This window comes from Schistocerca americana, chromosome 1 (genome assembly GCF_021461395.2).
Source record: "Schistocerca americana isolate TAMUIC-IGC-003095 chromosome 1, iqSchAmer2.1, whole genome shotgun sequence".
In the NCBI taxonomy this organism is placed as follows: domain Eukaryota; kingdom Metazoa; phylum Arthropoda; class Insecta; order Orthoptera; family Acrididae; genus Schistocerca; species Schistocerca americana.
In genome coordinates this window covers 294468999-294613177 of record NC_060119.1, presented here as the reverse complement: position 1 = coordinate 294613177, position 144179 = coordinate 294468999, and the positions used below count along the sequence as shown (strand labels likewise).

The window sequence follows — 144179 nt, the reverse complement described above, 5'->3', positions numbered from 1 at the left end:
ACTACCTCCCGTATTGGTTACTGGTTGCGCAACAAGGTCCGTCACACATGGTACGTGTTTCATACCTGTATCAGCTTCATTAATATTTTTCCTCAGTAAACATATTTTCATAATTTTCTTGATATGAGTCATTGAGTTCTTGCTCTATTACTATATGGCTCTTACCTTCTGCATTAGTTGAGCTACCTAGCCCACTATCGTTACTCATTTCAGCATCAAACAATGCTGAACCTGACTCAGGCCTTTGTAGTTTCCGTTCCGATTGCATTGTCGAGTTTAACATCTATTGTTCAGCCATTTTCCACTGATAATTTTTTATTTTTTTTAAGAATTCAAATTTTGCAAGATTCAAGCCGCTGGACAATCCCAGTATTGTAAATGTCGTGTCACGCGGTCGCCACGTATAACACCCCCCTTCTTCCCGGGATTTGCGAAATTACGAGTTAACAATGACCGTGAATTATGAATTTTGACCCGTGTCGGGATAAGGCATCCGAATCCGAAGTAAATAATGATTATTCCGCGGGAAACAGGAGACGTTATTACTTGATCGTTACTGAATGAGTAATTTCATTCAATAACGATCGGTAAATGAAATAATGGAAATAATTTGGAAATAAATTTTGCCAGTGGAAATTTTGCCGAAAGAAATGAAATCGGTCGCCAGCTCAACTGATGAACGACACTACTGTTAAGTACGTGAATAATTGCGTAAAAAATAAAGTTTACCTGTTTGTAGCGCAGCAGGTGGAACGGGAACTTTTACGAAAGTGCTGTGTTAGGCTGTCATATAAAAGAATGTCATAACAATCTAACTACACTTAAACATTAATGGTTAACTTTCAATAAGTATTTTGATAATTATTTTGTTCATAATTTGTCAGCTAAGTGCAATGCTGACAACACAGATAATTATCTATCGAGATCTTGAACAATGCACTGTCATTCTGTCTTTAAAATTACATACTTTGCACAGTTTAAGTTACTGGTAATGAAATATATTGGCAATAATTGGTTAACTATGTTTTGAATGATAATAATTAATTAATTGGGCGATTGTCACGTGGGATAAGCTTTATAGTTTCATGAAATATCCTTGAACTAACTTCAGCTGAATATGCGTTGAAATAAATCTTAATAATCAAATTTATTACTTCAGTCTATTATTAAGTTACTACGGTTGGCGTAAGCTTATTAAGTGCAACAATTAACTACGATAACCAATCGTTCAAAACAGTCTGAAATTTACTCTTCACTGTCTTTGAAAATAATTTGTAATTAACATATTTTCTCTTGATAATGGCGTGACACACTCGGTTCAGTAAGGTAAGGATCGGAAGGAACCTACTTGGTGATATTGTCGGGTGGAATGTAACTGCAACACTTCGATTATAAAGTGCCTGTTATTAATTGTTCAACTTCAGAGAAAAACACAGTCACTGGCAAACCTTCAACAATTTTATCCTACGAAAATTACGTAGATCTTACTTCCCTCGTTGTCGGTTGATCGACGGAAGTCTATGGCGGCAACATAATGTGGCAGCGGGCTTTTACTGTTGCGACTGGGGGCCACAGTGCGATTCACATTGAGGCCTTCGTTTCTTCAGCACTATGCCCATTAATCCATAATAACTTGCCCGGCCATGCTTCCAGATATGCCGTCGTACTTAGATCCACACACTAGTCGTTAGATGGAACACAGGTAGGAATAGCAGCAGTCGACTGTACGTCTTACTCTAAGCACGGCGTCACTGCTACTACTGCCCGCTGGCGCGCTCCCACGTCCAGCGACAAAACAATCTCTCTGACTTCAACGTTAACTAAATATGCCCTGACTTGCCAGTGTTAAATATTACATAATTTAAAACATAGTATTTGCAATACATATTTACACTAGAAAATACATCGTATACAAACAGTTTCAAGTGTTAAGTATGCGAAAAAATTTATAGCAAGGACTCTGTTGTAGCGTCACACACTAACTTTCATTTATTTTACGATATCTAACTTATTATATCATTTATTGATTATTGCAAAATATGCCAAACCTTATGCATGTAATCCGTGGATGCCTGCCTGAACCTGTTATAGACAGCTCTGTCTGTTACTAGAGCAGATCAACAACGGTGAAGACGGGCTCGGGTTACATACTGTCAGTATTATATCCGTTCAGAATGTTTACACTACTAAAGAAACATGAACTGTTGCATCGATCAGACAAGTAATCAAATGTGGTAAGGTAATCTTCATTTTTAGATTTTACTGTGTAGGAAACATCGCTTAGAGAAATGTACGAGTATATCATGAGGGTGAAAGATGTTTGGTAAAACCAGTAAATACCAAGATCCGATTCTAACCATCATTTAACGTGTTGTTTCACTCCTCGAGTCTATAATAAGTTTGGAGTACGTGCTCTAATAACCAAATTTTCAATTATTACGATTTGGTTTTGCAATTTTCTCTTTTCAACTTTTTCACGTTATTGTTCAAACAGTCTCTGGGTTTATTATCGAGCCTGCAATGTGTCTTAGTAGATTGGCCGAGGCTGTGTACCATGTTTAAACTGACACAGTCCTATAGCGTAGTACTTTTCAGTAAGACTTTCCGTCATTTTCACAGACCATAAAATGATAATGGTGCCCATTTCTAGTCTGACGTCTTGCACTTAGATGTTAATAAGCGTACCAATACACAAAGAATTATGATAATTGTAGCTTGCTTTCTTGTTTAAGTACCTTAAACGATACCAGTAAGAACAATTTATCTTTTATTTGATAGGAGTAATATCTGTACATTTTTATTAAATTTTGTCTTTTTATCATTCGTGGAATATGAATAGTAGCGAGCGTCATTAGCAGCCTCCCATGCATTAATAATGAAGTAATTTAATACGAGACGGGATTAGAACTACACTCCTGGAAATTGAAATAAGAACACCGTGAATTCATTGTCCCAGGAAGGGGAAACTTTATTGACACATTCCTGGGGTCAGATACATCATATGATCACACTGACAGAACCACAGGCACATAGACACAGGCAACAGAGCATGCACAATGTCGGCACTAGTACAGTGTATATCCACCTTTCGCAGCAATGCAGGCTGCTATTCTCCCATGGAGACGATCGTAGAGATGCTGGATGTAGTCCTGTGGAACGGCTTGCCATGCCATTTCCACCTGGCACCTCAGTTGGACCAGCGTTCGTGCTGGACGTGCAGACCGCGTGAGACGACGCTTCATCCAGTCCCAAACATGCTCAATGGGGGACAGATCCGGAGATCTTGCTGGCCAGGGTAGTTGACTTACACCTTCTAGAGCACGTTGGGTGGCACGGGATACATGCGGACGTGCATTGTCCTGTTGGAACAGCAAGTTCCCTTGCCGGTCTAGGAATGGTAGAACGATGGGTTCGATGACGGTTTGGATGTACCGTGCACTATTCAGTGTCCCCTCGACGATCACCAGTGGTGTACGGCCAGTGTAGGAGATCGCTCCCCACACCATGATGCCGGGTGTTGGCCCTGTGTGCCTCGGTCGTATGCAGTCCTGATTGTGGCGCTCACCTGCACGGCGCCAAAAACGCATACGACCATCATTGGCACCAAGGCAGAAGCGACTCTCATCGCTGAAGACGACACGTCTCCATTCGTCCCTCCATTCACGCCTGTCGCGACACCACTGGAGGCGGGCTGCACGATGTTGGGGCGTGAGCGGAAGACGGCCTAACGGTGTGCGGGACCGTAGCCCAGCTTCATGGAGACGGTTGCGAATGGTCCTCGCCGATACCCCAGGAGCAACAGTGTCGCTAATTTGCTGGGAAGTGGCGGTGCGGTCCCCTACGGCACTGCGTAGGATCCTACGGTCTTGGCGTGCATCCGTGCGTCGCTGCGGTCCGGTCCCAGGTCGACGGGCACGTGCACCTTCCGCCGACCACTGGCGACTACATCGATGTACTGTGGAGACCTCACGCCCCACGTGTTGAGCAATTCGGCGGTACGTCCACCCGGTCTCCCGCATGCCCACTATACGCCCTAGCTCAAAGTCCGTCAACTGCACATACGGTTCACGTCCACGCTGTCGCGGCATGCTACCAGTGTTAATGACTGCGATGGAGCTCCGTATGCCACGGCAAACTGGCTGACACTGACGGCGGCGGTGCACAAATGCTGCGCAGCTAGCGCCATTCGACGGCCAACACCGCGGTTCCTGGTGTGTCCGCTGTGCCGTGCGTGTGATCATTGCTTGTACAGCCCTCTCGCAGTGTCCGGAGCAAGTATGATGGGTCTGACACACCGGTGTCAATGTGTTCTTTTTTCCATTTCCAGGAGTGTATTTTTGTACTCACCGGTCTTGTGACTGGTTTGATGCGGCACCCCACGAATTCCTGTGAAACTTTTAATCTCAGAAAAGCACTTGCAAACTACGTTCTCAGTTTTTTGCTGGATGTACCCTAATCTCAGTTTTCGTCTACAGTTTTTTCCCTCTACAGCTTTCTCTAGTACTATGGAAGCTATCCCCTGATGTCCTAACAGATGTACTATCATCCTGTCAATTTATTTTGTTAGTATTTTCCCCTTATTCCTTTCAATGCCGATTTTCCGGAACACCTCATCATTTTATACCTCATCAGTTCATCAAACTTTTAACAGTCATCTACAGCAAAGCATATCAAACACTATTAATCTCTTCTATTGCGGTTTCCCCACAGTCTATGCCACACTATCATACAAAGCTGTGTTCCAAACTTACATTCTCAAAGATTTGATTCTCAGATTAAGACCCATATTTGATACTAGCCAGGAATTCCCTTTTTGCCAAGGATTGTCGGCGTTCTACGTCTCTCTTGTTCCACCTGTCATGGGTTATTTTGCTGCCTAGGTAAGAGAATTCTTTAACTTAAAAGTATCGGCCAAAGACGATTTCATGTGCCGCCTGTGGCCACAAAGATGTATCACAACCACCATTATAGCGCATGGGTCCGTAGGCTCACTCTGGTGAGGCCTGCGCAATCGGCGAGTAGAAAACAACACAATTTAATACTTGATGAGTGGGAACCTCTCTCTCTCTCTCTCTCTCTCTCTCTCTCTCTCTCTCTCTCTCTCTCTCCAAACACATATAGAAATACTCATGTTATTAAGATAAAAGTCATTTTATAAGCACAGAAAGCAACCACTCTCGCAGACGTTAAATACGCCGCTAATACAGGAAATCGATGTGGACGTTCTTCACCGTTTGGAGGAGGACGGAAATTTTCTGAACAGTCAAGCATTTTCTTAGTACACAAGACCTTTTTTCTTTCTTTTCCTTGCTCAGAAAAAACGTTTTATTTACCGCAACTGACTTGCCGCCGAGACACAATCGTTTTCCAAGAAGATACTGCAGAACCACATTGGGCTCAGACTGTGTGAAATGTTCTAGGGTAGATGTTTGCAGATAGCTCGATTGGTAGGTGTGCCCAAACTCCCTAGCCTTCTGGAACTCCTGACATTACACTGACGTACTTCTTTCAATAGAGATACATACGGACACAGTCTACCAAACCTCTGTCAGCTACGTCAACGATTTAAAGAATTGAATCGTTGCTGCCGTTGTCACTGTTGATGGGAATATGTTGCACCGAGTGTGGATAGAACCTGAATAGATGCACGATGTTGTGTGTACCTCCAAAGGAGCACATGTTGAAACTGATTGTGTGGCATGCAGACGTTGTGTCATATAAGCCAGACTTGGTTGTGTTGCTGTGATCTTCAGTTCAAGGACGTGTTGCATTCCATGCTGCTCTATCCTGTGCAAGCCTTTTATTCACCGAGTAACTGCTGCAGCCTACATCCATCTGAATCTGCTTACTAAATTCACCTCTTGGTCTCCTTCTGCGATACTTATTCACCACGCTTTCCTCCAGTACTATACTTGTGCTCATTTGATGCCTCAGAAAATGTCCAACCAACCGAGCCTTTCTTTTAGCCACGTTGTGCCACAAATTCCTCTTCTCCCCAATTCTGTTTAGTACCTCCTCATCTAAGCTTCGGCATTCTTATATAGCACTACATTTCGAAAGCTTCTTTTCTCTTCTTGTCTAAACTACAGTATTTATCGTCCATTTTTCACTCCCATACATGGCTGCACTCCATAAAAATACTTTCAGAAAGAACTTCGTGACACTTAAATCTCTACTCGATTTTAACAAATTTCTCTTCTTCAGAAAGGCTTTCTTGCCATAGCCAGTCTACATTTTATAACCTCCCTTCTTCGACCATCATCAGTTATTTTGCTCTCAAAGCTACCCATTCTTCTTCTACTGTATTTCTTTCATCCGTTCTTGTCAGTCGTTCCCTAACGCTCTCTCTGAAATTCTCTACAACGTCTGGTTCTTTCAGTCAATCTTGCCTTTTTGCAGTTTCTTCAGTTTTAACCTGCAGTTCATAAGAAATAAATTATGGTCAGTGTCCACATCTGGCCCTGGAAATGTCTTACAAGTTAGAACCCGGTCCCAAAATCTCTGTAATACCATTATATAATCAATATGAATCTTACCGGTGTCCCCAGATCTCTTCCAAGCCTACAACCTTCTATCATGATGCTTTAATCAAGTGTTAGCCGTGATTAAACTATGCTCCACGAAAATTTTTTTAGGTGGCTTCCTATTTCATTTCTTTCCCCAAGTCCTTGTTCAACTACTACTTTTCCTTCTCTTCCTTTTCCTGCTATCGAATTCCATTCCTCCATATGAAATCTTCGTCTCCCTTAATTATCCAAATAATTTCTTTTGTCCCATCATACACATATTTCCTCAATCTCTTCCTTGTCTACTGAGCTAGTTGCCATATAAGCTTGTACTAATGTGGTGAGTATGGCCTTCATGTCTATCTTGGCTACAGAAATGTGTTCACCATGTTGTCCCCCCCCCCCCCACCACCCAGGGGCCTCGTCACCTTTGGTGGATTCGTGCTTGGCTACCACTGGCCCCCAGCCTTTGCAGAACTTTTTCCCTCCCGTGCTGCATGTCTATCCTCTTGCTATTCCTTTTCCTCTCCCTTGGGAACATGTCTGGGGTATTATTGGGAATGTTCTGGGTTCTGTTGCTGACCTGCAAACAATCTAAACTTTCTTTTTGGCTCCTTTTTCCTTTCTTTGTTTTCCTCTCCTTCGGCATTGGAGGATACTTTTTTTCTTCTTCCTCCCTGTTCGCTTCTGAAGGCTGGGCCACGTGTCTGGCGGGTGAAAGGTGACTGGGTAATGCGTAATTCCCAGGCCAGGGTCGACAGGTATGGTTTGCACGTACCCCCTGGTACAGGCCAGGCCCAGGGAATGGTGATTGCCTGAGGTGTAACCTTCCCAAATTGCCCATTGGTCCCTCTGTCAAGCGTTTAGGAGGTGTGAACAATCACCTAAGGTGGGTGTGTCCCTTCTTTAGGGGGCCCCCAGTTGGAAGGTGCACGCAATCAGAGACGCTGGCAATCATGCGGGATTTCCTCACAATGAGTCACTCATCCTCTCCATTGACGTAAATGTAATGAGGCTACTGATTCAAAGGCTCTTCCCACTGCACCGCAGTTCCTTGTGGTATCACGTACTGAAGATAGCCAGTCCTTTGCCAAGGTCAATTATTCAGATAGGTGTTGATACAACTGCTGGCCCTGTGAAATCCTGCTCTTGTTTATGGAATGGCACCTTCCTTTTGGAGATGGCTTCTGTTGCTCAAGCACAACAACTACTTGCTGCCTCACTTCTCCATGGCTACCCCTTTTCGTGTCGAGGCACATAGAACTTTGAATTCTTCCTGTGTTGTAATTTACACCAGGCTGCTTGACATTTTAACCAAGGCTGAAATACAATCTTACTACTCTGATCAGGGTGTCATTTCCATTCATCGTGTAATGAAAAAGGTCGATTCCTCCTTGGTGCCCACCTGCACACTTTTCCTGACCTCTGATAGTGTGATGCTGCCGTCCAAGATTAAAGCAGGCTACGAAATCATCACCGTCTGGCTGTACATTCAGAATGCAATGCACTGTTACCAGTGTCATTGGTTCACTCACACTAGAACGTCTTGTCGACACCCAGCCAAATGCATAACTTGTGGCAGGGATGGACATGAGGGTGGAAGTCCACCTGCTTCTCTCCACTGTATCAACTGCAATGGTGGCCACGCCGCCTCCTCCCGGGTTTGTCCCGTGTATCTGGATGAGTGGGCTTTTCAAGAGATTCGGGTAAAGGAAAAATTGCATTACCCAGTAGCTCGCAAGTTACTGGCTAGTCGCAAACCTTGTGTACTCCCGCCTGGCACTTACAGTTCAGTTCTTGTTACCCTTCGCACCATGAAGGACATGTGACCTCAAATTTGGCTCTGAGGTTGTGAAGTCACCCAATGTCAAGGTAGTATCGCCATCCCTCCGTCCCACTGTGCAAAAACCTGTCAAACTCTCGCCTAAAGGGGCGGAGTTACCCTCTGCACAACTGGCAGGCAGGAAAGGCCAGAAGGAGTACTCCCGAGAAGACTTCCTCGATCCCTCCAGCCAAACACCACCTATGTCTTCCTCTACCCGGAAGGGCTCTAAGAAGTCCGCTGAAGACAAACGGTCTTCCCATTCACCAACTTCCTGCTCGATGGTGTCGCCATGTGGTCGCCAAGTCCAGCCGACCTGTGTCTCACTGGTGTGCACCACCAACCGTTTTTCGGCGTTGGACTCCACTGCCCACCCGCACAAGAATGCTGATGCTTGTGTGGACCCCATGGAGCAGGATCCTCCCCTTCCTGTGCCCTGTAGTAGCGACTCTCCACTGGCTATCCCCTAGCGGATGCTGAGTTGACATCCTTACATCTCTTCCTCCTCATGACTGTCCTCCACTGGAACGTTCGTGGCCTTCAGTCCCACAAACAAGGTTTGTGGCTGCTTCTCACAGCACAGCATCGCCTTGTACTTTGCCTTCAGGAAACGAAGTTGCGGGCTCAAGATTGCTTTGAGCTTCCATATTACTTATCGATTCGTTTTGACCTTCCACCTGAGGTCGGCAACCCATCTCATGGGGGAGTCTTGCTGCTTATACGAGATGACCTTCATTGTCAACCGATCTCACTGAAAACCCGTCTTCAAGCTGTTGCCATTCGCCTCTTCCTTCCCCACCTGACTTTCTCCCTGTGTAACATTTATGTATTTCCATCCTTTGATGCCACCAGAGCCGACTTCCTTCAGCTTATTCGGCAGATACCTCCACCGTTTTTGCTACTCGGTGACTTAAATGTTGATCATCCCCTTTGGGGTTCCTCCAGGACCTGCCAGATAGGTGCCCTCTTGGCTGACACTCTTAACCAAATCAACCTCTTCTGCCTTAACACTGGTGCACCCACTTTCCTTTCTGACTCCTCGCACACCTATTCCCATTTCGACCAATCCTTTTGCACTGCCCAGCTTGCCCATCGTCTTTAGTGGTCCGTTCTTTCTGACGCCTACTCGAGCGACCATTTCCCATGTGCTCTCCGTCCGCTAACTCCTACCCCATCCACATGCATGCCCAAATGGCAGCTTACTCAGGCTGACTGGCAGCTTTACTCGCGATCTTCACAGATCAAGATTTCCTCAGTTGTGATGACCAAGGTGGACTATCTCAGAAACGTTATCCTTACTGCTGCAGAACGTTCCATTCCCCGCACTTCCTCTTTACCATGTCGTGTCCAAGTCCCCTGGTGGACTTAGACGTGTCACGACGCAATTTGTGCATGGAGACGTACTCTCCGCCGCTTTTAACAGCCACTCTAATCTGGAAAACTGCATTCATTATAAACAGATCCGTGAAAAGTGTCGTCGAGTTCTTCGGGATAGCACAAGAGCTAGCTGGATTTCGTTCAGTAGTTCTTTTAACAGTTCCACCCATCCTTTGTTTGTGGGGGCCAAGCTCCTATGGCTCTCTGGAACCAAGATTAATTCCCCCATTTCCGGCCTGACAGTAGGTGCCGCTTTCATCATGGATCCTGTTGCTATCTCCAACACCATGGGCCGCCATTTTGCGGAAGTTTCGAGCTCTTACCACTATCACCCCGCCTTTCTCCATAGGAAACGAGGGGAGGAGGCTCGGGCGATACGCTTCTCCGGATCGTGAGTGCTACAATGCCGCCTTCACTATGAGGAAGCTAGATCATGCTCTCAGTTCATTGCAGTCCTCCACCGCAGGGCCAAACGCTATCCACATTCAGATGTTGCAGCACCTCTCTCTTGCAGGCAAACAGTTTGTGCTTAACACATACAAACGCATCTGGCGTGAAGCTGCAGTCGTACCCATACCTGAGCCCGGTAAGAACTAAAACCTCCCTTCTAGCTACCGCCCCATCTCTCTTACCAGCTGTGTTTGCAACGTGATGGAACGTATGATTCATGCCCAGCTGGTGAGGTGGCTCGAATCTCGCCATTTAATCACGAATGCACAGTGTGGATTTGGAGCGCAGCGTTCTACAATTGACCATCTCATTACTTTGTCCACCCATGACATGAATGGTTTCCTGCAGCAATCCCAGACTATGGCAGTGTTTTTCGATTTGGAGAAGGCCTACGACACCTGCTGGAGAACTAATATCCTGCATACTCTTAACACAGGGGTCTTCCGTGGGCGCCTGCCCTGTTTTCTTCAGGCATTTTTACAAGACCAGGTTTTCAAAGTGTGTGTGGGTTCTGCTTTGTCGGACACCTTTATTCAGGAAAATGGTGTGCCTCAGGGTTCCGTCCTGAGCGTAATCCTCTTTGCTAACGCCATTAACCCTATCAAGGCCTGTCTCCCGCCGGGCATCTCTGACTCTCTTTTTGTGATGATTTTGCCATCTACTGCACTTCTTCATGGACCTGTGTCACTGAGCGGCGTCTTCAGAGCTGTCTTGATCGTTTTCACTCCTGGATCATCGCCAATGGCTTTCGCTTTTCCACTGACAACACCGTCTGTATGAATTTCTGGTTTCTCCCACCATCTCTACATCTTGGGCCTGTTGCCCTTCCGTTCGTTGACACTTCGAAATTCCTGGGGCTCATGCTCGAACAGAAACACTCTTGGTCCTCCCATGTCTCTTACCTGGCAGCCCACTGCACACAGTCCCTCAATGTCCTATCTTTCCTCAATGGTACTTCTTGGGGTGCCGTTCGAACCGTTCTTCCCCGGTGCTCCCTTGGACGTCCGCGCCCGCTCGGACGTCGGGCGCTGACGTCTGAGGGAGCACCGGGGAAGAGACAACACCTTACAAGCAGCGCCAGGCGGGCGCAGACGGCAAACAGAGCGCCCAGCGCCCTCTGGGCATAAATACTGGACAAGATGCTCCAATACGGCAGTCTCAGGTAGCACCTGAAAAAGGCAACGCGTTACGTGGCCAAAATATTGTGCCAGAGCGACACAAACATCTAGCAGCAGACCCGATTACTCCACATGCCTTATAATGTTTAGCATGCGTTAGAGGGCCTTAATAATTCAAGTAAATACCTAGATGGAGGGCTCTCTCACAGTGGATTAGAAAGTATCAAGCGAAAATTCAACAGTAGAAATCTTCAGCAACAGCGTATGAGCTATGGTGCACTCGACATATCAAATTCATTATCTTCCCCAGTAAATCAGGAAATTATATTTGTTGGTGTGATGTTTCAACACCGATTCTCACATAATTTAGGGCAATCCTATGAGAAATCTCTAAATATAATTAGAGAGCACTATGTTGCGTCGTGTAGAGCACATGCTAGAATTTTTGTCAATATGTGCAGGGTACTAATAAGACCCAAAATCATCTACATCTACTTTAAAGAACAGAATGCAAAGTAGGCCAGGTTAAGCAAGTTGTATAAACTGTAGTGAAGGTGCACCAGGATATATTTAGGAGCAGTGACACCGACTCCAGCGATCGCTGTCTTAGTGGTTCCTCTTCAGCTAGGAATATATATTGTTTGCATTGTCGATTTACGAGCATTCAACAGTAAAAAAAAAATTTAAAAAAAATCCATTCTGGCCAAACGTACCTGTAAAATAGCAATCACTCAGTCTTATCCCATAGCAACAACTTATGGATTTATTTAAAAATTAAAATAAATGTCACGAAAATGCCTCCAGTCTATGAATGGGCTATAACGTACCACTTAACTGCATGTTTACTTTTCAGGTCAAAGACGAATCCTGTCAATATTTATTGAAAAAATTGTCGTGAGAAACTTAATTATTTACGAAATTATTTCTTTATCTTCTCTGATAGATATAATCGAACTGTAAACGACTATGTACGGTGCGCCTTTTACTGCCCACATTTAGCAGAGTATAAAAAATATTATTCACCAGAAAACACCTCAATGGTAACTGCGGAATCAGTTGCTATGCTTGAAGCGCTAACGTACGCTACGAATACAGATTCAAACAAATTTCCGTAGTCATCACTGATTCAACATTTGTTTTAAATTCATGGTCAACAACAAACTGGAGAGCATCTTTGTATAATACTATCAGAATAATAGTGCAGTACACTCAATGTAACACATAATGAAGACCCATAGAGATTACTTGGGCAAAGGAACACTACGAAGTCAGAAACTATGACAGAAGTTGAGAACTTGCAAAGCAAGTACTAACAACAGAGATACATATATAACATCCGTTTCTTGTCACAATAGGACTGGAATTCATCGAGATAATTAAAGAGCAATCAAAACGCAATAGCACAGAACAAGTTCTTCCGGAAACCTCGTCTGCACAAAACGAAGAGCAGCAAAATAAGTGTCTCCATTTTAGTGAAAGCGAGGCTAAGCTGAGGGAATTTTTCAAGCCATTTGTACTGCCTGGGTTTTCGTGAGACATCGTACTGTAATTACAGATATAAAGCTGTACCTCCTGATGCAACCTATTTACTGTTTGCTTGCCTCCATTCTAATGATTCACCAAGGAAGAATCTATTAATGAAAACTGTATCTCTCCCCCCCCCCCCTCCCCCCCGTATAGAGCTGAACTCTCTTGGGGTCAGGAGATAAAAAATGAACTACAATTAATGAAAAATTATAATTGCAAGTTTATTATGCGTTAGCAACAATTACTCTGTTATTATTCTAAAACTTGAAACTACACCCTTATTGTTGTTATGTCACCTGTTCAGCGCCTAAGTTAATAATGTTATTCTTAGTGTGTGTTTCACGCAAATGTGTTCAGGAAAGATAAATAGCCAAGCTAACAATATATATACATACTATTACACGAATGTCTCTGTTTTAGAGCCTCTAATTTTCTGTGCTATTCCTAATGTTGAAGACTGTACTGGATGAAATGGTTCTTAGGTGCGTGGTACTACGTTTTAATTTATTTTAAGATGATCCCTAACCAGACCCTATCTTACCACCAGGATCTAGAAATTTAACTTGAAACTCTCTGACGTCATGGTTTTCAAGTTAGTTACGTAGATCTGACGCAAAGACGCCTTAATAATTGCGTGGGATAAACTTTTCAGGAAATATTTGTACACTGAAAAGACGGTAGATCCTCGGACCATGTGATTTGTGAGAAGCGCATGCAAACTGACCTGTTTACTTATGGTACTCTTGATTAATGTAAACCTTTTCGTGCTGATTTCTTCGTGAAGAGGTCTTTCGACAATTTCAAATTATTAGAAATCTGAAATCCTAACAGTGGTGTTCATATTTATTTAATTAAAAATACGGTAAATACGACGAAACGCTAAGCTTCTGAGAATAGAGCTGCTGAAGCTGATTGATCTCTCCAGGTGAAATGTAGTTTCATCACCAGCCCTGGGTGTTAGACAAATTATAATTATAGGAATGAGAATGAAAGCAGGATGCAGATGTGCAGGTGATGTGAGGGTGTGGGTTGGAGAATGGAGATTATCAACTGAGCATTGGGACTGTTGATGCAACAGAATAGGATCTGCCTATGTTTGTGGTGGGAATATTGGGCATTAGTACTGGAAATGAGCGTTTGGCGTCATTGGCCGGGAGGCCCCTCGCGGGGCAGGTCCGGCCGCCATATCGCAGGTCTTATTACAGTCGGCGCCACATTGGGCGACCTGCACGCCGGATGGGGATGAAATGATGATGAACACAACACAACACCCAGTCCCTGAGCGGAGAAAATCTCCGACCCAGCCGGGAATCGAACCCGGGCCCAGAGGACGGCAATCCGTCACGCTGACCACTCAGCTACTTGGGCGGACGGCATTAGTACTGTGGGTGCTACACATGGGGGACGGAACCTAACCAAATGTATTTAGATGCTAACAGGCGAACTGGAAGAGATTATGAATGTGTGAAACAGTAGCATACGAATGTTGGATATGGAGTGGCTCATTGTGTGGATACTTTGGAGGACAGTCACAATAAAGTAAATTTCTTGTATTACGTCATCAATGGTGGGATTGAGTTGTAGGCAGATGTTTAGATGGGATGTTTACATCGATAATATGAATGGAGACTCTAATTTCAGATATTTCGTTACATGGATTGGGGTGTATCACTTGTGATGGGCTGCAGGTATAATACTGGGAGGGGGAGGGTGGGTAGAGCACGATGATACATTGTCTTCCATATGGATCTGTAATGAGTGTATTATCAAACAAGGAAAAAAAAGATAAAGAAGAGAAAAAGCTATCACATGCACCGCAGCAGAGAATTGAAGACTCTAGTTCATATACCTTTGTTTACTTCAGCTCCCGGACACACACACACACACACACACACACACACACACACACAAAACACAGTCCGCATACAGTTAAATCCTATGTGTCATCACGCACGCCACATGCAAATATAAATACTCTCAAGTCGACCTACTGCAATTACAGCATTAAATGTGATATAAGTTACTAGTCGAAACTTGTGTAGTATTGTGAAACGAGGAAACATTAAACAGGAGGAATATATTAAATGGAAGGAATATTTTGTAAACATTTTTATTTTCTTAAACAATTATTCAAACACTTAAGTTTATAATATACAGGGTGATTCACGATGATATGCAAATATTTTAATATGTTATTCTACAAGTAAAACTAAAGAAAAAGTTCATATGAACATAGGTACGCAAATGTTTAGTTACGCAGTTATGGCTAATAAAAAATTTTGCCTGAAATTTAGCAACTACAGTAATATGAAGCCATCCAAAAACTGTACGAGGTTAAAGTAAAGCAGGATTTCCATTACTGCAGTGGTTTTACAGAATATCCAGAGAATAAAATTTCGTAAAATTTTTGATTTATTAACTACTCGGCCCAATTTTTTTTAAATTCGAGACAATTGCACTTAGTTTTCAGTAGAAGTTGTAGAGAATTTAATTTTGGAAAAATGGTGGTAATGACTTTAACTGAATCTGTATGAATGGTGTCGGATAATCTACTTTTATTAATACCACTACACTACACAACAAACTACAACAGTTACTATGTGGTTTCACTTAAATACTTTGTTGTTATTATGTTCTTTCGCTGAACATTACAGACAACTACTTAGTTTCAAGGTTAGGGAACGACTGAAACAATTCACTAACGGTTGCCAACACTAACATAAACGTTTCTACATTCTTCATGGAAAGTAAACAAATTTCCTTGCATAATAACCTTGGCTGTTCCGGATATTCTGGGAAACTACTGAAGATACTCGTCTGGGACGTGATTTTATTAGATTCACCAGACCAATAACAACAAAATGAATGGAAATCGTGTTTTACTTTAACCTCGTACAGTTTTATAATGGCTTCATATTAGCGAAGTTACTAAACTTAGGCAAAATCTTTTACTAGCCGTTACTCCATAACTAAACATTTGGAGACCTATGTTTACATTAATTTTTTTCTTTTGTGTTACTTGTAGAATGACATATTAAAATGTTTACATATCTTTGTGAAGCACCCTATATAATAAAATCAACATGGTAAGATATATAATTCTTCACTTATTTTCTAAATTCCAGTCGCTTGAAATATCACAACAACAATTAACAAGTTAAAGTGGCAGAGAATACACTAAAATCAGGTAAAATATTTCACATTTGGCATTGTTACCTGTATCCTTTGAAAACGTATTTTGGTTCTATATAGGACGTTAATGTGGATACAAGGGTAATTCAATACGTTAGTAAACTCTTTACAAATTTCATTTTACAAAGATAAGCATTTCGCACGAAGTTTCTATTTTGAGATAAACATTTCTTTTTTTGAAAGCTGGAGTTGACATTCTGGAGAGCTCGTTTGTAAGAAATACTGACAAATATTGGAATGTATACCAATTACAGATCAACTATCGTTCAGTCGTATGTGTTACATGTATGCAAGTTGCAGATCAAAAATTGTACTGTCGTTAGGGTTACATTCATTTGTAAGAGAACGCTATAATGTAAGAATGTATACCAGTGACAGATCAAATATGGTTCAGTCACGAAAGTTACGTTCATATGGACGAGAACATTACAGTAGATAAGATATATTTTACAAAACCGTACTGTATCTTACTATATGACATCACAGGAATCGTTTTTACACTAGGGATAATTCATGAATATTATCGTGCCTTTTTCAGATATACATTTTCAAAATGTTCAGTTACTGGAGTACCATTCTCACATGTACACTTCCCTTCTCTATTGTAGTCCAGTTTATTGGAGTATTATCAACGAAAGTGAAATTTGCACAACGTTTCAACGTAGTAATAAGTGAACACTCCACGCGTCGCTGGGTCTTACCGTAAATTAATTCGCGTCCAAAACGACTGTTGCGTTTCTTTAAACGTTTTCACAAAGTGGAGTTACATAATTATATTATTTTAATGTCTCCGTTGGGTCACGTTTTACCGGCTATGAAACATAAGCTGTGGTTACATTTTTCCCTACTTGTGTATAGATCGGCTCTCAAGTCCATGCACGTAAAATTACTTATTCAGACCATTGTTAATTACTGAGAATTTGGGGGAACCTTGGAAGCTAACACTTTACGTGCAATTTTGTGACCTCCAGCGGTGCTACCCGCATGCTATTAATGCACGAGCGCAGAAGTCGGCGTCAAGGTGTCCACCACCCTCATTACTTCATTTGCATTCCATTAACATCACAAAGTGACACCTGTTGGAATCCATAAGGAATTCGTCCACCACCTGCGCTCTCCAGACACATTCTATGGTAATTTCGCAGTCTACATTCTCTTGAAAGTTTGAAAACAGGAGAGATAGTACGTATGGGTAAGAGCCTGCACGACATAGGAGTGCATATTTATGCCTGGTAAGGTTTTCACGAAGAGGCAAAAAAAAAAAAATTTCTCCCAATCGCTTCAGTGTTAATAAGAATGAATTTATCATCGTCAAGCTGCTTACCAGACTGTTTGTGAAGTCGTTTGTGTGATGTGTGGAGAGAAACGAGGTTCGTGTTTTATTACTTTGAAATACAGCACATCCGCTCTTTTCAGAATTGAATTAAATCACATTTAAGAGTGTTGTGAATGTATATTTTAGACTAATTGTTAAGACGGCGGTGATTTAAAAGGCAGTCGCACAAGAACAGAACTTGAAAAGTTGCTTGGATGGTCAGCTGAGGTAATTGTCCCGCAAAGTGCAATCTGAATACGTGTGACATATCTGATTTTAGGGACATTCGAATGAAAAGTACATTACTTTCTGCACACAAAAGTAATGTTGGAAACGTCCAGTGTTCTACGTTCTGGCCCCGGAAGAGTTGTTGAGGAAGTTTCCTAAAGACCCATCGTACATGTAGAGCATTCTGAGCTTCTCTTCTGATATCCTACAAAACCTCTCTTCGTAACTGGGGTAGGGATGATGTTTGCGCTATCACATTCTCTTTTTCTGCCTTGGAGAGAATATCCGTTTGGAATTATAAAACTATCGTTCACCTCACCAATCTATTTTGCGAATTGACATTTGAATTAAGAAAACAAAAACTATTAGGCCAGATGAGTGTGTTCAAGTCCGTGAATGAAACGTAAGTGAGTTATTACACCCCAGGGAACAAGCATCATCGAAAGCGATGGCGAAATGAGTACGAAAGTTTAAACTTACAACGACTTTTTTTTTAGTTTGTCTCACGCCGTAATGTAATTTGTCGAGAACAGATATGAACGTAGAGTGCAAAGATGTATGTGTAGGTTGTTAGTACTTTCTGTGATTCTGACCGTGTTACCACAACGTACAGCGTTGAAACAAACAGAAAGATCATGGCTTTTACCGTTTGTTTATTTCTGGGCCGTTTGAAGCTGAGGGCTATTGAATACCGATTAACATTGGCACACAAACATATGTTATTCCATGAGGAAAAACTCTAACACAACAACAATTTTAATGTTATACATGAAGATTTTCCAGAGGATAAAACGTCTTGGTGTACCGTCTGGGGACATGTACACACCCTTCTGCGACCAGTTTTCAGATTTATATGGTTACATTAAAATGTTGCTGCTTTATTCATCTCGTACGAATATTACATCTTATTAAAAATCAAATATTGCACCTGAAGAAGCTGCGAGTCCTGTAAAATATGTCCACATATGTTCATTCCGACCCTTACCGCTGGAGAATTAACATTTCTAAATCGTGTTTGGAAAAACTGAAGAATAAACGGAAGAAATTCTGGTGTAATGCAGCAAAAGAAACGTGAATGTACTGCTGTACTCGAATACAAAACTTCAGTGAAGACCATTTGTTTCGTGAGTGAGACTGTACCAAACCGAAAGTATATTTCTTATCGCCACTACTGCTTTAGCGACCCACTCGTATTTAACTACTGGGGCGAGGTTGAAACAGTGACTGCCTATAACTACACTGCCTCACTAGAATTTAAGAAATAAATATTAGTTGGCCAAAAGTATGCTCTGTTCAAAATTGGTGCAAATGGCTCTGAGCACTACGGACTTAACATGTGTGGTCATCAGTCCCCTAGAACTTAGAACTACTTAAACCTAACTAACCTAAGCACAACACACACACATCCATGCCCAAGGCAGGATTAGAACCTGCGACCGAAGCAGGCGCGCGGTTCCGGACTGAGTATGCTCTGTACTAGAAGTATGAGATGATGTGAGAAATTAAATACAAAGGGAAAGAGTTGTACCGGGAAATTTTAGCAGACTCTGTCCTATGTCCAGTCGTGTGATAAAAGTTTAATACGTCTTCTGTTTACATTTTGAAAGGATAGCATTCACATTAGGTGTGTTGCAGCCATTTACTGATATTACAGAAAGTACTTCGTAAAACCAAGATTTTTCAAAATGTTAAATACTCTTACAAGGTACAAAATGGTCATGCACTTGGGCACAAATATTCTGTTCGAATTTAAGAGTGTTGCAGTAAAGAAAACCTTTCGAATACTGTATTCAACAGTCTTTGTTACATTATTACTCTACTCCACGCCTTCTGCAAGATACGAACAATCAGAAGTAAAAGTTATTGGCAATTAACAGAGACTTTCATGATAGGGAAAATTGTTAAGACGTGGAAAAATTCAGTTCATTACCGAATATTTTCTAATAAATGAACAAACATGGCCTGAATAACAGATTTCTATTTACGAGCAACTGGTTTGAATCTGCGCTGCGGATCATCTGCATTTTGCGACGCCAGACCTGAAGATGATATGCAGCGCAGATTCAAACAGGTTATCGGTAAATAGAAATCTGTGATTCAGACGATGTTAGATATTTATTTATAATAACAAAGGGGTCACGGGTACGAATACAAGACGTCGGTTATGTATGTGTTCCACGGTATAACATCTACATTTCAATGTAAAAGTATGGTTTAACCGTCCACATGTTAGGCAACTAGGTTTAAGGATGGACAGAATTTCACTCAAAGCAAATCTCTGTACCCGATAAACTAATAATGTCCTCCAAACAGTCTTCATATATTGTACAGCACTTAAATACTTTCAGCTCCGTGTAATTACAAGCACTGCACAGAGCAGAACCTCATATCTCACAGCTGGAAACTATATATGGAGGTGTGCAATACGCCCTCCATCTACTCGGTCACTGGAGCGAAATGTCGACCAGAAAACGTGATGTCTCCCTAGATAAACTATCTCCCAGGTACAACATTCTCCCCTACAGAGAACATTGTCGAAAATTTTTCGAGCAGTCCTTGCATATGTCATAGATCTAAGGGCAATACATCGATAGCAGCCGAAATACACCTCGGCAAGAATAAAATTCAGACAATAGTCACACGTATGTTTTGTGTAGTGCTGAATTAGCTTACACGCTTAGCTTCAACAACACAGCCGGGCTGTGCGGTTCTAGGCGATTCAGTCCGGAACCGCGCGACCGCTCCGGTCGCAGGTTCTAATCCTGCCTCGAGCATGGATGTGTCTGATGTCCTTAGGTTAGTTAGGTTTAAGTAGTTCTAAGTTCTAGGGGACTGATGACCTCAGATGTTACGTCCCATAGTGCTCAAAGCCATTTGAACCATTTGTTAACAACACAGGCTTCATAAAAAGTTTTTATGCCACTACTAAGAGCTTTCTCCCTACTAAATCATAAAATGTCACAATTATACGCAACGTTAGTCAGTGAATATGACAGCACTCAGTACTCGGTGACTAGACACAAATTAATAACAATCACGAGAGTTAGGTATGGAAGTATGGGCACCATATGTCAACGGCTGTTACTGTAAATTAGGCCTATGTACTATTCCGTACGTGACTAGCGCTATAGTATCCATATACAGTCAGCGTTATTTGTTTAGGTGCGGCAAAAACTTACGCAAGTATGACAGAGAGGTCGGCGTGAAACGTTGACACATTAGAGCTTCCAGTATACATCCGATAAACTACAAACTCATGTCTGCTATAAAGCAGGTCGAATCGTATTCGCACTAACCCCAGCCTAATTAGTTCTTTTCTTCCGCTTCAGTTTTTATTTTCGGCTATGTAGCCAATCCCAGAGGTAAACGTAAACCGCTGATACACGATAGCCAGTTGTGAGGCCTATAGCCTTCTAATAAGCAGTTTTAGATCTGTTTGTTGTCTACTCTATAACATTGCCTCTTCGTGTGCACGGATACTTAGACACGGCACCGTTAAAACGAAAAACCAAGCAAGATACGGGAACAAAACCCGCGACTTGTCGTACTTGAAACGGTGACGTTACCCGAGGCACAGAGACAGTTGCCAGTTTCGCACAGTTAACTGACCATCTGGCGAAAGTCAAATACGGTTGACTACATGTAGGTCTTACTATTTTCTGCATTTCATGAGGTGCCGACATGGAAGAGATATGAGTCAAATATTGGATTTGTAGCGTAATATAATTTGGCCGCATCCACATGTTGTCATCTGGCGTATGCCTTACTTGGTGATTATGTAAGCAACTTGGATCGTTAGTTATGTATTGTTTAGTTATATTGTTTAGTTGTATTTACTGCGAAGTGACTAGACGTTGCACTAAAACAACTATGCTAAGAGAAACGTATTTCATTCCAGACTGAATCTTCACTCTGCAACGTAGTGCGTGCTGACAAGAAACTTCCTGTCACGTTAAAACTGTGTTTCTCTACCGACTGATCTCTAAACGCGTGAAACATATCCCGTCCTCACAGCTTTACTTCCGCCAGCACCACTTAGAAGATAGAAGTGCTACTTGCGCAAGTAAAGCTGTGAGAGAGGGTCATGAGTCGTGCTTGGATACCTACACATTTTTGAAAGGCCACGTAAAGAATCGAAGACCAAAAAGTAATAACAAATTTGAAACTAGAGACAGAATAAAAGCCATACGGATGAACAGTCATTCAGAACCAACTCCAAAGGCAAATATGATTTATAATTCTAAAATTGTAAGGAAACCTCTTTTTAACTTGTTTGTAAAGTGAGACGTTTTCCCCTCTAGTATACTCTGTACATAGAGCTCTCCTATGCTCAAAACATATAAAGCGGGAGATGGCAGATAAATATAAAACATATATAGTTTCCAGTATTTACTGTTTGAATCAGTAGAAACAAATTTCTAACAGAAAGGTGTAGATGTAAAACTGACCGCGGCAGTTCACATTTTCCTTCTTTTTAATTTTTTCCACCTTGGAAGGCGTTATTTTGTACTTTGTCTTAATGGAAGAGAAAAACATTCTAATGATATTCGTATGAAGAAGTGAAATTTTATTTTACTTTAAGACGAAGTTGTCCTTCTTACAAGAAGAAAGATTTTAATTGTACTACGTTATGTTACACTCAATCCGTCATGAAGACACCTCTGTCCTTCATTAATTCCGTTTCTGCAGGAAAACAGATCATTGATTTAAAGGAAAAGCACTGAAGTTGAACAACCGCTGTTTTTCTCCACTTTTTTGTTAATACTACGAAGGAGCTCAGAAGAGATAGCTCAATCGCTACGGCATTTTCTCCCAAAAGACTCCAATGTACGAGACCTGTCCACCACACAGTTCTAATCTTCCACAAGGTGTCACATAGGCTACTGCGTGAGTGAGGAATGTATTTATCCAAAATTAATTTAACTCGGTCTATAACAGACGCTATTATCATAGTTTTTGACACAGGAACTGAGAATTTATTGTGCTTTCTGGTTTCTCGAGTTTAAAATATGTACGCCATATTACTAATAAACTCACGGAAAATAAGTATCAGTCGCTAACCTGCGCTGCTGTTTCCTCCAAAGAGCTGCGAAGAGCGTGCGTAGAACACACTACTCATTAACAAATGATATGGTAATTGGCAGACGGGCTAGGAGCCGACATTAGTATTAATGCAGACAAAACCGCTAGCGGGAATTTGGTTTGGCTTGACCCAGTTACTAATGGAACACCGTTACGGAGTTGCGTGGCTGCGGGGAATGGGTAAAAGGGGAGGGGGGGGGGGGGGTTGGACCCTGCAAACTGCTGAGAGTTATCAGCGCGGAGCCGCGAGCGATAATGAAGTGCACCCCTCAGGGGATGAATAAGTGACGTCATCAAACAGACCTGCCGCCGGGCTCCGGCGGTTTCTCCGTGCCCAGCCAGCGGGGCGGCTCACCAGTGGTGGGCAGCGCTCCTTCTGAAAAGCCGCTCCGCAGGGCAGATAAGTGCAGCATCTTTGTAATCCATCATCATCATCATCATCATCATCGCCATCACTCAGTTACTGCCCAGTACTGGATGTAGGGTCCCCCAGACACCTAAATATATTTTGCTCTTCAGCTTTTCACTACTTTAAACTGCTGGTTTCTTTGTGTCGTCAACCCATCTTCCATTATTTTGCTGTCACCATTGGGAATATGGACAGAATTTACTCATTTTTTGTGTCTCACGGCGGATATAACCACTGAAGACGAGACATGGTGTGTAATTGTTTGAATTTAAAATAGAAAGCTTAGTGCGAGCCACGTAACTTAATTGAGAGCCCAAAAAGTAACAATACTTCAAAAATATGTAGTCCATTATTGTCTTAGATAAACCGTATTAGTGTGCTGCAGATACAATTGGAGGTACACTGATGAGCCAAAACATTACGACCGCCAAGTTCCATGCCGCCTGGTAGCGTTGTGGGCATGCGACGCCGTAACAAAAGTATATAAGCTGAGCGGACATGGGTGAAGGTCGGAAACGGTGTCTCGGAAACGGAGGAGCTGGTTGAATGTTCACGTGTTCTTGAGCTTCTACAGAAATAGGTAGAAGGTCAATGAAACTACCACTAAGCGCTAAATGGTTGGACGCCCACGACTCTTCAAAGAACGTGGGGTTCGTATGCTTGTCTGCTGTGTAAAATAGGATAGACGGTAATCAGTGGTATCTCAGCCCAAAGAGCACAACTCTCGTGCAGGGACAAGTGTTTCGGAGCCCACCGTTCATCGTACATTGTTGAACATGGAGCTCCGCAGCAGACCACGCCTACATGTTCACATGTTGACCCAACTACATCGACAGTTACGACTGCAATGGGCACGGGACCATCGGGATTCGACCGTCGATCAATGGAAACGCGTCGGCTCTTCGGGTAAATGACATTTTTGCTACACTAGGTCGATGGTGGTCTTCAGAAACACCGTCATCGATGTGAAAGGCGGCTCATAACGTGCAACGCGCCAGGGACGCAGGGTGGTGGGACCGGTATAAGTCTATGGGAGACATTCTCCTGTGTTGACATGGGACCTGAGGTAGTAATCGCAGACATGCTGACAACTGCGAATCACCCTCATCGCTTTTTGCCTGATGTACCCCCAAACTCCGATATCGTCTTTCGGCAGAATAATTGTCCTTGTCTCGGGGTCTCGGGGCAAGACCCGTTTGAGGAGCATTATAATAAACTCAAGTTGAAGTCTCAGCGACCAAATGCGCCTGATGTAAATCCTACTGAACCCATCTGGATCACTATTGGGCGCAATCGCCGCGTGGGCAAATCAGCCGTCTGTTATTTACGCGAAATATATAACCCATGTGTAGGCATCAAATGCCACGTACCTCCACAAATCCATCAACAATGCACGTCCCATTATCACTGCAATCTACACCAAACTTGGTACATCTGTGTCTCAGAACAGTTGGTAAGACAGCCTTAGTGGTAATGGTATATGTGATAGATACCAAGCATGATAAATATGTGTGTTGCTCTGTTGAAAAATTTTTGGGTCAGATAACAGGGCGATTAAAAATAGCTTTCGGACGGTGACTGAAAATAAAACTAAGCTACCATGTCGAAAATTGTGAACAAAAATTGGTACACATGTGACCTACTAACTGGAAGAAAACTAAGTGTGGAACACTTTTACTATTGTTTGGAGCATAATCCATTAGGCTGTCGTTTCATTGGTGTCGATCTAAATTATACTTTTCTTCAAATTTAATCGAAGACAGTGAACATACCTCAGTTGGGCGTTCTGTGAAGGAACCAAAAGACTAAGAAATCAGTTCCCCTGCGTTCTGGGCAATTAAAGGTATTCTTACACACAAAATTTGGGGAATACAAGTAACGTATAGAGGAACACGAGCTAAATAGACGCCAGCAAGAATAGCAAAGAATAAAAATGACAAGAAAACCCAGTAACGGACAGAAAACTTTGATTTTAAATTAGTTTATGCTATTGGAGGAAGGGACCCGTTGACAGGACGCATGCCGAGGCATCAAGCAAGTCAATTTAGTTACGGCTGGCTGTGTGTACTGGGGGAGAGGGAGGCGGGTGGGTGCTGGGGACAGGAGGAGGGGAAAACGCAGCAGAGCAGGAACAAGAATATAGTAAGCAAGTTCAGATCGATGCAGGCTGCAGTACTCACGCGGAGATAAGGAGGCATACCCAGGGTAGCGAAGAGAGAACTGCATTAAAACTGTCTTCGGACCAAAGACGACTACAACAGTAACTTGAGAGAAGCTGATGAAATCATGAAAACAAAAGCTTCGAGTTGACGTTTTATCTTAAAATATTTGAGCTACGCACAAGCAGTTTATTTGTGTGAGATGCCACAAATAATTACCACATAGATAATTTTCCCAGAGAACAATGCAAAAAGCAGTGACGTAAGAAGCTGTTAGAGTGCTTTCTATTAGCTCAGATTAAGGGCCTTCTTTCGAAGCGGGTATCGAAATGATGGAATGATTAAGACAAGAAACTCACATTATGAAGCAGCAGCAATCAAGCACATGACTGGTCCATATGACTTCCTAAATCACTTGACAAGAATGTCAGACTGGATCTCCTCAATGGGATACATTTAATTTAATCCTGTCATTCCAACCTTCACCTGTGTTCCATTCCTAATGAGCATGTCGTCATGCCACGAAACTTTCGTCCTCATGTGGAAAATGCATGCGTGTTGTAACATATTACATAAGTCTACACCTATACTCCGAAGGTACGTTTCGGCATGTGGCTTACGACGCTTTGTGTCACTTTGCCCTCTTCACAGTTTCAGTCGCGAATGGTTCGCAGGAAGAACGATTGCAGGGAAGCCACCATCGGGACTGATATCTTTTTATTTGCATGACATTTTCGCGAGATGTACGTAGGAAGAAGCAATATATGTTGAATCTCCTAGGGATCTTTTTTTTTTTTTATCATCAGTCTATTGACTCGTTTGGTGCGGCCCGCCACGAATTTGTCTTCTGTGCCAAACATCGCCAAACATCTTCATCTCAGAGTAGCACTTCCAACCTCCGTCCTCAGTTACTTTCTGGGTGTAATCCAGTCTCTGTCTTCCTCTACAGTTTTTTCCCTCTACAGCTCCCTCTAGTATTATGGAACTCAGTCCCTCAGGTCTTAACATACGTAATATCATCCTGCCCCTTCTCCTTATCGGCATTTTCCGCACATTCCTATCCTCTTCGATTTTGCGTTGAAACTCCTCATTCCTTACCTTATCAGTCCATCTAACTTTCAAAAATATGGTTCAAATGGCTCGTAGCACTATGCGACTTAACATCTGAGGTCATCAGTCCCCTAGAACTTAGAACTGCTTAAACTTAATTAACCTGACATCACACACATCCATGCCCGGGGCAGGATTCGAACCTGCGACCGTAGCGGTCGCGCGGTTCCGGACTGAAGCGCCTAGAACCTCTCAGCCACAACGGCCGGCTCGTTATTGTCACTTGTTTATATTGAAGACATCTGAAACTCCTTTTATCCAGTCGCAAATTTTCAACGTTCGTCTACAGCACCACATCTCGAAAGCTTTGATTCTCTTCCGTTCTGGTTTTCGAACAGTCCATGTTTCACATCTATACAATACTGTGCTCTAAAAGTACATTATCAGAAATTTTTTCCTCAAGTAAAGGTCTATGTTTGATACGAGTTGACTTCTCTTGGCAAGGAATGCCTTTTTTGCCAGTGCTAGTCAGCGTTTGATGTCCTCCTTGCTCTATCCCTCATTGGTTATTTTCCTGCCAAGATAGCAGATTCCTTAACTTCATCTACTTCGTGACCATCAGTCCTGATGTTAAGTTTCTCGTTATACTCATTTCTGCTATTTCTCATTACTTTTGTCTTTCTTCGATGTACTCTCAACTCGTATTCTCTACTAATTAGATTGTTCATTCCATTCAGCAGATCACATTCGCTCAGGATAGCAATGTCATCAGCGAATCTTATCAGTGATATCCTTTCACCTTGAATTTTAATTCCACTCCTGGACCTTTGATTTATTTCCATCATTGCTTCTTCAATGTACAGATTGAACAGTATGGGCGAAATACTACATCCCTGCCTTACACCCATTTGATTCCGAGCATTTCGTTCTTGATCGTCCACGATTATTATTATCTCTTAGCTGTTATATAAATTGTATATTACCCGCCTGTCCTTATAGTTTACCCCTATTTTTCTCAAAATTTCGAACATCTTGACCCATTTTACGTTGTCGAACACTTTTTCCAAGCCAATGAATCCTATGAATGTGTCTTGATTATTCTTCGTTCTTCCTTCCATTATCAACCACTACTTCAGAATTGCCTCTCTCTTTCCTAAAGCCAAACTGATCTAACTAGGGACCTACAATCTACAAACTTTTAACACTAAACCATACCGTGATGCAGCGTCTGCCACAGAAGTTGACTGATCATCTCTCTGATTCTTTCGTTCTTGCTAAATGAACCTGCAGCGAAATGCGCTTGTCTTCTTTAGACCTCCTATGTTCCATCAAACCTCTCTGGTACAGACCCCATACTCACGAGTAACATTGAAGCGTTGATCGAACGGCGATTTTGGAAGATACCTCCTTTGTTGAGGACTCCCATAAGAAACATTGGTCTGGAAACTACCTATGCTACTATTAGTTTTATGTTGTACTTCCACTTAAAACCTCTCCTTACGCGTGCTCCCAGATATTTTATGGAAGTAACTTCTTAAAGTGTTTGTTCAGCAATAATATAATCAGACAATAACGGATCTTTTCGTCCATGAATGTGCAATACACAACATTTGTCTGTGTTCAGGATCCGTTTCCTCTTCCAGCACCGCTGCAGTCAAGGATTGTGCGGCTGGTCCAGTCGGAGGTTCAAATTGTTCAAATGTGTGTGATATCTTATGGGACTTAACTGCTAAGGTCATCAGTCCCTAAGCTTACACACTACTTAACCAAAATTATTCTAAGGACAAACACACACATCCATGCCAGAGGAAGGACTCCTATCTCCGCCGTGAACAGCCGCACAGTCTATGACTGCAGCCCCTAAGACCGCTCGGCTAATCCCGCGCGGCGGCGGAGGTTCAAATGGTTCAAATGGCTCGGAGCACTATGGGACTCAACTGCTGAGGTCATTAGTCCCCTAGAACTTAGAACTAGTTAAACCTAACTAACCTAAGGACATCACAAACATCCATGCCCGAGGCAGGATTCGAACCCGCGACCGTAGCGGTCTTGCGGTTCCAGACTGCAGCGCCTTTAACCGCACGGCCACTTCGGCCGGCGGCGGAGGTTCGAGTCCTCCCTCGGGCATGGGTGTGTGTGTTTGTTCTTAGGATAATTTAGGTTAAGTAGTGTGTACGCTTAGGGACTGATGACCTTAGCAGTTAAGTCCCATAGGATTTCACACACACCAACCCTGCACCACACGTTGATCCTCTGCGGGTCATTCTGCATTTCGCTACAATTTTCTTCATTTGCGACTTCTCTGTATAAAACAGCATCATCCGCGGAATATCTCATCGGACTTCCAATATTGTCTCCTACGTCTTTAAAGCACAAGGTGGTTATTGGGAGGGACTACATTAGAAACGAGTCAACGTATGACAGCGAAGCTTTGTGGAAGCATTTGTAAGGACATGTGTAAGAGAAATAACGAATAAACCATTGGGAAAATACATATATTAATTCCCACATGAGAAGGTAACATTTGTTTATTGCAGACCATGTGTACGTTCCATGTCACAATTTTTGCCGATTTTAAGAACCGTCTGCATCCACAGCAGCCAGGAATCGTGCTATTGATTGTTCTGTTGTTGCCCGAAACATCTCAGGTGGGATGCTGGCTTTCTCCCTCGCTTCAGTCATCTTCAACCTACAACATGTGTCTATATCCCCTCGATAAACGCTGCCCTTCAGGCAACCCCATAGCCAGAAATCACTCGGGTTTAAATCTAATGATCTTGGCAGCCACGCAATTTGGAACAATCAGCCAATGATTCGGTTTACTTCAATTACATTACGGAATAACCGAGTGACTTCACGAACAATGTGAGGTGGAGTTCCATCGCTCATCAAAACTTTTGTGTTCACAGCACGTCTTTCCCGTAAAGCAAGGATCACGTATTGGCGAAGCAGACCACAGTAACGTGTGCCGTTCAAGCAGCATGTCCTCCGTCTTTGGAGTCCGATTTCCTCATGCGTCGCCGTACCAGAACCGGCGCCTAAGGGCAAGTCACGACACTAAAATAAATCCTGCATCGTACAGTCAGAACACCTTTCTTATAAAGTTGGGTACCCAATTAGTTTTCCATCTACATTGGCTTAATTATCGAAATTTAATTATAATTACTCTGCATATTGTGAAAATTAATGGACCTGCAACACTCCCTTATGGTACGTCCGAAGTTACTTTTTTCTCTCAAGAGTTCTCTCAGTTCAGAACGACATGCTATGTTCTGTTTGCTAGAAACTCTTCCGTACAGTTAATCAAGCATCAGTGCGAAACTGCATCGAACGCCTTAAGGAAGTCAAGGAACACGGCATTCCTATGTGTGCCCGTGTCTACCACCTTTATCTCATGGACAAACAATGATCTGGATTTCACGTTACCGTACTTTTCGCGGAACCCATGTTGATTTCTACAGAGAAGATATTCGGTTTCCAGAAACGTCACAACATGCGAGCATAAAGAATGGTCCAAAATTCTACAACAGGTCGACGTCAGAAATACAGGAGTCTAGTTTGGTCGTCTGTTCGACGACCCAGTAATCAGAACACCTTCGCTGTTTAAGACACCTACGGTACAGTGCTGCTAGGAGATGGGCAGGTTTTCTCGTATACGCCATGTAGAATCGTATTGGTATCCCGTCAGGTCCAGTGACATTCTACCTGTTAAGCTATTTCAGTTGTTTTTCTATCCCTTGATAATATATTTTGATATCAGCTATTTCGTCGTTCTCCTGACGAATGAAAGAAGGTACTACAGTGCGATCTTCCTCTGAATCAGTATTGGCAAAAGACGTTCGGTATATTGGCCCTTGTCTTCTCCTACGGTCTTATTCACTACATGTTTCTCACGTTCTGAAATTACAAAAACGTATCGTGTTAATCTGTAAGACTGAAAGAACTATCAATCAGCCTTCTACATTTACATTTATCCTTCACAAGGCACCTTACGGTGTGTGGTGGAGGGTACTTCTATTACCACTATTCGATAGCAAATTCCCTGTTCCATTCGCAAATAGCGCTTAGGAAGAAGGACTGATAGTAAACCGTATTACCTCTGATTTATCAAATCATTTCAATGTTGTAATTCCGCGGGACGTATGTGGGAGAAAGTAATATGTTGCCCGACTGTTCCTGTAAGGCACTCCCTCGGACTTCCAGCAGGTAACCTATACGTGATGCACAAAGCCTCTCTTGTAGAGTCTACACTGGCGTTTGTGGTCCTTCGGCCGAGTGCTCTCGCGCCGGCTAAACGATCCTATGCCGAAACGCGAAGGTCTTCGTTGGATCTGGGGTATCTCTTTTATTAATTCAATCTAGTTGGGCTCCTACTCTGACGATAAAAGTACAACAATCTGTCGAATAAGTATTTTGTAATAAGTCATTTCTTCCGTGGATGAATCACATTTCTTCCGACGAATATCAATTTGACACCTGCTTTTCCTATTAATTGTTTTACGTCGTCATTTCAGTTAAGGTCGCTCTGGCTGGTTACTCTCAGGTATTTTAAGGGAGCTTCTGTCCTATATATGGGAAATATGTTATATTTATTTGATTCACGGCCAACTACCAGTTCCTGTGCCTTTCATCAATCCTCGACAGATACTATCCATACAAATTAAAACTGAAAACCAACAAAAATCCATACAAAGAGAACGTCCCAAAAATAAGGCTCCCACACCAACCCATTTATGCAGCAATCTAATGTCTTGAACATCTCACTGTTTTCCTTATTGTGTAACTGTATACGAGTAACAATGATGACAAATCACTGGATGACAATTCGTCCCACTTGAAGTTTGACAAATTTTCTATACCATTATTCCACTTGCACACAGCAATGAATGTTTACTAATTAAATTCTGCCCTCCTTCCATATTCACATTGTAGTCTGTTACTAGAATTCTCAGAAAACTTAGCCCACCAGAAATAATTTATTTTTAGCGGCAGTTTGTATTTCAGATTATTTCTCCCCCTTTCTCATCAACACTATTTCTTCACACTGTGAGACCTGGTTTAAGTTCACTCCTTTAATACATATCTGATGATCCTGAAAAGTGATACTTTTAAATGGCGTTACCCCATTGCATACGAAATGTTTGTTACCATTAACATAAACTGTTCACTGCACCTAAAAAATTACGTTTCAAACTATAAGTTTTCATGTTTTGTGTATTCCATTATCTTCTCTCAGAATGATGAACAAAAATAGTTTCGACATGAGTACTGGACGCTTTTACACAACCTTTCTGGGAGGTAGTATAGCAGCAGGAGGTACTTCTGTCGGAAAAAAACGCGCTGTCGTGGGGCCGCAGGGAGGCCAAGTGATGTTCAGTAACGTACATGAATGGGCTTAAATTCAGAACGAGAAGAAAAAGCTTGTGATGAGTCACAGAAACGTTGGAAGCTATTTCAGAAGACTCAGAAGCAGGTTATCATTAAATTCTGCTGCGGCTTCCTTACATTATTGATATGAGGAATTAAGATTCTCCCATATTCTCTTGGTTGAAGAGCTTCGTACTGAGGATGTGCACAGCAGCTTAACGGCTTGGATGTAGGAATGTTCTCTCAAGAAAGCAATGTACCTCTTCGAACTTTCCTCATGCGAATGCGGCACACAAGGCAACACGTAGCAAGTGTATTCCAAATGTCTTAGCCCGCACTGGCGGCGGACATGGACGTAAGCAGTCTCATTGGAAGAAACCGAGCATACCGTAATTGTGCGACCGTGGTGTTACAGAGAGCGGCCGAAAATTCTGGTCAAAATTTGTCACTCTGTTGCAGTCCATATATTTTTCGTCGAAATTCTTCTGTGTATCAGTGTTCCAGTGCTGCAAAAATGTTTGTCTACGCCAATGACCTTGGAATTTGGCTATTTATGTGGCACTGTTGAAAATAGAGAACTTTTTAGTGTGTCCCTGACACGTATTATGACGGTGGTCGTTCGATATACACCTTGTATTTTCCCTTGACTTTTTATTCTTCTGCGCTGTTCCTAGCAATGTAGTGAAGGACTTCTTAAAGGAAAAGTAAGGACCAGGCACTGCCCACTCTGTTCGAGGAGTAAATGGGCCCATGTCCACTGTTGTATGCTGTAGTCTTACACAACACATATTACATAGCGCCTATGGAGCGGTTACTTAGTTAGCACGCGATTCAGCTACATTTTTGTCAGACAGCAACGATGTAGCACATTGGATCACCCGTAGAGCAGTTGTAACAGATGAAACGCCTGCTGCATGTGGTAGACTGGCCGGCTGTCGTTCCGTGCTACTTCACAGACAGTACACGTCAGAGGGCAACCAGCCGCACCGCCGCTGGGTGGGGACGGCTGCCGGCCATCGGAGTTGCAAGGAGCGCTGCAGTGGTGCGGCAACGATCAGACGGCGGCGGCGGCCGCCATGGCCTCCCTGAGGCAGCAGACGCGCCGGCGCTCCCCCTGCAGCACCACGCAGGAGGCGGCGGGGGCGGCGCCCAGCGAGCGGTGGCCGCGCACCATCGGAGGGCTGCTCGACATCTGGAAAGTACGCAAGCGTCCATACTGTCACATGAGCTGGCAGTGCTGGAGGTGTGTGGAGATGAGCGGACTATGTTACTGTGTAGCAGAGGGTGGAACGGCGGAATAGATCCTCAGTCTTTTGCGAGATGTTGCTCTAGATCTGGAATATAAGAGAAAGGAGCCTTTACTACGGCGGTATTACACTATGCGATCAAAATTATCGAGACACTCAAAAAAACATACGTTTCTCATATTATGTGCATTGTGCTGCCACCTACTGCCAGGTACTCCATATCAGCGACCCCAGTAGTCATTAGACATCGTGAGAGAGCAAAATGAACTTCGAACGTGATCAGGTGATTGGGTGTCACTTGTGTCACGCGTCTGTACAGGGGATTTCCACACTCCTAAACATCTCTAGGTCAATTGTTTCCGATGTGACACTGACGTGAAAACGTGAAGGGACATCTACAGCGCAAAAGCGTACAGGCTGACCTCGTCTGTTGACTGACAGAGACTGCTGACAGAGGGTCGTAATGTGTAATAGACGGACATCTATTCAGACCATCACACAGTAATTCCAAGCCGCATCAGGATCCACTGCAAGTACTGTTGTCACGTCCCCTTAGAGAAATTAATGAATTACTGTGCTGATAAACATCTTATGTTATTTGACTTTCAAACAGCTGAGCAAAACTGAACGTACTCAGACATTCACTAAAGTGACATACAATATTTTTAGCGCAACGCAATCTGACTTTCAGTAATCCCTACAAAAGAATGGCCCTGACTAACAATAACCTATACCTTTCATGAATTCTTACCTCATAAAAATCTTCCTTACTCGAACTACTGCAATACAGTGAGCGCCAATACTGCCAGCTAAATAAAAGATTCTAACTACTGAAGGCACTAACTACTAATAGGCATAGTTACCAAAAAAGATTTTGATGCAGAACAAACAATGTATTTACCTTAATAGTCATCAAAAGTCATTATATATATATATATATATATATATATATATATATAATTTACAGATCATCCGCTCTCAAAACTCCGCCATCTCACTCTCCACATCCACCACTGCTGGCGGCTCACCTCCAACTGCGCAACGCTACGCGCTGTTAACATCCAGCTGCCCAAAACTACAATAGCAAACAACAATGCAAACCAGCCACAGACTGCACACAGCACAGCCAGTGATTTTCATACATAGTGCTACGTGGCGTTACCAACAAAAAAACCTAAACAGCCTACTTACACTGTGATAGTTAGGTGGGAGGTGACAAACTTGGATTTCACACATCACGCCGCCAAATGCTAAACGGCGCCTCGCTTGGTGTAAGGAGAGTAAACATTGGACGACTGAACAGTGAAAAAACGTTGTGTGGAATGACGAATCAGGGTACACAATGTGGCAGGGTGTGGATATGGCGAAAGCCCGCTGAGCGTCATCTGTTAGTGTGTCGACACAGTAAAATTCGAAGTCGGTGGTGTTATGGTGTGGTGGTGTTTTCCATGGAGGGGGCTTGCACCCCTTGTTGTTTTGCGTGGCACTATCACAGCACGTCGACATTGATGTTTTAAACACCTTCTTGCTCCCCACTATTCAAGAGCAATTCGGGAATGGCGACTGCGTCTTTCAACACGATCGAGCACCTGTTCATAATGCAGAGCCTATGGTGGAGTGCTTACACGACACTAACATCCCAGTAATGGACTGACCTGCGCAGAGTCCTGACCTAAATTCTATTGAACACCTTTGGGACGTTGTGGAACGCCGGCTTCGTGCCAGGCCTCACCGACCGACCTCGATACCTCTCCTCAGTGCAGCACTCCGTGAAGAATGGGCTGGCGTTCCCCAAGAAACCTTCTAGCACCTGATTAAACGTATGCCTGTGAGAGTGGAAGCTGTCATCAAGGCTAAGAGTGGGTCATATTGAATTCCAACATTGCCGATGGACGGCGCCACGAACTTGTAAGTCATTTTCAACCATGTGTCCGGATACTTTTGGTCACATAGAGTATCTTTAATCCCATGGGGGAAAGGGGAGGGAGGGGGAATGTGCTTGTAGACGTTGTATGTAATCCGAGGAGGGGTCATATGTTTGCCGACAGATGGCCTGGTAGTATTCCCAGTTGCGGAGTTGATATCTTCATAGCAAAATCCTCATAATTTAGCAGTAAATCTGTTTCTGCTGTTCGTTGCGTGATGGATACCTCGAAATCAGTAGAAATAGCAGTTATCCAATTTCTTCGCACAGAAGGACAGCCCGCTTCACAAAACTACAAGGTGTAAAAGTATAAAACCGTACTTTCCCTGTATATGGTGCTAGCCATCAGTGAAGTGCCGGTGAGACCGCCTCTGCAGCACCATCTGCTTCCTGGAAAGGCTGGCACACAGTCACCCAAGTTCCATGCATCGGTATCTATTTCAAACCTGTAAACATGTCGAGTTTTGTGCCTATAAACTATGATTTGCGGACAGGATTTCTGTTATTATTTGAAGGAAGCTGCTGTAGAATCGCGTCGAACGCTTGTCGAAGCTATCGTCGAACATACATCGAAAACCACAGTATTTCGAGTGGTTCAAAAAATTCGAAAGTGGTGATTCTGATGTGAGAAACGACGAGCGCGGGAAACCACCAAAAAATTTCTAAGACAACGAACGGCAGGACTTGTTGGATGAATATGACACTCAAACTAAACTGAACAGGAACTAGCCGAACAGTTGAAAGTGACGCAGAAAGCTATTTTTCCTGTGTTGAAAGCTGTGGGAAAGCTAAAGAAAGTGGGAAAATGGGTTCCACATGATCTAACAACATGCAAATCGAAAGACCACTTGTGAAATGATGCTCCCAAAAAAAAAAAAAAAAAAAAAAAAAAAAAAAAAAAAAAAAAAAAAAAAAAAAAAAAAAAAAATCCATCTAATAGTTGCAGGTGATGAAAAATGGATATATTTTGAGAAATATTTTGAGAAACCTAAGCGTCGTAAATCATGGGTGAATCCAGGAAAACCATCGACATCTGCTGCACGACCTAATCGCTTAGAAAAGAAGATCAGCTTTGGTGGGATCAGCATGATGTCATTTATTATGTCTGGGGAAACCGTTAACGCTTATCGCTACCAACAGCAAATGATTGATGTAAATCGAGTTATTACGAGAAAAACGACAGGAATATGAAAAAGGCAACACAAAATTCATATTGCTCTATGATCACACACAGCAAAACGGGTCAGGGAAACGATCGAGGCGTTCAGTTGGGCATGCGGCTTATTTTCCAGGCTTGGCTCCGTCCAATTATCATTTACTTGCATCACTGGGACACGTTCTCGCTGAACAATGGTTCAATTCGTATGAAAATATACGAAAATGGCTCGCTGATTTTCCCTTGGCATTCATAGCGTGCCGAAGGGGTGGTATAAATGTATAAACTGAAGTGGAGATTATTTTGAATAAAATATTGTTTATCAGTTTCGGAAGTGGAATGGAACTTTCTGGTAGATTAAAATCTATTTTTTAATCTCATTTTGTTCTATATTGTTCGTTGAATTTGTTTGAGGTGGACGTCCGATTACACCCATGTAGGTTCTCTGTTGATCTGTTCACTCAGTTTTTTGTTGCAGAAGGGTAGCTAACCCTCTGACCGAACAAGCTGAGCTACCGTGGCGCCATTATCCATTTGAGCTACTCAGGCATGGCTCATGACACGTCCTCACAGCCTCAATTCTGCCAGTACCTCGTCTCCCGTCTTCCGAACTTCACAGAAGCTCTTCTGCGAAACTTCCAGAAGTAGCACTTCTGGAAGAAAGGATATTGACGAGACATGACTTAGCCACAGCCTTGGGGATGTTTCCAGAATGAGATTTTCACTCTGCAGTGGATTGTGCGCTGCCATAAAACTGCCTGACAGATCAAAACTGTGTGCCGGGCCGAGACTCGAACTTGCCCGAAAGGCAAAGGTCTCGATTTCGAGTCTCGGTCCGGCACACAGTTTTAATCTGCCAGGAAGTTTCATCCTCCATATAGTTCCGACTTCGCCTCACAACTTCGAAAGGAAGGAGACGAGGAACGTAGGAGACGAGGTACTGGCAGAATTGAAGCTGTGAGGATGGGTCACGAGTCTTGCTTGGATAACTGAGATGGTAGAGCACTCGTCCGCGAAAGGCAAAGGTCCCGAGTATGAGTCTCGGACCGGCACACAGTTTTATTCTGCCAGGAAGTGTCATATCAGTACACTCTCCGCTGCAGAGTGAAAATCTCATTCTGTCAGCAGACGCGTAATTATTACAACCAAATTCCAGTTTCACACTTCTACTCCTGGTATCCCTTGATGAAAGAGGAGTGTGGAAGGCAGTGTCTCGCATGCTGTACAATACTTAGGTGGTGTCAGTGTTATAATGCAGGCCATGTAAGCACCCTGGACTGGCGCATTTGTCGTCACCAGAGCGACGATTTCGGTTGTCGAAGAGCAGATTGTTGTAGCACTGTGGGTAAGGAAAGGAACTGTGCATCACATAATCCTCGTGAAACGGCGTCATGCACAAGTTCGGGCACAGTGGGCACCGAAACATCTTTCAGAGATTCAGAAGACTGCGAGAATATACGTTTGCCTCACCCATCCGATGCAGTACGTTGAGCAAGGCACGGATTTCATTGCTCAGATCGCGACATGGGATAAAAAATTGTCTCGACTCTTCGACCACGTCTGTAAACGAATAAGTATGGGATTGCTGCTTCCCCCCAGTCTGCCCCAAAGAGAAGAAAAGAGGAGAAAAGTGATGCCCAGTTTCTTTTTCGATGAAGAAGGACCTCCATTCATCGACAAGCTTGCAATAGGTGGAACAGTTAACATTAAACAGTATTGAAACACCTGCACAAGGGCAAGCTCTCGACTGGAATAGTGCTCCTTCAGGACAATTCTACGTGACATACGGCAAAGACGACGCCAAACCCCCTTCAAACATTTTCATAGAAGGTCCTGTACAACACCGACATCTCGCCGTGTGACTCTAATATCTTGCGCCACTTAAAACAACCTCTGAAAAGTCAGAGGTTCACCTATGACAAGGAAGTGCAGGATATCATTGAAAACCGGATTTTTCATCAGACCAGGAATTTCTTCACTGAAGCCCTCCACTTCCTTCTTACACATTCTGTTCCGTGTATCAAAGTCATTGCCAGTTGTGTATAATTTTACAGTTTTACATGAGCTGTTCTTATACTACCGTTATTAAAATTTCTTTACATGTAACAGTAGTATGCTTTTCATTTGGGCATATTCTATAATTCCTATGCAATGCAGATGGTTATTCATGGTCAGCATAAACTCCTTACCTTATTACAAACATCTGCTTCTAAGGCATTATGCTAGATACAGTTACGATTTGGTTCAAATGGTAGACTCAGTTCGGCAACGGCTCTGAGCAGTATGGGACTTAACAGAACTTAGAATTACTTAAACCTAACTAACCTACGGACATCACACACATCCATGCCCGAGGCAGGATTCCAACCTGCGACCGTAGCAGCCGCGCGGTTCCGGACTGAAGCGCCTAGAACCGCTCGGCCATCGTGGCCGGCAAATTTGGCAACATCCCTTCCATAAATGTCCCTACAGCACCCTATGTTCATGCTGTGAGAGCTCGCGCATCGGGAAATGGTGAAATTAACACTTTATCTTTAATGTAATCCCACAAAAAGCAGTCAACGGGGGTTATATCTGGTTAACGTGGTGGCCATGAAGTTGGACTGCCCTATAACATTTACAGCGAATTAGAGTCAGTCGAAGTATAATATTGTGCAATATCTAGCAAGCCCTAATGCTGGGGAATCCTTATACGAGGCGTATATCTACATCTACAGTTACATACATACTCCACAAGCCACAATATGATGGCAAGGGTACCTTGCACGACTACCAGTCATTTCTTGTGGTGTTGCACTCGCTAATAGCTCAAAGGGAAACGTATCTATATGCCTCCACAAGGGCAGTAATTTGTCATATCTTATATTCCTGGTTCTTATACGAAAAGTGCGTTGGCAACAGTAGAATGGTTTCTCAGTCAACTTCAAATATCGGTTCTCTGAATTTTCTCTACAGTGTTCCTCGAGAAGAACGTCGCCTATTCTCCAGGGATTCTCCTTTCAATTTCCGAAGCATCTCCGTAATACTTGTGTATTGATCAAGTATACATGTGACGTGCACCTGCGACTTCCTTGGTTGCAGCCTATCGATTGTAACGGCCCTGTGTTGGCTCTAGCTCGTTGCTGGAAGACCAGAGGATGCCTGGTCGCAAAAGGTCGTTTAAGGAGCGGCTGACTGGGATGTAGAGGCGTGCTCGGCTAGCTATGGGGAAGCGACTTGCTGGCAGTGGTTGGCAGTTAGAGGTCCACGATTACTCAGGGCGTGTTTGTGTGTGCACTGTTGAACATCGCTGAAAAGTGCATGATTGATCTGTGGAGAGCTGTGGTTGCCAGCATACCAGTTGGAGTTTAAATTTCAGCATCTTGATCATTGAAGGCAACGTCCTGCTCTGTGTAGCGATGCGTGCCCTTGCTGTGGACTGTATGCTGAGGCCATTTTGTTCTCAATCTATAGGTGAGCCACTAAATTCTCGTTGCTTTTGGGTGTGCTTGATATGAGTGTCATTCTGCGCGTCTGAGTGCTGTGAGCCACAGGCGCTGGTTTATGTTTTGCTACTAGGCTGTATTTTTGTCGATTTTATGGACATGTTATCGCGGTTGGTAGCGTTGCTGTCGTTTGTATTCGGAGGATGCGCTTCATGTTAATTCATTCTGTAATTTACTTGCCTGGCTTTTTACTTACACCATGTTTGCCAGCCTTCTGTTAAGTGTCTTGTATTACATTCCAGCAGTGCATTGATGTGTAATCTAGTGTCGTGAATTTTACAGAAATAGTATTTATTTAATAGTCACCAGAATTTTAATTCATTAATGGTTTCAGCCTTTCATTAGATTAGTGTTTAGCGCTTAGTGTTGCCCAGTTGGCTTATTTCATTGGCGCTCTGTATTTAATTAGAATACTGTTTAATGCGTCCACTGCTAGTCAAACGTATTCTATGCATTGGTGTCATATGTTCAGTTGGAATCGTGTTTAATTCTGTCTAGGCCGGCCGGAGTAGCCGTGCGGTTCTAGGCGCTACAGTCTGGAGCCGAGCGACTGCTCCCGTCGCAGGTTCGAATCCTGCCTCGGGCGTGGATGTGTGTGATGTCCTTAGGTTAGTTAGGTTTAAGTAGTTCTAAGTTCTAGGCGACTGATGACGTCAGCAGTTAAGTCGCATTGTGCTCAAAGCCATTTGAACCATTTGAGCCAATTCTGTCTATATGTACGTGCTATAGGGCAGGTTAGTCTTGTTTTAGTGCCTTATTTATCGGAGGTTCGTTGTTTGGTTCTGTCACGTGGCATTTCGAAAACGACTTTTGTAAACTTCTCACACATCTGTGGAAAAGGCATCTATTTTGACAAAACAGCAGAACAGCTGATTATAGCCAGCCAGCATTATTTGTCATTTGCTGTTTACCGAACTAGTTGCCTGTCTATTAATCATGTTGTCAGCTGTTTATTCACCGTTTCTGCCCACCGTCTGTATATCTGGGCGGCTATTGGCACTGTGTGATTTCTGTAAACTCGCCAATTATGTGCCTTATTTTGGTGTTTTATACACTGAGGTAATAGAAGTTGGCTCTGAGCACTATGGGACTTAACTTCTGAGGTCATCAGTCCCCTAGAACTTAGAACTACTTAAACCTAACTAACCTAAGGACATCACACACATCCATGCCCGAGGCAGGATTCGAACCTGCGACCGTAGCGGTCGCGCGGTTCCAGACTGTAGCGCCTAGAACCGCTCGGCCACCTCGGGCTAACAGAAGTCATAGGATAGCGATATGCATATACACAGATGCCGGAAGTATCGTGTGGACAAGGTATAAAAGGGCAGTGCATTAACGGAGTTGTTATTTGTACTCAGGTGATTCACGTGAAAAGATTTTCAACCTGATTATGGCCGCACAACGCGAAGTGGTAGTTGGAGCTACGGCGCATGCGACACTGCATTTCGGGAATTGCTAGGGAATTCAGTAATCCGAAATCCACAATGTGAAGAGTGTGTCGAGAATACCAAATTTCAGGCATTACTTCTCACCATGCACAAGTCAATGATCGACGGCCTTCACTTAACAAGAGACAAGAAACACTACGTGAAATAAGTGAAATTCAGTGTGGAACCTCGACGAACATATTAGTCAGGACAGTGCGGCGAAGTACGCTGTTAACTGGCGATGGCACAGACGACTGACGCGAGTGCCTTTGCTAACAGCACGACATCGCCTGTAGCGCCTCTCTTGGGCTCGTGACCATGTTTGTTGGACCCATACGACCGTGGCCCGCTCAGATGAGTCCCTATATCAGTTGGTAAGAGCTGATAGTAGGCTTCGAGTGTGTCGCAGACCTCAGGAAGCTGAAAGACGTGCACTTCATTCACCATTCAGTGCTTGTATTTCATATTTCTAATCCCAGCATTCTGGTACTCGGTAAAATAATAATTCAGATAATGTAAAAAATTTGTATGGGTTGCCTGATTTATTTGACGATGTTTTACAGTTTGTCTCACACTATTCTGTGAGAGGAGCTTGGCGCCAGGAATTTTCTTTATTTGTGGGCGAGGGCAGCAGTCTTCCTAGCAGCCATAATGGCTTCCCGTTTCCCATCCCTTTTCCGATCGCCAGGGTAGCGCGTGGTGTCGTCTGAACATTCTGTAGTGGCCAAAGTTTCTCCTGTTCTCAGTTCCTCAACCTGCCTTACCAACCTTGTAACAGCTATTTCTGCTCAATTTTAACGTCGCGAGGTCACCTCCCTGTGAAATTCCGGCCCTATGATTGGCCAGTTCACGTGCGCGCCCGTTTTTCGCGGGAGGGCGCCAACCGCCCTCCGCGGATGCGTGGTGGACAAAGGGGCAGTAGCGCAGTTCTAGTGTGACCGTGCCGGAGACCGGAGGTGCCGCTTCCAGGAGATGAAATTCGGTAAGCATGAGCGCCGACGTGCACCTTAGATTCGCGCCCTGCGGCCCACAGGGAACCTGACAGGTCATTGTGAATAGTTTCGCGTCTTGCGGTTTTTATTGCTTTAGTACGGGAGGCTACGGAGCGATTCACGCACAGTAGCATGTTCTTAGTCTTGGCTAATGCCTGGTGGTGGTCGCTGAACGCCTGCAACCCCTCCCTTTACTAAATGGGATTCTGTTTGATAATACGGCGATCGTTACTAAAATTCCTTTCATCCTGCTATCATGGCGTGTTATGAACGTACGTTAGGGCAGGCTGTTGAACTCGAATCTTTCTTCCCCCCACCCCCATTTGGTTGTATTATTGTTCGATTCTCAACCGTTTAATAAATGAGTCCGTAAATCTTACATGCTCTCTCTTGCCTTACGTGAACTCACCCCTAGTGTAACAGAATAATGTGGGACTATAACGGTTGCTATAAGGTCGTGCAGGTCTCGCGCCACTGACGATAGTATAAAAATTCCATATTGTGCGCCTGGCACGACCATTGCACGCATGGTACCGATAACAGTAGTCATCATGTTCAACTATTCCGCAGTGATAAACTGGGAAGTGTTCACGGCATATTGTGAGTACGTGAGCACTAAATCCACTTCATGTGGTGGAAGTAGTGGCCTCTGTTTTGCCTTGCTGGTTTAGACAAAAAATATAAAAAAATCACAGCCCCTACAGCAAGGAATGGTAACCTGTAAAAATAAAAAAAAAAAAAAAAAACGAGCCACCGCTTTTAAAGCCGTGGCCCAAGTTATCAATAATGCACAGTGCAATCTTGTGGTGCCTCCGTAATGGTGCGGCGTGTGTGTGCGTGGAATGGACTTGGTCCTCTGTCCAACTGAACCAATAATTGACAGGAAATGGTTATATTCAGCTACTTGGAGACCATTTGCAGCCATTCATGGACTTCGTGGTCACAAACAACGATGGAATTTTTATTGATGTCAGTGTACCACATCACAGGGTCACAATTGCTGGCGATTGGTTTGACGAAAATTTTTAATAATTCTTTCGAATGATTTGGCCACCCAGAGCCCCGGTATAAGTCCCACCGAACATTTATGGGAGGTAGTCGAGATGTCAGTTCGTGCGCAGAATCCTGCAGCGACAATACTACGGAAATTATGGACGGCTATAGAGGCAGCAGGGCTCATTATTTCTGCAGAAGACTTAAAACGACTTGTTGAGTCAAAGGCTCTTCGAGTTCCTGCACTACGCCGGCCAGAAGGTGGTCTGATACGATATTAGGAGGTATCATATAAACTTGGTCTCCTCAGTGGGTGTCTCTTGTATATGACTTAATGCACCTGATTTCTACTAAATCGGTTTTGAGAATGTGTGTCTACGATTATAACCGGCCTTTACTTTGAATTTAACCTCTTGTTCTGTCCAGAAATGCTCTTTAAAGCTCTCTGTGTTCAACATTATGAATCTACAAAACCGTTTGTATAAGACAGTTCCTGGCAGATTAAAACTGAGTGCCGGACCGAGAATCGAACTCGGGATCTTTGCCATTCACGGGCAAGAGCTATGTCATCTGGGCTACCCCAGCACGACTCACGACCCGTCCTCACAGCTTTAATTCCGCCAGTACCTCATCTCCTACCTTCCAGACTTCACAGAAGCCCTCCTGTAGACCCCGGAGAACTAGCACTCCTGGAAGGAAGGATATTCCCTACGAAAGGTAAAGGAACCGAGTTCGAGTCTCGGTCCGGCACATAGCTTTGATCTGCCACGAAGTTTCATACCACTGCACGCTCCGCTGAAGTGTGAAAATTTCATTCTGGATATATGGAGGACGATAGATGATAGTGAAACTGAGGCATCGGCTTGTTGCAGAAGTCGCGGCGTTCGTGTGTGGTCAGGCATTGTCATGCTGAAAGAGAGGCTGTTCTATGCATGGACGAACTCTTCGAATTCGAGACACGATTACAGCACGCTGTTTCTCACACACACACACACACACACACACACACACACACACGTTGTTACGTTACACACCACCCAATTACACGAAAAACATTCGGATCCCTCTTCCGGCAGAGGGCTGAAAATATGTAGAGATGAAGAATACAGATGTTCAGCCCTCGTATGTATCGAATAAAAAGTAAGAGACGTACCAGTGACCTGCTGCCGTCGAGCGAGGGCGGGTCTGGAGGCTCGCTGTGGTAGTGGTGAAGGTGTCGGTGCTGCGGTGGCAGGAAACAGCGCACGTGCTGCACGTGGCCCGGGCTGGAGGCGGCGCGCGGCCGCCGGCGCAGCACCAGACTGCCCCACGTGGTGGGCGGCGGCGCGGTGGGCAGCAGCCCGGAGGCGGAGCACGGCCCCCGGTAGCCCGACAGGTACTGCTTGATGGACGCGCGGAAGTGCGGGTGCGACAGGCCGTACACGATCGGGTTGTACACCACCGACGCCTGACGAACACACACGTCAGTAATATAGTGCTCGACACTTGAAACATTTTACTACAAATAGCAACAGTGTTAGAATACTCTCCAGGCCAGATACAGCTATCTTATTTCGTGAAGAGCTAGCAGTTAGTACACAGAGAGTGTGGACGCCGTGGGGTTGGTCAGTTTCAGTCGAGTCCAACTGAAATGTGTTTCAGAGAAACGACAACGAGGTCAAGAAACATTGGCATTCACTAGTTGATGAAGAACTCTTGTATGATTTCAGACACATTGGACCGGATGCAGAATCTTGTCTTCAGGCAATCATAACTGACGTCTCGCCAGTAATGCGTCATGTCCAGCAGTATGAAGTCATAATGGGAGCAGGTTGTAACAACTGTCCTATAGGTTTCAGAATTAGGTCCTACCAATAAACTAATCAAAAGAGAATCTCAATAGCCACTCCGTGGACTATCAAAATGGACGCAGGATACAGGGTTAAAGCTGAACCTATCCGAAACCCAGGGTTTACTGTTCGGTTATTCTACGCTTATGAGCCTGAAATACCGAAAATCCGTACCATTTTAAATCCCAAATAGGGTTAATATCTTCTAATAATTTCCGGGTATGAAGCCGGATCCCGTCGACATTCTGCCACGATATTTCGGCCCAGAGACGTCCTGCCATCATCAGGTGAGTACACAACTACTGAAGAGCTCAGGTGCGGTCGCGGTATTTATGCCGAATCTCGCGCATGCGAAATGTACTGGCATCCTACAGCGCATGCGTCAGGTGTTGACATGTGCAGCATAGCCGAGTTGTACGTGCTGCCCTCGGTGGTGAAAATAAAGGTTCATCTAGTCATTGAGTATCGAATGACACTGTCGATTCCGCTGTGATTGTATAATTTTAATAACAGGATTCCAATTTTTATCCAGCTGAAAGCCGTTGTCACGATTTATAAGATTATTGGCAAGACGTATTTCCGCTGATTCCTTGATTACGGAATCCCAAAAACCGGAAACCGGGGCTAAAATTTTTCTTCCATTTTATTCCATTGAATGTCCCAATGAAATACAGTGCTCTGCTACTGTCGATTTTGACGGTTGCCGCAGACGGGTGTATCTTTCATGTTCTATACATCGTTCATGGACAGTTCTTGTCGTCTGGCCAATATATGCAGAGCCACATTCACAGGGAATTTTGTAGACGCCTGCTTTCTTCAGTTGTAAATCGTCTTTAACGGATCCAACCAGGGCCCAGTTCTTTGCTGGTGGACGGAAGATAACCTTGATTTTATTTTTCTTCAGTAATCGGCCTATTTTCGACGACACATTCCCGGCGTATGGAAGGAATGCAGTTGATTTAAAGTCGTCATCTGCGTCCTCAGTGCGTTGCTTCTTGTTGTGATAGTTGCGCATAGCCTTTCTTATTTGGCGAGAAATGTAGCCATTCTCTTTGAAAACCTTCTCCAAGTGTTCTAATTCTGCGTGGAGGTTTTCATCATCCGATATTATATCCGCTCGATGTATTAAGGTACTGAGAACACCGGCTGTTAGTGCTGGGTGATGGCAGCTTGACGCCTGGAGATACAAAACTGTGTGAATCGGTTTCCTGTACAGAATGTCCTAATGGCCCATCATTTTTACGGCGTACTAGCACGTCTAGAAATGGTAAAGTGCCCTCTTTTTCAGTCTCCATCGTAAATTTGATGTTCTCATGTAATGAGTTTAAGTGATGAAGGAATTTCTCCAGTTCCTGTCTGCCATGAGGCCATACAACAAAAGTATCATCTACGTACCGCCAGAAGACCGTAGGCTTTAAAACAGTAGACTCAAGTGCTTTCTCCTCAAAGTCCTCCATAAAGAGATCAGCTACCACAGGCGACAAAGGGCTTCCCATGGCGACGCCGTCTGTTTGTTCAAAGAATTCGTCATTGAATAAAAAGTACGTTGAGAAGAGTATATGTTCAAACAAGGCCGTCATTTCTGCACTGAATAAGTTACCAATAAGATGTAATGATTCCATTAAAGGTACTTTGGTAAAAAGTGAGACCACATCAAAGCTGACTAATAAATCCGAGCTGCTAAGCTTAACTTCCTTCAAGCGACTGACAAAATCCTCGGAATTACGTATATGGTGGCAACACTTACCCACATACGGCTTTAGTAATGAGGCCAGATATTTTGCTGCAGAATAGGTCGCAGCACCAATATTACTCACTATTAATCGTAGTGGGGCACCATCCTTGCGTATCTTCGGAAGACCGTAGAGTCTTGGTGGTACTGGATTGTGTGGTCTCAATCTCTTGATAACTTGTTCAGGTAGAGAACAGTCGTTCAAAAGGGTAGCAGTTTTCCTTGATATTCGGCTTGTTGGGTCCTTTTCAATTCTACGGTACGTAGAATCATTTAGCTGACAATATATCTTCTCGTTGTAGGCTTCTCTTGTCCGAAGAACTGTGGCGTTACCCTCATCCGCAGGCAGTACCACTGTGCTAGTATCTTCTCTCAGGCTGCGGACAGCAGCTCTTTCAGCTGGCGAGATGTTACTCCGTTGTGGCACACATTTCAACAACGTTCGGCAAGATTCACGTCGAATTTCGTCTGCAGAATCCACAGGGAGACGTCTAATGGCTTCCTCAATGAAACTGATGAAATCCGTTAAAGGTAGTGAGGCAGGTGTAGGAGCGAAGTTTAAACCTTTCGCAAGCACTGACATCGTCGCATCGTCAAAAGATTTCTCCGTGAGGTTCACCACGGATCGTCCAGAGGTAGCTTCTTGTGGCTTTCGTGTTACGAGTTGGCTAAACTTTCGCACTTTGCCTGTTCGTACTGTCCTGTGAGCCCAGTCTGCCTTGGCCCAGGATACACCGTCAATCCAGTCCCAACTAAGGGAAGAACATCTTGCTGCAATCTTCAGATGTAAATAATATAAATTCCTGGCGACAGCGTCTAACTCACGACGCGTAAAACGGATTCGTTCTCATACTAAAGCCAGACTCGCCTTGCGTTTTATATTGTTGGCGGCCACACCATTAATAAAATGAACAACTCTGGCGAAAGTTGGAATCAAGTTATTGTCTCTACATTTCAGTAAAAAATTTAGTGAACACAGCAACCTGGCTCTTTTCTCACGTAATTTATACAGTACGTGGATATCGTGAACCATCTCCTCCCCGTAAAGATATTTGATGTGACTTCTGAAATTTTCCCGGCGTATTTCTTCTTCTAATAATTTCCGGGTACGCAGCCGGATCACGCCGACATTCTGCCACGATATTTCGGCCCAGAGACGTCCGGCCATCATCAGGTGAGTACACAACTACTGAAGAAAAAAAATGGTTCAAATGGCTCTGAGCACTATGCGACTTAACTTCTGAGGTCATCAGTCGCCTAGAACTTAGAACTAATTAAACTTAACTAACCTAAGGACATCACACACATCCATGCCCGAGGCAGGATTCGAACCTGCGACCGTAGTACTACTGAAGAGCCCAGGTGCAGTCGCGGTATTTATGCCGAGTCTCGTGCATGCGAAATGTACTGGTATCCTACAGCGCATGCGTCAGGTTAATATCAACTTCTCTCTTTCGAAAAAGAGCCTACGAGCCACAATACATTAAAACCTTAATTTGACTGACTGCATAACTGCAAAGTGGAAGAAGGTATCAGTACATCTCCACGCTCAACAAAAACACAGAAACCTTTTCCGTGCTGAACTGAAAAAGAAACTTGTACAAAGGCTTTAACGCTCTTGCCTGAACAACATACGGTAGCAGAAACACCCATTCCTATCAGAGCAAAATTCTTTCTATCCCACTCCATCGTTCAGCCACTTTCTCGAAGTCCTTCTCAATAGCAGGAACCGACTCTAGAATAGCTTGCAGCATTATGTTAGGGAAATAAATCCACATTTCGGCTAGCGCCTAGCAATTATCAACACACTATTTTATAGTCTCAATGCATGTCGTTGCCCTGTTGTTCGGGCGTCAGTCACAGTTTTGGCTAGGCACCAGCCGAAATCTGGATTTGTCAGATAAAACCCGCAACAAAGGGACGACTGATGGCTGTGGTCTATCATTTACAAATCACATCACAGTCGGTGAGGGCACCCACGTTCGTAATGGGAGGTAACTTCTTCATTAGTTACGCGATCTACTCAAATAATCTTCAGCATTCTTCTGTAGCACCACGTGTTAAAAGCCTGTATTCTTTTCTTGTCTAAACTGTTTATTGTCCGTATTTCCGGTACATAAATGGCTACGCTCCAGACAAATGCAATCAGAAATAACTACTCAACACTTGTATCTACATTCGATGTTAACAAATTTTACTTCTTCAGAAACGGCACCAATGGTATGGTCTGCGGTAAATGCGAGGGAGGATCTTGCAAATTCTGCTCCTTTCTAGGTACTTTTGTTTAATAACCTGTAAAGGTTTTAAGTTGTGGCTGTTGACACCGCCTTCCTTACTCACGAAATTCCAGATCCCGATGAAATTCCCGCTTTTAAGACTACCGCTATTTCGTATTGAATGACACGTTGGTGGACAATACGCACCTTAGCGAAGAAGGCGGGCAGGGAGGCCACCCACGGCGTGATGAACGACTCGTCCCCGAACTGGCCGATGAGCGTGACGACGGTGTAGGGCGTCCACGAGATGAGGAAGAGCAGCACCAGCGTCACGATGATCTCCAGCGAGCGCACAGTGGACGAGCAGGGGGGGCGGTGCGTCGAGGCGCGGTGGAAGCTGCGTCGGCCCCCTGCAACGAGGCCAAGCCACACCCGCATACACTTCCACCGTCCTCGATTTGTCAGTACTCACTTTCATCCCATCTGATACAAAGGGGAATGTAAATCATGAAAAATTAGGGGTGCATTACATTCGAGCCCATTTCCATTCTCATTTTATATCCAATGAATATTTCTGGGTTTAAAGGCTTCGTTACCACTATGTAGCACTGGAATGTGTGGCATCTTCACTTCCTCTTCGGAGAGACGTGTATAAGATTAGATTATATTAGCTTAATTATTCATTCCATAGACCCATAAAAGAGGGAATCCTCCTGGGTGTGGAACATGTCAGATAAACACATTACAAAAATGTAATTAGAAAAACTTGAGTTTCATTGATTTTAATGATCCTCAGTCAATAAACAGTAAAATTATATACATGAATTAAATTTAAACTTCTAATATTTACAGGTTTAATACTTACATCTGCTGTCATTAAATCCACCATTCAGACATTTGCTAGTTTCTTGGCTATTACAATCAAGTATTGTCAAAAATTAAAGTAAATTATTCATTTCAGTGATCCTCAGTTACGAACAGTCAGATTATGTCCAAGATTTAAAATTAAACTTCCACTAATCAAAATATCCACGGGTATGCTGCCGGTCTATAGTGTCCAACGTGCACAATATTTCGGCGATCAAACATGTCGCCATCATCAGGTGAACTGACGGACTGAGCTCCTGTGAACGTGCCGGCACGGGGATCCGTACGCTATGGCTGCTCAGAGGGAACTGGGTTCGGTCGCGGCGGCGGCCGGTTTAAATACCCTCCGCCCGCGGCGCGCTCCCTCCGCCGTCCGCGCCCAGCGCCACGGTCGCGTGGTGGAACAGATTGCGACGGCGTCTGAGATGACGTCGGTGTGATGGCTCTGTCCGCCGTGGTCGTCACAACTATACGTCTGCTCGATTTACTCTTGATTAACCCGATCGCTGGTTCCCAAGCCTTGCTAAGATTATAGCCACAGTCACGGTTTATGAGGTCGTCATTGGTGCGAATTTCGATGGCCTCTCTAACAACGCTGTCCCAGTATCTCGACGTCTGTACCAGAATCCTCGTGCGGTCATACTCCATGGCGTGATTTTCCGACAAACAATGTTCAGCGACCGCCGACTTGCTCGGATACATCAGTCGAGTGTGCCTCTTGTGTTCACGGCATCGATCCACGACGGTACGCATCGTCTGACCAATATACGACTTGCCACATTGACACGGAATCTGGTACACGCCGGCCTTCCTCAAACCGAGGTCATCTTTGGCGCTCCCCACCAGTGCACGAGTTTTATTTGGAGGACAAAACACAGTTCCGACCCGGTGTTTCTTCAGAATGCGGGCGATTTTTCCCGAGAGTGCGTCTGTGTATGGAATAAATGCAGTGCCTACCTCCTCCCTCGTGACTTCATCCATCTCAACAGGTTGTGCTGCAGTGGTTGGGCGGAGAGCACGTTGAATCTGCCACTCTGAGTACCCAATTTTTCGAAATACAGTTCTCAGATGTTCCAATTCCTGTTTACAGACTTTAGACTTACACCTGCTTCACACATCCATTATTCACACAGTAGGTAGTTACTTGGCTGTTGCAACCAAGTATTGTCAAAAATTAAAGTATAATAAATTTTCATTAAAATGGTCTACTGCACTTGTTGAGAAACTCATGGATGGAATAGAAGGAGTTGGCCGCCAAAAATTCTTTTAAATTATGTTTAAATTGTGCCTTGTCTGAAACTAAACTCTTAATGGTTGCTGGTAACTTATTGAAAATATGCGTTGCTGAATACTGGACTCCTTTCTGGGCAAGAGTAAGTGATTTGCTCTTATTCCTAGTATTGATACGGTGTACTAAGCAGCTGGAAAAAGAGATGTATTATTTACAACAAGCTTCATTAAGGAATAAATATACTGAGAAGCTGTGGTTAATATGCCCAATTTTTTTAATAGGTTTCGACATGATGTACATGAATATGTATACACGCATCTGAAACTTTGTCATGTGTGACACAACTCAAAAGGCTGGTACTGTAATCGAATGGAAATTCCATGTACGCTTTCATGACAGACTTTAACTGCACCCAAATAAGTAACTGTGATTATATAATGAAATCATATGAAAGGAACTACATTCAGTTCATCGGAATGAGACGCGACATGGCAGCTATCGTTATCATTACATTTCGACAGTGTCTGGTTGGACAGGTCTAGTTATCACAAGGTGACTACAGGACACAGCCTTCTAGAATTTAAAGACGCACAATTCTTGAGAGTAATAAACGAACTAATCAAATGCCAAATAAGAGTAAGGGCTTTTATTCGTGTATGTCTTAGTAAGAAAAATGGGTGTCTAGTTTTTTCGGTAACTATTAAAGTTGTACCATGAGTGAGAAGTGTGGGCTTTGTCGTAGGTTTGTGAGTAGTGGGGTAATGTGTAAGATTTGTTCAAAGTATTTTCATTGTGGGGAATACAGTGGGGAAGACAGTGTGCATTCTAGCGAGATCATCTCCCGGAAATGCAGAATTTGTAACAGAAGTAAGTTGATAGAGTGCAGGAGCGTAAGATATGTTACCTTCAGGTGCAGTTGCAAGACGCAAAAGAGGACTTAGATAGTTGAATTGTGATGGGGATATGAACTGACAGTTTGTAAGGAGGCAGCTGGGAGGAGGAGACATTCAGTTGTACTTTGCGTACAGCCAATAGATTCTACCAACCTTCCGAGATGAGTGGAGAAGACCCTGGTGTAGGAAACATGCAGCAGTCCTCAGCATTTAGGGAGCCTTAGTCAGTTGCAAATTACAACGGAAAGGAGAACGTTCTACTACTAGGTAGTTCGCATAGCAGAAGTGTTGCATCAAAATGTAAGAGTTATTAGCGATAGAGCTAGTTAACTGCTTATAGATGTAGACTCCGAAATTATTGGTATATCGGAGCACCATTTAAATAATCTGACAACTCAGAGGCTTCCTTTACCAGGATACTGATTAGCGGACTGTTTTTCAAGGAATTCTTTGTGGAGTGAGGCAGTGGACATCACGTAAAAATGTAAGTTCATGCGGATGCGTAGGCAAATCAAACCTGGAGCGTTTGGATACAGTATTAATAGTCTCCTGCTTGACATAGCTAAGCTGTTTGAATATCTGGGCATGCAAATCGATATGAGCTGGAACGAGCATGTGAGAACCGTCGTAGAGAAGACAAACAGTCGACTTCAGTTAAATGGGAGAATTTTAGAAAAGACTGGTTAACCTGTGAATGCGACTACATACAGGACACTGGTGCGATTTATTCTTGAGTAGCTCTCGTGCGTTTGGGATCCGTACCAAGTCAGACTGAAGAAATACATCAAAGCAATTTAGAAGCGGACTGCTAGATTTCTTACCGATAGTTTCGAACAACACGTAAATAGGGCTCATACGGGGGCAAACAGACAGTCGTTTTCTCATCGATTTATTTGCGAATGGAACAGGAAAGGCAATGACAAGTAGTGGTACAGGGTACGCACCACACGGTGGCTTGCGGAGTATTTATGTAGATGTAAATGTAGAAGGGACGAGGAAAACCCTGACTCTATGGTTGATCGAACGTTGTACCTGCAGGACTACATTGAAACACTTAGGAGCAGATTAATTTTACAGCCTACAAAACATAGGGGCTGTCACCTGTATTAACTTCAGCCAACAAAATGTTAGTCCCCCTCCTTAACGAAGCATACTGGTCGTGGTATCGCTGTCGTAACTTACTTGTTACAGGGTGTTTCAAAAATGACCGGTATATTTGAAACGGCAATAAAAACTAAACGAGCAGCGATAGAAGTACACCGTTTGTTGCAATATGCTTGGGACAACAGTACATTTTCAGGCGGACAAACTTTCGAAATTACAGTAGTTACAATTTTCAACAACAGATGGCGCTGCAAGTGATGTGAAAGATATAGAAGACAACGCAGTCTGTGGGTGCGCCATTCTGTACGTCGTCTTTCTGCTGTAAGCGTGTGCTGTTCACAACGTGCAAGTGTGCTGTAGACAACATGGTTTATTCCTTAGAACAGAGGATTTTTCTGGTGTTGGAATTCCACCGCCTAGAACACAGTGTTATTGCAACAAGACGAAGTTTTCAACGGAGGTTTAATGTAACCAAAGGACCGAAAAGCGATACAATAAAGGATCTGTTTGAAAAATGTCAACGGACTGGGAACGTGACGGATGAACGTGCTGGAAAGGTAGGGCGACCGCGTACGGCAACCACAGAGGGCAACGCGCAGCTAGTGCAGCAGGTGATACAACAGTGGCCTCGGGTTTTCGTTCGCCGTGTTGCAGCTGCGGTCCAAATGACGCCAACGTCCACGTATCGTCTCATGCGCCAGAGTTTACACCTCTATCCATACAAAATTCAAACGCGGCAACCCCTCAGCGCCGCTACCATTGCTGCACGAGAGACATTCGCTAACGATATAGTGCACAGGATTGATGACGGCGATATGCATGTGGGCAGCATTTGGTTTACTGACGAAGCTTATTTTTACCTGGACAGCTTCGTCAATAAACAGAACTGGCGCATATGGGGAACCGAAAAGCCCCATGTTGCAGTCCCATCGTCCCTGCATCCTCAAAAAGTACTGGTCTGGGCCGCCATTTCTTCCAAAGGAATCATTGGCCCATTTTTCAGATCCGAAACGATTACTGCATCACGCTATCTGGACATTCTTCGTGAATTTGTGGCGGTACAAACTGCCTTAGACGACACTGCGAACACCTCGTGGTTTATGCAAGATGGTGCCCGGCCACATCGCACGGCCGACGTCTTTAATTTCCTGAATGAATATTTCGATGATCGTGTGATTGCTTTGGGCTATCCGAAACATACAGGAGGCGGCGTGGATTGGCCTCCCTATTCGCCAGACATGAACCCCTGTGACTTCTTTCTGTGGGGACACTTGAAAGACCAGGTGTACCGCCAGAATCCAGAAACAATTGAACAGCTGAAGCAGTACATCTCATCTGCATGTGAAGCCATTCCGCCAGACACGTTGTCAAAGGTTTCGGGTAATTTCATTCAGAGACTACGCCATATTATTGCTACGCATGGTGGATATGTGGAAAATATCGTACTATAGAGTTTCCCAGACCGCAGCGCCATCTGTTGTTGAAAATTGTAACTACTGTAATTTCGAAAGTTTGTCCGCCTGAAAATGTACTGTTGTCCCAAGCATATTGCAACAAACGGTGTATATCTATCGCTGCTCGTTTAGTTTTTATTGCCGTTTCAAATATACCGGTCATTTTTGAACATCCTGTATATAGGATTAGAGCTTTGGAGGACTTAGGATTAAATAAGGCATAAGGGATAGATAATGTTCCATGAGAATTTCTAAAATAATTGGGGGAAGTGACAACAAAACGACTATTCACGTTGCTGTGTGAAATCTATGAGTCTGGTGACTTACCATCTGCCTTTCGGAAAAATATCATGCACACATTACGAACACTGCTAGAGCTGACAAGAGCGAGAATTATCACACAATCATCCAAGTTGCTGACAAGAATAATGTACAGAGGAATAGATTAGAAAACTGAGGATGTGCCAGATGACGACCAGTTTGACTTTAGGAAAAGCAAGGGCACCAGAGAGGCAATTCTAACGTTGCGGTGGATAATGTTTGAAGGAAGACTAAAGGAAAATTAAGACTTGTTCATAGGATTTGTCGACCTGGAAAAAGCGTTCGACAGCGTGAAATGGTGCAAGAAATTATAAATTCCGAGAAAAATAGGGGTAAGCTGTAGAGAGAGAGCCAAGAGGGAATAATAAGAGTGGACGACCAAGAGCGAATTGCCCGGATTAAAAAGGGTGTAAGACAGGGATGTAGACTTTCACCCATACGGTTCAATCCGTACAGCGAAGAAAAAATGAGGGAAGTAAAAGAAAGGTTCAGGAGTGGAATTAAAACTCTAGGTGAAAGGATATATATGATACGGTTCGCTGATGCAATTGCTATCCTGAATGGAAGTGGAAAGGAATTACACGATATGCTGAATGGAATGGACAGTGTAGTTAGTGCAGAATATGAATTGAGAGTAAATCGAAGAAAGACTAAAATAATGAGAAGTAGCCAAAATGAGAACAGCGAGAAACTTAATGGTCACACTGTAGATGAAGTCAATGACTTTTATTATCTATGCAGCAAAATAACCAACAATGGACGGAGCAAGGAGGACATCAAAAAGCAGACTAGCACTGGCAAAAAGGGCATTCCTGTTAAAGTGAGGTTACTGGTATCAAACATAGGCCTTAATTTGAGGAAGAATTTTCTGAGAGTGTACGTTTGGAGCAAAGCATTGTACGGTGGAGAAAAACGGACTGTGGGAGAACGAGATTGGGAAGAGAATCGAAGCATTTGAGATATGATGCTACAGATAAATGTTCCAATTTAGGTGGACTGAAAAAGGTAAGGAATGAGGAGGTTCTGCGCAGTATTGGAGAGGAAAGGAATATGTGGAAAACACTGACAAGGACACCGGACAGGATGACAAGACATCTGCTAAGACATCAGAGAACGACTTCCGTGTTACTAGAAAGAGCTGTAGAGGGTAAAAACTCCAGCGGAAGACAGAGGTTGGAATACCTGCAGCAAGTAATTAAGGACGTAGTAGGTTGCAAGTGCTACTCTGAAATTAAGAGTTTGGCACAGGAAAGGAATTCGTGGCGGGCCGCATTAAACCAGACAGAAGTCTGATGACCCAAAAAAAGATTAGAAGAAAAAACATGCTGCTTGCATAAATCCACAATGATAAAATTTGCTGGTTAACCTGCAATGTTTTACGAGAAAGGTTCGTCTTGAACACTGGTAGATTTGGACATCAGTGTTTGGTGTAGAGTTGATATGAGATGTGCCCAACTATAGAGCAGACGTTCGCTCTAGTGGCGTTGTATGTAATGCCACAATGTAGACGATGTGGAGGTATTCCCAGCTGAACAATCGCAGTTAATGTATGCGCACTGTTTTCGTCCTTTCTGGCTAATTGTTTAAGCAGTTTGTTGCATGTTGGAGTCCTCTCGATCAGCACAAACAGAGGACACAAGTTTCTTCAAACAGAAATGGAGCACCGTTAACGAACTTATCGCGGGATGAAAAAGGTCTACGGAAAGCTGTGTCTCACATGGTGCACAAAAATGCTGATGGTGTCAGTGTTATGAGGCAGGACATGTAAACATCGGGGATGTGCCACGCCATGGACTTGGACATGCACGCCGTCAGCACCCGTGCCACAATTCCGTTTGTGGAGCAGCTCGTACGGTCGAATCGACATATCACCATGCCCGACATTGCTGTTGAATCGTCGACAAGCAAAGGAAATGTGCATTACATAATACACGAGAAACTTCGTTATGGGCATTGAATGCGTAACCATCTTTCAGAGGATCAGAGAAGGTGAGACTGGGTGTCTCCTGACACACCTGCTGAGATACGTGGTGCAAGGAGCAAGTTTCATTGCACAGATGGTGGCGTGTGATGAAACGCGTTTTCACCAATTTGATCCTATCCCAAAACGGATGAGTATAGACTGGTGGCATTCTGGCCCTCCTCTCCGTCACCGATATCGGAAAAGTGACGGCAAGTTTCTTTTTCGACGAAGAAGCACCTCTACTCATCTACTTTCAAAAATTTCGGTGGGAGGTAATGGCACAATCTCCTTTCAGCCGTAGAATCGCCCCATGTGACTCGCATGTCTTCGGTCCCTTAAAACAATCTATAAAAGTCAGTGTTTCATGTGTGCTAAGGAAGGGCAGGATATCATGGAAAACTAGATCCGTCAGCAACCCAGGAGTTTCAACACACACTTCCTAAGCGCTGGAATCGGTGTATCAATGTCTGTTCCACAAGCAATATTGTTAAAATTTTTTACACGTAACTGTAGAGCCTCCTTTTTGTTTGGGCAGTCATTTTACCATCCATTGTCAACATGAAACACGACAGTGAAGTTTATGTACTTTTATCATTCGATTATATGACATCAGCGCAGTAAGGTGGAACTGTGTGTAATGTTGTGACGGAAAGGCAGAAAGGAATCATAGTATATGCCAAAGGCCCAATGGTGCATTTCACCTCCAGTGTTTGGTGGATGTAAATCGGACCAGTGGTCGGTGTGATATGTTTGGCGATGTTGTTCATACCACAACTTGGGTTACCTCTAGGTTGCTTTGAACATGATCCAGAATATTTATTTCAATGTTCACAGTGTGCAAGATTTACCCTTGTTCTACATTTTCATGATTGGTACGCGCTGGACACCCGACTTATAAGATGGCACCAACTGTAATCAGTGAGCTGCACACACACGTTCCTAGTTTGATGAACAGTCGGACACTCTGTGCCATCTCAACTGGCCTGCTTAATCTCATAGAAAGTCTCTGGGAGTATTGGGAAGAGCGCGTGAAATGTAGCAATTAATATCCCCGTTATTTCGTAGCTCTACCGGACCTAATCGACAATCAGTGGTTGCAACTGAACCGTAACTGCGGAAACTTTGCCTTCACCGAACGGAGATCATTGCCAGGGATCTTAAATAGCATGGCCCTGATGTCTCCCGATAATATTTTAGCAACGTATGAAACGATGGAAGACTATCTGTTGAAAAATTTTTAAAAATACAGGTACATTTTCGTTACTTTTAGGGTATTTTTAACTAGCTTTCTCTCAGAATTAGCTCACTCTTCAGTTTTCAAGTTTCAAATCTCAAATTCCTTATTGTTACAATCTGTGATGCTCCGAAATAAATAAGAAAAGACAAAATAACTAACCTGCTGACTCTACACCCTTCATCTCGCGGCCGTGAGCGTGTATTGCAGCCAGGATGAAGGTGTAGCAGTACGCAATGACGGAAACGGGCAGGACGAAGCCGAAGGCGAGCAGGTAGATGTAGTAAGCGCGGTTGGCGGGCGTGCGCGTCAGGTAGTCCCAGGAGCAGGAGGTGAGGAAGCCCTCCGGGATGTAGCGGCTCCAGCCCAGCAGCGGTGGCACCGACAGGAACAGGCAGTACACCCACGCCGCGGCGCACACCTTGTAAACAAAACCACATATCACACCTGGCTCAAGAGGATCGCACGAAAGCAGCTTTGTTAAGTGTCCAGTAAATGAACGAAACTAGCATATCGAGATGAACCTGGAGCATAGTTTTTACTGTTAGCCAGCGCTGCTGTTACACCACTGCACTTGTTGTTGTTGTTGTTGTGGTCTTCAGTCCAGAGCCTGGTTTGATGAAGCTCTCCATGCTACTCTATCCTCTGCAAGCTTCTTCATCTCCCAGTACCTACTGCAACCTACATCTTTCTGAATCTGCTTAGTGTATTCATCTCTTGGTCTCCCTCTACGATTTTACCCTCCCCGCTGCCCTCCAATACTAAATTGGTGATCCCTCGATGTCTCAGAACATGTCCTACCAACCGATCCCTTCTTTTAGTCAAGTTGTGCCACAAGCTCCTCTTCTCCCCAATTCTATTCAATACCTCCTCATTAGTTATGTGATCAACCCACCTAATCTTCAGCATTCTTCTGTGACACCACATTTCGAAAGCTTCTATTCTCTTCTTGTCTAAGCTATTTATCGTCCACGTTTGACTTCCATACATGGCTACACTCCATACAAATACTTTCAGAAACGACTCCCTGACACTTAAATCACTACTCGATGTTAACAAATTTCCCTTCTTAAGAAACGCTTTCCTTGCCATTGGCAGTCTACATTTTATATCCTCTCTACTTCGACCATCATCAGTTATTTTGCTCCCCAAATAGCAAAACTCCTTTACTACTTTAAGTGTGTCATTTCCTAATCTAATTCCCTCAGCATCACCCGACTTAATTCGACTACATTCCATTATCCTCGTTATGCTTTTGTTGATGTTCATCTTATACCCTCCTTTCAAGACACTGTCCATTCCATTCAACTGCTCTTCCAAGTCCTTTGCTGTCTCTGACAGAATTACAATGTCGTCGGCGAACCTCAAAGTTTTTATTTGTTCTCCATGGATTTTAATACCTACTCCGAACTTTTCTTTTGTTTCCTTTATTGCTTGCTCAATATACAGATTGAATAACATCGGGGATAGGCTACAACACTGTCTCACTCCCTTCCCAACCACTGCTTCCCTTTCATACCCCTCGACTCTTATAACTGCCATCACTTTCTGTACAAATTGTAAATAGCCTTGCGATCTCTGTATTTTACCCCTGCCACCTTCAGAATTTGAGAGTATTCCAATCAACACTGTCAAAAGCTTTCTCTAAGTCTACAAATGCTAGAAACGTAGGTTTGCCTTTCTTTAATCTTTCTTCTAAGATAAGTCGTAAGGTCAGTACTGCCTCACGTGTTCCAGTGTTTCTACGGAATCCAAACTCATCTTCCCCGAGGTTGGCTTCTACTAGTTTTTCCATTCGTCTGTAAAGAATTCGTGTTAGTATTTTGCAGCTGTGACTTATTAAACTGATAGTTCGGTAATTTTCACATCTGTCAACACCTGCTTTCTTTTGGATTGGAATTATTATATTCTTCTTGAAGTCTGAGGGTATTTCGCCTGTTTCATACATCTTGCTCACCAGATGGTAGAGTTTTGTCAGTACTGGCCCTCCCAAGGTTGTCAGTAGTTCTAATGGAATGTTATCTACCCCGGGGGCCTTGTTTCGACTCAGGTCTTTCAGTGCTCTGTCAAACTCTTCACGCAATATCATATCTCCCATTTCATCTTCATCTACATCCTCTTCCATTTCCATAATATTGTCCTCAAGTACATCGCCCTTGTATAGGCCCTCTATGTTCTCCTCCCACCTTTCTGCTTTCCCTTCTTTGCTTAGAACTGGGTTTCCATCTGAGCTCTTGATATTCATGCAAGTGGTTCTCCTTTCTCCAAAGGTCTCTTTAATTTTCCTGTAGGCAGTATCTATCTTATCCCTTGTGAGATAAGCCTTTACGTCCCTACATTTGTCCTCTAGCCATCCCTGCTTAGCTATTTTGCACTTCCTGTCGATATCATTTTTGAGACGTTTGTATTCCTTTTTGCCTGCTTCATTTACTGCATTTTTATATTTTCTCCTTTCATCAATTAAATTCAATATTTCTTCTGTTGCCCAAGGGTTTCTACTAGCCCTCGTCTTTTTACCTACTTGATCCTCTGCTGCCTTCACCATATCATCCCTCAAAGCTACCCATTCTTCTTCTACTGTATTTCTTTCCCCCATTCCTGTCAATTGTTCCCTTATGCTCTCCCTGAAACTCTGTACAATCTCTGGCTCTTTCAGTTTATCCAGGTCCCGTCTCCTTAACTTCCCACCTTTTTGCAGTTTCTTCAGTTTTAATCTACAGTTCATAACTAATAGATTGTGGTCAGAGTCCACATCTGCCCCTGGAAATGTCTTACAATTTAAAACCTGGTTCCTAAATCTCTGTCTTCCCATTATATAATCTATCTGATACCACTGCAGTTACTGGCAATAAAATAAGAAGTTCAAGATAGCGGCAAGTTATACCCCACTTACCTACCGTGTGACAAACCACATGTCACATATCCATGACGTTGTCGTCATATGAAAAGCCAAGCCTCTCTTATCACTGTCATCATTTGCATTTCATCAAGCAACATCTTATGTCTTAGAATGACAGTGACTGTTAGAATGAAATAGACTATGAAATCAGTAGTTTACAGGCCAGTAAAATGATACAGCTGATCGCAATGAAGCCCCAGTGCAGCCGTCGAGGCTGTACTAAAAATGAACTTTTTTCGTCATATTCGGAAGTATCTATCCAAAAATTAACGAAAAGAGCATAGTCTGAAGTATTTCTACATCTAAAATGCCTCAGCTACACTGTCGCTCCCCCCCAACCCCCCCCCCCCCCCTCCAACCGCTACCTCCTCACCTTTCCACACAAACACGCACAGACATGCGCGAGGTTGGTTATTGCAATACTCAAGTATTATTACACATTCCACATCGCGAACGAAAGTTCAGACATTGCACCAAAACGAAATTGTGTTATTTCTCTAACTATGTATCACCTTGACCACAAAACACTCGTGGCACCACTGCAAACAAGATCTAAAAAAATACACTCGGCTTACACAAAGGCAAAATGACAACACTTCTAGGTTAAGCTGCTTTGTTTCACAACAAAAGTTCGGCTGCTATATCACTCTTTGCAAAGGCAATGTGTGACGGTACGTCACGTAAATGGACATTTGGAGAAAGGGAAAGGAAGTTCTTGTTGTGCGACGTGTGAACCATAAATTATCTAAAGACTAAGTACGTCTGCGCGATGTATAAAAAATAATAAAGATTGTTGTTTTTTTGTATAATCTCTGTGTAACATAGGCCATGAAGATCAGAGACAGTGCTTTGATTGAAGGAGCTCTCCTGGCTTGTTTCCTTTAGCCGTAGGCCACCATTGTAGTGCTGTCTGATAATTAATGTAAGTTTTACTGTAGTTTTTGCAAAATATAATAGAAATTGTTATTATAAAGTATGTATAATTGACTTAGTAGTCACTTATCATGGTCGCAACCATTAATTTTCATTAACAAAGTTTTTTAGAGAACTTCGTAATGCAGGGAGCTCATCTCTCCTAGGAGCGTTTAGTCGGCCATTACGCTGACTGTATTATTTAACTAAAATTTCATGTCATACTACTAAATGTAAATGCGAGAGACATCTCAATTTTGATCTTTCATTAATTTAAGAGTTAAGAAGCGTAGTAACAAATTTCATTCACCAAAATCTACAGCACTGAATGAGTTCAGTATGTTTCATTTTGGCCGCCTAACGGCAGGTGAGATTCTCTCCAGTTTTGCCTTGCAAATTATGAACAAGAAATATTGAAAATCGTTCCATTCAGTAAGCTCAGTTAAGCTTTGTGACATTTGGTACATAAATAACCAGCAGCCCCTGAGACCCATATAATAATTACAGCTTGCGAAAGAATACGCATATTTTCTTTTCTAAATAGCAGCGCTCACGCAAACTATTTATTAGAAGGCGGTGAGTCGCGCGTTGTGTTTAAAAAATATTATATCGCACGTACTTCAGAGCATCCGATGTCCGTACGAGTGTTATCGCGGTATAAGTTAATTAAAAGTCTCGTGCTAGCCCACAATATTTCAAGCAACCCCAACCAAAATCATAATTATATATACACTCCTGGAAATTGAAATAAGAACACCGTTAATACATTGTCCCAGGAAGGGGAAACTTTATTGACACATTCCTGGGGTCAGATACATCACATGATCACACTGACAGAACCACAGGCACATAGACACAGGCAACAGAGCATGCACAATGTCGGCACTAGTACAGTGTATATCCACCTTTCGCAGCAATGCAGGCTGATATTCTCCCATGGAGACGATCGTAGAGATGCTGGATGTAGTCCTGTGGAACGGCTTGCCATGCCATTTCCACCTGGCGCCTCAGTTGGACCAGCGTTCGTGCTGGACGTGCAGACCGCGTGAGACGACGCTTCATCCAGTCCCAAACATGCTCAATGGGGGACAGATCCGGAGATCTTGCTGGCCAGGGTAGTTGACTTACACCTTCTAGAGCACGTTGGGTGGCACGGGATACATGCGGACGTGCGTTGTCCTGTTGGAACAGCAAGTTCCCTTGCCGGTCTAGGAATGGTAGAACGATGGGTTCGATGACGGTTTGGATGTACCGTGCACTATTCAGTGTCCCCTCGACGATCACCAGTGGTGTACGGCCAGTGTAGGAGATCGCTCCCCACACCATGATGCCGGGTGTTGGCCCTGTGTGCCTCGGTCGTATGCAGTCCTGATTGTGGCGCTCACCTGCACGGCGCCAAACACGCATACGACCATCATTGGCACCAAGGCAGAAGCGACTCTTATCGCTGAAGACGACACGTCTCCATTCGCCCCTCCATTCACGCCTGTCGCGACACCACTGGAGGCGGGCTGCACGATGTTGGGGCGTGAGCAGAAGACGGCCTAACGGTGTGCGGGACCGTAGCCCAGCTTCATGGAGACGGTTGCGAATGGTCCTCGCCGATACCCCAGGAGCAACAGTGTCCCTAATTTGCTGGGAAGTGGCGGTGCGGTCCCCTACGGCACTGCGTAGTATCCTACGGTCTTGGCGTGCATCCGTGCGTCGCTGCGGTCCGGTCCCAGGTCGACGGGCACGTGCACCTTCCGCCGACCACTGGCGACAACATCGATGTACTGTGGAGACCTCACGCCCCACGTGTTGAGCAATTCGGCGGTACGTCCACCCGGCCTCCCGCATGCCCACTATACGCCCTCGCTCAAAGTCCGTCAACTGCACATACGGTTCACGTCCACGCTGTCGCGGCATGCTACCAGTGTTAAAGACTGCGATGGAGCTCCGTATGCCACGGCAAACTGGCTGACACTGACGGCGGCGGTGCACAAATGCTGCACAGCTAGCGCCATTCGACGGCCAACACCGCGGTTCCTGGTGTGTCCGCTGTGCCGTGCGTGTGATCATTGCTTGTACAGCCCTCTCGCAGTGTCCAGAGCAAGTATGGTGGGTCTGACACACCGGTGTCAATGTGTTCTTTTTTCCATTTCCAGGAGTGTGTATATATATATATATCCGATGATAAATTGGCCCCCCACACCCATATACAGTTATACCGTGATAAATGGACTTTCAGATTAAGTATTTTCATATCTAATTTTCTTCAGTTATGAATTTACACATGATTTGCTTACTGGCATTAATGAAATAAGTTATGATGGAGCATAGTTCGATCTTTGTACCATATATTGAATTCATAAAAGTACGTCACCCAATCTGGTTCTGTTTCGCAAGCTGCGACATTGTCTCGAATAAAACAGTGATCCGAATGTAGAACAAATTTCCTTTACTTTAATTCCATGGTCACAAACTTTTTTTCCAACAGATTATCGGTTTCGGTCTATAATGACCATCTTCAGACCCGTTATATAAAAGCAATGTCCTAATGTACTGCAGTACACTAGGACATTGCTTTTATAAAATAGATCTGAAGATGGTCATTATAGACCGAAACCGGTAATCCGTTGGAAAAAAAGTTTGTGACCATAGACGTAAAGTAAAGGAAATTGTTCTATTTCATTGAAACATACACATGATGATGATGATGTTCAGGTTAAAGTGTGCATCTCTACGAGAATCTGCAAAGTAAACAATGATATTATCACACCTAAGTTTGGCAAGAACACGTCTCTAACTGATATGAAAGTCAGCCAGACAATATAGTAACCCATACTATGTTATCAGTTTCTTCTTCCAGTTCGAAATTTTCTCGCCTACTGCTCTAACACAGTGGAAACTACATGATACATCGATAAACTGGCATACAGAACACTAGTAGAATACATTCACGTTGGTATGAATTAATTGTTTCCATGATCGTAGAGTCTCCTACACATAATAGCACCTCCATATTGGGATATTAACTACACAATGCAGTACAAAACGTTTGCAATCTTCAAACAGTTCTATAACCCTAATGCTAAGGTATTAACGTGCAGTAAAAATCATTAGTCATCTTCTGCTGATAATTCTGACATGTGCTGCCAAACAGTGTAGAATACGTGCTACGTCGATGAAATAACGCACGGAACAGCGCAATACCATGCTAGTAATAATATCAGTAAGAGGTTTAAATGATATGTACCAGATAGCTACTTGTTTTGATCATGTAACTTATCCAGTGTGTAAATAGATAAATAACTAATTTTAAACTTATAGATATAAAATATACACCACTTTAAAATTTTGGAGCTTGCAAGATAATGAAATTACTGCCAAAACTAGCTGCAGAACAATAATAATTAAAAAAAAGAGCAGTTAGTTCAAGAACCCACACCAAGTGTAAACGGTTGTGTTATACACTAGATGTCTTAAACACAAACAATCCTGAGCAAGTAGAGAGTGACATGAGGGATACAGGGAGTACTTAGTAAGACTGAATACCGTAGCATTCGCATCAACATTAACTGAATGCACACTGCCTGTATCCTTTTAAAACACAGATAAAAATTTGCTTTAAGCCTTGCTAAAAAGGTGTCCAAACTAAATCTGTAAGCTATCACTAGATGCAGCTTAAAAAACCATATTTACGACATTGAGAATTTCATATCAAGTTAATTCAGACAGGAAGAGCTTCCCCACGGTTCCCAAAACAGGTCAGGAAACTGTTGCAGGACCAACGAAAAGAGCAAGTCAGATATAAAAGAACACAAATTCTCAAATATTCTGGACATTTCACAGAAGCGTGAAATGTAGCACGGAGTTCAATGCGAGATGCCTTTAATAATTTCCACAACGAAGCTGTAAAGACCTTATCTCAACGTGAAAGACAACTCTAGTAAGCAATGAAGATGTGGATGAAATTCTGTACTTGAAACTTCGGCCGGCCGGAGTGGCCGCGCGGTTAAAGGCGCTCCAGTCTGGAACCGCGCGACCGCTACGGTCGCAGGTTCGAATCCTGCCTCGGGCATGGATGTGTGTGATGTCCTTAGGTTAGTTAGGTTTAAGTGGTTCTAAGTTCTAGGGGACTGCTGACTACAGCAATTGAGTCCCATAGTGCTCAGAGCCATTTGAACCATTTTTGAAACTTCCAGACGCGAACCAAGGAAGTAAAAGTGCGTGAACCATACAAAGTCGGCGAATGATTAACAAACTTGTAATGTAAATATGCATTGCCTGGAAACTGGCAACTGCTCTTTACCACACCACCGTTCCGAAAACACTGGACCACGCCATCGGGTTACCGAAACGATATGCCAAGTTACGCACGCACGCCAGAACTACGGGTCTCCTCAAACACTCTAGCCCTAGTTCACAACTAGGTGGGTGGTGCTTGATTGGCCGGCTAAACCTAACTCCGGCTGCTGCCCAAACACATTACAGCCTGTCACAAAGTCCAACTATGTAGCTAGCATTGATAACTAGGTGCATAAACGTATCCTTACAGCAATTATGCGGTAAATTATACGCAGAATGTTTATAGAGTGAAATTTGGAAACACAGCATTCGACTTCCACCTCTCAGATTGTTGGCTGATGCTGTCGTCAATTTCCATTTAGAAAACACGCCAGAAGACCAATATGAATCGCAATGTGATTTATACAAGGTACCTGCATTACGAGAAAAGCGGGGAATCAATCGGAACAATAACAAATGTGAGGTCCTTCACAAGAGCACTAAAAAAAGTCCGTTAAATTTTGGTTAAACGATAAACTGTAAAAACTGAAGGTCTGTCGATTGAACTAAGTGGCTAAGCATACAATTATAAACAACTTAAACTGGAACAATCACATAGAAAATGTTGTACGGAAGGCGAATCAAAGAATGAGTTTTATTAACAGCACACAGAGAAAATGCAACAAATCTACTAAAGAAACTGCCTATACTACGCATCTAAAGTTTTGCTGCGCGGTATCGATTACTTAGCAAGTACGTTTCCGTGGGGCACTGAAAAATGTCGTACATAGCTACGTCTTTCTGCATTATTGCGAAGTGGGGGAGATAGTACAGCCGGCCGAAGTGGCCGTGCGGTTAAAGGCGCTGCAGTCTGGAACCGCAAGACCGCTACGGTCGCAGGTTCGAATCCTGCCTCGGGCATGGATGTTTGTGATGTCCTTAGGTTAGTTAGGTTTAACTAGTTCTAAGTTCTAGGGGACTAATGACCTCAGCAGTTGAGTCCCATTGTGCTCAGAGCCATTTGAACCATTTGGAGATAGTACTAATGATTGTGAGAAGCACGTTGAAATGGCAATTATTAAAATAAAGGCGTGTTTCGTGGCGCATGAAGTCTCTTCACGTAATTTCAATTACCAACTTATATTCAGAATGCGAAAATATTTCGATGTCTTTCACCTAAACAGGAAAAAATTACCATCGCGATGAGCTGAGAGAAATTGGAGCCCGCACGGAAAGGTTTAGGTGTTCGTTTTTCCCGCGTGCTATTCGAGAGCGTAAGGCTCTAGAGGTTGTATGAACCATCCGCCAGGCACTTATGAGTGAATTAAAACTGTAGAGCCGCCTCAAGTCGCAAGCAACCTCCATTTTTTGACATCTTTCACTCGACAGGCGCGAGCGCCTTCATGTGTTAAGTAGCCAAGAGTATACGTTAAATGTATCTGTATATATATATATATATATATATATATATATATATATGTGTGTGTGTGTGTGTGTGTGTGTGTGTGTGTGTGTGTGTTTTTCTTGTGTATGACGGCGGCACTACACACAAACAGATACATTTAACGTGTGGCCCTTGGGGACTTAACTTCTAAAGAAGGTTTCGTCTGTAGAGTGAAGTGTCAATTTTTAACTTGTAACTGTCGCTGTTCCCACTACAAGCGGTGCCTGCGCTCGCTGTCCATAGAGTGAATTTCTGGGTAATCATGAGGAGGTAGATGTTGATTTGTGGTACATGGAAATGAGCGTTTGGCGTCATTGGCCGGGAGGCCCCTTACGGGGCAGGTCCGGCCGCCTTAGTGAAGGTCTTATGACACATATGACACATTGGGCGACCTGCGCGCCGTATGGGGATGAAATGAAGATGAAGACAACACCCAGTCCCTGAGCGGAGAAAACCCTCGACCCAGCCGGGAATCGAACCCGAGCCTCTTAGGACCGCAGTCCGTCAGGCTAACCATTCAGTAGTCAGGGCGGCCGTTGATTTGTGGTGATGTGACGTCAACAAGGAAGTAAGCATTTAATTTCGTCACAAACTGACAGAACGACGACTGAAACCATGTTGGATCCTGAAGCACGTAAGATACATATACATGGAGGTAATACAGGTACGATAACGGATAGATACACGATGTGGGTGAAAGTGTGGGTGACGACTGTTGTGAGACGGACAGGAAGGCATTGATGGCGCTCCACATTCCGACCGAACATCAGCTACCATTCAATCACACTAAACGAGGCCAGTGGGAAAACTCTCAAACCTGTATGCCGCCCCATCTCAAACAAATCCCGAAAGTTGCACATTACGTATTTTCATAAAACTTACACTGAGAATTATTTTTTCTTTTTCTTTTTTTACAAAATAACGTTCTGAAATTTAAATTTAATATCACTCCTAACGCCGAGTTAGTGTGGAACTCATAAAATTTATGCCTCCTGAGAAATTTAGTCCCGTGCGCTGTTTACATCCCGTAAGTTGTATGAAGGTGATGACATTCAGTTACTTAATGTCGTTCTCTGAGATTTATTCATAACCTTACGCTATGGCCCGCAATGAATATACGCTACGCCGCACAAGTTGTCTGACCGTTGATGCTTATTGCTACCCTTGTGTGTGTAAGTGTCTGTGTATATGTTGTTCTCGACGCAGTTGTGGCTTCCGGCCAAAAACTGGTCGTATGTAGCTCTCGCCACAAGTCTGTCCTCTGCAACACTCTTCATTCCTTCGTAACTATTGCAACCTACGTCCACGTGAACTTGATTAGTGCTGTCAAGTCTTCGTTTCTGTCTACAATTTTTACCTCCTCCTAGTACATCTTGGGCCAAATGAACTCTTCCTTGATGCCGCAGAATGTGTCCTACCTAATGATACATTCTTTTACTCAAGATGTGGCGAAAATTGATATTCTGCCCTATTCGACGCAGTACTTTTTCCACAAATATCCGAGTCTGCACCCCCCCCCCCCTCCCCGCCCACTCTCTTATCTTTAGCATTCTTCCGTAGCAAAAATTTCAAGTACTTTTGCTTTCTTTTCTGTACTGTAGGTAGTGCACGTTGCACCTCCAAACAGTTTCAGATAACACTTCTTAACATTTATATTTCTCTCTTAATTTTTTTCAGAAATGCTTTTTCTACTGTTGGCAAACTGCATTTCATAACCTTTCTACTTCGGCGATTATGATTTAACTAGCTTCCACTCATCTATGACTTTCAGTTTCTCAATTACTTTGAGAAATTCTGAATATCCTCGCAAGTCTGGTCTTATATTCTGTAATCTCGTATTTAGTTCACTAAACAAGAGTGCGGAACTGTATCGATTGCCTTCCGAAAGCAAAGAATAATACAGCGACCTAGACTCCGTTATCTGCGGACTTCCGAATTTCACGGATGAGCTAAACGACCTGAATTTGACAAGATCATCGTTAGTTACCGCAAAAGAGATTTTACGCCTTAAAAAAAATCCTTCATAAATGGACATAAACTCTACCGCAAATAAACCGCAGAAGTAAAATTCTGTAGGAATTTTTGTCGGATCGTTAGGCAGTGTTTTACGCTTTAACTCTTAGAACTTCTGTCTCTTTCCGCTCCTTAGATCAATTTTGACGTTATCTTGTGCTTGTTCGTCAACAAGGCCTTACCTTTGTTCGGATCTTTGATACAGCTATCTTAACTTTCGAAGTAATTATCTATAAAGGATTTCCAACAGCGCCAGATCTTCCCCATCCGTCACAACTCTGCTTGCTAGATATATTCTGATCAGCCAGAATATTACGACCACCAACCTAACAGTCAGTATGAGCACTTTTCACACGTACAAGAGTGGCGACGCGACTTGGCATTGAAGAAATGACGCCGTGGTAGGTCGCTGGAGGGATCTGGCACCACATCTGCACACACAACCCGGCCGGGGTGGCCGAGCGGTTCTAGGCGCTACAGTCTGGAACCGCGCTGTTGCTACGGTCGCAGGTTCGAATCCTGCCCCGGGCATGGATGTGTGTGATGTCCTTAGGTTAGTTAGGTTTAAGTAGTTCTAAGTTCTAGGGAACTGATGACCACAGATGTTAAGTCTTATAGTACTCAGAGCCATTTGAACCATTTTTTGCACACACAAGTGAGGGGAGGGGGCGATGAGCTCTGACGACAGTGCGATCGGCGATCGCATCCAAGACGCGTTCGATGGGGTTCAGATCTGGCGAGCTGCCCTTCATTCGCGATTCGCAGGATATCGTGTGGAAAAGCTGCAAGTGTTGTTTCGCACGAGCAATAATTTCTAAATCCATGCTGATTTATGGAAAGAACACTTTTTTTTAAGCCTATCCTTCTGACTGATGGCCTGCGGGACATCTGCCGTTCATTTTAGCAAGTTACATTGAAGTGTAATAAATAATATCAAATGTCGGTCGTAGGGAAATAAATAACACTGAAACGACGGCTGTAGGTGTTTCATTGTATTACAGAAGCTTTTACGTCTGGGAGGAACATTTATTATATCGAACACAGAAAACGTTCAGGAAGTCTGCAGCAAATCAATCTAAAGGATATTGATCCATAATTTTCTAGGTCCGTTCTTATACTGTTTTTATATACACGAATCACCTGTGCTTTTTTCCTCTCCTAGGGTTTTGCGATGGGTGAGAGATCTCAATCAATGCAAAGTAAGTACGAGTCCGATGCCACAGAGGACTGAGTGAAACAGAACAGGAATTCAGTCTGGACCTGGTGAGTTACTTTTCTTGAACGCTTTCAGCTGTATTTCCACGCCAGGGATGCTTGTTACTAAGTCTCCCATAGGGAAGTCTGTGCGATGATCAAACGCTCAAGCGATCTATGAAACGCGAAATTCGAAACTTCATCTTTACTTTCTTGTCGTCTATTGTTATTCCAGCCTGGTGAGCGAGTGACTTCGACATGCTAAGCGGTTTTAAGCTGAATCAGAATTTTCGCGGGGTCTCGGCAAGATCAAGATCTTTCGCTAAGGTATGAGTGGAAGTTGTGTACTTCAGTACGGATCTTGTTTCCACTAACTTCTGCTTGTCGACATTTGTGCAGTCTTGTTTGAACGGAGAGTACAACAGTCTCTGCTTCCGCAGTATTTTGAGAATTTTTGTTATTACGCCACGGTAAATCTGACGCGTCTGCTCGCGCCCAAGATTACTAAAATTAGACTTTAAATAGAAATTAAAATTAGTCACTGAAAAAAAAAACTGTTAAAATTAACTGGTGCAGACGGCCACTGTTGATAGTGGACGCACTACGGCCGCAGGTTCGAATCCTGCCTCGGGCATGGATTTGTGTGATGTCCTTAGGTTAGTTAGGTTTAACTAGTTCTAAGTTCTAGGGGACTGATGACCTCAGCAGTTAACTCCCACAGTGCTCAGTGCCATTTGAACCATAGTGGACGCAATTTGTTAGTACCCAAATTGACATCGAGGAAAATGCTGTGAGATTTAGAAATGATTACATCTTTTAGTACCAACATCAATTTTGCGGGGCCGATGTCTGTTATTTACGGGCGAAACGGAATTATAGCCTGGAAAGTGTGGGCAAATAATTAACGTTCCGCGCTTGCGGTCAAGTTTGGAAAACGCTTCGTGATGATCGGCAATTAATCTCAGGGACGCTGTAACAAGTTGTAAATCAATAAATGGCTGAATACTAATTGTATTCGGCTATTGCGTCTCGACGTTACGATCTGTTACACTCGTAATGGTCGTTGGCTGTAACAATAAACCATTACAACATGTCATCTATCGTATATCTATTAGGAGAGCTCTTAAAAACGAGAACTCATGAGACTTGACTAATTTACATTAATTTAATCGCAAGTGGTTCTAAAGCTAACACATCTCACTTACATCCCATTTGTCTACACAAAAGAAGGATTAATTACTGATACGCAAGGAACACAGTTATAGTGCGTCCTATCAGTACAAAGGCTGACAGACAGGAGAGTGAGAGATCCCAGCAGGAGGACTCTTCACTTTCTAAAATAAAAAGGGTATTACAATATATTTGAAATATTAATTATGAAATAATAACAATATTTCACAAGATCATTTCGCATACGTTAAGTACACTACTGGCCATTAAAATTGCTACGCGACGAAGATGACACGCTACAGACGCGAAATTTAACCAACAGGAAGAAGATGCTGTGATGTGCAAATGATTACCTTTTCAGAGCATTCACACGAGGTTGGCGCCGGTGGCGACACCTACAACGTGCTGACATGACGAAAGTTTCCAGCCGATTTATCATACACAAACAGCAGTTGACCGGCGTTGCCTGGTGAAACGTTGTTGTGATGCCTCGTGAGAAATGTGTACCATCACCTTTCCGACTTTGGTAAAGGTCTGATTGCAGCCTACCGCGATTGCGGTTTAACGTATCACGACATTGCTGCTTGCGTTGGTCGAGATCCAATGACTGTTAGCAGAATATGGAATCGGTGGGTTCAGGAGGGTAATACGGAACGCCGTGCTGGATCCCAACGGCCTCGTATCACTAGCAGTCGAGATGACAGGCATCTTATCCGCACCGCTGTAAAGGATCGTGCAGCCACGTCTCGATCCCTGAGTCAGCAGATGGGGACGTTTGCAAGACAACAACCATCTGCACGAACAGTTCGATGACGTTTGCAGCAGCATGTACTATCAGCTCGGAGACCATGGCTGCGGTTACCCTTGACGCTGTATCACAGACAGGAGCGCCTGCGATGGTGTACTCAACGACGAACCTGGGTGCACGAATGGCAAAACATCATTTTTTCGGATGAATCCAGGTTCTGTTTACAGCATCATCATGGTCGCATACGTGTTTGGCGACATCGCGGTGAACGCACATTGGAAGCGTGTATTCGTCATCGCCATACTGACGTATCAACCGGCGTGATGGTGTGGGGTCCCATTGGTTACACGTCTCAGTCACCTCTTGTTCGCATTGACGGCACTTTGAACAGTGGACGTTACATTTCAGATGTGTTACGAGCCGTGTCTCTACCCTTCATTCGATCCCTGCGAAACTCTACATTTCAGCAGGATAATGCACGACCACATGTTGCAGGTCCTGTACGGGCCTTTCTGGATACAGATAATATTCGACTGCTGACCTGGCCAGCACATTCTCCAGATCTCTCACCAACTGAAAACGTCTGGTCAATGGTGGCCGAGCAACTGGCTCGTCACAATACGCCAGTCACTACTCTTGATGAACTGTGGTATCGTGTTGAAGCTGGATGGGCAGCTGTACCTGTATACGCCATCCAATCTCTGTTTGACTCAATGCTCAGGCGTATCAAGGCCGTTATTACGGCCAGAGGTGGTTGTTTTAGGTACTGATTTCTCGGATCTATGCACCCAAAATGCGTGAAAATGTAATCACATGTCGGTTATAGTATAATATATTTGTTCTATGATTACCCGTTTACTATCTGCATTTCTTCTTGGTGTAGCAATTTTAATGGCCAGTAGTGTAGATTTGAGGTTATTTATATATAAACGCACATATGTGTGCTTTCCGTAGTTTTTCGACGTTAAACGTACATAAAATTAGGGAGTCCGTCTTCGTAATGCTTCTTTTCCTTCATTAGTACACATACCCGATACACTGGAATTTACATCTTCAGTTTCAGAGAATGACAGATCCTACGCACGCCCCGTTACATCAGTACGGCTGCACTAGTTACCTCACATGATGCGTGAGACACTTAGTGGCTTGGCCATGAGCTATTGAGATATTGCTCTGCGTTTCTGCTTCGCACCTACAACTTTCATATTTTTGCTGTACTATAAGCGGACATGCCGTTTGTAAAGTAAAGACAAAAATGTGAGTGGTTTCCATATAATCAGAACAAGTGAGTTGATGTATAGCCTTCAGAGTCACCTGTAGGAAAGGGGTTGTGGGCTACCGGGGAAATAAATATGATGTAAACAACAGCATGAACCCTGTCTCGAAGACAAGAGAGACTCGCTACCCTATTTAAAATGAGGGTGACGCCAAAAAAGATGCAGCTAACAGGATTATGACGTTAAAGTTATTCTTAGCAGGTCATGTGAAAACGTCCTACTGCTTCAAAGTCTGCACACAAAACAGCTAGTAGAACTTAAGCGGTAGCGGAACAATCGGTATCTGGGAGGGAGGAACTCCGGAAGTTCGCGCAACTCGCGAACTGCAAAGAAGAGAATTTTCTTTCCAACTTGTATTACATTCATCTACCTTCTACACCAATTCTTATTCTCATTTCCCTAGCCGCGAGGAGTGGCCTCGCGGTTTGAGGCGCCATGACACGGACTGCGCGGCCCCTCGCGCCGGAGGTTCGAGTCCTCCCTCGGGCATGGGTGTGTGCGTTGTTATTAGCATAAGTTAGTTTAAGTAATGCGTAAGTCTAGGGACCGATGACCTCAGCAATTTGGTCCCTTAGGGATTCACATACATTTTAACATTTTCACATTTCCCTCCGCCCATTGCGTCTCTGAGTAGAACTAATATCACTGCTACCTGGAGTAGATAATGTTCGAATTGCCAGAGTGCCGGAACAACAACACTTAGGGAAGAGCCATCACATCTTGATTAGTGGTCGAGGAGTACTGTAAACGCTCAGATATGCAGAGATGAGACACCGCTCTCTCATGTTTGCTTTTTCAGAGATGCAATTGGTCCCGAAGTCATACTTATGGACGATAACGCTGTGGTGGAAGAATTTCTTGAAGGTCAACATATTCGTCACATGAGCTAGCCAGTGTGGTCCCCGCATCTGAATGTTATGAAATGCTTGGGATGCGTTAGGGAGGCGAAATGCTTCCCTTCAGCGTCCACCAAGGATACTAAGAGGCCTCTGCATCCGTCGTACCGACTACCAAGAGATCGCCTACCGTTGCTCTGTGCCGCTTCGCTGTGCAAAGAGCTTCTTGTCCGTGAGATTCCCCAGATGTGCAATTTCTTTACAAAAGTTTTTCTTAGCTATCAGAACTGTTTTCACACTTTGTTCTGAACTGTTCTACGAAAAATGTCTCATGATTAAGCTGTATCTTGTTCAGAAATCCTTCCGATATCCCAATAAGGCGATATGCCCTCTTTTCGTGATTACGCTTAACTTTTGGACACTAACTGGTGTCGTAGTATATTTGAACGAGAACAACGTTCCATAATCGTCAACGACCTAAGTGATGCCATTTCCAGAGTGACACAAGTATGGAAACATACGAACGCATCATACGTCAAACAGAACATAGCTCTTCTACGTTCATTTAATAAAACAGTCATTGAAAAATGGTCTCGAATCCATCTTTCTTCAGTGGTCGTGTGACTACGGGTAGACTGCGGGTAGACCGTCCGCCTGGTGGAAGTCTTTCCATTTGACGCCACGTCGGCGATTTACGCGTCGATGGGGATGAAATGATGATGATGATGGCAACACAACACCCAATCCCTGAGCGGAGAAAATCTCCGACCCAGTCGGGAATCGAACCCGGCCCGTAGGATTGACAGTCTGTCGCGCTGACCACTCTGCTACCGGGGGCGGACTCTTCCGTGGTGAACAACCCGAGGAGTCGTTGACAGCAGTCGCGCTGGCCACTGCGTGGCTGGTAGACTGCCGTTCTTTGCTGTTCCTGCTTTCTTCTTCATCGCTGTGTAGATGCTACGCCAGACATTTTTCATATTTTATTTGTGCACAACATGCCTTTATCTAGTGCTAGGTATATTTTCATTGATGCAGTTCATTACAATTCCAACGAAGAGACATTCATGACACATAGATCAATAATAAGGTGTGTCTGTCTTTATAAAACAGATTTCCGTTTATTCTCACCTACCCTTCTAAGATCATTTGTGACGATTTCACATCATTTTTGTGAAGCGTTTACAGTATCAAATTTCGAGAGAAGTTTTCTCGTTTGACTCGCCGCAATCAGTTGCACACTTACACACGGAGCTGCAATCCTAAGTTGTGTTTTCAGGAATCATATACAGATATCTACTCTGTTATAGATCTTAAAATATTTTTACCGAGCGCGGTGGCGCAGTGGTTAGCACACTGGACTCGCATTCGGGAGGATGACGGTTCAACCCCATCTCCAGCCATCCTGATTTGAGTTTTCCGTGATTTCCCTAAATCGTTTCAGGCAAATGCCGGGACGGTTCCTTTGAAAGGGCACGGCCGATTTCCTTCCCCATCCTTCCCTAACCCGAGCTTGCGCTCCGTCTCTAATGACCCCGTTGTCGACGGGACGTTAAACAACCCTAACCTAACCTTAACATATTTTTAATTATGTTAAACGTGCCAAACAGTCAGTACTACTTTTTCTTTGGGCCAACGATCGATGGGGATTTTACTTCGTAGATAAAGGAGATGTCTTGTTTGTGTACCTCATCAACCGGATATGCTTGATGTTACGAAGTACTGTCTGCGGAAAAAAAAATTCACAGAAGGTCTACCTAAGATTAGCGGGGTGCGACAAATTCGTAACGATGTTTCATATATTCATTTTGTTATTGTATATGACCCATGTAGCCGGCCGCGGTGGCCGAGCGGTTCTAGGCGCTTCAGTCCGGAACCGCGCAGCTGCTACGGTCGCAGGTTCGAATCCTGCCGCGGGTATGGATGTGTGTTATGTCTTTAGGTTCGTTAGGTTTACGTAGTTCTAAGTCTAGGGGACTGATGACCTCCGATGTTAAGTCCCATAGTGCTTAAAGCCATTTGAATCATTTTTTTGACCCGTGTTTGCGTGTAGCCCACTCCAATTTTTCTCAGAATTTCGAACATCTTGCATCATTTTACATTGTTGAACGATTTTTCTAGATCAATAAATCGTTGGGGCCTGTCTTGATATTTCTTCAATTTTGCTTCGATTATCAAGCACAACGTCTGAAATGCCTCTCTGGTGTCTTTACATTTTCTAAAGCCAAATTCATCATCATCCAACAAATCGTCAATTATTTCTTCTTTTCTTCTGTACATTATCCTTGTAAAAAGCTTGGAAGCAATAGATGTTATAAATCCCGTTAGGAATTACAAAAAAATTATTAACCAGGTAATTAATATAGCTGAGCTATGACAATCTTCAGAACTGATTGAATCCAATACGTTACACAATTCGTGTGATTGCGTATACAGATCTGTATGTGGCAAACATATACGCAATGACACGAATTACGTAAGGAACTGTCTTCACTCAGGTCTGAAGATGGTCGTAGCTGACCGAAATTAGTTACCCGGTCAATATATCTGAGATCAATATCTCGATTTTTAACAAAACCAAAAAAGTCTTCCTAAGACTTCAAGAGAGGCTAATATTTGTAAAGTTTTTAAATGTAAAGAGGTTTAGGATTTTGTGCTTTAGAAAACGCTTAAAAACTGTAACCTACGTCTGTAATACCAACAAGTCAAAATTGGACTACCCACTCATACAAACATATCGGTTTAGCAGTTTCTGGATATAGAAACAAAGGCTCAGTCACCGTTACATTAGGTGGCAGACTTCAGTTCATTAACAGGATATTGGGATACTGGGCAAAGAACCAGCCTATAAAGGAGATGCCATGAAGATCACAGGCTGGAGCAAACTGCAGGTGGTGCTTCATGTCGCTACTAATCACGTGTGCCGCTTTGGATTGGAACAGATTGTCTCTGGTTTCGAGCATCTAGCTGAGTTTCAGAAACTGCCAGACTTGAAACTTCCTGGCAGATTAAAACTGTGTGCTGGATAGAGACTCGAACTCAGGACCTTTGCCTTTCGCGGGCAAGTGCTCTACCTTCATGTTTTTTTATAGGAACCTTCCCGGCGCCCAAAGGGAGGGGTGGTGGCAAAGTAGGCAGGCGTCTCGAGGAATCAAGGAAGGCGTAGGGAACGTGGAGTAGAGGTACACTAAACATCGCTTATTTATTTTCCTTTTCTTTCTTTTTATTTTCATTTATTTATGGCTTAACATTAAAACCACCAAGAATAACAGGAAACCGGCGTCGCGAGGAGGAGGGCGCAGCAAGACGTCAAACTCATTGAGACTACAACGTACAGTTTTTCCTAGAAGAACATTGCGATGACAAGTAAATAAATCGGTTCTAAGTGTGGAAATGGCGGGGATCAACTCTTCATGACAGGAACACCCCAGCTTTGGGGTGGGTTAAGAAATACACTGCAAAGGAATTTGGAGAAAAACATCTGTATTTTGTATTTCGGACAATTGCACAATGGCGTTCATTAAGGACTGCCAAAAATCAAAGATACTCTTTTCGACGTCAGCAAGTACGGAGCTGCGTGTCCAGAAATCAACTTTACAGAGTTCTTCTTCGCTTATGGGAAGTATCCAGCGTCCGGAAAGAGGAACAACTGAGTAGGTTTCTGATTAGGAGTCGTACGGGTAATTAGGGACAACTTCTGTATCACCAAGAACCAGACACTTCTCACCGATCTGCACACCTGGCGGTGCTCGACAGGCGACACATAACGGGGTGCCTGCGAGGTGAATCCTTCCCATTGACAGTAAGGTACCAGACATAATCCTGTGCAAGCATGACGGGCATACTTGCTTCCCACTGACGGTAAGATACCACGCATACAGGACGGCAGTGTCGAGATAAGGAACGCACACCGATCGCCGCCAAACGGCACGCCAGCCGTCGTGGGGATGCTTTTTCTCAACCGCATTTGGTGAACTGTGCTGCTGAAGGACCATAGATTGCCTTCGTGGATGTTAAGTGCGCTGGCCGTATCAGTGTACGGACGTAGCTCACATCGAGAAAAAGTGGCGGAAGTAAAAGAAGGGCGACGGGTTTTCCGGGAGATGGATGGGTGCTGAGAGAGAGAGTATGGTGCAAGGGCCTCTAGCAACAGGCTGGTAAGGCCCGTATAACTACGGTGTCACAATGTAATGTGAGAGCCAGAAAAGGGCTACCGCTCTGTCAGACACATGATACAGACCTAAACCGCCCCTGCATCGCGGGAGGATGAGGGTCTGGTACCTTATATTGAGCAGTAACCCGTGGCAAGCAAATGAACCCAATGCCGCTAGCATGCGACGGGTCATGGATGGCGGAATACGGAGTGTCTGTGCCACGTGGGGGATACGAGACACCAGATTTACAGTTACGTACTGTGTCGGTTCCCTGTGTCGGTTCCCCTCAGGGAGTCACACCTAGTGGTACGTGGCTGGCGACCACGGGGCCCCGAGCTGAGTCCTGGCATTGCTTCCACTTACTTACGCCAGGCTCCTCAGTTTTATCTTTCCTATCTGGCCACCCTCGGCCAGCTCTTGTTCTTTTCCGACCCTGACGCTATTAGGTTTCAAGGGCTAGGGGTCTTTCATTTTCCAACCTATACTTCTCATGCAGCGTCTGACCCGGAGCGGGCGGCTGCAAAAGGCGTCTGTATCCTATGTTAGGGGCGGCCTCCAGAACTGCGGAAGGCAACGGAATACCACCGCAGATTACCTTCCCTGCATAATGCAGTCTCCATTTTATGCACAAAAAATGGCTTCCTCTCATGTTAAATCAGTGTCCGGAGGTAAAATAGTCCCCCATTCGGATCTCCGGGGGGGATAACTTGAAAGGAGGCAAAAAATCAAAACGAGAATTGGTACCTGGAATATCAGAACTCTGCTACAAGCAGGAAAACTAGAAAACCTTAAAAGAGAGATGGAAAAGAATCATATGGACCTCGTAGGAGTTGCTGAGGTAAGATGGAATGGACATGGAGAGTTGCAGTCAGATGAATATGTATTCTACTACTCAGGAGGAGAAGTAAAAGGAATTAATGGAGTAGGAATGATTGTGACAAAGGAATTGGCTAAATGTGTGGAATATGTAGACTGTGCAAATGACCGGGTTATTGGTGTAAGGCTGAAAGGAGCACAAAAAGTTTTACTGATTGTCCAGGTGTATATGCCAACTTTAGAACATGATGACCAAATTGTAGAGGAAGCGTACAATGTAATAGAGAGAATAATGGACGAAAATAAAAAATGCTGCAAAATAGTAATGGGAGACTGGAACGTCATTGTGGGAGAAGGGAAAGAGGGAAACATAGTAGGCAGTCATGGTCTTGGAAAGAGAAATGACAGAGGTGAATGGTTAATTGACTTCTGCAGGGAAAGGCAGCTGATAGCGGCAAACACATGGTTCAAGAACGATAAAAGGAGGCTCTACACTTGGAAATCACCAGGGGATAAATACAGAAACCAAATCGATTTTATACTGGTAGAAGAAAGATACAGGAATGGAATCAAGAAGGTGCACACATTACCAGGTGCAGATATTAATAGTGACCACAACTTACTTATGGCATAAATAGAAATAAGAACGAAAAAACTGAAAAAGGCGACAATGATGAAGAAGTGGGATTTAGAGAAGATAAGGTCCAAACTAAGAACAAATTACAGAAATGCTGTCTCGGGACTTTCTAAACACATTACGAGAAAAAGAAGCACCTGATAATGCCAACGAGTACTGGAATATGCTGAAAGAAGGAATCATTAAAGCAGGGCAGCAAAATATAGGATTTGTAAAAGGGAAAAGGTCAAAAAAACCACGGGTCACACAAGAAATGATTTCCAAGATGGAGGAGAGAAGAAAATTGAAAATCAAGAACACTGAAGATGCAAGAAAGATATACCGAAGGTTAAATAACGAACTGCGAAGAGAAACAGAGCAGGCTGGGAAAAAATGGCTAAAAGAGGAATGTGATGAAATTGAAGAACTGGACAGGAAGGGAAGATACGACTTACTATACAACAGAGTAAACACTATGAAATGGGAACAAAACAGAGCAGGAAGTGCTACTATGGAAATTTTGAGTAAAGACGAAGAGGTAGTGTACAAAGACCGTGACGATGTCCTCCAGAGATGGGAAGAATATATAAAAGAGCTATATGACACAAATAGCAAACCAGAAACTCTGGAACTTGAACCACACAACAGTGTAAGTGATGAAGAGAAAGGACCGACCATCATAATGGAAGAAGTAAAGTCTGCCATTGCTGCAATGAAAAATGGCAAAGCAGTAGGTACAGATACAATACCGGGAGAAACACTAAAATGCTTGAACCACACTGGAATAAGAGAAATATTGAGGTTATGTAATAAAATATATGACAGTGGTGAATGGCCTGAGGACTTTTTGACAACAGTAATGATTCCATTGCCGAAAAAACAAGGAACCAAGAAATGCAGCGAGCACAGGACAATCAGCCTCATTTCACATGCAGCCAAAGTGATGTTAAGAATAATTAATAAAAGACTTGAAAAAGTAACAGAGGAGAATCTCGGTGAGGAGCAGTTTGGCTTTAGACGGAATACGGGCACCAGAGATGCAACAGGGCTCCTACGAGCCTTGGGAGAAAGGTTTATTGAAAAAGGAAGAGACCTATATATGTGCTTCATCGATTTAGAAAAGGCATTTGACAATGTGGTTTGGGACAAGCTGGTGACTATTATGAGGGAAAAGAGAGTGGACTGGAAAACCAGAAGACTTATAAACTCATTATACCTTAATCAAAAAGTTTCAGTTAAAGTGAGAGGAGAAAGTACAAACTGGATCAGACTAGGGAAAGGCGTAAGACAAGGATGCTGTTTATCACCTACTCTTTTCAACCTGTACTTGGAAAATATGATTGACCAATGCTCATTAGATGACAAAGGAGCAGAAATTGGAGGAAGAAGAGTAGGGTGCTTGAGATTTGCTGATGACATGGTCCTTCTAGCCACAGGAGAAAAAGAATTACAGGATTTGGTGGACACCATTGCAACTAACGGAAAAAAACATGGAATGAAAATTAACACAAATAAAACAAAAGTATTGGCAATAGGAGGAAATAAGGAAATAAAAATTGTGCTGAATGGAGAAACACTAGAACCGGTGCAAAATTTTAAGTATCTTGGAAGCAGAATAGACACCGACTGGAAGTGCACCACAGAAATTAAAACGTGGATAGCAATGGCAAAAGAGGCGTTTTATAAGAAAAGGAGAATCTTCTGCAGCGGTCTGGACAGAGAACTCAGAAAGAGACTCATAAAATGTCTTGTATGGAGTGTTCTTCTATATGGCGCTGAAACATGGACTATGAGGAAAAAAGACAGAGAAAGGCCGGAGGCTTTTGAGATCTGGACATGGCGGAAGATGGAAAGAATAAGTTGGATGGACAGAGTAAAAAATGAAGAGGTACTGAGAAGAGTGGGAGAGAAAAGACAGTTACTAGATGTAATAAAGAGAAGAAAAAGAAATTGGATTGGGCATATATTAAGAAAGAATGACGGACTGATAAAAACATTTTTAGAAGGTTATGTAGAAGGGAAAAGGAAGCGAGGAAGGAAGAGATTCCAGATACTGGATGACATGATGGACGGTACAACATACAGCAGCCTTAAGAAGGAAGCAATGGATCGCAGAAAATGGAGAGGCAAAGGACCTGCTAATATAGAGAGAGCGGGCAGCCTTGATCACGGATCGAGATGAGAGGAATAAGACAGCTATTGCAGAGTATACGAGACGTAGCTACATGAAGGAGATGCGTCCCGACGCCAACGGCAGTATCACGGTATCCCTTATTGCGATGCACCTCTTCCAGGTAGTCGTGATCAATCCGATCGAACGGCTGGCTTAAGTTAAGAGCTACCAAAGGTCCAGGCTTACGGCGACTGTGAGCAAGAGCGATTATGTCCCGATAGTTTGATCTGGATAAACCACATACCGAGCTGCGCTTTTATGCCGCAAATCCCACAGCTGGGTAATGATCATTGTGTCGCTGTTGAGAAATGTCAAGGGGCCTATCCGAGGGGCACCCTGAGGCTTTCGGATGGGAATGAGGAAACCATCGAAGAAGCCGTCTGCAATTGGCACGCGATTTCCGCCCACATTGGCGCCAGAAGTGGGCGAAATGTCGAATAGAAGTCTAGTGGGATACTGCCAGCGACAGGTGACCTGGACATAGAACATGCCAGTATAACATTATTGAGTTCGTCGTCTGTGACGTTAGCAATGAAATTCATCGGCGCATCCACGGGAACCGAGCCAAAAGATAGTCTGGAGACCACAGTAATGTTGATGACGTTGTTCAGAGTACAGTGTAACACAATGTGCGAGACCCTATATCCCGTTGGGTATCAAAACGCAGCCGATCATCGGTCGTAAGAACATGATACGTACTTGGACGCTACTGCACTAACCCGTCACGTGCTCGAACCCTGACTATAGGTCCTTCAAGGTGGCAGTGAGGCCGGGATGCGAGCTTTGCGTTGGCGTGGTTCACCATCGCCTGGCGCTGGCGAATAAGGCGAGAGTGACACATGCATGAAATACACGAACGCATCATACGTCAAACAAAACATGGGTAAAACAGAATGAATTCCTCAGTTCGTCCCTTCCGTAACCTATCAAGGCCTTGCAGAGGTCAGGCTTTGCACAGAGTACCCACCAAGTCAGGGCAGACTGGTAGGCATCATAGCGTCGACGACAAGCTGTCCACGTGGGCTCGATGAGCTGCCGAGAGTCGCATAAAGTAGGGTGGATCATTTTCAGTTTCCATGATCCACGGCCGCACCACTCCCTTTGGCATGGTCAGAAAAGTCAACGGACCAGACTTCAGCAGCCTGCACCCAACTGATAATATCGCGGGAGATGTAAACACTATCGAATCTCCTGGAAGAAAGGCTAGAGAACGCGTAAAACCCGGACGATCGCCAGAACATGCTCCCAAGAATCCACTAGACTGAGGTGCTGGAGAATAGTCGCTAGCGTCGCACGCAGATAGTGACGAAGTAGTTGATATTTGGGTACCTGAGCGCAGTTGAAATCGCCTCCCATGATCAGTAGTTCCTGCCGACTCGGGAAAAGAGGCGTGACTGTCTCTGAGAAGGAGGCGTAACGTATACGGCGGCGATCCGAACCCGATGGCGCATACACATTGACGATTCTGCACCATTAAACGTGAGACCCAAACCTCTGGCATCAGGGAGATAGGCAACTGCATCAGCGAGAATACCATCATGTAACTGGATTGCCACCCCGCTACCAGTGAGGAAAGCATGAGAGAAATGCGCTGTCAATGAGGAGCACAGAGATTTGCGACATGCACCCTCTGATGCAGAGCAACGCCGACGTCCGCAGCATACAACGTATCATGGAGTAAAGCCAGTTTGTGGCTATTCAATAAGTTTGCAAAGCTCCCATCACCAGGAGGAAGGACGATTCAAACACGAGGGAAGCACAAGGAACTGTCTGTTAGGCCCCCATGAAAGGACATCAGTTTGACGGGCAGGGACCCGATCCCACCCAGGAGACAAACTTCTCACTGGGCCAATTCAGTGGAACGCTATTAGAGGTGCGCCCACAGACAGCGTCAAACACGGAACCTATAGCATCAGACGCAGGAGTGGGAAGGTCAGTGTCCGGAGGTGAGCGCTGACTGGAGACTGGGGCGGGGTCGTGTCGCCAGGTGTCAGGGCGTCAGAAGACAGCGCAACATCAGTGTCAGATACATCCTGTGCACACATCCGATAGAGGTAGTCATCGGAAGGGATAAGACGCTGTCTCTTCCGTTTCCTTGGCGACCGTTGCTTCCTAACATGCAGTTCTGTGTCAGATGGCGGGCAGCTGTCATCCGACATGTGGCCAGATAGTTGAAAGGAATCGACGGCGGTACCGACTGATTCAGAGGGGGCGCAGCAGGCAGCACCCTGGCCACAACTTGAATAGGCCGGCATGAACCGAGCGGGCAATAGCCGAGTAGGAAGGCACGTATTTCGGTAGTTAATTTTTTTTCTTTATTTTTGCGCCAGTGAGGACACGGAATGTTTCCAACATCTTCCACGTTTCAGCTACGTGACTAAGGATGTTGCAGTAAGGCTTAAAGGTGGGCACTATAGCGTCTGCCGGTACCTCAAACGGGAATTCGAAAACCCGTAACATTCGGAGGCCAAAACCAGGAGTGATCAACCACGACATTCTCTATGTGTCCGTCAGGGCATAAGAAGAGCATTCGCGAGGTGCCGCACAACTTAGGCACACAGATCGTCATTCGCCAGCTTTATTTACACAGTAGTACTGAGGACTGAAAAATGAATTCCGAGAACATCCTGTGGCGGGAGACGCATTTCATCCCGTATAAAACGTTCTATTTCATACGCATTCGGGCGCCCGTGATCCAAAGGAAATGTTAATCTAATTGTTGTTTGGCGGTAAGAAAACGCCATGATGGTCGATGAAGCCGGTCTTTGAGACAAGCCGCTGCGTGGAATTAAACACACGTGCACTCGCTGGCAAGCAGCACAACAGGCGGGACGCGAAGAAGGCGTGCGCGTCTCACCACTGCCGAAGGCAGCCTTCGAATACTTCGCTATGCGTACACGACGAACGGTCAGACACAAACTACTATACATCGTCAAGCATGTGTCTACAGCCTGTACTCAAACATCCATTCTGTATATTCCCGTACAGGCGAGACATTTTACTCGAAAGTCGCATGCCCGGTGTAAGCGGATAAATACGATATTGCAGTGCCTGTGTTATACCGAATTACCATGTAATTTGCCGCTGAACATACAAGTGACTTTCAAGTAAAATTTCCCCTCCTGTACGGGAATGTACATAACGGATATACGAGTACAGGTTGTAGACACATGCTTGACGACATACGGAAGTGTGGATTTGCTGCTGAGTCGTGCACGGATACACAAATGGTAAGGCGACCTCACGCGGTAAGCGAGAAATCGGGGTATGAGTCCCGGTTCGGTACAAAGTTTCTGTGTCGTCTGTCTATTCCATACCTGATGGTTGTCCACACCCGCAAATTTATAAGAGTAAATTTATGATCATGTGTACGAAATTGTCTTACTCAGGCCGGCCGCTGTGGCCGAGCCGTTCTAGGCGCTTCAGTCTGGAATCGCGCGACCGCTACGGTCGCAGATTCGAATCCTGCCTCGGGCATGGATGTATGTGACAGCCTTGGGTTAGTTATCTTTAAGCAGTTCTAAGTTCTAGGGGACTGATGACCTCAGATGTTAAGTTCCATAGTGCTCAGAGCCATTCCAACTATTTGTCTTACTCAGTTTATTTGGCTGCAATTACATACCGAATATTACAGTGATAAAAAATAACTTCCATTTGTATACTTACATAGGTGATGTGTAAATGCAGGACAAGTATCCATTAACGTACGAACTCGATAACGCTTTTCCCGTCATTTTGAGAGAGACAGAGTAATACAAGATCAAGAATGACCGAGATGATGACGACGAGGAGAAAAAGGAAAAAAAAATGAATCATTGTCAAAATCAACATCAACTATAATAAAACTCTCAAACGATACGAATGTGGAGTACTGTGCATGTTGCCGGCCGAAGTGGCCGCGCGGTTCTGGCGCTGCAGTCTGGAACCGCGAGACCGCTACGGTCGCAGGTTCGAATCCTGCCTCGGGCATGGATGTGTGTGATGTCCTTAGGTTAGTTAGGTTTAACTAGTTCTAAGTTATAGGGGACTAATGACCTCAGCAGTTGAGTCCCATAGTGCTCAGAGTCATTTTTGAACTGTACATGTTGATTTTAAGTGAATCATGATATAGGGCCCAGTTATAGGTTTTGATGGAGATGTAATTGAAAAGGAAACCTAAAATACAACAGAAGATCGAGTAAATATTCAGATCGTTGAAGTTCGAAGGGCCGAATATAATATTTATGGAAGTTAATTCCGTAATACTGCTCCTACAAAAATGTTACATAGATTCTGGCCTGCAGCATTACCCGGATGTAAGACTGTGCAATCACCGAAATCACATATTTGCTAGCCAGTTGTTAACTACGTTTCAGAATTAAATATGTCAGTCAGAGATCAAGACGGAAATTTTGTCGATTTCAACAGAGGGGAAATGATTGTCCGATTTCATTCAGGGGAACGTAATGGGCATCATACCCAGGCAATGTGTTGTGTCTGAAGAGATGAAAATGGACACAAAGAAGAAGAAGACGACAACGAAGAAGCAGAATAAGTAAGTGGTAAATGTCTTGACTCCTTTAAAACGATATGAATTGTCTTCACTAGCTCTAAATGTGGAAAAATGTGAATTAATGCGGATGAATAGGAAGAACAAACCTGTACCGGTCGGCTACAGTATTACTAGTGTCCAACTTGAAGCAATGAATTCGTTTACGTCCGTGGGCGTAAAGTTGCAAAGCGACATGAAATGGGACGAGCATATGAGAACTGTGGTAGGGAATGCAAATGGTCGGCTTCGATTTATTAGGAGAATTTTATAAAAGAGTGGTTACACGATAAATCAGTCTAATCTAAAGGCCGTAACTTCAACTAAATGCCTAGGTATTACAATTACGAACAATTTAAATTGGAAGGAACACATAGTAAATGTTGTGGGGAAGGCTAACCAAAGAATGCGTTTTACTGGCAGGACACTTACAAAATGTAACAGACCTATTAAGGAGACTGCCTACACTACGCTTGTCCGTCCTCTTTTAGAATACTGCTACGCGGTGTGGGATCCTTACCAGATAGGACTGACGCAGTACATCGAAAAAGTTAAGAAAAAGCCAGCACTTTTTGTATTATCGCGAAATATGGGAGAGAGTGTCACAGGTATGATACAGAATTTGGGCTGGAAACCGTTAAAAGCAAGGCATTTTTCGTTGTGACGGAATCTTCTCAGGAAATTCCAATCACCAACTTTCACCTCCGAATGCGAAAAAATTTTGTTGACACCGATCTACATAGGGAGGAACGATCACCACGATAAAATAAGGGAAATCAGAGCTCGTACGGAAAGATATAGGTGTTCGTTCTTTCCGTGCGCTATACGAGATTGGAATAACAGAGAAATGTTAAGGTGGTTCAATGAACCCTGTGCCATTCACTTAAATGTGATTTGCAGAGTATCCATGTAGATGTAGACAGAACCTGTAAAGGCGACGACATACAGGACACTGGTGCGATTTATTGTTGAGTAGTGCTCGCGAGTTTGGGATCTGTACCAGGTCAGACTGAAGAAATACATCGAAGCAATTGAGAAGCGGATTGCTAGATTTTATACCGGTGGTTCGAACGTCACGTGATTGTTATGGAGATGCTTCGCCAACTCAGATAGGAAACTCTGGAGGGAACGCCAACTTTTGTCCGAGAAACACTAATGAGAAAATTTAAAGAACCTATATCTGAAGCTGACTGCCTAATGATTCTACTTCCGTCAATATAATTGCCCATTAGGACCACGAAGATAAGATTCGAGAAATTGCGGCTCATACGAATTTTTATAGATAGTAGTTTTTCCCTCGCTATATTTGCTAGTGGAACAGGAAAGAAAGTCGGCAAATGAGAAGTAAAGAATGAACCACTGATTCTGAGATAAAAGATTCCCATTGCTGAGTCTAATATTTGCTTCAAATACCGTAAACAAAAAATCAGTTTTCGCTCACAACGATTCCATATCGATTGTGATACAAAATGAAAACGCTTACATGAAAGAGTCGTCCTATACTGAAGGAAGACTTGCTGATCAATAAGGACTGCAGAAAGCTAATGCTACCGTCTTAAACAAGGAAATGTAGTGGGAATCAAATTTCAGCAACATGTTGCCTCTCAAGAGAGAAACAGATGCAAGGAAGAGGAAGACAACAACGATGAAGAATAAAATCTTGACTCCTTCCAGTCGCAGATATTATTGTCTCCAGCATACACAGCACAACAGACACTACTATCATTCTCTGCAAACACTCATTCGACGTTGTGCTGAGTGAGGGAAAAAGCAATCAGGTATCTACTGAAAGTGAGGGAAAAAATTCTCGTTGCCCCACACTCCCTGCATTCAGACCAGATATACGTGTTGTTAATTGTGTAAAGTGTCCACTTCGGCTGTGAAAATATCTACAGAAACGAGATTGAAGTAGTGGTTCCTTTAGTGGACACGAACAGCTGGATGGCTTATCTCGTTTCGTGTACAGAAGCCTTAAGATGGTGCAAATGAGGCACCGTAACTGGTAGCATAATACAGTTATTGATCAAATTTACGGCTGTTGGATGTTTTATGAAAGATAGACTCAAGTGTCTCACAGTTTCCCTCTCTTGTAAGATAATGTTTTAGTAGCTTGTAGCCGGCCGGGGTGGCCGAGCGGTTCTAGGCGCTACAGTCTGGAACCGCGCGACCGCTACGGTCGCATGTTCGAATCGTGCCTCGGGAATGGATGTGTGTGATGTCCTTAGGTTAGTTAGGTTTAAGTAGTTCTAAGTTCTAGGGGACTGATGACCTCAGAACTTTAGTCCAATAGTGCTCAGAGCCATTTGAACCATTTTTTTTAGTAGCTTGTAACCTTTGTTGTGGTATCTCACGGCAAATGTGGTGTATTGACACCAAATGTAGAGGGTGGCTGCCAGGAGGTGCTGTATTTAAACTCGGCGAGAACTTTTCAAATGATTTATTCATTTCCACTTCAGTGCTTCGTTCACCTCGGTCCGCGTCACAGGCCCCACAATGCTGAGGCCACTGCCCCAGCGACCTGTGCAAGGCAACTCTGTGTCGTGCCGGCCTTGTTCGCCAGCTGTAGAGTTATGATTACGTCAGGATGGCTGTGCCAGCAGCCGACTCGGCGACCACTGTCCTCGTTGTCTCCGCGCTGCTCCGCCGAGAGACGTAGGCCGGCGCCACTGCTGCTTCTTGCTCGGCTGGTGCAGCTGGGAACGCGGCAGCAACGACCGCCCGCGATCCGGCGTCCGATTTTGTGGCCGTCGCCACGGAAGCCTCCAGCGCATGTCGGGAGCTGAGACGACTGTCCGCGGTAGCGAGCCGAAGAGTGGGCCGCCCTGGCTGGCTGCGGACTCCGCGTCGGCCTCAGAGGGTCGAACCAACGACCCGCCGTGGACTGGGACGCTGTCGCCCAATCTGTTGCTGCGTGTAGCCCAGCAGAGTGACACGCCCCGCAGTCTAGAAGAGCTGCTACACTTGAATGACTCTCATTAGAAAACAACATCTATTTGTACTCGGCTGCGCGCCTGTGTTTCGCTAACGCATCGCTCCGAGTCACGTACACACCACACCCCAGTTGCGCCAGTCGGCCCCATGTACCTGTAACTTGCAACATGCAAACCGCTGCGTTTATGCTTTTCAGCGGTTCGACGGCCCTGTGGCCTCCATTCCACTTCACAAACGCCGGTCAGCGTAACTTACTGCAATCCGGCCCGCACCTGGCTGTAACTTGCGCTCAGAATATCGCACAAAACTAACTTTCCCTATCCTAAGCGGTGGTGCTGCTATACTTTATTTTGTATTTTCTTCCTGCTATAATGTCCGCCTTTTCAAACATTACCACATATTTCATATGTTTTGTCTTTACGAATTTCTTATCTTGGACCTACTCCTTTACTCACGAATCCACCATATGAATGCTTCTCGTTTGCTTCATAAAAATGTGCTCCTTTCACTTTCTTTGCACTTTCGTATTCCGTCATCCTTGGATTAACCGCAGAGTTTCCGATTATCTTGCGTTAGTAGTTTACAGCACTTTACGGAAGGCGACTTGGAGACTTACTTGGAGACACACGATGGCAGGACGGTATCATAGAAAAATATTTCTTTAACACATAAGTTCCCAGTTTTTGAGGTTATTAGGCACCGCAGCTCTCAAAAAACAAACACACATGTTCTACAATGGACAGCTCATTACTATTTGAGACAACATGGTACGCTGTTTTCAGTCAAAGTGGTAATTTAAACGCCAACGTATCACTGCTGGGTAACCATTATTCTTTTGCGATTTGCAAGAGTTTTGTCATCTCCAAACCTTCATAACAGTAATTGAATGGCTCTGAGCACCATGGGACAACTTCTGAGGTCCAGTCCCCTAGAACTTAGAACTACTTAAACCTAACTAACCTAAGGACATCACACACATCCATGCCCGAGGCAGGATTCGAACCTGCGACGGTAGCGGTCGCGAGGTTCCTGACTGTAGCGCCTAGAACCGCTCGACCACTCCGGCCGGCAACAGTAGTCAGATTCGATAATTGATGGGTCATGTGCTCTTTCTGGGGGTGTATTTTAGGACACAAACCATGTTTAAGAACTTATGCACACTCAGATTCAGTTTCAAAAGAGAGTGGGAGGTTTTCAATGTTTTAAATATCAAAGAAAGCCATTAAAATAACCACACATTCTAGCAATTGTACTGTAACACATCCTAATATTTCAAAGAAATTTCAACTTTTTTAATATCTGAGAAATACATTATAAGAACCACAACTTATAACAATTGTACTCTAAGACCTCCTAATATTTCAATGAAATTTACGAAAAGTGTAACTCCACTCTCGTATTTGGATCCCAAGGCAAATTACACAACGGGGAGTAACATCCTACCTACAACTGGGTAGAGGAATGGGGTGGGGGAGGATGTAACAAGAAGTTTAATGTAATTATTATTAATATTTTTGTTCTGTGTTACAGTAGTGTTCCGTAGGGGGAAGGCCCTCCTCCTCAAAAGACAGTGGCAGAAAGCACGAGCTACTGTACTACTCGTGATAACATGCCAACGCAATATATTGCTCTCCCAGTTACATTCACATCGTCGAGTATTTTGTGTCTGTTTAATAGCAAAGAAGTCGGAACAGACTTTCTCTAGGTCAGAACTGTTATTCCCGTGGTAATATTTAAGATACTAGTTTACCCTACTTTTGAAACCTATCGTAGCTTCACGGCAAGATATGGCTGTGGGTTGGTTGCTTGGTTGATTCGGGGGAGGGGACCAAACGGCGAGGTCATCGGACTCATCGGATTAGGGAAGGATGGGGGAGGAAGTCGGCCGCGCCCTTTCAAAGGAACCATTCTGACATTGGCTGAAGCTAATTAGAGAAATCACTAAAGACCTAAATTATGATAGCCGGTCGCGGGTTTGAACCGTTGTCCTCCGGAATGCGAGTCCTGTGTGCTAACCACTGCACCACCTCGCTCGGTCAGGAGAACGCTGTCATATTAATCATAGTATATTCAGATATTCCAGGTTATGATAATCATATCCTTGTACTGACTGACAAAATATAGCTTTTTAATGTGCTCACTTGTAAAAAACGAGAAGAACTGTACATTGAATATAAGTATCACAGTAATATTTAAGCCTGCTTCCATTACAACTACGTTAGGTTGTTGGCAATTTTCTACTGTATTAGTTATTTCAAGAGCTAAGCCCAGTTTTCGGTTCGGATTCCACGTCAAGCTACGAACAAACTACGGGTGAAATGTCACTGAATTTAACTCCAACCTCCCTCATTTATCGCTTCCTTGGGTTTTCTATATAATGTCAAAAACACGCTGATATAATACATTTGAAAAATCCACGGCCTATTTCTATCACAAAAACGTGTCGAATCTTAACTAGTGTTCCGGCTTTAGGTAATTTTCAAGTGGTAGTCGATAAAATCTTTGTTAGGATGGCGTTCAAATGTCCCTCCTCTATAGTCCGAAATCCACCTCGCAATGTGAGGCGGAGAGTAATACAGATATCACTATCACTTCCCCTAGTCCTTATTCTGTTCGCGTATTGTACATACAAGAGCGACGATAATCACTGACGATTTTTTTTCGTAGTTATTTTGCGAGATGTTCAGCTGGATTTATTCGTATAATGTTTCCAGACACATGAAAATAATATTTGTTTTTCAACTAAAATTATATATATATTTTAGAGGTGAAACACCCAGATTCTTTGCGGTAAGAGCGCTATGAGACTTAACTTCTTCTGGATGTTGTTACTCTTATTAAAATTCCTAAGGTTAAACTGATTATACTGAAAATGATTTCCGTACTTCAAAACTGAGCTGTGCGCGGTTCATGTTCACGCCGTGTATTGCTTGTCACCTTGTATTTACCGTACTGTCGCCTCTTTTCTTATTCAATTTATTGGCGTTAGTAAGTTGCTGGTTTTCTCGCCCGTGAGTGGCAGCAGAAGCGCGTATCGATATGTGCACTGTCGTACTATCTCTGGAGCGACCGCTAGTATTTCCGGGTCGTCGGCTGTCGGGTTTCAGTCGGGATGGAACTCCAGTGAAGTCTGCACAGCCAGTACTCGCCGACCGTTGGCGACACTCATGCATTGTCCGGCGGAATAAAACTTGAAGGGGGACGACCGTTGGTGGGTCGTTCGGTTGGCCATCTCATTGGGCGACGTGTATTTGGTCTTTTGACCGTTTCTGGGCCTCGTCAGTTGGTCATCTTGCCGGACGTGGGTCGGCTCCTTCCTCGTGCAGAGGTGTCGTCGCCGATGGGCAAGAGTTACCTCTGCATGGGTGGGTCCAGGCCAGTGTGCCCGGGTCGCTGTGGCTCCGAGTTCCGAACGGAAATCGAGTTGAGGCGGGTTGGAGCTGCAGTGAGCTTCGGACAGCCAAGACTCAGCCGACCGTTGCCGAGACTCATTACTTGAGTGGGTACGACCTTGGTTGGCCGTTCGGTCGTCGTCTCATCGGACGACTTGTATTTGGTCGCCCGCAAATCGTGGTCGTGCGGTAGCGTTCTCGCTTCACACGCCCGGGTTCCCGGGTTCGATTCCCGGCGGGGTCAGGGATTTTCTCTGCCTCGTGATGGCTGGGTGTTGTGTGCTGTCCTTAGGTTAGTTAGGTTTAAGTAGTTCTAAGTTCTAGGGGATTGATGACCATAGATGTTAAGTCCCATAGTGCTCAGAGCCATTTGAGCCATTTTGTATTTGGTCACCGACCGCTTATGGCAACTCTGTGTGTGTCGACTTGTCATTTTTACCTGTTGTTCCACGGTGATTGGTTTTAGGATTGTCGGAGTTCTTGGTGCCAGGTGGAACTGTGTGTAACTTCTGTGATTTCCACTGAGCAGATGACTGCTGTCTGCGTACTGGAGTAGCCAGTCGGTCAGTTGCGACAGAGCAGCAAGTGTGTGTTTCCTCGCTGTGTTGATGCTGTCCGGCATGGCGTGTAGTTCGACAGCCTTTGAGTTTGTTCATATTTTTGAGTGGTTATTGTGCCTTGGCTGTATTTAGTCGTCAATATTTGAAAAAGTTGTGCTTTTGGCGTCTTCGCTCTTTGCTGTTATTTTCGGTTGTCGTGCTGTTGGTCGGCCGAGGGAACTGATATTAGGTTGTTGGTAGGTCCTTCAGCAGACAATAGGTCGTGTTGCCATCCGATTATTTAGTATTCCGCTTGGCTGCCTGTCTACCTAAACTTACGTTAGAGCTCCCTCCACAGGCCGACCCTTTTAACACTTCTGAGCACCACTGTTCTGTTTTGTTCTGTTCTTGTGTAAGTCACAGTAATGGGTCTTGGCCCCTTTCCACAACCTGATCCGCTCTGTCATGAGAAACCAGATTTCAGTGATTTATATCGTGGCTTCGATATAGGGAGCTCGATATTTTATGCAGTGGCTGCGACAATGGCATATGAGTCTGTAATTCTGTGCACAGATCTTGAATTGAGAGAAGACCTTACTGGAAGCCTGTAAACATTGCATTGCAATACTAAAATGACCTGAAAAAGTAAGTAACGCAGCGGGTGTAATTTGACGATATTAATTGAAAATAAACAAGTTTCACGTTCTCTGAACGCTGCAATTAAATTGTTTCATCTGGGAGATGTAGTTATTCTGTTTGGTAATCTACATGAAAACACAATACGTTGTCACGAGATGAGCTGTATCTATATCGCGTTGATTTTGGACCGTCTCGCTTAATTACTGAAGTTTTGTATTATTGTTCGCGGAGCTTCAGTTCTCGAAGGTCCCTAAGCGGACAAGCCGCTAGTTTTACATACCTACTTATTAGAAAATTACTTAGTTGCGTTGACGGCTGTCATGGGGCAAATTACCAAAACAAACTGCCCGAGGTCTGAACCGTTGGTACGAGGGATCCGGCGTTTGTGTGGAAGCTCATTTGCGTTGGATGGCGTCCACGACTGTGAGTAACATGAAAATTTAGTAACAGCCTTCCTTGCAAAATGTTAAATAATTAGGTGAACAAAAAGAAGAGTTTTTATTTCTTGTTTTCTTTCCGTAACTGGGTCCATGATAGGCTCTCAATGGCTGCAATTTAACTCATTTGACCAAAAATAATGAATGGTTTCTCTGACGGATAACGTAACAATGTCAATAATTTTCTTCCTGAAATGGGCTACACTAAACGAAAAGCAGCAAAACATATCATTAGCAACGATGTTCTGTACTTTTTCGATTAGAGTTAATTTACTCGTTCATTCAATCTGTTGAATTTTTGCTTTATATACACTGGTTGTTAACAGCTAAGAGTCGTCTGTTACACACATCTGAATTTTTGTGATCCATAGTTTTTTGAAGTTTTTATTATATTAAACATGCTACTATGGAGAAAGTCTGTGCTAGACATGTGGCTGTATCCGTTTTGAATTTAATGTAATTTTGGGATTGACCTATTCCTCCAGTTTTGTTCGCTAAAACTGAAATCGGCTGACAATAAAAAGTGTATAAGTACCAATGTTACCTCAAAATGCTTCTTTTCATGTTCTTGAGGGTCGTAAATAGTTATCTACAAAAATATCTGGTAACAAATTAACTCAGTCTTCCACAACTGCCGTTGGAGTACGATGTGTTATTTGAATCAAATTGCAATTTGTTATTTAAATTACTCATGAAGTTGTAACGTCGGAAATGCATATCCTCCTATTTCCATCTATTGCACTGCAAATTTTTTTCCTTATTTTGTTACCTGAAGATATAACATTTCTGTGTCTTTGTATATTGTAATTGTTTTACTATTTGTATATATATGCATTTATGCCGATGTATAATTGGTTTGTTTTGTGAATAATATTATTTGTATTTATACGCTGGGTCTGGCCTAGGGAAAACTATGCTATCGAACGAATACATCGATAGGTCGTGTGGAGAACCAAAGTGTTTAGTATCTTTGGTAGTTTTAACTCTCTCGCGTGGAGCGCGGGCAGAGGGGAGTCTGGCAGGAGTAGTGCAGTGGAGCAGGTGTGTTGTGTGATGCCCCCACGAGTTGCCGCGGTTTCGGGGTTTGGCAGCATATAATTGCGCTCGAATTGCTATGATAGTTTCTGACACGGTGTCGCGGACGGGAAGCATTAGCTGGCGCACATCAAGAGCCCGTTTCGCCTGGTGACAGTGTTGAGAAGAAGGCGCGCCAACATCCAGCTTCTGCAACAGCGACGGCCGACAATGAGTGACTGTCACCACCTCCTCGCCTGACGAATTCAAACCTTCAATCAACCAACAAGGAAGACTGGAAGCACGTAAAGTTTTAGAACTGTATGCCAGACCCCAGCATTTAAAAATTGTCCATTCACAAAATTACAGCATCTTAGCATGAACCTTTGTTGCTCATTGTTCCAATTGCATTACCAAGCAGGGTCCCTAGCTTTTCCGGAATGAACCCGAGTGTCGTTGAAATTCAAACGCCAGCATTAAAGTAATATTATTCCATTTCACTGCTTTAATTTCAAAGTTCAGTTAAAGTATTCATAGCTGGCTACAATATTTAGATTACACAAGCACAAATTATGAGTGGGAGTTTTGTTACCATATTTTAGCTTACCTGTGACTACTGCTCAGCTTGGTACATACTAAATTTTACTATTGTTAATTGTTCAGAATCATTAAATTCAAGTTCAAAGTTACATCTCTTATTTCTAAATTGCGTACATTCAAGTAGCTTTTGAAATGATTGTTGAGGTAGCCCAAGACTAACCGTATTTTACTGAATTTCGATGTGCTTCAGTAACAAAGCTCACTATTAATTTCAGTCACTAAATTAACTTTCAATTTTCCAGTTTTATTAATTCTTTTGCTAAATTAAGTCAGAGTGTAGCGAAATTTATTGCTTCTGACAAACTTTCAGTTTTCACACTACACGTGTCAGTCAACCTTCAGTTGCCACGCTTCTAGTGCTAATTATATGTGCAATAACCTTTCTTTTTAAGTTACTATAGTAATTGTCCATAGGACTGGCGACCGTAATTTTCCCCAAATCTCAAATATCTAATTACCGCCAGTTAATTGTTAACGTAACGGCCGCACATTTACTTTCTTTATTAACTTTACCCCTTTCAAAATCAATTACCACCAGTTTCATTTGCATTTTTCCTTTCATTTAGATGTAACCCTTTCCTCCCTCTTTACCGACAGATTAACTTCGGTGACGATTGCTTTTCCCAAATTCTATTAGGTACACGCGGTTTAATTTTTCAGTGTCATTAAGGTCGATAAGTGAGGGGGAGGTTACAAAGTACAGCCAAGGTTTGACTGCTGTATCTGTCTCAATGAAATCTCAATGAGACTGAATTGCACTTTGCAGGCAAACCGTATACAGCACACTGATCACCCAGAACATTATGGCCACCGACCAACTATCGATGTAAACCCGTTCAGGCGATACCAGCGTCACCTGGCGAGGAATGACTGCTAGTCAGGAACGTGAATGGTGCACGTAGAATCAGTGAGTGTGCTGTCGGTGTGTAGAATCGGGAAAGATGGCGATCTATCTGAGGTTGACTTAGGGCAGATAGTGATGGCCCGGAAGTTCGATGCAGGCATTTCAGAAATTGAAGGAAACGTCGGGATTACGAGGAGTGCTTTGGTGAGTATCTTAATACGTGGCGAAACCAAGGCGAAACCACGTCCACGCGTCGTGGGGTTGGGTGGCCACCACTCATTCCCAGATGCTGCACATGGGGGCAGACTGGTAAAACAGAAGAGGCGGGGAACTGTGGCGGAGCTAACATCAGACTTAAATGCTGGGCAGAAAACAAGAGTGTCTGAACACAAATTGCACAGAACACTCTTAACGACGGGCATCCGCAGCCGACGAACCAAGCACGTGCCAATGCTAACACTACGTCATCGGCAACCACAACTGAAATGGGCACGTAACAATCGGCCCAGGACATTTGGGCAGTGTCAGTGCATTGCATTGTTTGATGAATCCCGATGCCTTCTTCACCATGCCTATGGGAGGGCGCGAATCCGTCGTCTTCCAGAATAACAGCTCCTTGACACCTGTGCTGCGGGCCAGAGACAAGCTGGCGCCGGCTTCATTATGATCTGGGGAAAATTCAAGTAGTAATTCATGGGTCCAGTGGGGCTCGTGCATGGCACCATAACGGACACGGTGTATTTCACACTGGTTTCAGCCCACGTACACCACTACACCACCTAATGACGATCATATTTCCCGACGGTAGTGGCACTTTTCAACAAGATAATGTACTATGTCACAAGGCTAGTAGTATGATAGAGCGGTTCGAAGAACACAGTGGCGAGTTCCAATTAATGTGCTGGTCCTCGAACACGCTAGATCTGAATCCGATCGAGAACATCTGGCATATGCTATAATGAAGGAGTTTGTCTTACAGATACAGACAAAACTAATGTGATAAATACATACACTCCAAAAGTACAGAATTCAGAATCGTTAAGGTAATCCCTCTTATGCGAGTTCTAAGTTTTAGAAAGTTCACGTTCATTTCTAAAAAAGCGTTTAGATTGCACCCGAAACCAACGTCTTTGTATGTGAGAACTAATCACTCGTAAGTTAAACAAGGAGTCAAGCTATTCACTCTTCCATGACAAATCATGCATACAGTGCCGCCAGTTGAGAGAGTCCTGCTCATTAGCACTGGTAGTTAAGAATTTTGACGACAGATGTATTTTGCAGTCTTTGAAATAAACCAGGACTACCTCTCTAAACCTGGTGTTCATACATCTCGCGCTCTATACTGGAGAGCGTTGTTCCACCTCCAGTATCTATAACCGTTCATTGCGTATTTTGCTTCTGCCCACAGCCAAATTCTTTATGTTCTGTAACATGCAAATACAAGAATTTCTGTTTTCTTGTATTGCGAGAAGTAATTCATAAGAAAGCATATAGATTCTATCAGCAGTGTACAAAGCGTGTCATACTTACATTTTGCAAGCAGACCGAAGAAGTGAAGAATGATGACACGCTCTGCTATGACGATGATGTCTGTCACGTTGTAGCACCAATGACAAGCTACTCAGTGGGTGTTACAGCTTTTATAACACACCATAAGGAACAAGTATAAAATGATGATTTATGCGAAATTTATTACAGTTAATTGAAATATATTGCGGCGTAACAACCTTATTTTCCTTGTGAAGGCAACATAATAAATTATAAGAGCAAGACAGAGGTGCGACACAAAAAGAAACAAGTAGTGAAGCAACTACAGATGTAACAGCTGTATCTTAACTGAGAAAGACTGCTAATAAATACCGAATAAATATAATTATGCTACAGCGATTCTACAGGGAAATGAAAGCTGGTTTTGCTCGTAACAAAATTTATACTTACACATAATCCCGAAGTTTGATTAGCAAGAAAAACATTATTTATTTTAAGGCAATTGAGTGAAATTTTAATAGGGATTAATTTTCAAATTTATTGCCATTAAGCACAAAAAACACGTCGAATTAACAAGTGATAGTGCATTAAATACAATGCTGTGTAGTCTGTTACACTCAATGGAGAAATTACATTATTCCCAATTTCAGACCTTAATCCAGCTGAGCACATCGGTGGATACAAACATTTCACCAGTTTTTGTTGTAGAAGAAAGTACGAAAGAAGACAGACCAGGACGAAAGGAAAAGGTACAAAGAAAGCAATCATTTTATGATAGTAGAAAGTGGCAAAGGAGAAGAAGCAGAAAAAGAAGAAGAAGAAGAATTCTTTAAATGTGATAGTGTTGAGGACGAGTCGACGAAGAAAATTCTCGAGGCTACCAATGCTCATAAGCCAAGATATCTGTCCTACGGACAAGTAAGTTCAAAGAGGTGCTATAAATAAGACCCAAGCAAACTTGTATTAAACAAAAGTGGCAGATCATTACTGAGAGATGACGTACATGTGGGAGAGAACGAAAATATATTTTAATTTCGCACTTTGAATAATCCAAATGTATTGATGGAACGATCAGTTTTCTTGCCATCCCTGAAAAAGATAGGCAATAATTCACGTGATTACACAATAATGAAGAGGAGCTTGGAGAAGCATTGATCATTGCTTGATTTTTTTAATGGCTGTGGAAAATAAAGAGGAAGACTCAGTCGCAAACGGGAAGATGTGTACGAAAAAATAAAGTTTTACTTTTGGACCTGAAGAACTTAGATAGGTAATTATGAACGTACTCCATTGAGACAGATCCTTGCTAAGGTGCTTAAGGTACCAACAGTAGGTACGGTGATGATAGTGGGGAAAAAAGTTTCTACAGCTCCATTTTCCCAGAGGTTTTTTGTTGTTGGCGTGGCAATTGCTATTTTATATATCAGTTAAAATCATTTGATGGTGGTAGGCATTCTGATCAAACTTTTATGCTGAATGTGTTCCATGTATGGGAAAATGCATAGATGACTGGTGAACTAGCCGAAATTGTTTTTGCGAACATCCAATGTTGTCATTGCCATCGTCGTGGGAATAGCATTGTTCGCTTTCACAACTGTCATCGGCAGTTGCATTTCCCACTGTAAGTTTACGTTGGCCCAGCAGTAATGCCCAGGTCTGTTTTTCAATGTTATACAACCAATTTTCATTCATTTTGATGAACTAAATCCATGGTACAGAGGTTAAACTATGTTTTTGAGCAACATATAATTTATTTAAGTAGTATCAATATATTAATAAGCATCAATATCAATATATTAATAAGTACTAGAGACAATATAAATGCGGAAATATTTGATTTGTAAGTCAGACGTGCTTCGAAGTGTGCTCCAACAACGACAGTTAGGTCGCCAACAAATGTTCCTTAGCCCATATGTTTTATTGGGAGTGCCAGCATGCATGTCTATGTCTATTTTTAAAGTATAATAGAATAATTATATTACAGCAATAGTCCCCGGTGTCTTTTGTGCTCAAAATCATGCGTACTTCGAAAAACAATACTATTTTGCTTTACTGCAAAATTCGAATTTTCATTCACTCGGAAGATGATCGAAAGGTGTACAGCCTAATTATCGGTAAAAAAAATGGATTCTCTGCTACTGCTGGACGCCATAAATATAATGAACCAAAGTGGTAACTGTATCAGAAGAAAGATTCGTTACTGGGATTCTTCTTTTCTACAATGCCTGTCCTGTATCATAGCTCGAACGAAGCCTAACAATATGTTTCGCCAATTCTTTGTTTAATTAAAAATAAAACCTTCGATTATGTTAACTGCAGCTATAGAAACGTTTCATAAAGTAAATTGGAGTTTTGTCTTGTTTTAAGACACACACAGAGAACGTTTTATGTTACAAAGAAATTATCTCAGAAGTGCCAACTGCTTTTCTATTCATTGTGTGCTGAGCTTTCAACTGCTACAAACTGTACGGCACAAGTCACTGTACGCGCTACTGCTCCCTACCTGTGACATGCCAAATACAAAAAAGTTACACGAGATGGCTGAGCCTACCTTCCTGGCGGTGTACTGCGTCATCTTCCAGGAGGCGGACAGCGGCTTGGCCGTGATGACCATGTAGCGCTCCACGGCTATGGCGGCCAACGTCACGATGGACAGCAGCCCGAAGTGACCCACTGCGCATGCGTACAGCTGGCAGCCTGCAACAAAGCGATGGCTGTGGCTAAGGTACCAATAAGAATGGTGAATGCTTGTCCTTTTAACCACTTATCACCGGTATGTGGTCAGATATGCGGCTGTTTATGATTATTTGACTAATTCACTACATCACATTCGGTAAGAGTTATCTCGTTTATTGGAAATTATAATTAGGAAGAGATATTTATATATCGTCATGACAGTTTCGTGAGTCTACATGACTATTTTAAAATGATTGTAAAGAATCCGCCTCAGTTTGCAAATCGAAACCGGCTGTTGACCTAGGTTTCGGCGTGGATAACCAAGCCTTCTTCGGAACACACTAAAAATCAAATTGCCTAAAGCGGCATGGTCCAATATTAATACAGAACGCCCAAAAGGGCAAAAGACTCGCATAAAATGTAAAATAAACTGTACGTGTGTACCATGTCAATAGCTGTACTTATCTCATATCTCAGTACAGCTGCAATGTTAAAAGTTTTGGTTCAAAATGGTACAAATGGCTCTGAGCACTATGGGACTTAACATCTATGGTCATCAGTCCACTAGAACTTAGAACTACTTAAACCTAACTAACCTAAGGACATCACACAACACCCAGTCATCACGAGGCAGAGAAAATCCCTGACCCCGCCGGAAATCTAACCCGGAAACCCGGGCGCGGGAAGCGAGAACGCTACCGCACGACCACGAGCTGCGGACGTTAAAAGTTTTCATGGTTATTTTATACTGCAGGAAACCCTGCATACTAACTGCCTTTTATACGTGTAACAAACTCTCTCAAGGACAGAGGTCAGCGCCTTTCACCTTCGTTCAATACAAGTTATGCGAAAGCTGAATGTAAATGGCATCAACATGAAACATACTGATAAACTGAGTTCATTCAGTGTCCTACTGGGCCAGCTATTGACGCAAAAGCGTTACTGTGAGAAGACTTGCCATAAAATCGCCGCAAGAAATAATGTACTGAGAGAATTAGCAATCGGTAGTAACGAGATCGACCATTGGTTCTGAGAAACAAAACACGGAAGAATATGCTTGCCTGATTTGGTCCAGACCTTTACTTGCCAAAAAGGCCAGCTCAAGCTTAAACGTAACTTGTTAAATGAAAACTACGCCATGCGGTAAACTACACTAAGCTGCCGAATTTATGGGCCACAACTCCCAAAGAGCTGGACCACAAACAGCCTGGGATGTCGAAGCACGTAATCGATGAACGTAACTCGTTATTTGGAGTTCCCTGTGAATCTGAGAGACAGAAATTCAGCAAGATATTCTTGAACAAAGAATTTACCAAGCCTCCAGACGACTACCCTTTACTACGGGAAACGCACAGCGGCGACAATTTCAGAAGAAAGATTTGAAAGAGCCCGAGTATTATCGGAATTGGCGCAGCACCAGTGACTGGCTCACTTGATTAAGTGGGACGTTATGCTGGGCGTTCCATTTACATGATGGTATCTTGTGCGGCGCAGTAAATAGATACCGTACTATGAGCGCACCGTTCCCCGGCGATCAGATGCCGTGTCGCCCGTCTATTGCTGTGCTACGATTTGACTACATTTAAAATATAAGCAAGGAATTTTTTTACTCACCCAGGTAACACAAGGATATGCTGGAACTGCCTGCCATTATTTTTCATGCATTTCTACCATCGATTCAAGAAATTATTAATCGTACGACGTAATTCTCACTGAGATATTGAAATAATTGATTCACGGATATTATTCTCAAGTTCCTCTATCGTGCGAGGATTTGTTGTGCACACTGTGTCCTTCAGGGCACCCCACAAATAAAAATCGCATGGAGTTAAATCAGGACTTCTAGCGGGCCAGATATTGTTACTAATCACTTTCATCGAACACATCTTGAACTGCGTTCAAAGAAACATAGGCCGTATGAGCCCTTGACGAAGCCTGTTAAAAAAAATGCGAGGCTTATTTCTCTTTCACTCAGTTCATTAAAAAACGGTCGAGAAATATTTAGCACATATCATTCACTTGTAATTGGGCTTATTATTCTGCCACCACTAACTGCGCACCATACGCCTAATTTTTGGTCATGAAGGGGTCCCTCATGAAGCACATCAGGTCTATCTGCGCTCCAATGTCGACAGTTTTTGGAATTAACCAAGCCTCGTCGGAAATCAGATTGAGGTAAACATCAATTTCACCGACATGCACTTGTTTTAAAACCCATTCGCAAAACTTAACCCTGTGCACAGGATCTCCAGGTCGAAGTTATTGTACTACTGATACTTATAGGGTCGTAGCCCAAGCAGCTTAGCACCTTCTTGTACAGAGATGCATGATATTTGTGTTTGCTGCGAAAGACGTCTAAGAGACTTTTTAGGGGAATTTTCCAGACGGTATGCAATGTCATTAGGACGAGCTTCTGTGAACACTGTACGTCGTTCCAGAATGAAATTTTCACTCTGCAGCGGAGTGTGCGCTGATATGAAACTTCCTGGCAGATTAAAACTGTGTGCCCGACCGAGACTCGAACTCGGGACCTTTGCCTTTCGCGGGCAAGTGCTCTACCATCTGAGCTACCGAAGCACGACTCACGCCCGGTACTCACAGCTTTACTTCTGCCAGTATCTCGTCTCCTACCTTCCAAACTTTACAGAAGCTCTCCTGCGAACCTTGCAGAACTAGCACTCCTGAAAGAAAGGATATAGCGGAGACATGGCTTAGCCACAGCCTGGGGGATGTTTCCAGAATGAAATTTTCACTCTGCAGCGGAGTGTGCGCTGATATGAAACTTCCTGGCAGATTAAAACTGTGTGCCCGACCGAGACTCGAACTCGGGACCTTTGCCTTTAGGTCCCGAGTTCGAGTCTCGGTCGGGCACACAGTTTTAATCTGCCAGGAAGTTTCACTGTACGTCGTTGTTTGCGCTTCTTGTCTTGAACGCTTCCCTTTTCACGAAATTTTTTCACTAATTTGTGAACTACATCACGAATCGGAACTCGAACAGCTAGGAACATCCGTTCAAAGACTCTCCGAACAGTACGTGTGGACTCCGTACGCACGTACAAATCGTAAATAAACACTCGTTCCGGAATTGAATGACAACGGCCTTGCCGCAGTGGATACACCGGTTCCCGTGAGATCACCGAAGTTAAGTGCTGTCGGGCGTGGCTGGCACTTGGATGGGTGATCATCCGGCCGCCATACGCTGTTGCCGTTTTTCGGGGTGCACTCAGCCACGTGATGCCAATTGAGGAGCAACTCGACCGAATAGTAGCGGCTCCGGTCAAAGAAAACCATCATAACGACCGGGAGAGCGGTGTGCTGACCACACATCCCTCCTATCCACATCCTCAACTGAGGATGACACGGCGGTCGGATGGTCCCGATGGGCCACTTGTGGCCTGAAGACGGAGTGCAGTGCTCTGGAATTGAATAATTCGCACTTGCCATTGTTGCGTTGGCAAGACTTCACTGTTACCCTCGTGCCGCTTGTTGCATTGCTCGAAAGACAATGGCTTTTAGCCTAAAACCCACAAAAAAGGGCGGGCATAGTGCGGTCCCGCGGAATCCATTCGACCGGCAGGCGTGGCTTCCGTAGCCGGCCTGCAATACCCCTGACAGGCAGTCATCAGATAAATGTAACACACTGTAGATGGATACGATGAAAAATGTGGTTGTGACGAATACCAGGATGTGGATCATCGTGTGATCTGTCCTAACTATCCCAGTAAACATACAATTAATTTTAGAGTGGAAGCAAAGAAGTACTACACGTATCCCAATTTCGGGCTGAAGATCTTTGATCCCTGTGCACGAAAACCTGAAGTATATCTGGTAATTGTGCTGCTTAGGAAACGTAGCGTCGTCTGTAGAATAGAAACTGTTACCCAGGCTAAATTTAGTAAAGTGTGTAGTTCTTAAAAGAGATACGTGGATGGATGAAATACTGAATACCACCTCCTGAAATTGTTTCACTGAGGAAACTTGTGTGATCTCTCCGTGAGCTACAGTCGAAATATTCCATCAGTCGTTCACTTCATCGACGGTAGAAGCTGGCTTCATGGTCACGAAGCCATTGTATGAACGTCCTCATCACTTTTGAATCTGTTCCCCGTTCTCCCCCCTCCCTCCCTCAGATGTTCTTTCAGGTTTCCGAAAAGGTGGAAATTGGGTAGTCCAAAATCTGGACTTCCCTATTAGCGTCACCCGTGGTTGTGTTGCCTCATTCCTCATTCCTTATCTTATCAGTCCACCTAATTTTCAAAATTCGTCTGCAGTGCCACATCTCAAACGCTTCGAACTTCTTCTGTTCCGGTTTTCCCAAAGTCTGCGCTTTACAACCATACAATACTGTGCTGCATACGTACATTGTCAGAAATTTCTTCCTCAAATTAAAGCCTGTGTAGACTTCTCTTGGCCAGGAATTCCCTTGTTCCTAGTTCTATGCTGCTTTTGATGTCCTCCTTGCGCCGACCGTCATTGGTTATTTTGCTGCCTAGGTAGAAGCATTCCTTAACTTTATTGTTTTCGTGATCATTAATCTTGATGTTAAGTATCTCGTCTTTCTTCTTTCTTCGATTTACTCTCAGTCCATACTCTGTACCAATTATGCTGTTCATTTCATTCAACACGTTCTGTAATTCTTCTTCACTGTCAGTAACGATAGCAATGTGAACAGCATATCTTATCGTTGATTTTCTTTCACCTTTAATTTTAATTTCTCTCCTGAATCTTTCATTAATTTCCATCATTTCTTCTTCGATGACAGGTTGGACAGTAGGGCGTAAGACTACATCCCTGTCTTACACCCTTTTTAATGCGAGAGCTTCATTCTTGCTCGTCCACACTTACTATTCCGTCCTCGATCTTGTACGTAAATTGAATTGCCCGTCTTTCTGTACAACTTACCCCTATTTTTATCAGAATTTCGAACATCTTGCACCATTTTACATTGTCGAAAGCTTTCTCCAGGTCGACAAATTCTATGAACGTGCCTTGATTTTCCTTTAGCCTTGCTTCCATTACCAGCCACAGCGCAATAATTACCTCTCTGGTGCCTTTGTCTTTATTAAAGCCGAACTGATCGTCGTCTAACACATCCTTAGTTTTGATTTCCGTTCTACTGTATATTATTCTTGTCAGCAGCTTGGATGCATGAGCTGTTAAGCTGATCGTGCGATAATTCTCGCACTTGTCATCTTCCGTTGACGCTTAACAGGGACAAATATATCGTACTGCGCATAAAAGGGGAATGTGTACTATTGGCAATGTCATAAGAAGCAGCCACAATCATTAATTTTATCCAAGTATATGCTTAGAATGATTTAAAGTGGAGGACCACATAAGACCAACACATGAAAATGGCTGGTACACTGACATTCATTTTAAGATTAGAAATGTGATACTTCATATTCTTACTGCCTATTACCGTATCCAAGTGGATGACGAGAACTTACATTTTTTAACATCTGTTTCAACATTTGGAGATTCGGTGTTCAGGAAATTTTAGGAAAGCCACTGAAGTAAGTTTGACGAGTGATTTAATTAAAAGTTTTGATGGTTTCCACCGTGATAAAATGATGAATACGCCACTGGTCTTTGTTAGCAATCGTATTCAATGGTAATGCTCCCCTGTCGATGATAATTTATGACATAACATGTTTTACAGAGGGTATCACGGTAACACATATCTCTGCCGCCCGTGTGTTTTATCCTCCACTACTTTCTTCCCTGTAGGAATGCGCAGTTGGCTAGTATTACGTTGCATTGGAGCGTTTTACGGGCAGGTCATTTCCGCTCTGCATTTTGATATGATTTTTGTTTTTTTATATTTCTACAGACCCGTGAATACGGTTTATGAACGGAACTGGTCGGAATAATAAATATAAACACAGTCATCATCTGTGCCTACAGTACCTCGCAGATGGAGTTGCCAAGGAGTTAGGCATCCATAAAGCGGCTGCGATGAAATGTATAGACATCGAGCGTCTCGCCGGATCTGCTCGTAACTACTGCGCAAACGGAATGTACACAGTATGATGATATCACAGTTACGTGACGCGTCCCACTATTTGCCACGAGGACAACGTCGCTCTTTTTACATCACAACAGCTATTTCTAATTAATTTTCTCATGAAAGTATCTAATCTTTGGAATACTGACCAAAAAGCACCAGAAGCAGGAAATCAACGTCAGCGTATGCGTATGAGTGCACTATAGCAGATAAATTCATAATTTGTGATACGGAAATGTTTGCATTTGAAATGGAAAACTGACATTTTTCTCTTATAATTTCCTGCTTCTGTTGAACTAAACTCAAATTAAACTTGCTAAATAGTGTACACACTCATGAACGACTGTTAAGCCTTATGCACCAGGAGACTCACATCCTGTCGGCTGTATAGCGAGTGACTGCTCCAGTTCTTCTTGAATGATTCCATGTTATGAGCTAAAATCCCACAGCACAAAGTATCCTTCGAAATATGCTGCCTGGCAAAAGAACACAAGGTAGGATGTCAACGTAGTTTCGTACACATGGACATCGCCCAAGAGAGAAATGGGTACGGATACAGAACAAGAAATGGCAGTGGTTATCCTCCCAGGAATGGCAATAATTGCTGAAGGGGGAATAACGGTGATCGCAATGGGTATTGAAGGAAAAACAGGCCGACAAATTATCAGCAACGAAACCCTCGTCATCAAGTCGAACAAAGGCAGGAAGCACGGAAAGATGACGTGGAAGTAAGGTCACCAAACCCCAATAACGTTTGAAATGTCGGGAGAGCGCCCAAGTGAAGGGGAAAAGCGCACCTACCCAAGCAAGCAGCAGCAATATAACGAAAGCTAAACACTTTGACATGAGTGGTGAAAGATGAACGAACAGAACCGCTGGGACCTAAAGATGTCGAGAGACCGCGAATGACAGGTAGGACAGGAATTAGTTGGGAGGATTTCGCAAAAAAGTAATAATAATAATAAAATCAAATAAAAATAAAAAGCCGGACTACCAGAACAAAATGAAGCAGGGATAACGGAATTCGAGTAAGAAGACAAAGTAAATAGCATTGCAGAGTTATTTAATACTGATAGTAGGTAGAGCCGACTCCAAGAGGATAACCTACCGTCGAGAGAAGTAAACATTTTGTCACGACAGGTAATAAATAAAGAAATAGGATTGCAGGGATCAAATGAAAGTGGGGAGATATTAATTGGGAGTATACCGATGAAGAAAGAGGACTACCACAGGCACGAACAGTGGGAGAAGAGATTAGGGACGAAGTAATTAGAATTGCTGAATTATTTGTGGCTGAGACCAGAAAAGACGGATTTCAGGAGGATAATGCGCAGTTGACGAAGGTTGAAAATAAATTACAATTGGGCACAGGTCCCAAATGTGTACAATTATGGACGTTACAGAAATATAATTAGGGCATTTAGATGTGATTATTTGGGAGTTTCGGCGAAGAAAGAAGAAGCAGATGTACTTGAGTTGAGGGAAGTTGTAGATGAGAGAAGGTTAGCGGTCGAGGCTTGTCCAACATCTTGATCTTGAAAGATCAAGATCTTGAAATGACTCACGTATGATTCGATACAAGCTACTTCAATGCAGGGACATGAGCAAGAACCGAATAAACACGTCAAAGTTCAACCATGGTAGCAAAATTCCAATTAATGTAATCATAGAAAGCGGAGGCGAGCTAACCGCGATTTCGGAGAATTTATTGAATCAATGCAAGGCTAATGAAGAATTGAAAATATAACTGGAAACGAAGAAGATTAAGGTGAAGGGTCCCATTAAAATCATGCTGCGGATGTTAATAAATAAACAAGACCAATCCTATTTCGTTATCATTCCGAAATTAATGGTGGACATCATAATAGGTGCGCGTTTTCTGAATGAAGGATGAGCTGCGATAGACATGGGAAAGGTTAGCGTGATATTTAGGAGCATAACACTTCTCTTTGAGCCAGGGCTGTACAGTGTAAAACATACACTCCTGGAAATGGAAAAAAGAACACATTGACACCGGTGTGTCAGACCCACCATACTTGCTCCGGACACTGCGAGAGGGCTGTACAAGCAATGATCACACGCACGGCACAGCGGACACACCAGGAACCGCGGTGTTGGCCGTCGAATGGCGCTAGCTGCGCAGCATTTGTGCACCGCCGCCGTCAGTGTCAGCCAGTTTGCCATGGCATACGGAGCTCCATCGCAGTCTTTAACACTGGTAGCATGCCGCGACAGCGTGGACGTGAACCGTATGTGCAGTTGACGGACTTTGAGCGAGGGCATATAGTGGGCATACGGGAGGCCGGGTGGACTTACCGCCGAATTGCTCAACACGTGGGGCGTGAGGTCTCCACAGTACATCGATGTTGTCGCCAGTGGTCGGCGGAAGGTGCACGTGCCCGTCGACATGGGACTGGACCGCAGCAACGCACGGATGCACGCCAAGACCGTAGGATCCTACGCAGTGCCGTAGGGGACCGCACCGCCACTTCCCAGCAAATTAGGGACACTGTTGCTCCTGGGGTATCGGCGAGGACCATTCGCAACCATCTCCATGAAGCTGGGCTACGGTCCCGCACACCGTTAGGCCGTCTTCCGCTCACGCCCCAACATCATGCAGCCCGCCTCCAGTGGTGTCGCGACAGGCGTGAATGGAGGGACGAATGGAGACGTGTGGTCTTCAGCAATGAGAGTCGCTTCTGCCTTGGTGCCAATGATGGTCGTATGCGTGTTTGGTGCCGTGCAGGTGAGCGCCACAATCAGGACTGCATACGACCGAGGCACACAGGGCCAACACCCGGCATCATGGTGTGGGGAGCGATCTCCTACACTGGCCGTACACCACTGGTGATCATCGAGGGGACACTGAATAGTGCACAGTACATCCAAACCGTCATCGAACCCATCGTTCTACCATTCCTAGACCGGCAAGGGAACTTGCTGTTCCAACAGGACAATGCATGTCCGCATGTATCCCGTGCCACCCAATGTGCTCTAGAAGGTGTAAGTCAACTACCCTGGCCAGCAAGATCTCCGGATCTGTCCCCCATTGAGCATGTTTGGGACTGGATGAAGCGTCGTCTCACGCGGTCTGCACGTCCAGCACGAACGCTGGTCCAACTGAGGCGCCAGGTGGAAATGGCATGGCAAGCCGTTCCACAGGACTACATCCAGCATCTCTACGATCGTCTCCATGGGAGAATAGCAGCCTGCATTGCTGCGAAAGGTGGATATACACTGTACTAGTGCCGACATTGTGCATGCTCTGTTGCCTGTGTCTATGTGCCTGTGGTTCTGTCAGTGTGATCATGTGATGTATCTGACCCCAGGAATGTGTCAATAAAGTTTCCCCTTCCTGGGACAATGAATTCACGGTGTTCTTATTTCAATTTCCAGGAGTGTAGGTGCCAGACCAAGAGCCTTCCAGACCTAAAGAATGGTGTTCCACCATTCAAACAAAATAGTATAGACATAACGAACCAGGCACAGAATGAGATACGTAAATGTTCAGGATTTCGTCATGTAAGCCATATTAAAAGGTATGATGAATAATCGCTAATAGTCATCAGTAAATAATATCAAAAGAAGCCGTCAAGTATGTTTCAGACAGTACATCACCAGGAGTCTGAGGAAAGAAGAGACAGAGAAATGAGAAGCACCTTAAATTTTTATATGTAGAAACTAACATGATATGCAGCGCTCCCCAAGGTGAAACCATTAAGTCATGATCTACTAGCAAGACATACTAACATGCCACAACACGATACCACACGTAACGAACACAAGGAGTCTCATTAGTTTAAGATATCAGGAACAAATTGGAACCTGTTAGAGAAACTAGAACTATAATACAGAGATGTAAAACAAATTCTCAAGGGGCGTAAATTAGGCATTCAGATTAAGGTAGGTTATAAGAAAATATTTTCGTACTCAAACCTCCTGCAAGACACTGTCCACGACGATGTGGCGGACGACAACTGAAGATGTGCAGGACGTGAATCGACGAGATCAACGATTTTCTACGTTGCTGAGGCGCCGCCAAGGGCCCGAGAAGGATGGCGATTTATAACCAAGGCAATCCTTGAACCTAACTGCGGTAGCAACTCATGCCGTGATAAAGAAAACACAAGGAAGGTCGATAAGCAGCATAAGATCAACATTAGGTCCTGGCCTTGAGAAAATTCACTTTCGATCGATACTCAAATCGGAGGGACTGCAGGGAACGGCGGGCCACAAAAGACGAAACAGTAGCCAGTGCGTGGATTAAAGATCAAAACACCTCGCCGAAACCCCGGCTTGGCTGAGGCACAACCTGACAAAAACTTACGTTTAGAATCGCACTGTCGCCATCAGACTGCGATATTATATTGAACAACAGAGCTGAATGAATCAGTCAGTCAGTGCTGAACTACACGTCCTAATCAAAGATTGAAATACTAACGAATGTCAAACTTATAGCAACTAGTAATCAATAATTTCCTACATCCTGCCCACAGAAGAAACAAGGTTTAAGTCTGAAGAAAGGAAGATGAGGAGTTCCAAGGCTGATGTTAAGGCAGAAGATAGGCGAAAATATTTCAAGATACACCTTTTCAAATACCCATCCTGTTGTAAACTGGTTGTCTGCGAAGTCGGCTATAAAAACATAAATATCTTTAGCAATGTTTTGAGGAAAGAAATACACGTTTTTAAAGTCAGTTCTCCACGAGACACCGCACTAAAACGTTCACATTATTATGAGGGCCACACCAAACTACGGCAACATCCTGTTGCAAAAATCGACGGAAAACCATGCTTCCCACCCAAACGTTTGTCGACAAACATCTCGTACAAGTCGTTCAGCTTCGTGCAAAGACATTCGTCGCCAACCTCTTGCACGAACAGTCGTAGACATCGTGTGAAAATATTGGTCGAAATTTTGTAAAGATCAGTGTCATACAATGAAAAAACTGCAAAAAGCACAACAATGAACATAGGACTTCAATGTAATGATACAAGTTAAATTCTCTATAGAACATGTCTAAGTGTCTGAATAAGAGCTGTGTAACAGTCTTTCCACAGTCTTGTTTAATTAGTAGTGCAGGAAAAACCTTTCTTTAAAGAAATGTTTTATGTACATATAATGTTAGTTAGAATAATATGTTAAAAGGGAAAATCCTTTACGTGGATTGTGTACTGAAGATAACATTTTTGTAAATATTAAGCATTTGGATTTACAGCTCCTTGTGTTGACCGTGCTTGCAGTTGAAATTGTTGCATGTAAGGTCCACCAGTTATGCAAAATACCGTTTTTTCCAAGTTCCCAAACATGTTTCAGCACCTCTGTGCCATAATCAGTGGTTTCAGTTTTATTTAATCTGTAATGTGAACATTTTTACTAAATGCTTACAAAATTATGGGAATATTTAGTTCAAGCAACAATATGTTTATTTTACTTAATACCTTTACACTCGGTCTGCATGCTTTTTAAGGACAACATCTGTATTATTTGGTGGTCACCTAGCTAACTTATTTTTAAACAATCTTGAGAACATGATCTTCAGACACATAATAAAACCAAAAACCTACAAAGTTATATACTGGCACCATTATGTCAATGATCAGAAATTCCGGACTGATGAACCATATACAGACATAGAAACGGTACATAATGAAATAAACTGTTTACAATCAAAAATTAACTTCACATTAGAAACAGAAACTGACAACACATAAGGAAGCAAACTTGAGATTCGTGCTCTGTAGGCTAAACACACCACTCATGAGCAACAAAATCTAAAAACAATAAAACAAATAGCAGTAAAAAATAGTTGTGGTACCCATATGGTAGACAAATTAAATCAAAAATATGTAAACACTTAAGAAATGAACATACCGCACATACACACACACACACACACACACACACACACACACACACACACACACACACACACGTTCTCACCCAACACAAAACAACAAACAATGATTACATACAAAATACAACAGAGCGACAACATATACACAAAACTAATGGCACTACTGACCTACAATAACAAAACTGTACACAGAGTAGGGAACATATTAAAGAAACAAGGACTGCAAATAGGATAGAGGACAGAGAATACAACAGAAAAAAGACCTGAACACAAGAAACACCCACATGCAACCTCACATGCAACACTTTCCAGTCACTATGAGTAAGACAGACATGCAGAAACTTCAAAACCAGATATTCAGAACATCTCAGAGCTTTAAAAAGCAACAGCTCCCATAGCACTTTTGCTGAACACCTAACAGCCCACAATCACCACCCATTACAATAGAAACAGACTCAATAATACTGAAACCTAGCCAACCCCAAAACAGCAAACCAACCATTGAGGAAAAATTCTACATACAGAAGGCAATAGCCGATGGGAAACAGGTCATCAATGAATACAATACACTCTGCAACGGCACAACTATTTAACAAATTAAAGGAACTTTACACAAGAGACAATACAAACAGCTAAAAATTCCGCACACTCACACTCGCACACACACACACACACACAAACACACACACAAAGATAAAATGCACATAAAATTCAAATTTGGCATCTAACTCACTGGTGAAAAAACGAACACTGATTGGTCTGGGACACACAGCAACCACGATTACAGTGTGTTTTGGTGAAGTGGAAAGGCTTTTACGACCATATTTGTGAAAATATGTGTTATATTTGTGTGTCGTCACGACACCTGATCAGGATACTGAAAGAAAGTGCTTGACACACAAAAACGCAAGTAAAATCGAATATGGGCGCGAAATATCGCGACAAACTAAATTATGTTTGAAGCATGAAATGATAGCTTAAATGCCAACAAAATTTCTCTCCAACATCGTATGGTTGCACATGACAAGTTACCTGTAATAAATAACACGCAAGTGGTCCTAAAAAACCATAAAAACCGAGTGTAAAGGTATAAACTAAAATAAACAAATTGTTGTTTGAACTAAATATTCCTATAATTTTCTAAACATTTAGTAAAAATGTTCACATTACAGATTAAGTAAAACAGAAATCCACTAATGATGGCACAGAGGAACTGAAACATATTTGGGAACTTGGAGAAACATGCTTTCCATAAGAGGTGGATCTTACATCCATTCATTTTTTACAATTAATTTACTGTATGTGAGTGTAATATTTTAAAATTTTATTCATGCATAATTATCAATGCAATATTGCTTAAAAACGACATTGTTTGTTAGAATAAAGTTTTTTAAAATAATATGTCTGTATGAACATTGTTTTTGACTATAATACTTTTCAATGTTGCATAACCCATTAATACCAAGCTTTAAAATTTTAACATTTGTTGGATTTGCTGAAGAATTATTTTGATGCTTATATTAGTGATAGAAACATAATTTTTGTACAACAAATAGCAGGGGGTAAACGCTGCATTTTTGGATTATGTGTAAAGTCACTTAACTTTTTGAGCTGATTTAAACTGTAAGTGGTTGAAAAATAGCATTAAAAGATCGATATGAGAGGCTCCTCATCTTTGTAATAAAATCTAAAATACACACAACACATTTAAGTAAATAAGAAAAAAAAATTGACTTCAGTATTGGTAAAAAATTATATTTTTCTCTTAAGGGATTCAATTAAATCATTAACAAAGTGAAGCATTTTAAAAACTAAAGCATACAAACTATTAGAATTAAACAGAATAAGGACTAGACCAAGTGACTGACCAATATTCAAAGTATAATTTTTGAGTGTCTTAGATAACACCTCAATCATTATCTAACCTCAGGACGAAAATTACCACAGAAGAATGATGATATGTAAAATGTCAAACAAATAACACGCCTTACATTGAATTCCTGAAACAATTCTGGTTAAATCGATATGTCACACTACACAGTTTCTTGAAAATGTACGAATTACTGATAGTCAAAGCGTATAAACAGGCCAGAATTCCATGAATATTAATCAGTAACACTCGCGCTAGTAATTGCGCACAAGTAGTTTCCCAGACCTGAGCTACAAGACGCCGTTCTGAGGAAAGAGGAATTTCTGAGGAAAGAGGAATTTTACGACAGCAACACCTGTCTCATGTAGTCTGAAAGCTTCACAGTGGGACGTCAAGTGAGACACCAGAGCCACTGTGCAGACTGCCTCTGACAAAAGCCATGCTTGTCCCTGCTTTTAACGATGACCCTTCCGAAAGCCTTTCTTCAGGAACACAGCCGGAAATGGCAGATAAATGTCTGGAGAAACCCAACTCAGAACATTGATGACTCACTGTAGCCACCTGTCTTACAACTTGCATGAAAGAAAAACCTCTTTATCACAGTATTAAGTAGCAGAAGTTAAAATCTGCCCTACGAAAGAAACGATGCCTGTGACTGGCTACAAAAACTCTAGCGGCTGGAATTATAAGACGTACAAGTGGTCTTATTGACCAGAAAGAAAACGTGTGAGCGTTAGGTATGATACAAGCAAACTGTAGAGAGAAGATTTCGCTTTTGCTCTTGGAGGAAATCGTCGAGTGTTTTAGCAAGGTGATTTGTGCCACACTGAGATGATTGCTATTGTCATTGTGTAAATACTTGTTCTCAGGCTCATCTTAATTCAGAAGGAGTTAAACTGTAAGGTCACCTAGTATGGAGAATCGCACTGAGCACTGACAGTTAATCCTTGGAAGCGATTTGAGGGCAACGACGTACACACAATTCCAGCCAAATTTCGTGTACCGTGCCAAGTTACTTTGCTAAGAAGTAACTAGGAGTCTTAGCATCGCCGAAGCCTTAGGAAATGTATCAGACTGGAATTTAACAGTTGAGAGAGATTTAGAATAGATTCTCAGGTTCACAGCTTGCGGCGACAGGAGCCACTGCTACAACCGGCGAAAGGTAAACATGCACGCTCACACTATGCCAGCAAATGATATTCAATTGATCAGAATAGCGGTCGTCTCAGTCTCTACTATTTTTTTGTACATTCAGCCATGACCTGTAGTTAAACATATTCGTGACTGACAGGTTTAACTGATGCAGAAAGGCGAGATATCCGATCTAATGAAAAGGATTGATCAGCCACTGTAGAGTGCTTCATACTCCTAAGTTATGGAATTGTTTCAATTGTGTACTTCTTTCCGATTGCATCTTAGCGACCCACATTCAATTTTGGGTGTTTTCATTGTGCATTTTATTGTAATGAATATCTCTAGTCTCAATTGTATTTAATTTGTTTGTATTTTATCGACCACCGGACCTGTTCGTCAACCATCTTACTATTTAAGAACCTTAGAATAGTTAGGAATTTCGCTTCACAGTTGTGAACACCCAATATCGATATTTCAATACCCTGTAAGTATTATAATGATGACATTATGATATTATGAAGTCATACGTAGAGAAAAATTAAACCTGAATAACGAAAATGTAAGATTCCATTTTTTGCTAACATATAGTTATTCCCGAACCCATAGACTAATTTCTGTTAGCGATAACGTTTCCTACACAGGGAGTGTAGTGGAACTGACATTGAGCTCATTGTTTGATTATATTACCGTCCATACTGCTGCACTCTTCTGAAATCAGCATGCGTGACATGGTATCTTTCTACAATGGAGGCTAAAGGTTCAACACAAAACTCATAAAACATTCACAGAGGGTCCTTGCACAACTGTGGTAGGAAGATAGATCTGAAGAAGTCTCACATGTGTTAGAATGCAACCATGAACCTAATCGTTTAAGTTAGTTGGTGATAGTGCCTTGTAGCCAAACCAAAGTATTACAATTTGTATCCAATTTACTAACGCAAAACACATAATTTTCGAGCACGTGTTCATGATTTCCATATAAGATATGTATTATTTATTTCCCAATAATCGCACGGACTGACGTCTGGGGATCTGGCAGGCCAAGCATGACGAAAGTGGCGGCTGAGCACACGATCATCACCAAACGACGCGCGCAAGTGATCTTTCACGCGTCTAGCAATATGGGGTGTTTTTTTCAGTTCTAATAAAACCCCATGTCATTCCAAGCATGTGTGTCAATTTTTACCTCTCTACCTACATTATTCCTTCGTTTATTAAGTTTTCAAATTTATACTGAGTTTTTGATCACCCGGTATATAAAATTCGTTGTGTGTGCTCTTTCCAAAGACATTCTTCTTCTAGAATTGAGTGATAGTATTTATTCTACATGTACATTTTTTCCCATTTTACTAAAGAGAGACAGGATAAATCATATATTTGAAAATGAGTCATATCTTTTTCTCTGATTTTATTGAAATATCAAACAATTCTCCAAATGATGTAAGATGTTACTAGTACCACGTAAGTGTTTTTGGAAATGCTACTTTTGTGTCACTGCCTGCATTGTCATGTCGGATGGACCACATTGTCAGGTGCTGTGATGTCTGTTGTCATGATGTACCCTGACCCTGTCCCACCGGTTTGGTAGGCCGTCTGTTCCATATAGTTCCACAGTATTACAACAGCTGATGCCTGAATCACGTGATTGACAGCGGTGCCCTCTGGATGGCTTATATATACAGCGCTCACTCGCGCCCTCGTTGCAGTTCGCCGATTGTCTTCGAGGATGCCTTCCGCAGTCGAAGGCGAAACGTCAGGGGAGAGTCTTACGTATGGGCCACGGCATCTCTACATCTACATCTACATCCATACTCCGCAAGCCACCTGATGGTGTGTGGCGGAGGGTACCTTGAGTACCTCTATCGGTTCTCCCTTCTATTCCAGTCTCGTATGGTTCGTGGGAAGAAGGATTGTCGGCATGCCTCTAAGTGTGTGTTTTGGGGCTTATGGGCGCTCAACGTCGAGGTCATCAGCGCCCTGACACACATTAAAAATGGTTCAAATGGCTCTGAACACTATGGGACTTAACATATATGGTCATCAGTCTTCTGGAAATTAGAACCACTTAAACCTAACTAACCTAAGGACATCACACAACACCAAGCCATCACGAGGCAGAGAAAATCCCTGACCCCGCCGGGAATCGAACCCGGGAACCCGGGCGTGGGAAGCGAGAACGCTACCGCACGACCACGAGATGCGGGCTGAGACACATTAAAGGGAACGAATGTAGACAGACCTAATAAAACTGAAAGAAACACGCAAAGAAAGCAGGTAAAGAAGGAAAATGTGGCATAAGAAAGTAGAACGTAAGGAAAGGGAAAACGTAGCAACAAGAATGCCACAGTAAATTGTTATTGGCTGGCCACTTACATAAAATATGGGCGAGCTTGTCACACAGTGAGCAAATTGAGATCCTCTCCCTAAAATCTTTGTAAAAACATTTGAAATGGCACAGAACTTTAAAACTTTAACCACATTCGTCCTAGTGTTGCCTGAAAGAGATGGCAGGTCCGCTGGCAAATCAGTCGCGACCCGCTGGTCAGAACATAAAACGCAATCCAATAAAACGTGGCGCACAGTGACCCGGACGCCACAAGCACCACACATTGGAGGGTCCTCCCGCCGGAGCAGGAAGCCAAGCGCCACAGGGCTGTGGCCTATCCGAAGCCGAGTGAGGAGAACCTCGTCCCGTCGACGGGGCTGAAAGGAAGTACGCCACACACGCGTTGTGGGCTTGACTATACGGAGCTTATTGTCAGTCACTTACAGCCACTCATCCTCCCACCGACGCATGACTCGTGAGCTCAACAGCGAGGTGAGTGCGTACAGTGGTATAGCACACTGAGATACTTGTGGATCGAGACTTGCCTCCTTGGCTGCGAGATCTGCCCTTTCATTCCCAGCAATGCCAACATGCCCCGGAGCCCAGCAGAAAGCCACCACCCTCCCCAGTCGTTGCAGATGGAGGAGGGCATCCAGGATGTTCTGGACTAGTGGGTTCTAATCTCTCCGATTTTATCCTCATGGTCTCTTCGCGAGATATAAGTAGGAGGAAGCAATATACTGCTTGACTCCTCGGCGAAGGTATGTTCTCGAAACTTCAACAAAAGCCCGTACCGAGCTACTGAGCGTCTCTCCTACAGAGTCTTCGACTGGAGTTTATCCATCATCTCCGTAACACTTTCGCGATTACTAAATGATCCTGTAACGAAGCACGCTGCTCTCCGTTGGATCTTCTCTATTTCCTCCATCAACCCCATCTGGTACGGATCCCACAATGCTGATCAGTATTCAAGCAGTGGGCGAACAAGCGTACTGTAACCTACTTCCTTTGTTTTCGGATTGCATTTCCTTAGGATTCTTCCAATGAATCGCAGTCTGGCATCTGCCTTACCGAAGATCAATTTCTTATGGTCATTCCATTTTAAATCACTCCTAATGCGTACTCAGCCCGGAAGTGTTAAGTATAGTGGTACAGTTGGTAGCTATGGACATTGACTCACCTGCGACGCCGAACACCCAGTGTCCGCTGAAGGAGGAGGTGGCGGCCGCGGCGTGCAGCAGCGACGTGCACAGGTCGGCCACCGCCAGGTTCACGATGAACGCGCTGAACGGACCGCGCAGGCGCCGGAACCTGTGGATTGGAAAGCCACTGTCAGAGAAGATAGGTGTGGCAAGACAGGTCCTGAGTGTCAGCAGGCCGTCCTATGGTTGATGAGGTTGTGGCAGGTATTACGTGGAGTTAGGGGAGCTAATGGGCTTAACAAGAAGACTGAGAAGCACCGTAAACACTGATGAACCGAAAAATTACGATCATGAGCTTGGTTCACACTGGAATTTATTTCAGCAGCTATTCTGTATGACTTCGACTCTACAGGTCCTTGCAGGCTTCCAGAGTTATGTGAGATGGGCTACCCACTCCCCAATTACTGGGTGGTGGTTCCTGTGGTCGGGGATGACGCCCGACAGGTTCCAGGATTTGTTCCACGTACGTCAGATCAGTCTGTTTTGGTGGCCAAGATATCAAGTTGAGTTTACTGAAACAACTGCAGCGCGATTCTGGTATTGTGACAAGACAGCCTGTACCGCTAGAAGAGGTCAGCACGGTCTGGGAAGGCGTCAAGCGGAAGACATGCTGGTGATCAGTAATAAAGTACACGTAGTCACCGAGTCGAGAGTCGTTGATAGCATAATCAGCCCCCACCAGCATGCATCCGTGGCACAATACATATTTCGCAGAGTCCTTCGTGGTTCTTGGAAACAACATCCTGTAGCGAGAAGCGCCACCTACTGTAACCAGAAACATGATTCATCCGACCAGGTCCACCGCTCGTGGTCTAGGGGCTAGGTTTGCTCCCTCTGGATCAAGGGGTGCCAGGTTCGATTCCCGGCCGAGTTGGGGATTTTCTCTGTCCAGGGTGTGTTTGTGTTGTCCTCATCATTTCATCATCATCACTTGTGAGAGTGATGAGATTGGATTGTGACAAGAAAATGGAGTGTGTAAAAATCTGTACTTTGTATGGGCGCTGATGACTCAGTTGAGCGACCCACAAACCAAACATCATCAAACATCATCCGACAAAGTGACATTGCGAAACTATAGTAGAATTTTAAGGTCTGAACCCACAGACCACTTCCCACAACGTCATGTGGAGTGTTAAGACAGGGCCGGGCAGTCGCGCAATGGATACTTCTGAACATGTGAATTTGATCGGGGTGACCCAGAGAACGGTGAAATGTGGATACCGTGGCTTACAATGACATAACGACAAAGGTTTTCCTCTACTGAATGATACTAAAGATCACAATTTATTTATTGTTAAAAACGCAAGGACTTGTGTCCAAACACTGAATGGATATTATGGGCACGGTGTAATTATTAAGTGTCAGTAAGTGCACGCTAAATGTAGCAGGATTAGCTTACAAATTAAAGGAAACACTCAGAGAAGTAGATACGAGCAACTGTTCCCTTGTCTAAGCAGATTTTGAATTCACTTGCTGAGTGTGTTCGCTAATTGAGAAAAGCAAAACTCTAACTCGAAACAAATGACATCGGGTGCCTCAGCATGCAAGCACAAATGCTGCATATGCTGACCATCATTCTAGAACTCAGGTAAAGAGAATAACAGCAATGGTAGTTCTAAGTGTCAAATTTAAGCTCAGAGTCTGGATCAGCTCTAAAACAGAGTCTCTAAATGACCGCCAACAAAAGCGATGTCTGCTGTAAGTGCAGACAAGGAAGAAGTCATTCCTGTCTGCACCTTTAAGGAGTATCCCCCCCCCCCCCTCCCCCATCACCCGCCACGACAACACTAGCACGAACTGTTTATATGCTCTAATACAAAAATTCTTGCTAGTTCTGCCAGCACTAGATTTCCGTTAGCCGGTTGCCGTGGAGCTTCTGAGTTCTTTCCAATCAAAAATTCATAAAATCACTAGCAATCTCCCTCATTTTCTCATTTTAAGGGAGCTGTCCGGCTGAGAGTAGAAAGTATCTCCCAAGAAGATGTCGGTTTCACGCCTAAGCCAATGACAGCACCAACATGTATACACTTACGAACTTTAATCCTTGTTAAAAAGTAATTTTAATGAGCCATTACTGGGCTCCCTTTCAGAATTCACACATTAATTACAGCTAACCTCCTTTGAGTTCAGCTGATTCCTCTCGCCCTGAGTCTCTTACGTTTCCTATCATTCTAGAGACCACTGTCTTTTAGAAAGCAGTTTTTTCACTGCTTCTCGCGATACGAGTTTACAGTTTTGTGAGTTCAGTCTCCTGCCTCATCCTGTGGCCATCACCAGGACCCGAGAACCATCCAAAACCAAAACAGCAACCGTCGCTAAGTGCATACAGGCCAGGGACTCTGCCGTTCAGCGAAAAGCTGTTTTATGATCCTCTAGCTGTTTTACCTCAGTGCGCCTCGTGTCTTTACAGTCAGCTAGTGGACTCAGCTCACAGAGAAATTGTGTATAGCTTTCACAACTGTATAGAAATGAAAAAGTAATTACTAAATTCGTAACCACTGATGTTTTTTTCAGTTGCATCCATACTTTCATCCATCAATTACAAAAAATTAAAGTGACTTTAATTCGAACAGTGGGTTATTAATTGGGTTACAGATTAGATTTGGGAAAAACTTTCCCATAACAACAGACTGTCGCTATCTACTTCGGTTTCCCATCTCTGTAATCCTGTACCTAGTACAATCGTATTTGGTGATATCGTTGCATGAACATTTCCCCATATTCTACGATTGGACGGTTTGCCACGAAACCTTTGTAGCTGCGTCACCTGTGCGGTCTGTTGTCATTTGTGCCACAGTTCGTCGCTATTCTGCTTTTCAGAGCGAGAAATCCTTCGAAATTCGTAATTTCACCAGCTTTCAATCACTGTCCATAAATGTTCTTGATAGAAGCACGCAAGTAGCCTACCAGTTTCACTGCTACCGCGATTGTCGTACAGGTAATAAAAATCTGCCTTTACCAAATTCTGTTACATCAGTGGGTGTATGGATTTATAGCCCCTTGTCGCTACAATGATTTCACTTTCGTGTCTGCTCCACTAACAAACTTCCATTGTAGTGTTAAGTGTCAGCTGTGTCAACAGGTGGCATTCTGTCTCGCAGTGTGCGGTGGTCATGGTGTTTTGGCCCGCCAGTATGTGTTGTTAAGCTGGAGAGTGACGATAAGTTCTGCTGGTGACGAAGAGGATTTTTCACTGAGGAAGGTTTCGCTCCGTTTCAGCTGCAAGCTTCAGAAATGGGTAAAGGCTTACAAGTTTCTCAAACCTTTTCGTTTCTGTTGATTAAAAGTTTCAGATTCGTAGTACGTCATTATGCAAAAAACATTAATAGGGTATACCTCATTTCGTTTTCTGAAAAAATGCAAGTACTAGAAAAAAGTCTAAATTCTCTTGATTAGCACTGAATTTAAAATTTACCTTTCCTTTGGTCGGGTTAACAGTCATACAGTAATTCTTACAACTCATGACTGTCGCATTCGACTGTTAAAATTATAGAGTGTGTAACAGGTGTAAGTGCATATATTTCTGTCGGTGATTGAGGACAGTGTACAAACAATAATTACGTCAATGAAACTTCCTGGCAGATTAAAACTGTGTGCCGGACCGAGGCTCGAACTCGGGAACTTTGCCTTTCGCGGGCAAGTGCTCTACCAGGAAGTTCCATATCAGTGCACACTCCGCTGCAGAGTCAAAATCTCATTCTGGAAACATCCCCCAGGCTGTGGCTATTCCATGTCTCCGCAATATCCTTTCTTTCAGGAGTGCTAGTTCTGCAGGGTTCGCAGGAGAGCTTCTGTAAAGTTTGGAAGGTAGGAGACGAGATACTGGCAGAAGTAAAGCTATGAGGACTGGGCGTGAGTCGTGTTTGGGTAACTCAGTTGGGAGAGCACTTGCTCGCGAAAGTCAAAGGTCCCGAGTTCGAGTCTCGGTCCGGCATACAGTTTTAATCTACCAGGAAGTTTCATATCAGCGCACACTCCGCTGCAGAGTGAAAATCTCATTCTGGAATAATTACGTCTTTTGCAGACCCATAGTTATAGCTGTTAGGAGGAGTATCTTTTTATGTTGGTTAGTACTTCTAAGTACATATGACAAGAGCAAGCCTTTAATGCTTATTTTCACCTGCACAGCAAGTCTGGTGTTGAAATGTGGGCACATGGACGCAAACGGTTAGTCTATATTGACAAGTGAAGTCAACATAGTGGTGCAGCTACGACAGTGCAGAAACCATCAGAGCCGGCCGCTGTGGCCGTGCGGTTCTAGGCGCTTCAGTCTGGAACCGCGTGACCGCTACGGCCGCAGGTTCGAGTCCTGCCTCGGGCATGGATGTGTGTGATGTCCTTAGGTTACTTAGGTTTAAGTAGTTCTAAGTTCTAGGGGACTGATGACCACATATGTTAAGTCCCATAGTGCTCAGAGCCATTTGAGCCAAACCATCAAACAGTAAATTATATGGTGCGTCTGCTGGAAATCTGTTCTATGAAGAGAAAAACAATCAACGCACTGACTTGTATACATATTAATGTACCACATATAAAAATATGAGGACTTCTAACCGCGACAGCCGATATGTTTATGTAGTTCACGATTTTTATTGTTGTCTTTGTAAATAAATAATTTTACAATGCAAGGCCACAACGACGTCTTGTAACGAGAGTAATGTCAATGTGACATAACCAAATATAATTTACTTTCCCATTTAAAATTTAACCCATTTGCAGACAAAACACTTCTCTTGTCTACTCGAAGACACAGTGTCGAAGACCAACCGCTAAATTAGCGCCTCTCCCTTTCCACCTCCTAAGGCAATACACAAAGTACGAGTTTGGAGAGGTTTAGTCGGAAGCTCTGCAACAGCAGGCCATCTCTTCTCGTTCAAATGGACGCCTCTTCCCTCTCCTCCGGTCCACTTCTCGCGTCCCGAGCTAGTACGGGGGTAACTTCCCAAGGAGTGCATTAGTCGCAAACTCCCACGTAATCGTCAGTTAATGAGCTCTGGCCCGTGCATCGCACAAAGACGCTGAAACTTCACATCTGCTGAGTCCAGCAGAACCAGCCATACCTCTGAAGATGCCCAACGTAGTATTGGACGAAACGTTAGGAACTGAATAATTCCATGGACCACGGCCATATAACCCGGAAGAAATATCAACAACGCTGTTAAGCTTACCGGTGATCACCTTTCTCCTGTTCCTTAATACTTTCGTCTATCTTTGCTTACTTTTTATTCTCACTTTCGCTGGGGATAGGTATGTCATCAGCACATCTTTTGAGTGATATTTTCCAATCCTGGATTTTAATTCAACTTCGAAACTTTTATTTTCTTACTTATACTTTCGATGCACAGCTAGAACAGTAGATGAAAAATACTTTACGTCTGTCTCCAGCCCCTTGTGAGAGGGACAGCTTTCTCCTGGAGTTTCACTCCTGTTCGCTCTACGTTCTTACACATATTATTTTACTACCCGCATTTCTCTACTCCGTAAAAGGTTTGCCTATGACAAACATAAACGTACCCATCACTCAAGCATTAACATCGTATTTCAAATGACACCATTTTACGTTCTTAAAAGCCAAATTTCACCGCATTGTCCTAACTGATAAGCTGTAGTACGTCAAACATTGATTTGTGTGTTTGTTTCACGCAGTATTGCTTGGCTATTAGTACTGACAACTCCACTCAAACATCGCTGCTCTTGGTCGCCTGGTGAGAGGTAATGCCTGAACCTTGGTATCCTCGGCACACTCTCCACACTGTGGGTTTCAAAACACTGAATATCCATGCGATTTCCCAAATGGAACGTCCCGTGAGTCTAGCTCCAACTAACATTCCTCCATAAAAGCGTGATAAATCCTGTCGTGCGGCCATAATCACGTCGGACATCTTTCCACATGAATTACCCGAGTAAAGATGACAATTCTGCCAATGGACTGCCCTTTTATAGATTTTTCACAGGTACTGCCGACAGCTGTATACGTGGTTATCGCTATCCCGTGACTCTCGTCGCTTCAATGTAAAAACAAGGTGACACGAGAAACTCTAACTCAGTTGCGCAGATTGTGTCTGTTAATTTACACAAAGTGGACAAAATGCAGACTACATTTAGTCGTAATTATATGATGACAGTATTAATCTAATTAATGAGCAAATCCAAAAACTCAATAAAATTAAACTAAAAACAAAATAATCAACACCAAAATAATATCTAATTATATTCGAATCAGCATATGAATATACACAAATCTTAACAACAAAACTTGACAGAAACATCAAAGAATGAACGTACCACCAACAATTATTTAGTTCAAACATGACTTGTCATGTAATCCTGCAAGAAAAAGTGTATAGGAACTAAATACGGGAAGTTTTTCGACCAAGCTTGTAGGTAAAGTTGGCGTACCGTTCCTCAAATTTTGTGTTCCGATGGTGAGGGACGGTCAGTGCAAAAAGTGCCAATACTCCATTGTGCTGAATCACGTTACTTTACGTATTTTCAGTGACATACCTTCCAGCTATTCCAAGATCACCTCTGGTATGGGAAATCAGGTACTTCTCTCCTTTCAGGCGGTTGTGGTGGATGAACGGTAAAATCTAACTTTATAGTTGCCAGACAGAGGACATCATGTGGTAAGCTGATAGTATCATACAAGCACTCAATTTAGCTAATGTAAAATGCATAAATCTCAATAACAACTTTGTATGTCGATTTTTTGCTTTTAATTTTACACTTTCAGATCAATTTCCAAATAATTTATTCATGCAACATCTCAATACAAGTCAGATAATTCGCTTTGTCATACCCTTACAGTCATTGTGAAAAGGCCTATGACAAAGGCTAAGTGGTAACTAGCACTATAAATTAAAGGCGAGTTTTATGACGGATATCTTCATAAGATTTGGTATGCGGTATATTAATTTTTAATAGGGTCGAGCACACTTAATTTTTCATATGATGTCCGCTAGTAGGAATCCGTCAAGAAAGGGACTGAGAACTTTCGGAGAGGTATTTGGAGCGGAAGTTTCAGCAAATGGACTGCAGAAGCGCTAGACGCTTAAGTGGAAAACGTTAATCAGGCGTGAATTACGCGGTATGCAGTCGCAATGCCACCGGTCGATCCTGTCAACGCTCCGCTTGGTGCACAGAACGGGCCACGTGTCGGGTGGAATGTACGGAGCGCGAAAACCAGCGAATCCTGTGATCTGTTAAATGACGCAATAGAGCGTGTAATGCGTAACTGAGTCAGTCAGTATGCAGCACCGGACTACACTTGAAGCACTTGTGCTTAGAGCGTTGCTACATTTCCGCTTTTTGAAAGGTACAACACCAGAAATACTACCTGGAGTTGAACGGAATCTTGTAGCACAGATAAGATTAATGCGGAATGACAAATAATTTCAGTTAGAGAAACGGGCAAGATCATTGCGAGAAGCCTGTAGGATGTGAAAGACTTTCTACAATAAGCGTATCTAAGCATTATGGCACGTTACTGTTAAAACGGGTGAAAGTGCATAATTCTGTTGGTGTCTGAGAGTGAACTAACATCTGTGTGGTTTGCTTGAAAGTACATGAAGCGTTACGAGCAATTGCAAGGAAACGAATGCCGACCAGACTACTCCAACTTATGATTGAATGTTACGTTAAATGAGCGTTGCGTTAGGTGGACGTCACTCCAATGGAGCAAAAAAGATTTGTGTTTAGCATTTCGACGCGACGAAAACGAGATAATCAGAAACGAAGCTTATATTTCGATTGAGGAAGGATAGATTAGAAAATTTACCAAGTCCTTTCGCCGGAAATACTCTGAAATACCCCTTAAGATACGAGAGCTGCCCAGAAAGTAAGTTTCAATTGATCACGAAATGGAAAAAACATTGAAAATAAGAAATGTTTTATTTGTAACAGTTAGCTACACCTTCCAGCTACTTCTCTACGTAGTCGCCGTTCTTAGACATTTGTCGTAGTGTTGTACCAACTTTCCAATACCTTCATCACAGAAGGCAGCCGCCAGTGCTTTCCGCCAATTCTCTACGCTGGCCTACATGTCATTGCCGGTGCCAGAATGTTGTCTTCATAACCAGCGGTTCATGCGAGCAGAGATGAAACTCAGAGGGAGACAATTATGGGCTATATTGTGGGTAATCAAACATTTCCAATTGAAAACGATGCAGGAGCTTCTTCACTGCCCCTGCAGAATGCGACTGAGAATTGTCTTGAAGAAGAAACAGCACGACAGTTTTGTAATGTTGGCTGCATAGCTTCAGGAGAAATTTCTCACCATGCCCTCGAGCTTGGCGGGAGACACTGTTTCCTAGACATCTTTACGCGCTCACTGTTGGCTCAGAAATGAGAAGAGTGACGTGATGCTATCTACGGGCATACTAGAGACACTGCCCAACACATCTGTGCAAAGCTTGATCGGTTTTTCATAGTCGTTTCCATTTCGGGACCGATCGGAACCTACTTTCTGGACACCCCTCGTATTTAGGCAAATCATCGAAAAGCCAAATCTGAAGACAGGTCTAAACCTCTTTCGTACCAAAGACGAAACCATAACGTTGCCACACCAGCATCTCCCTCGATTGACATTTTAATAAGAGAATTTGCATGGTAGAGTGCAAGTGATTCTACAGAGAATAATGGAATAATAACCTTCGCTACAGGTAACCGGCCATTGTCCTTCTGAAACGATTTTTCTTTGTTTTAGTCTTATGATTGCTTTGATGCGGCCTCCAATTAAGACCTCTCCTAAACTCATCCTCTGTGATAAACACTTGCACTCTACATCCTGGGTGGGTGTTAGAGCTGTACCTTTTTTAGATTGAAGTCAGCTGACAAGTATTCCTGCTTAAGGGAAGTCTCTCTAACAAAGAAACCACTTTCGACAAAGCTTAGGTATCCGATTAATGAGGGAATTAGTATATTTCATCAAAACATACAAGGCATTAGCGGTAAAGTTAGTGAACTGCTTATAGATGTTGACTCTGAAATTATTGGTATATCTGAACACTTCTTAAATAAGGAGATAATTCGGAGGCTTCCTTTACCAGGATACAGGTTGGCTGGCAGCTTTACTAGGAGCTCTTTGCGGTGTGGGGGAGTAGCCATGTATGTGAAAAACGGTATCCCATTTGAGTCAATTGATGTTTCAAAGTACTGCACTGAAAAGGTTTTTGAATGTTGTGCAGGTGTGGTTAAATTTACTGGAGCTAAACTTATTACTGTTGTTATTTATAGATCCCCAGACTCCGATTTCACAACATTTTTGCTAAAGATAGAGGAGGTTCTTGGTTCACTTCATAGGAAATACAAAAAGTTAGTTACATGTGGTGACTTCAATGTAAATTTTATAAGTGATTGTGCAAGGAAAAGGATGCTGGTAGACCTCCTCAATTCATATAATCTTATGCAAACCGTATTCTTTCCAACGAGTGCAAGGGAACAGTAGAACAACCATAGACAATATTTTTGTTCATTCGTCATTACTAGAAGGGTATTCTGTTAGCAAAAAGGTGAATGGCCTTTCAGATCATAATGCACAAATTTTAAGTCTAAAAGATTTTTGTGCTACAACACACGTTAAATATAGTTACCAACTTTTTAGGAAAGCTGATCCAGTTGCTGTAGAGACTTTTGTAAACCTTATCAAGGAACAAGAGTGGCAAGATGTTTATAGTGCTGATACAGTAGACGATAAATATAATGCTTTCCTCAAGACTTTTCTCGCGCTCTTTGAAAGTTGCTTTCCGTTAGAACGTTCAAAACAGGGTACTAGCACAAACAGGCAGCCTGGGTGGCTGACTAAAGGTATAAGAATATCTTGTAGAACAAAGTGGCAATTATATCAAAACGTTAGAAACAGTCACAATCTAAATGCAATAGCCCATTACAAACAGTATTGTAAGGTGCTTAAAAAAGTTATTAGGAAGGCAAAAAGTATGTGGTATGCAGATGGAATAGCTAAGTCTCAGGATAAAATTAAAACCATATGGTCAGTCGTAAAGGAAGTGGCTGGTCTGCAGAGACAGGTCGAGGATATAGAATCAGTGCGTAGTGGGAATGTCCGTGTTACTGATAAGTCGCATATATGTACAGTATTTAATAATCACTTTCTGAATATAGCAGGTGAACTAAATAGAAACCTAGTCCCAACAGGGAATCATATAGCGCTCGTAGAAAAAAGTGTTCCGAGACTGTTACCTGAAATGCTCCTCCATGATACTGACAAGAGGGAGACTGAGTTGATAATTAAATCACTAAAGACCAAGAACTCTCATGGATATGACGGGGTATCTAGCAGAATACTGAAGTATTGTTCCATGTATGTTAGCCCAGTACTTAGCAATATCTGTAACTTTTCCTTTAGGAGTGGTCGGTTTCCTGACCGATTAAAGTACTCGGTAGTGAAGCCACTTTATAAAAAGGGAGATAGGGATAATGTTGATAATTATAGACCTATTTCTATGCCATCGGTGTTTGCTAAAGTTATCGAGAGGGTTGTATATACAAGGTTACTGCAGCATTTAAATTCACATAATTTGCTGTCAAATGTCCAGTTTGGTTTCAGAAATGGCTTAACAACTGAAAATGCTATAGTCTCTTTTCTCTGTGAGGTTTTGGACGTATTAAATAAAAGGTTGCGAACGTTAGGTGTTTTCTTTGATTTAACGAAGGCTTTTGACTGTGTTGACCACAAAATATTACTGCAGAAGTTGGAACATTATGGAGTAAGGGGAGTAGCTTACAATTGGTTCGTCTCCTACTTTAAGAACAGAAAGCAAAAGGTAATCCTCCGCAATATTGAGAGTGGTAATGATGTTCAGTCCCAATGGGGCACTGTTAAGTGGTGCGTTCCCCAAGGGTCGGTGCTGGGGCCACTGCTGTTTCTTATTTATATAAATGATATGACTTCTAGTATTACAGGTGATTCAAAAATATTTCTGTTTGCTGATGACACCAGCTTGGTAGTGAAGGATCTTGTGTGTAATATTGAAACATTATCAAACAATGTAGTTCATGAAATAAGTTCGTGGCTTGTGGAAAATAATTTGATGCTAAATCACAGTAAGACTCAGTTTTTACAGTTTCTAACTCACAATTCAACAAGAACTGATATTTTAATCAGACAGAATGGGCATGTTGTAAGCGAGACGGAACAGTTCAAGTTCCTAGGCGGACGGATAGATAGTAAGCTGTTGTGGAAAGCCCATGTTCAGGATCTTGTTCAGAAACTAAATGCCGCTTTGTTTACCATTAGAACAGTATCTGAAATAAGTGACATTTCAACACGAAAAGTAGTCTACTTCGTATATTTTCATACGCTTATGCCATTTGGTATTATTTTTTGGGGTAATTCTTCTGATTCAAGAAGGGTATTTTTGGTTCAAAAACGGGCTGTTCGAGCTATGTGTGGTGTAAGTTCGAAAACCTCTTGTCGACCCCTATTCAATAGTCTGGAAATTTTGACATTGATCTCACAGCATATATTTTCTTTAATGTCGTTTGTTGTTAGCAATATTAGCTTATTCCCAAGCGTTAGCAGCTTTCACTCAGTTAATACTAGGCAGAAATCAAATCTGCATGTGGAATGCACTTCCTTGACTCTTGTGCAGAAAGGAGTGCAGTATTCTGCTGCATCCATTTTCAATAAGCTACCACAAGAACTCAAAAATCTTAGCAGTAGCCCAAACGCTTTTAAGTCTAAACTGAAGAGTTTCCACATGGCTCACTCCTCCTACTCTGTCGAGGAGCTCCTGGAAGAGCTAAAAAATTAAGCAAATTCCAGTGTTACATTCTTGATTTTCTTTATTTAAACTAACGACGTGTCACCTGAATATGTTTCTTATATTTCATTTTATCTGTTTCTACAATCTACAGCTGAATATGTTTCTTATATTTCATTTTATCTGTTTCTGCAATCGTGTTGTAATTTCATGTATTGACTCGTTCCATGACCATGGAGACTTCTCCTTAATGTGGTCCCACGGAACAATAAATAAATAAATAAATAAATAAATTGTTAGATCTCACACATGTCTTCCCCTACAGTTTTTGCCCTATGCAGTTCGTTCTATTACCACAGAGATGATTCCCTGATTCGTTAATGCATGTCCTATCATCCTGTCACTTCTTCTTGGCATTGTTTTCCAGATATTTTGCAGCGTATCGACAGTATTCGGTCAAAAAATTTGCGAGAGCGGAAGTGAGTTGCAACACAGTCAGCTGCAGGCAGGCAAGAGTGTTATTCATTCTGAAGCAAAAACACTGCCGACAGGTGTTACGAAGTAAAGTCAGCTGGGCGCGTTATAGTTAACAAAAATGGTTCAAATGGCTCAGAGCACTATGGGACCTAACATCTGAGGTCATTAGTCCCCTAGAACTTAGAACTAGTTACATCTAGCTAACCTAAGGGCATCACACACATCCATTCCCAAGGCAGGATTCGAACCTGCGACCGTAGCGGTCGCGCGGTTCCAGACTGTAGCGCCGAGAACCGCTCGCTCGACCACCCCGGCCGGCTATAGTTAACAGCCGACACTACAAAACGCTAGGGAAACTACGGAAACCTTTCCTCACTTGCCACCATGAAAGTGTATAGAGTACGTGCCTTAAGCCCTAAATGAACACAAGTCACGAGAGTTCATGTACTCAGCCTTTCGTGCACTAAATTATTCTTGCCTCAGTTTCAAAGCCTACACCACGGGCCAGTGACAGCCAGAGCAACATCCTGAACTGAATTAAGAGGTCCGTTGTTATACGATAGGAAGTAGCAACGTGGACTGAGTCAGGAGAGAACTGCCACTCGAACAGGGAGCCGTCCGCTCGCTGGAGGGCAACGTCAGCTGCGCGGCCGCGCCGTCGTAACCGTCGCAGCCAGGAGTCAATGCTGACAGCGGCATTCGTGTGACGTCTCCCTCGGCTCCGCTCTTTGCACTGTCAGCAATGCTGCAAGCCTATTCTTTTACATGAGAGGCAACTGGACGCCTCCACCAAGCTGCTCCTGATGTACTACGGCCGAGGGCCGGGATAAAGAAGTTAATTACACAAATCTACAGTCGTCCTGGCGTCTCGTTTCACTCTCCACAGATGGCAATCGAAGGGCCATGTAACAGTTCCTTTCCCCGCCGTTTCTCTGAATAAAGTCCTCATTCCTTATCAGTCTACCAGATTTTGAACAATATTCTCTATCACCTCAGTCATCAGTTCCTTTCTGTTCCCGTTTCCCCACTGTCCGTGATTCACTGCTACACAATGCTTCGCTCCAATGCTTCTCAGAAATTTCTTCCTGAAATTAAGGTCCATGTTGGATGGTGAAGGGTAAGGTGAATAAAAATGGCCCAGATAAGAAGAGTTTCAGGGTATGAAGAAACACAGCAGAGAAAAGAAAACACAGTACTGAATACAGCAGATGTTGAAACTGACCACCTTTCAGCTCTTGGCATTTTTTGACCCTGGTCAGCAAGTTGCTGAAAGCGGATCGAAGCTGGACTGCGGGGGTTCTTACAATAAAATCCAAAATGTTCTGCTAAAGTTCTTGAAGGGCTGATGCCATACACCTTAGACTTGAAGGTTCCCCACAAGACGTAACTGCACACTGGCAGATGAGGTGACCTGAGTGGCGAACTAGGACCGCAACCAGACTGACCGCTGCTAACAGCTCTGTCAGGTGTGAACATTGTGTAAATGTGCGCCAAGTTTTGGCCGGCGGCATGGGCAGTTGCTCCGTCCTGCTGGAAGTAACTAAAGGTCCTCTCCTCCTCCGTTAATTCTCCCACAAATTTAGGTCCAGTCGCATCCACTCGTCTGGGACACTTACTTGTCCCATCGTGTAGTAGACGTTTCTTGGCCAGGAGTACCACTTTCGCATGTGTTCTTTTGCTCCTCTTTGTTTCATCTGTCATTGCTAATTTTGCTTCCAAGACAGAAAACTCCTTAACTTCGTCTGCTTTGTGATCAGCGATTACGAAGTTAATTCTGCCACAAATTTAGGTCCAGTCGCATCCACTCGTCTGCGCCACTTACTTGTCCCATCGTGTAGTAGACGTTTCTTGGCCAGGGGTACATGTTATGACCTATGTCTTTTTCAGGTTTCCTTTCAACGCGTACTCTGCACTCATCGTAAGATTCATTCCATCCAAGAAAGCCTGTCATTCTTCTTCACATCCACTGAGGAGAGCAATGTTATCAGCGAATCTTCTCACCCTGAATTTTTACCCATTCTTGAAACTTGCCTTTGTTTCCCTCATTGCTTCTCCGTTGTATAGATTGAACAGCAGGGTGCGAAAGACTGTATCCCTGTCTAACGCCATTTTTAATATGAGTACTTAGTTCTTTGTCTTCTATCTTATTGTAGCCTCTTGGTTCTTGCACATACTGTATATCACCCGTCTTTCCCTATAGTTTACTCCTTTCCCTATTGCTTATCCGTATCAAGAATCTCTAATACAGAGTAATTCTAAAAGTAAGGAACATTTTTTCCCCCGACATCAAGGTAACAAAAGCAAACTTATTTAACATTTTTGCTATTTTTCCACGTAGCCGACGTTCAAAAGTAAACATTTTTCGTAGAGCTTAGCTATGCTTTTTGAATCAGTAACTAACGTCCTCTTTCTGTTCGTATTTCTTACCACAGTGTTTTCCACCCAAATAAATCTTACATTTTGGGGAAATGTATTTATTCGGGTCCAAGTCCGGTCCACAAGGCGGATCATAAACTTGTTAACTTAAACTGCCGGAGGAAAACTTTCGTCAACACAGCAGAATGCGGACGAGCGTTCCCATGAAGAAGCGCTATGCTGCTAGACAACAAACCACTATGCGCGTTTTGAACGACGGTGCGTAGTGGGTAAATGGTTTGACAGAATCCCACTGCATTTTCAGTCTCGCATCTATGCGTAAAGTCAATGACCAGCGTGTTTTTAGATTCCAAAACACTGTGCCTCTAACCATTGTGGTGCTCAGAAATTGTTTGGCTTGTTTGGGTTTGTTGGGCATAGTGAAGGATGTCATTCAAATGATTGGCGCTTTGTCTCTGGACTTTTATGTGAAACTGAACCTCTTCTACAGGAAAGCCTTGCCAAACCATGCCGCACCAAGTGACAAAAGTAAGTACAGCTTCCATTATTGTGTTCATCTGACAAGAGTAGAGAAAACTACAAAGTACACACTTTTGTAAAGCACAAATGGAAACCTAATATGCCAGAAAAAATTGATCGTCAAATCTGAGGAAAATAAAAGGTCGATGATGACACCTATTCTGTTGAGTTTTTCTCAAACATTGATTATAGCTTGTTCCCAACTTGAGGTCGATCTGATCGTTCTTCAGGATGGATATTCGCTGGTCCACGCTTAAACATGAGACACCATTTCTCGAATTGAAGAATTATTCATCACATTTCCCTGCTAGCGTCATACTGGCGCAAACGATCCGAAAGGTCTAACTTACCCCCAAAGAGGTGGTGTAGTGTGGCGTACGGGGGTGGGTGGGGGGAGAGGTGGGGGGGGGGGGGGGGGGAAGAATTGTGCGGACCGTTGGACCAGTGTGTTCTTCACTTTCAAAATGCTTTGATACTTGTACAACGGCGGTAATTTCGGATAATGTTTGCCTGTCGAAGCCGTGGGCTGCAAACGATAGATATCGCACGTGCGATTCTAAATCGATCACGCGGCTGTGGTGGCGCGTGTTATGAGCATGTTTATAGTGATCACTACAGCAACGACAAAGGAAAAGCGATACTAAAATACTTATAATTACAAAGGAAACGACTTACCTCACTCGTTGACGACGTTGTCGTCATGAGAAAGTCCATTTGATGTGTATGCTACGGGAGGTATTTCCATATTTTCATTCCCTTTTTTTCTGCCAATGTCTCGCAAAAATGTGGGCCGAGTGTCACATGCGTCAACTTTCCCTTGCAGCCGCACCTTATGAAAATACAGATACTGAAACAAGTAGAGTTGGTTTCTTTCTCCTGGACGCCCTTAGCTTTCAATGGAAGATTTCACTGATCTCCACAGCCGCTCGATGTGCTGCGTGTGCACACTGGGGTCATCGGAAGACACGAACTATACAGAGTGGTTGACGAACTCGTGACTGAATCCTTCTGCTTTCAGAGCCTTGCAGGACTGAAAGCTGTCCTTAATCACTTTGCTACAGGTCAGTATAAAATGCTTTATCAAACCGACTTAAGTTACCTTGCCTCTGGAGAACGCTCTTACCACAAAGCACTTCCGGGACTCTCGTTCTGTACCACCGAATGCCCAAATATGTTTGATTTCATTGATTAAAGGTCATCCTCTCTGTTTTTCCTTCTAGCTATGTGCGATTAGTTCACTTCAAGAACATTATTTGGTCCACAGATAGGTACACTGTCCTTCGTCTCTATTACATAACACAATATCTGCAAAACACGAAACAGTCGCACACGGTATTGGTAGATAAGTCAGCTTCCGATGCTGTTGCTCGCAGGGTGTAGTCCCTAATCCAGCAAGATACAAGAATTATGCTGGTCTGGGTAGATAATTTAGAACAGTCAAACCATGCATTCTTCCTGATGGTCGTTAGTTTCCCACAGTTTCTGCAATGAAATTGTAAAGGTATTTCGGAATCTGAACTCTTCTTACGAACTTTTATAGACATCGCCCCACCGCAGTCTACACAGTGCCTCCTTTCGTCATCCAGTATTAGTCCATATTTCGGACAAAAATTCAAATAATTTTCTACATTGAATAAGCATGGAATTATATTCTTCCATGTGAGGGATTAGGTCGAAGAAACGTCTACAACACCAGACATCCCACGAGCTACCGACATAGATCGTTTGGGTTCCCCCAGAAACCCGCAAATAATTTATTATAGCGCCCTCCGCCACAGTCGCGTGATGGATTTAGAATCGCACGTTCGATACCTATCGCTTGGAGCCCGCGGCTTCGATAGGCAAACATTCTTGGAAATTACAATGACGGCGATCCTAACCTTCAAAAATTGCTTCCAAAGTAAATTACAAATAGTTCAAATTCACATAACAGTCGAAGATTTTCTTCATCCATGAGACTCTTACGGGAAATGAAAATTCTCTCCGTAATATGGCCCATTTGGTGCCCCTTTTTTCCCACTCCCACCTTTCTCAGATTCGCTTGAAATGGACGAAGTTGTATGACATGCCACCCTGCCCTCTCCGGAACGAGATGAAAAAAGTAAAATAGGAACACTATACCCCAGTACGTCGGACATGACGATCACGGGACGGCTTTTCTGCGTCTACTCGTTTGTTAAGAGAATAGGGATGTTGTGCACATATGTAAGTAGCTTATGTGTCAGCCGGCATCCTCCCCCGACGCTCTCCGTTTGCCTAAATAATATGAACAAAGTTAGAATCTGTTAATCCTGTTAGTCAGGGAAGTAGAGATTTTCTTCTGTAATCTGGGCTGTGTACTATCAATATCGAAGACTTCCCCCCAAAAGAGAGCTTATTTCTTTAGCCAAATTTATACGATTGCTTTTTTCACTCAGCAACATTTAAAATGAGAGTTACGTCCACTACCATAATAAATACACTGAAGAGATGAAAACACTGGTACACATGCCTAATATCGTGTAGGGCCCCCGCTAGCACACAGAAGTGCCGCAACACTACATGGCTTGGACTCGACTAATGTCTGTAGTAGTGCGGGAGGGAATTGACACCATGAATCCTGCAAGGCTGTCACTAAATCCATAAGAGTACGAGGAGCGAAGATGTCTTCTGAACAGCACGTTGCAAGGCCTCACAGATATGTCAATAATGTTTATATTGGGGGAGTTTGGTGACCAGAGGAAATGTTTAAACTGAGAAGAGTGTTCCTGGAGCCAATTGCTCAAGTCAGTCGGAATGCCCAATGGACAATAATGGCTGCAGGTGATCAGGGGTCCCGCATCACTCTAACCGCAGACGCCTCACACCATTACAGAGCCTACACCTGCTTGAACAGTCCCCTGCTGATATGCAGGGTCCATGGATTCATGAGATGTCTCCATACTCGTACACGTCAAATTTGAAACGCGCCTCGTCAGATCAGGTCACATGTTTCCAGTCATCAACAGTCCAGTGTTGGTGTTGACGAGCCCAGGAGAGACATAAAACTCTGTTTCGTGCAGCCAACAAGGGTACACGAGTGGGCCTTCGGCTCCGAAATCCCTCATCGATGATGTTTCGTTGAATGGTTAGCACGCTGACACTTGTTGACGGGCCAGCATTGAAATCTGCAGCAATTTTCGGAAGGGTTGCATTTCTGTCTCATTGAACAGTCGTCGTTGGTCTCCTTCATGCAGTTCTTTTTTTCTGGCAGCAGCGAGTTCGGAAATTTGATGTTTTACCGGATTCCTGGTATTCACGTACACTCGTGAAATGATCGTACGGGAAACTCCCCACTTCATCGCTACCTTGAAGATGCTGTGCCCCATAGCTCGTGCACCGACTATAACACCACTCTCTTAAATCTTGATGACCTGCCATTGTAGCAGCAGTAACCGATCTAACAACTGCGCCAGACACTTGTTGTCTTACATAGGCGTTGCCGACCGCAGCGCTGTATTCTCCTTTTTATATATCTGTGTATTTGAATAGGCATGCCTACACCAGTTTCTTTGGCGCTTTAGTGTAGATTGGCCATCGCGACAATGTGCCATGTCTCTTTATTGTGCGACTCAAATGTTGCACTCTGTGCAAATCGCAGCTCTTCCCGCTTTTTTTCAGCCTAACGTCAGGAGACGCCCATCACCTTCTACGTTAAAACAGTGGTCTGCAGATCATACGGCGTAACCTTTCACGGATGGCACTGACATCGCTCAAAACTTCCGAGGTAATACTCAATGGTCGAAATATAAACCTTTCTCCTGACGTTTTGTCTCTGACTGCAGGAGACACCTTCAGAGATAAAGTGGCCACTTTATACCCCTGAAGACATCCCCAGCAGCCGGAGAGGAAACGTCAGGAGAAAGTCTTATGCAACGACCACGGCCTATTAGCCCAGAAGTTTAAAAGAACAGGCTACAGAGTCAAACGCCACCACTCGCTTCTTCAAAGCGATCCCAAGGATCGCCGTTCTAGTGAGGTATAATCCCTGTAAAATATCTTGGCCGAATTTTGTTCTAGTTAGTCGAGATTGATCTGTGTTAATTATGAAAGTCATTTCATTTACATCTCGAAATTGTCTCGACGGCGTTTTGTTTCGTTTCATTGAATTTTTGGTTTTTTCATGTTAACTGAATTTCCTTACTTAATTAATTTTCTAATTAGCCACTATTTGTCAACATTTGGACATTGTAGACACTTTTATGTGGTAGTAGAACAAAATGTATGTCAGTAAAGGTTGTAAGTCAGACATTGAAAAAAAATAAAGAAAAAATAAAAAAATAAAATAAATAAAAAATAAAAAATTAGAAAATGAGTAGCGTTGAAGTCTCGGTCTGAGCTTCAAATCAAGTTCACCAACAAAATGTATGTCAGTAAAGGTTGTAAGTCAGACATTGAAAAAAAATATAAAGAAAAGATTAAAAAAAATAAAAAAAATAAAAAATAAAAAAATAAGAAAATGAGTAGCGTTGAAGTCTCAGTCTGAGCTTCAAATCAAGTTCACCCCCTTTTTTCTTAATTTTTAAAAAAAGATGGATAGAGCGTCTGCCATGTAAGCAGGAAATCCCGGGTTCTAGTCCCGGTCGGGGCACACATTTTCAACATGTCCCCAGTGAAGCACATGAACGCCTGTTTGCAACTAGGGTGTCCATTTGATTATCATTTCAGCTGTAGAAGTGTCTACACTGCTATCGTGTAGCACGAAGTGTGCTCATTTGCAGCAATTATATCAGCTATAGTCACACATGAGCTGAAACAGGCCATAAGATTACCATGTAACTCGTTCACCCATTTCGATTCTAGATGCTGAAGCCTTCCCAAGTTCAATGCTGCTCAGTTGCTCGACACCGAAGCTGAGATTACGGTACCTAAATACGTTTTCCTTCAGTATATACACAATGGATATATACATAGCTCCAATTTGTGGCCTGATTTACCTTTGCAAATTACAAATTTATCATGGTGGACGCCAACTTAGAAAATCAGACTCTACATATTTGTTTCATTGTGTAAGCAAACGTTTATGCAGGCCTGACCAGCTCATTTCACAGCTGATTTAAGGCTGACGACGAAGACAGCAGTCATATATCTATTTCCAAACACGATTCCAATTCTAATAGACTACCCGTACTTGATCCGTAAAATTTCCAAAGAGATTTGCTGTTACAAAATTGCAGTCGTGTGTGTCACTGAACGTCTTGATGTATAGAATGCCTAAAGGACACTGATACGTAATTTATATTACGACATGCCCATGCTTGGTGTGGAACGTTGGGTCGTTGTTTCGCAGGCGTTACATAACCGCATGCTTTTTTAATGAAAGTCAGTAGACTGTTACGAGCACCCTGTTATCGATTATCCTTGTTCTTTGAAGTAGCAGATAAACGCTGGTTACGTAGAGAAAGCCGATAATTAATAACAGGTCCCCAGGCAATATCTTTCAGAGTACGGTCATCCGAACTGACGAAGTCGTCCAACAGTTGTATTTCTATCTATTCCTTAGTGATAGCGGCCGAATAGTAATATTTAAGACCTAAGGTTCTCAATGTAGCAAACAAGATGTAACGAAAAGGTATAGGCAGACTTTCAAGAAACTTTCCTCACACACAGAGAAATAAAGTGTTATATACGGACATGGGTTCGGAAACGCTTTATTACCATGGTCGAGCTTATTTTCTTCTCCTCTTCATAATCTCGTTAATCATGGGACACCTCCGGAGATAGAAGTACCAACATTACATGAAACGATTTCATACAGTATATCAAATGTTCGGAATACAATTGGTGCGGATCTACAGTAAGTTGTAGTTACTAGGTTCACCGCCAGTGTTTGTGGTTCCAATTGAACGTAGGTCATGTTGAATTTTGACTCACTTCGTTGCTTGTTTCGGAATACGACAGAGTTCCTTGCTTGTGTTGCCATGCGAGTAATTTCATTGCTTGTGTTGATACGCGTACAACTTCATTGTTCAACTAGCTAACATGTAACATCAAATGATTGCTGTCCATCAATCAAAGTGCACTCATGTGTGAAGTTGCCAGATGCTCGTTTGCTTTATGGCTTAGCAGATGGTAATGGTCGTGGCGATTTGTATCGAGAGGAATTTTTAGAAGGACGTTGCCCCGACAGGTCGACATCTGAAGCTTGTCCGTCGTCTTATAGAGCGTGGGACGTTTAAGCTCACTACTCGCGTCCTGAGGAGGTGTACAGAAGCAGGAATCCTCTCATGGAGGAGGATCTTCCTCGAGCGTTTCACGACAACCCTAGTGTCACTGGAAGAGAATTAGCTGCAACAAGTAATGTTGGCAATATGGCTGCCTGCAGAGTGCTACATTTCATTTAGGAATGTGTTACAAACTGTACTGATACATTCTCTTCCGGCGTGTTTCCCATGAGTAATGGGTTGAGTGGTTGTAGAAACCGAGCTCGAACATGGAAATAAGGCTTTTTCCAATCAATGTCGATATAACATATTTTCTTCCTCTACGTTTGAGGAATTTTTTCTCCACAGCTTTCTGATATAGCTTATAACAAATCCAATGACTCCTGGAAATTCAAGGTTCAGCAGTAAAGCATATGCTGGGTTGTGGAAAGGGAGTAAGCCACTCATACTCAACAAAGTCCTTCAAACAATCTTTCCCAAGGAAAGATTTTGTTTGGCCCAAATAACTCCTGCCTTGTGTAGCCGTGGACCGTATTTGACAGAAACCAGGAGAGATGAAGTTTCAGCTGATGGATGAAAGATCCTTTAAATTGATGTTTCCTCGATAATATTCTATAGGAAACATTGCTAATCGATGGCAAATGAGCCATCCCCTCATCCTCTTGTCTTTGTGCTCCTTCCGCCTTCGGAGGCTTTAAACGTCGAAATGCCTAGAAATTTATCTAATTAGTAACAGATACTCAGGCTACAGACATTATAAATATATGTTAATAAAATAAAAATATGTTAACTACTGGCCGGCCGGTGTGGCCGAGCGGTTCTAGGCGCTTCAGTCTGGAACCGCGCGACCGCAACGGTCGCAGGTTCGAATCCTGCCTCGGGCATGGATGTGTGTGATATCCTTAGGTTAGTTAGGTTTAAGTAGTTCTAAGTTCTAGGGGACTGACGACCTCAGCAGTTAAGTGCCATAGTGCTCAGAGCCATTTGAACCATTTTTGAACCTCAGAAGTCCCATAGTGATCAGAGCCATTTGAACCATTTTTGTTAATTACTATTTCGCAGACAATACCATTTTTTCTTGGTACAGGTTCACTATTTATAAGAGTATATTGAAATGAGGTAGCTAGAAGAAAGTAATATAAGTGACATACTAAAATTTTAAAAAAATTAAATTTCTCCTGAAACATAATAGTGGTGATACACTTTGTTTATATATAGCAGTTGCTTCTGTTGTGTGTGTTAAGATCGCATCTTGTCTTAAACTTTTCCATCGTTAAATGTACTTGACGTTATTAATCTGTTAATGATATTAACATAATTAATTCTATATGAAATACAACATTTTGAGTGCATCAAATTTCGTGTGCTGTAGTGGTAACATACGTCGTTTGCTGTAGCTTATTTCCTGTCAAATATAACCTAATTAAATAGTTGCAGACAATATATGCAAATCACCATATTTCAGTCAGTCAAAAGAGATTTTCTCCGATCAGTTATTGGCTTAATTTGGTCAGAGAATGTACAGTGTGTGCTTGGAATTCATTCACAGATTTTTCCCATGTAAAAGAGAGTAAATTGTTTGTCAATAACTAACTGGGATAATTAAGACAAATGCAGTAATATGTTACTGTGAATGAGATCATGCATAATCATAGTCGTCGTCATACACCGATATTCAGAGAGGTGAACACCCTGTCTTTTTCATGGCACAAATACAGTTGATGTTGGGGGCTACACCTACCAATAAATACAACACGTCATATGCAGGAACGCAACACATGCAGCCGTACAAAAACACGCACACACACACACAAACACACACACACACACACACACACACTGAGAGGGATGGAGAGAGAGAGAGAGAGAGAGAGATACACGCCGTAAACAACTAGAGGTTGAGACTTTGAGATTGTGTGTGTTGTCTTTCTTCATAGACATTAGTAGTGCTTCTGTCGGCCTGTCGAGGGTTTAAGTTTCCCTAGAAAGCACTCTCTCGTTGCGGTTCTGCCTTTAAAATGACAATGTTTTCTCTTGTCGAAATATTAGCGGTTGTTGAACAAGTCACCAAGCTGCGTTGCCGAAGGTTGTTTGAACTTATTATATGCCGGGCTAAACTCCCGCTTTATAATGTGTTCAACGCCAAAAAGGTATGTTAGATACTGCTGCAATTATATGTATGGAAACTTAAACCGGATATACTTCAGGATGATTTTTATTAACATTTAAAAATCCCTGAAGCGACGTAAATGACGCTGAAACGAATAATTAGATGCAAGACACATGGGGTCACAAATGTCGGGAAGTATCCCAAAAGTGGGTAGCAAGTGCTGAGCAAGTAAAGTCACCTGATGACGTACCTCGGAGCACGTGCAGCACCTGCGCCTGTCTATCCTACTCTCGCTGGTAGGCTCCAGTGCTACACATCGCTAAGCTAGGCTACGTTTGTTTCGTAAAACCGTTTAGTAGTATTGGATTGCAGCTACCACAAGTACTACCCTATCACCATTTATTATGCAAGAACGAATAAAGAGTACCATGACGGTGGAATCTGTAGCACTGCCGCCCTACCGGCAACGATAATAATGACATACCCAACCACTACACATGCAGTGAGGCACGTCATCTGATGATTGACATCCACTTCTGGGGTATTTTCCGTCATTTGTGAAACTAACTGACCCATATCAAATTACTCGTCTCAGTGATATCTACATCGCTTCGGTTTTTTTAAAACATTAGGGACAAACTACCTTTATATGAAGATTAAGTAGTTAGAAGTAGCTGTATGTTCCGGTAGAAACACGTGCCAAATAGGACATAAATCGTTAGACGTGGTGCATCTGTACAGACAAATAAATGAGTACGATTTCAGAAAAAACTGACAATTTATTCAAGAGAAAGAGCTTTATAAATTGAGCAACACAATAACACATTGTGAGTGTATGCTTTCCCGGCGTATACAGTTGGCGAAGAGTTTTCGGGCTTCCAGCCGGGTGGTGGTGTCTTCAAACAGCGACGTTTCGACGAGTGACATACTCATCATCTTCTGGCGAAGTGCCGAGACTTTGCGGATGCCGGCATCCGCAAAGTCTCGGCACTTCGCCAGAAGATGATGAGTATGTCACTCGTCGAAACGTCGCTGTTTGAAGACACCGCCACCCGGCTGGAAGCCCGAGAACTCTTCGCCAACAATAACACATTGTTCCACGTCGGTCCTTAGGCAAGA

General features: G+C 43.3%; 1 protein-coding gene across 1 annotated transcript; it reads right to left on the bottom strand.

Annotated features, from left to right (window-relative positions):
• Positions 1 to 32656: 32656 nt before the first annotated feature.
• LOC124544860 (melanopsin-like) lies at positions 32657 to 90186 on the bottom strand. Its single transcript, XM_047123612.1, has 5 exons — positions 90106 to 90186; positions 57836 to 58094; positions 48814 to 49016; positions 43983 to 44276; positions 32657 to 32794 (listed from the first exon to the last, which is right to left on the bottom strand). Exons 1-5 carry the CDS (start codon positions 90184 to 90186, stop codon positions 32657 to 32659), a joined length of 975 nt encoding a protein of 324 aa, XP_046979568.1.
• Between the last annotated feature and the right edge of the window lie 53993 nt (positions 90187 to 144179).

Excerpts from the sequence above, each read along its gene's own strand:
- LOC124544860 (XM_047123612.1), bottom strand. The coding sequence starts at position 90,186 with ATGACGGAATACGAAAGTGCAAAGAAAGTGAAAGGAGCACATTTTTAT. Across the intron at positions 58,095-90,105 it reads AGCATTCATATGGTGGATTC|GTGTGCGCCGCGGCGTGGGT; the intron begins GTGAGTAAAGGA and ends TTTGTTTACAAG. Across the intron at positions 44,277-48,813 it reads TGCCCGCCTTCTTCGCTAAG|GCGTCGGTGGTGTACAACCC; the intron begins GTGCGTATTGTC and ends TGTGTTCGTCAG.